Consider the following 144,179-nt stretch of genomic DNA (forward strand, 5'->3'; position numbering starts at 1 on the left):
CACAGCAACTACTTAATGTAATTTGAACCCTTTCCCAGAACATTAACAGTCACAAGTAGAATGCCTAAACTGAAATGAAAGTATCCACCATATACCTCTATAGCACGGATCAAATTAAACTCTGCTGTGAAACTTTGCACCCAGGGCTGATAGCTAAAGGTTGTCTTTCCTCATTACTCCACACTGCCAGAAAAAATATTTTGTCAGTTTCTCCCTCCAACTCCCAAATGCAGGATAACTGCTGCTACACATATATAATCAATGCCCCCTGCCAAAAGCTTTTACACTCTATCTGGTAAGCACCCACATGTTTAACTACCTCTGTCCATTTGGATGAGATTGTAATGACTGTGTATGGTGTCAACTTTTATACATTGGCAAAATTTCTCTCTATAAGCTGAAGGGCCAAAGGAAATTCTCTCACACAGGTTGGGTATTAAATTAATACTGAAGATCTGAATGAAACTATATGTAACTCACCCTGCCTAACAGCTGGAGCACATAGGGCATCTAAGCAGCACCTCGGTGAGGGCTGCAGTAGCAAACTGACACCTGAGTGAAGGGCAGAACTTGAGCCTTAATTCTAGGAAGCCCTAGCTTTTGTCCTTTGTTCAAGCCTTGTGACAGCCTCCCTCTACACCAAGCTTTTCGACATCGATCACTCAGTCTCTGCACCATCTCACCCCGCAACACCCATCTTGTGTTTCGTATTTGTCCGATAGTCGATTAACTCCTTCAGGCTGGATCCTCAAGTCTTAAAATGTTCTGTAAAGTGCTGTGCACACATATGATGCTATACAAGTCAGTCTTACTAAGTGGTATGTGGCAGAGTTGTCATTCTCTGTAGGGAACAAACTTTGAGAGTTTAGACTTTGCCCTGAGCTTTTTGGTGGGGAGCAGGAGAATCATTCTGGCCGTGTTTAACTGGATGTTTTATGTTCTGCTCAGAGGGACACAAAGGCTGGAGTATAGTTAGGATAACATGTTTGAAGCCATGATAGCCAGCCGTGTCAGAGCTTAAGCTGCCCTCCATCCTGGCTAACACTGCTTTAGATAGGATAGCCAGCACCTTAATGAGCATGCAAAGGACTTCATACACATTAAGATCTGATTCAAAAAGCTTACCCTTTTTGATTGTCCGTCAAGAAACATCCTTAATAGTTTTTGTTCCTATGCAAAATGTTGGTTTAAAAATTCAGCAAGTGATGAGTCCATAACATGGTTGAAGATTTTTAACCTGTTTCCTTTGTCTTTTTCTAATACAAGGGAAGAGTTTGTTATAATTATCCACTTCTAGTTTCCTTGTTCTCCATTGTATGTGTGGCAGGCAGCGTTGAAAGTAGGTTGAGATTTATAGTAATTGCTATTTTAAACGTAAAGATCTAATGCTGTATATTCATAGAACGTGTCCATGAATTATTACAGGCTATTTTCTACCCTATTACTAAATTGCCTAGAACAAAATGGCTTTGAAAACAGATAACCATTAAAGATATTTACCAACAGTAGTCATGCTATGGTATCTAAGATCCTTCTATTTTAAGTATAAGTTACTACACTCTCTCAGGGAAGGGGGTAAGTGTAACACACATCCCACTCCAAAGCTGCCCAACAAAAAGCATTAATAATACAAGAGGACAAAACCTTCTGGAAAAGGTTGGGTTTGTTTGTTTGTTGGAAAGGTAAAGAATAGGCTTAAAACACATGGACCAATAAAATTCAAACTTTATGCAGATGCTCCGTCCATAATTCAGTCTTGTGCCTTTTGTTTCCTCCCACAATGGCAGGAGTTAAGGACAGAGCATTAATCTAATGAATTCAAAGTTCAGTGTATATTGTGGTTTGTGTCATAACCATTTATTATCTGAATAGGTTTTGTAAAATTGGTTTAAACTTCGCACTCTGAACAAAATAGTCGTGGAACAAAACAGGTGCCAGTAAATAAAAGATAAAATGGTGCTTTTGCTCAGATGTGACAAAATGATAGTAAAGCCTTTGTTTGAATGTCAGTTTAAATGCACAATTTTTTAAAAGGTCAAGGTCTCTGTCATTGCAAAATTCAGAGTAAATCTTATCCTTTTCAGACAAAACAAGGCAACCTAACGTTAATGCTTTTTGTCAGCTGCACAACCTTTTAACTAACTTATTTTTATGTGAACAATGGGCACACATTTTATTCAATAAATATATTTGAAAACCCCTGCATTTTGCCTCTTTTCTGCTTAAACTGTGAGCTTGTTTGTTCAGATGTTTCCCTGTCAAGAAAGAGAGTAGCACTGCTAATCAAAGAATGAAGTACCAGTGAGGAGGGCTGAACTAGCAATTCCATAACTTGAAGAGGATGGCTAGATTCCACAAAAGAGGCCTGGGCTACATCCTCTCTGAATTAAGGCCAGATTTGTAAAAGTGTGTAGGAGCCCAAATTTCATTTTCAAAAAGGATTTAGGCATCTGAGTCAAAATCCCACTAACAGTCAACGGGATTTAGGCTACTAAGTGCCTAAATCAGTTAGGCATTGCAAAGCTGAGCATGGCAGCATGTAAATAGCTTTAAAAACCTGGGCCTAAGAGCTTAGTATGGTCTGTGCATGCATTCCAATGGCAAAACATTTTACCCTTCAGAAGTATCTTTGAGCTTGAGGATAATTGTGGTTTTTAGAAGGGATCAAAAGAGGCTTATGAACTCCAGCAACCACAGTTCATAGCCCGATCAAGTATTTATTATAGATGTAAGATTATAGATGTGCATATAGCACAGGCTCTTGAAGTAGCAGGATTTTTCCATAATGCACAGGACTGCCTGAGCTTCAGCTGCCTTAGTTGGCTTTTAGGGGCCTGTTTAGCCACTGGGGTTGGGTGGGGTGGGGTGGGGTGGGGGGTAGGATTGGGTTTAGGATCGATCATCCCCTGAAGGAAGGAAAGGCAGCTGGGCAGTCTCTTCTCCTTTCCCTCCCTCTGGCAGAGGCAAGGGAGGAGTGACAGCACTGAGGAACTGCTTCCCCCTCCTGACAGGTGGCGGGAGTGGCCGAGCTGCCACTGAGTGTTTGGCAGAGCGAGTAGGTGGCGTGACCTATGCACATCATTACATTTCACACTCTAAGATGCGTGACTTTCTATTCCTTCAGAAAAGCATTGCTACCTGGCAATATTTAATCACAACATACATCTGATGCCAGTTCTAGAGTATTCAGCCAAACAGTAACGTAGTGAATCACTTACCTTTCTCATGTGTGCAAAACCAGCTCCAGGAAAAGTGACCAGCTCTCAATACTAATGTCTGCTATTCTTTTGCACAGAATGCCTTTTCTTTTGTCCTGACAGAGGGTGAAGCATTCAAGAAAGATTGTATAACAAGAAACTACCTGAATAACCACCAAAAGGGAATAACAATTCTGTTCCATGCTAAGACTACACAGTATCTTTTTCTAGCTCAGGCTGGAAATGAACTGTACAGAGTCCAGGGAATTGTCCAGTCATTCCCTCTGTAGGGACCTGTGCAAGTTGCTCTGAAAGTTACTGTGACAGCCTCTTCTCTAATATTTGTTTCACCAGCACAGGGTCTGCTCGTCCTCTTGTTGTTCTTTGAACCAGTCCAATCAGTTTATTCAGAACTTTTCGGTTTCCCTTCTTTATCTCCATAACCTTGAAAATAAGAGTACAAAAGTATTTATCATGAATAAGGGAAGACGTTCTGTTTTCCCTCTAAACAGATGCACATTTTCTAACCTTAGCACCAGCTTAATGTAGGCTTTAAAGTAAGTTTTTGGCCTCGATTCTGCAAAGGCTGGGTGTGGCTGGAGCCCCACTGGATGAGCACATGCCACTGCAGAATCAGCGCCTTAGTCCTAATAGAATTACTGGTTTCATGATAATTTTTTGTCCCAAGACATCCCGTGCAGTGCTGTCTGAAAGCGTGAAAGTAAGACTTACCTATTTTACTTTTCCTAATGGGGTGACATGCAAAAAGTAAGATAGCAACTAATAAACAGATTTTAAAATGTTCAATTTCAACTGATTAGTAATAAATTTACTAGAGTTCAGAATTATTCTAAAATTCTACTATGACAGTGTCCTTTTAAAGTGGAGACACTTGTATTTCATTAACCCTGACCTGGCATTTTTCACAAGAGCAGAAACTTTAGAATTAACCCTTTAAAAACTTTTATATCAGATATAATAACCTGGAGGAGTCTCTTGCAACAAAGCATTAAATGTTTTTTAACTACGTGTACTCATCATAAAAATACTACCAGTGAGACAGACAGATTCTATTTTTAGACCCATTGACTGACCCCAAAATGCCTGCACTTTGGCCTGCACAATTACTGGGCACTGGCCACTTGCATGGCCAGTCAGGTAGCCATTGACCCATTTGTGCATGCAAATACCCAAGTTGAAAAGAGAAAAGTTTAAGCTGGAAATGATGGCTAAAAAACCCTAACGGTTTAACAAGGGAAGTATGAAATTCACCATCACCTTGTCTTAAATCAAAATAGGAGGTCTTCCTAAAAGATACGTTCTAGTTCAACCATGAGTTATTGAGCTCTACCATGTTTACTTATGTAGCACGGAAAAATAATTATCTGCATTGTGGGAAGTATTGGGTGAAATTCTATAGCCTAAACTATGCATGTTGTCAAACTAGATAGCAGTCCCCACTGGCCTTAAACTTTACTAATACATGAACTACCAGCTGCACCAATTGCATGCACAATTGCAAATACATCCACCTGAACTTTAGCCCATCTTAAATCTTGTCTATAATGTCCCAGCATAGATAGGGCACATTGCAAGCAGATAAAGGTAGCAATTACTTAAATTGCTCAGTATTTGAGTGTTAGTTTCCCTTTTTAAAAAATAAACTACTATTAAAAAGCAAGGCATTTTCTCTTGCAATAGTCCAACTGCCTGTTCTGTAAGATAAGATCTCATGGTAATTTAAAGCAGAGACCTACAAGCTTTAAAAGCTTCTTTACTAAAAGGATCACCTGAAAGCAGCTGGAAAATAAGGCTGCTTTATCACAGCTGGCTTTGCTAAAACACTGGAAGCCGAGGGAGGAATTAAATTCGTACAAAATCATTTTTATTATTGAAACAGGAATCTGGTTATGGACCCTCAGCTTTTGTGCTGTTGAACAGTTCTAGCTCTCTGCTCTTGTGATTCAGTACTAGTATGAAAATACAGAAGCACTTTTATCAGCCACTGCAAATGAGTCAATATAAGGGAGGTCATGCAGATCTACTGCAAGTTCATTTTCTTTATCGAAAGCTGTTAGTGTCCCCCAGTGAGACTTTGGCGTGGGTGGTATTGTTCTCAAAAGATGTTAGCTTTTTTTTCCAACTGCAAATGTAGCTAGACAATGTTTATACTTAAAATAAGCCATTCATTCCTGCTTTTACATTTTGCACTCACGAGAATACAAAAGCACCTTTTTTATAAAGCTAATGTTGGACGTGGTCAAGGTTACCCTTCCATTTTGCCCCCCTTTCATAAATTACAAGTTTACTTTTTCTAACTGAAAATCTCTAAAATCTTGAAATGCAATACACACTGTGTGTTAGTGTAAGGTTGCTCACGAGGGTTAGCCAGTCAGTATACATTCCTTGGGAGAAGAGACATGGTCTTTGCAAAGAGACCCAATAAACGCCAACTTTTTGGCTTACCAACATTGATGCTATCTCCTTTGAAGCTAATATTATTCATATAGAATAAATAATGACTTCTTGATAGATACCCTGAGTTTTCACACTGTTATATTAATTTCATCTCTTTGACCTTAGATATCTCCTAAGATGACAAGAAAAAAAATCAGGGAATTATACTGATCAAAACTGCCAGGCCAGGGTAACAAAAGTGCTCTCTGCACACATTCAGTTGAAAGGGATAGGACTTTTTTTGTGCTAGTTTTCTTGCACTATCACTTTTATGCATAGTCAGAATGACTTGGCTTCTTGGACAAGCCAGACTAATAAATCCTTCATTTCTCTTTGAAGATGTACAAACAAATGCAGAGCCAGAGAAAAGATGGCAATTTAAACCTGTTAGCATCACAGACCACCACCATGTCCAAGCCTCTGTAATCAGTTCCCACCCAGTTCGAATCACCTCTTCCTGATGTCCTTCCATCACTGCCTGACAGATCTGTTCAAACTCTTGCTGATCCTGGATTAGTTCAAGTTTCTTTTCTTTAACAATCTGAAGAGGGGTCTTCCCCTCCCCCTTCCACAATTCCTCAAACACCTGCAGCATCAAAAAAGGTAGAGGAGGGGAGTCAGTGTCTGTTGCATACACACTTCCCACTCCAGTAATGTATGAGTGAATTTAGCAGGAAAAAAGCAAAGGATTAACATTTATGTGATAGACAAACTTTCCCAGGCAGCTCTGTGGACACATCTCAATCTTCACTTGCTAGTGGCCACCCCAAGAGCACCAGAATGAGATCAAGCAACTCCGTTTAATTTATGATCTGAACACAGTTTAAAGTCAAATGCAATAATCCAGAGCATCACCACATCCCCTCCCTTTATTCTGAAGCACAATATGCATGTCACATAGCTTTGCAACAGTGATGCTCTTTGTGCCCCTACTGTAGGATTGCCATACAAGAAGATGGTGCAATAATCCCTTGTTGTTCATACAAGTGTTGCTAAAAGAAATTACAACATGCATGGTCAGCAGAGAATGCCACCTCAGAGAATTGACAATTAGACAACTATTGTGCCTATTCAGATTCCAGGTAACTCATTTCATTTACAGACCATGATCACCACAGGAGGGAGTGAGTGAGGATGCTTAATAGAAAATAGAAAATGAATATTGCAAATCAGAATCCATGTGGCAGCCCCATCCCATCCATATCTCACCTCCAGGAATAGCTAGGTGAACCTAAGCTTCTGGAATAATTACTAGCTCATGTGAATGTGTTTCCCTACTTTGTACCAGGGCTATCACCATGGAATAAACTTGCAGAAGAGAGCATTTATAAAAAAGCAATTTCCTTGGGCAGTCATTTTCTGTTCTTATTTCAGTGATGGGGGATGTGAGAGAGAAAGCCCTTATTAAAACAGCTGCTTCTGCTTGCTCCTGCCCTGAAGACATAATTGTATGTTCGGGCCATCCCGGTGTGCCACGATGGAAATGAATTCCAAGTCAAAAATGCAGCACTATAAATTTGCTGCGGGATCAAGAGGAGGCTGGGGCGAGGAGCCCTAATTTAAAGCCATTTTCAATAATGAGCAGTGCAGCAAGGTGGTTTATGAAAAACAAAATAAATAGAATGACATTTTAATCCTCTCACTGATTTTTCTCCAATATGAAAGCCATTCAGCATGAAATGATGTGACAGTTGTGGCAGGTACTTTAAGAACCCTGCATTGATGCTACATACTCCAAGCCAGGTGCGACTCAAATTTGCCTCCTATGCCCCAACCCCTCCTTCTCCCCCCAATAGAATCGTATTGTTTTTGTTTTGCCACAGGCCTTGAGAGAACAACAGCAAAGTTGTCCTGTGAAGCCACACTGCAGGTCTTGTGCTTTCCTTGTGAAAGGGAGAAGAGCAGAAAAGACAGATCAAATGATTAAAATTACGGATATCCAATCAGAGTTACAACCACCATAAGTGTTAAATCTGTAAAACACAGTTTAATCTGTTCCTATCTAAAACTCAAGATGCCTCTCCTTCCAGTTCATTCCCTAGCACCACTACAGAGTCACCTGGAATATGCTAGGAAAAAAATTCAGCTGACCTATGGCCAGACACTGGGCTTGTCCACTTCACCAACTATTCTGAGGGCTCACTTAAGGGACACCCACAGTTGCTTCCTCCCCGCTATCAGCAGGTGCTCAGTCTTCCCCAAGGGAGCAGATGGGAAGCTTTCTGGAAGGTAATTCTCCCTGAGCTCCCCTGAGGCATTGTGACTCCATGTCACACCTCATGGAAGTGCAACTTGCAATTTGCACAAGCTAGCTCAGAGAAAAACTCCCCAGAGATCTTGCTCAAAATAGAAACTAACCAGTGAAGAACCCACATCTTTCTAAGAAAAGGGCAGAAACTCATTTTAGGTTTAGCATGTACCATACCTGCAATTCTTAAACCGTGGTCCTTTCTCAGGGAAGGAGGAGGGCACTGAAGCAATACACACAATACAAACACACACACACACACACAAAACTACTAACAAAACCCTCTACTCCAAGCAGAATTACCAAGAAAAGCCTGTTGAGTGGTCTACCTTAGGTCAGGGCTAGGGAAGTTTGAGAATCAGGGAGTAATAACTGGTTCCCCTGACAGCCATCTCATCTCCTATGTTAAGCATATCTTGGCGCAGAGAGATTTTGCCCATTATGCACTATCTTAGGGGGACCAGGGAGAGACTGGATTTACTCTTGTAAATATACACAGCAAACTATGTCGGTTTGGGTTTTGTAGCTTTAAAAAGTATCCTATTGCTTGAGTACAATATTGGCTCCCTCTATGGAGTACGTGAACACAAATCCTCCTTGGGCTATTTCTGAAAGTCAAGGAGGGAGAAGCTAATTATATTGGTTAGTCCATTATAAGGGGAACCTTGGTGTAATATATTATAGTAGTATTCAGAGGTTAAACAGAAAGCATTTTATTCATGAAGGCATAATCAAAACACTTCAATGCAGAAGTGCAGTTCTACTCCATTTACTTTTTCTTGGGCTCTTGTAGTCTTTTCTCGGCCAGACAGAATCAGTTGCAAGGGTTTAAGAGCCCCTTCCCCCTCATCCACCCGAATCTACAGTGTTATAAACATACACAGCTGAGAGACCAATACTATTCGAACATGGTTTCCTATTAGATTGATATTAGAGTTTATAGAAAAAGCTAGACAAATTTGACAGGCCAAAAATCTGGCCTCATCCCACTCCATTTTTTTCTTTTTCTACATGTTGTTCTAGCCTAGATAAGAGTCTAGTCTAAAAACAGTGTAAAATCATTTTAATTCATCCACACTCACTGGTCAAACCAGGCTATAAACTGGCTGAAAAAGAACAAGACTTAATGATAAAGTCTCCAATGCCAAAATGCAATTCTCAGTCTTACCTTCGTTCCTGAAATCCCAATAGTGGCAACTATAGACTCTAGCCGAGGTTTGGTTCAGACTATTGCCAGATCCTGCCAGCTCTAGCTACATATGCCTAGCACCAAACCATCGGTCAGAATGATTTAGTAACAGCTTGCACGTCTTGCATCCACACAAGTGTCATTCTAAGCATTTTAGAACTGTTGACTGTGCAAGCTGGTTGTGACACCTAGGAAAAGGTTTTCAGTTGAAACAAGTCTGTAACCGCTTGTTCCATGTATGGGTACAAATGCTGCAGCTTCACCATTCTGGTCCATTCCTCCTCCCAAAATGCAATGTCTTTGCGTTTGCAAATTATCCAAAAGCCTATGCTACTAACAAGTGCTGTGCCCTTTGGATCAGGTGCTCCAGATTCCCCAGGCTGCGCTGGTACAACCATGACTGCAAAAGGGTCCTGTTCAACTTAGGTTCATACACTGTGCTTACCTCCCTGGTATCTGCTGTATGTAGAAGTGCCAAATGGTTCTGTCACAAAGTATTGTTGTGCAGATAAGCTAAACCATTGTGCAATCAATTTTGTACAATCCATGTGCCTGCAATGGTAGCCCTGATTAGCGTACATACTATTTTTGAAGATCAGTTTGGTTTGTGTGCTATAATTACATAACACAGCACTGTACAGCAGTGTCTCTTCTTTGATATGCAAGTTCTATTGCCTTGTACAACAGAGAATGAGCACAGACCTTTTAAAAATTTAAACTGTTGGCACTTCCTGCAGTACAAGCATATGCATATGCATGACTATTTGCTCATCCCATCAAACCCTTCCATCTTTTCTTGTTGGATCTGTCTTCACTACTGCAGTTAATTCCTCCCACCCACCTCAAATGCTGCAGAGTGTGAGTGTGTGTGAGAGAGAGAGATCCAATATCTCTGCCTACTGCAGAAAACTGTTATAAACATTTGTTATTCTTCTGACATCTAGGCAACCAAAATACTTTTCTAAATGTGGCAAGGTTTGATAGCATCACTCAGTGACTGGCAAACAGTATAGTTATTACTCTGGGTCCGAATTCAGATCATAGAGCACAATGCATACAAGGAGCTAGTAATTAAGCAGGAGATGCAATCTCTCTGAAATTCCTCATTTTATAACCTGTCAAAACTGCCTTTGTATAAATAAATTAAAATGCAAAAAGCTTCATTAAAACAACGTTAACTTTCTGACTTAAACACCACAACAAGGAAACAACTACAAATAAACTCTGAAGGTCCTATTCAAAGTTTCAGGCACCAGGCTGATGGGTGCTCTCAAAAACCACGTACACAGAATTTTTGTATACCCACATGCACTAAGTATTCTCAGTGTTTTCTGCCTATTACAAGCTTTTATTATTTTAAGACCATTTCCAGCTACCATGAGCAACCACAATTTTGACTGGCTTAATTATGAACTGAGACGTCTCAGCTCCACCAAAAACGAGGCCAGTTTAATTTAACTTTAAGCACCCAGACTTAGAACGCTTGTCCTCTTTATAACAATTTTTTGATGCAAAGACAAACATGCAGAAGTGAATACACATTAATTTCATTCCAAATCTGTAGCTACAGTGAAACAATAGGTGGAAGGAATATGCAAACACCTGCCCTTGTTGATCTGAGAACATTAACCCTGGAACCTCATTATGTGAGTTAAGTGTCTTAATTTCACTGTTGACTATTTTAGAATAAAAAACATTAGCTAGTGTATTTATCCAGTGGCGTTTGTTTAATATTCTACAGATATAAACTTGCAAGGTTTAAAGAGACAAATAGTTATTATATTATCATAGGACCTACAACGTGATAGGTGCTCTGCATTCAAACAAAAGTCACAGTGCCCCACACAGTTTTACTGTTTATTTTTTAAAGTATGATCAAATATATTGTGACAGGGTCAGGCCAGATGGCTACAGGAGAGTAATAGAAGGCAGATATATTAGCCCCAGGTTAATTAGGTCCCTTTTCCCTGGGTAAGGTAACAGGGAAGGTACCAGAACAATCAGGAACTTTCTGGAAACAATTAAGGCAGACAGGCTGATTAGAACACCTGCAACCAATCAAGAAGCTGCAGAATCAATTAAGACAGGCAGGCTAATCAGGGCACTTGGGTTTAAAAAGGAGCTCACTTCAGTTTGTGGTGTGCGTGCGAGGAGCTGGGAGCAAGAGGCGCAAGATGCTGAAAGTGAGAAGGCATACTACTGGAAGACTGAGAAGTACAAGCATTACCAGAGGAGGAAGGTCCTGTGGTGAGAATAAAGAAGGTGTTGGGAGGAGGCCATGGGGAAGTAGCCCAGGGAGTTGTAGCTGTCGCACAGCTGTTACAGGAGCCACTGTAGACAGCTGCAATCCACAGGGCCCTGGGCCGGAACCCGGAGTAGAGGGTGGGCCCGGGTTCCCCCCATTCCCCCAACTCCCTACTTGATACCGGAGGAGTTGACTTGGACTGTGGGTTCCACCAGAGGGGAAGGTCTCTGGCCTATTCCCCGATCCACTAGGTGGATCAGCAGAGACTGAGGGAATTGTTCTTCTTTCTTTTCCCCATGCTGGCCAGTGATGAAGCTAACTAAATGAATGGCAGATTTGAGCCACGGAAGTGGCCAAACTGAGGGCTGCCGTGAACCTCTGAGGTGAGCAAATCCGCCAATAAGCACAGGACCCACCAAGGCAGAGGAGGAACTTTATCACAATATATATACAGATATATTTTTTCTTCACTACAGGATTTCACTGGAGTTGAAAGAAAATTTACAGGAAATTACATAGAAAACCTCAAATGAAGATCTTGAAGGGGAATGAAAGATCTTAATTTTTTTTAACAAACATAAAATGGTGAAAAAATAAATTTTATAAAATGATTCAAAAATGTACTCAACATGTTAGAAATTTGGAGTGTATGTCTAAAATAATATCCAGTAGCTTTTCCAGAAAGATCAGAAGAAGGCGAGGCAATTTTTTTTGCAGATTTCCAGTAACCTCACAAAAATGCTCACTGTTGTCAAATGTGACACAAACACCTTCCTCTGCTCTGCCAAGAGTGTCAGCATTCAGTAGCCATTTGTTAAATTTTTCAAATAGGCACCTTAATCCTTTCTCCCACACTTCTGAATATGCATGAGAAAGACTTGCTGTAAACAACTGCAGAGTCACTTCACTAGTGTCCTAAAATCCCTCCTTTCACCTCACTTCCCCCATGAAACCTAAAAAAGACTTGATAATGGTTAGGCAGCTGGGTGTGCTGTGACCACTGCCTACCATTCTAAGTGGCATTGTCACATTGTTACCTTGTGCTCCCCATGTTTTTTGTCTTGTACTTAAGTTGTTAAGCATCTTAGGGCCAGGACTGTCTCTTTGTTATATGTTTGCTCGGTGCCTAGCACAGTGGGCTCACATCCATGATTGGCATCCAGAGGCACTACCTCAATACAAATTAATTATTAGGATTATTTATAATAGTGGTCATTAACATATTCCCTGATGTCAAATGGATTGTTAGCACAGTTTCTTAGATCCCATCTTCATTTTGGGAGATTGGCCTAAATAAGCCAGTATTTGAAAAAAAAGAGGGGGGAAATAGTTGGCTCTATCTTGAATGCCTAGCTAAGATGCAGCAAAGAGTGTCATTGGCTTATCAAAAGGGCAAGTCATCCTCCTTCAGTCTCATGAGGCACTTGACACAAATTTATCTTTATCAATAAACCCAGCTGTGTTTTGCCCTTTGCCATTCAGTGGGATGTGTGACTTCTTATAGCTGCAGCTCCTATTCAAATTATTAAGAACTATGAAGCAGCAAGTTCCCCGAGCATCACCACAAGAGACTGGACCACGCCACTAAAACATGGATGTCAATTCTAACCTTCCCAAAGCGCAGCAGTGTTCAGAATTTGGGATTTGATTATAGGGATTACTGGTCAGTGGCGTCAAATCCAAATTTCCCAAAATTCAGGCATGTTTGGCTTTGTTAGGGATTTGTTTCAGGCCTCACTCTACTATTTAACCCTGAATTTTATATACATCCCACCTCCAGTAGAAGTTTGACATATTTCATGCTTTAAATATAAAATGAATATACTGACACCATGGAAGTCATATGGATTCCAGATGGAGATTTACTAGGAAAATGAAGTTAGTAGTGGCAGTTTCAAAGGCACAGTAGGTCCAAAACAAACTCACTTGTTTGGCTGCTGAAGAAGAAATTGCGCCTCTCTCTAGAAGGTTTAGAAGGTCAGCCAGGAGGAGAGAACTGACTGGACTAAATTAAAAAAAATTAAGGTGGGGTGAGAGTTCTCAAAAAACCCAAACAAAAAAACCACCACACACAGCGTAATCTTTACATCTCTACATGGTGCCTGGTCATTTGTATAAGTGACATACAGTCATTTAAACAAAGATTAAATGTTATTACTGAAAGCAAACTAGTTACCTTGTCTCCTAGTGGTACACTATGTCAATACAATTTTAAAAATGTAATTGTATTTTTGGTCAGCTGAGTAGGTTTAGCCATTTTAATAAGATAACAATGGAAACCCATGGATTACAAGCAGTAGCGATTAAAAGATTTCCCGTCTCTGGAGGGTATGGAATAGACTTGGTTCACCAAGAACCATACAGGCCTAGGCTTCCAAAAGAAGTGGTGGCTATTGGGAACTCTGTTGTCCACCCACCATGGAGTTACATTGCACTAAACTAGGATACAGTGCTGGTGTTAGAGGATACTATTCACAATTGTTTGTCTGGCCATGGGAAAACGGATGTTTCTGTTTGATCAACTCAATATAATCAGAAAGCTTCACCTTTCTTTGACTGTAAGGTTGTGTTGTTTTAAATAACAAAGCATATCATTTAGAATCCAGCCAATCACTTTCTTTGGATTCATCTGGGTCTGTCTCACTACATTTTGAAAGAATTCCATTAATCCGTCTTCATTCTGTTAAGAAAAAGAATTAAATGGGTCAATGACAGAAAGGTACAAAAAATAATATTTTAGGTACATCACATATGTGTAGGGTGACCAGATGTCCCGATTTTATAGGGACAGTCCCCATTTTTGGGTCTTTTTCTTATATAGGCTCCTATTACTCCTCACCCTCTGTCCCGATTTTTCACACTTGCTGTCTGGTCACCCTACATATGTGTATTCAGAGAGTCCTGGTCCTCTCTCATTCCCAGATAAACCTGATCTGTGCACTCATTGCAAGATCTTGGCAACCTCTAGTAACTCCAGTAACGCAATAGTGTAATCTACACTAGGAGATGCTCTATGAAAAGAATACATAAGTATAGCTGTCAGCCCATCTGCCAGGTTGATAAGATTGTATATTTAATGTAGTTTCTATCTTTCATTAATCCTTCCCTGAAATTAGTGTACAGGAAGAAGCTGCTTCACCCAAGGCAGGTGTTGAGAGTTCTCTTGTTCCGTTCTAGTCTTCCTATCCTCTCATGAAATGAGCTGTCAAAGAACATGCTATGTTTACCAAGGAATGGTTTTCTGAAGCCACCTAGAAATATTTAATGCTCCAACTTGCAGACACATTTCAGACTGCTGGAATAAGATGGACTTGTTTCTATCCTTGGGTGATTTGGATGGGTCAGACCAGAAGAAGCAGAATTTTTATTGTTCTAGTTTTTTCAAGTCAACTCTGATGAAGGCCCTCAGTGTTGGAAATTTATTGCATCGGGGGACACAGATTCAATTTTAAAGTGTACAAGAAATCTGAGATTGTTTTTAGTAAACGAGATACGGCAGGATCTGATGGATGCTGTGATGTTTGTCACTTGGAGAATGATCGCTCAGTAACTGTAGTGCGTAACTCAAAAGACCCCCAAAAGACTGTGGATATTGTGGGCATTCTTACTTATCAAGGGAAGAACCCAAATTCAGTTGTGCTACTGGACTTTGTATACAAGTAAAATTATTAATTTAATTGATCCCTTACTAAATACTGTAATTTTTCTAATTGCCCTCAGGACTCATTATTCCAAATACAGGCGTAGAATATTAAGTCTTAAAATGACAAGATTACTAAACAGACAATATTACCTTGGAAGTTCAGTCAGGAAAAAGGTGAGTAGGTATTAATGCCCCTTCTTAGCAAATACTGTGGGCCTTTACAACCACATTTTTAACATGGGTGGAGCAGGTATGCCCAAAAAATGCTCATACAGGATACATTCAACCAAATTGCCGGACCCACACTTACTAGATATTCAAATGGAAATGCACATATTTGCAACCACTCCGTTGTGCTTGTTTTTTGAAAATCTGCCTAGTATCGTCTTTACCAGTACCAGTCTAAGATGAGTGAAACAAAGCGTGTGCTTTATTAAAATAAAACTTGAACCAAATTGAATCAGTGTGACATGAATGGAATATTTTCCTTATTGTTCCTGCAATTTGTTATATGATAGAAAATACTTGATCAGCCTTTGATTTCCAACCATCCTTACTACCCTACTGTTGGAAGTTAGTTTGGACCAGTTGTGCATTCTGATCAACTTTCCTCGAGCCAAATTCACTAACATGGAATACCAAAATCATCCTGTGACTCTATTAGGAATATTTATCTGAGAAGATGTTTGTCAGCCTATGGAACATCTCAGGCAGGCAGTTTTGCTATTGAGCTCTTATACACTGGATACCGACACTGAGAACAATTTTCTCCAAAATCCTAGCTCTCATCCCTCGCTATTCAATATAAGACAGTTAGTTTTCACCACAACTTCCAGTTTTCTTAACTGCATTTAGTAAGTACTTCTGCATTTCTATCAGCTTAAAAAGATTAGCATATATTGAGATAAAAATTCCCAGATACAAGAGAAGATTAAACACATTTTTAACGTTACTGTAGCATATACAACGAATATAAAATGCTGCATAAGTATCAGGCTAAAAAACAAGGTGTAATTCAAATAATGGAGAATACTGGCAGAGAAGGTATCCATAACAAACATTTACACTTTAAAGCAAATATCTCCTTACTGCCAGTTACTGGATAACATACCAAAGGATATTTTGGATCTTTACCTACCTCATAGAAGCCGTTTAACTGGTCATATACTGACAGCAGTACTCAGCACTTACTTAACACACCCGTATTTTAGAATGGTAGGGTACTTTAGACATGTCAGTAACCTATATTAGAGTGTGCATAGATACTAGAGGGAGCTGGTAGAGGAAGAGAATGAATGATCATATAGGTCTTTTCCGTCTATAACTTCTATACCTCAGTGACTCTGACCTCTGGATGTCAATATGTTTTTTTTATTATTTTATGGCAGCACATTAACTCCAAAGTCTCACGTCAATAAATAAGCAAAACAAACAAAACCCAAACAAACAAAAACCCACCAGGAAGAAAGCCAAAATGTTAACCACCACCCGTGGCCAAAGCCTCAGCAGGTGCAATTAATTCCAGGTGCAATATTTGCAGGCCTATTGGTTTGGAGAGATTGAACTTGCATGCACAAGTTGAGTAACTGAACACTTAGCTGCTCAGATGGCATGACCAACTGCCTACATGCATGTGTAAATGTGGGATTTTGTCTGCGTAAAATGTGCTCCTACAAATACTCCCAGTTAATTATTGCAATTATAAAAATCTGCTGAAAATTTGGCAATACATGTTTAAGAAACCACAGAAATAAGGAGATTCAAAGTGAAGGATGTCCTTCCATTTCAGTTCATCCTGTTGTACTTAGGTCCTGCAGGAGCTACAATCTTCCACACTGGAGCACACACAAGTAGTTACTGCAATACCTTCATACAATGGTGAGCTAAGAAATTAATGTTCATTTTGAAGCCTGACATTTTAACAGAATTTTTGTGCATAATGTTCACACTAACAAGTTGGGGTAGAGTACAGATTCTGCATTTTGAAGGCATCCCTCTACCACTGCCATTTATTTAATGAACACTCTTGGGTACTGTAACTTGAAAGACTGTTTCTTAGATTTGTGCATCTGGCCTTATCATCCATCTACGGTAGTTCTGAGTTAGGCTTAAAACAGCAATGGAAACATAATTTTCAGGTGAATTAAGGTTAACTATTCACCCAGTGAGTCAAATAAGTGAATTTGTACAGAGAATAAACATGCTGCCATCCTAATCTACACTAAAAGGAGAAAGACCCAGAATGCAGACGAGACCTCCCCGCCCTTCATTTATTGAAGAAAATCTACTTTCAATTCATTTGTATTTGTACATCTTTCTCACAAGTAGCAATCCAAAATCTTCTTCAGAATTAAGTTATAAAGAACAAATTGCAAAAGGAGAGAAATTAAGAGGCAAAAGGAAGGAAAAATATGTTTTCAAGTGAGATCTGCAAAGTGAAGGAGAGTTGACAAAGAGCTAGCAGTTACATATGGCTGGAGCTGCAGAGGAGAAGACTCTTGCATCATCACTGATGAGACTATGTAATAGAAAAGAGGAGAAAGGATTAGCTAAAAAAGGATTACTGAGGTGAAATGGAGGAGGGTCCATTTACTGCCTTCGATCAAAGCATATTTGTTTTCATAAATGAGAATTTTTCCTGAGGTGAAGTTACTTATACATGTGTGGAGAGAAACACTGGCTGCAAAGCACTTTAACATCATTAATCAACATCTCTCAACTGCTACCTTCACAGCCACAGGACTTCTACATGACTTATGACTGAGGAAAACTTGTGACTCACTAGTAAGATGCAACATCAGTAAGGCAAGAACCTTCCTAGTCACTTTCTTCTCAAGAGATTTCTGTAAAATTTGATTTAAATACTGACACACAAAGTCATCACTGCTGGATCAATTCAAAAAGGATTGAAAGAGCACAAGGATGCTGTAATTTGTTTTCAAGAGACTGGATGGTCTTTAGATGGCTTCCAGAGGTTTCCAGATTTTAAACACAACCCCCTCACCTCCTTATCAACTGCATTTTTGGGGCAAAGTTTTCACCATGTTCGGTATTGTACATTTTTTACAAAAACAATGGTCATTTATTATTTTGTTAAGCATGGACAATGCACTTGGCCCTGTTCCAGACACAAAGACAAAACAATACCTGCTGTGAAGATCATGCACTTATGGACAAGACTTAGTTTGTCAGCAAAAAGTTGTACACTTGCAGCATTGTTAATGAGTCCACTTTGAGAGAGATGAGATCATCATTCACTAGCAATTTGTTAGCTCCCTATTTGCTCAGGAATCACTTCTCATAGAAACAAACTGCACATGTTATTTCTGAGCCTGGTTGAAGGATTTGGCACGGAGGTACAATTTAAGAGAGCTGTTAGACACATTTCCAAATTTAAAAATCCATGGCAGCTGACAGCTGGTTAATATGACATTTTACAGTGCGTTTTCTCTAAACACTGAAACGTTGAAGTTTCTTGGTTTATTTTAGCACTCGATCAATAGACCTACCAATAAGGCGAAACTATGTTCAGGCAGAATCCCATACTGTTCAACAAGCTTCACTCTCTTCACACTGGGGAGATCAGGAAGCCTCTCCCGAATCCAATCAATATTCACCACTTGCTGATGGTTCATATTAGCAGGCAATGATTTAGTATCGTACAGAATCAATGGAGGGAGGTTTGGCTCTGGCATGAACCTGGGGAGAATGAAGAGAGACGAATTTGGGGTTATTTTTTAGTCAAGACAATCCTTAGCATCTCAACAACAGGCTGTAAAATGTGTGTGCAAAATTTAATGTTCCTCTGGAAATGATATTACTGGATTTAACTGACCAAGATACTGAAACTTCACAGCTCAGTATATTACTGTCAAATAGAGAAAAAAATCAGTCCACAGCCACTATTTTCACTCTGATTATCCATCACTGTTTGCCAAACAAACAACCAGCAATAGAAAAAGGGTAATTTAAAAAATTTGACACCCAAAATATTACGTGTCGATGCAGTCCATTGCTCTCGTTGGTGTGCATGAATTGTGATTCTGACCAGCAAAGCAGTATGGGTTGGACAGGAGAGAAGCATATTGACAGCCAGCTGCCAGGAGTTCTCTGTGCAGGTTGCAACCTCTCTCATATTAACCTGCGGAGTGCTGATAAAACCACATGCTGTGTTAAAAGCAAAATTACCATGCTCAGCAGGATGTCATAGTAAATAAAACTGAGTGACAACATCAAAGAACAAAGGATCTCAAAGCCATCAGAATTCAAGCCATCAGAAAAGCACTGAGAGTCAAACAGCAACTTTATACTGACATGAACAAATGATGGACTGATAAATCTCAAAACATAAAAAAAATTGCTTTCACCTTTGAGACACACCCTTTGAGCCTATTGAACTTAAAAAGAAATCATGTTTAATGTGTTGGATTTCGATTCGGCGTTTAGTGCACACAAATAAGTTCACAAAATACACAAACAATCAAATTTAAAACTTGATATAAGTTTTGTCCGTCTTTAGCTGAAATAGCTTGGACTCTCTTCCTACCCACATTTGCCTGAATATTTTCTTATACATATTAGCCATGTTAAATAAGGATCTGGCCTGACACTAACATATTAGAGAATTAATTCATGAAACAGACTTTTTTTTTTTTAAGCTAACACCCGTGCACTCAGAAACAAAGGCTAACCAGGCTATCGTATTAGCCCCCAGCTGCCCAAGCACACTAGCTGCCAAAAACTGAAAATCCATTCTGTCCAAATAATACTTACTGCTGTATTTCCACAAATGCTCATCTGTAAACTTGTAAATATAGGGCGGAATTTTTAAAAGTGCTCTGCCTTGGTCTAATTCTGCTCTCTCACTGAAGTCAATAGCAACACATCCATTGCCTTTCATGGGAGAAGAGATAAGCCATCATGCTATATGAGACCCCATAATCTGAACATTTGTAATTTTCCTCAGTAAATGCTTAAAAAGAAGAAGTGACTTCACTGAGCTCAAAACATGCCTAAAACTACACCAAATGGTTATTATGCCACTACACAATCACCCTGTAGCATATAAACTGAGCCCACCAACAATCCAACTCAAATATGTAGTAACATCCCCAATGATTTCAGCAGGGATAGATAGGATGGAGCCCAAAATCTGAATTGCTGTGAAAAGGACCTGATTTTGAGAGGAATCCAGTGTCCTCGACTCTCACTGAAGTCAACGGAGGTTGAGGGCATTCAAGAGGTGAACTAGGCTTTTAGTTCTTGAATAAAAGTTAACTTTAGAAATAAAATGATCGTCATTACCGGTAATCCTGTTTTCCTTCTTTATCTCTCATTGGTATCGTACACCTAAAATAAGACAACACGGGTAAAATATTAAATATAATGGGTCTTACTCTTTCTCCAGTCATACTGGTACCTCTGCATAACTAGTTTTGTGGCAAATAACTTCACACCATGGAGCTCAAGAAAGCTTCATTAAGCCTGTTCAAGGCAAATGTGTGTCTCAGTATGCAGTCCAATTCTACCCCCTACACAACCCAATGTAGAGTTTATCATTTTCTCCCAATATTACAAATATTTAACTTTAGTGCTACATGGCAAAGAAACAAAACCACATGTTAAGGCTAATTCCCCACTCTGGCACTTCGAGTGCAGAAGGTGGAGGCCCGCAAGGATTCTAAAAATTAATACTTGCCACTCCAGGCTTGTATTAAACACCCAAGGTTAGAGCTTTTTTCTGACCTTGGATTGGTAGATGCTGCCACCACCCAAGTGCAGAACCCCTTTGAGAGCCCAGGAAGGCACACTTGAGAATTCCTTCCTGTGGGGTACCCTCAAGCCCTTTCACGCCCCCCTCCAGGGAAGAGCTAAGAAATAAAAAAAAAAGGAAATCAGCTGTTGCCACCAGCTAATTAAACAACGTGCACAAACCTGTTAAGACACAAAAATCCAATTCCGTTCTGTAAAAAAGTAAATTTTATTAATAAAAAAAGAAAAACTACATCTGGAAACTCAGGGTATTGCTAGATTTTAAAAGAGCAACTACAAGGATTAAGCACCAAAAATAGCTTTCTTGAGGTCCAGCTTAAAGGTTATAAGCAAAACAAAAGCACCTGGGGTTAGCACAGAGGAATCCACAGCCATTACGAAATAAAAGGGATAAACCTAATCTTCTCTTCCTAGACATTTCCTGATCTACTTACATGTCTTCGGTTTTAAATTAGTCGTTTCTAGGTAGGATATTGATGATTTTTCATACCTGGCCCAAGCATCTTACAGCATGGCTGCTGCCCTGTTCGCCTCTCCCCGGGAGAACAGCAAAAGACAGACAAAAGAGGAGTCTTTTTTCAATTTTAAAAAGATTGAGCCTTCCCATTGGCTCTTTTGGACAGCTGCCCACTCACTTCCTTTTACCTATGCATAGCAGTGAGACTTTTTAACCCTTTACAGGTAGAGGAATTAAAGAACAGCTACTAAGAGGGATTTTATAGCTGCTGGCTGGCCGGCTGGGTGTCCATAAAAGGGAGTTACCCCCACCCCCTTCATTTATCACACCACAAAAAGGGGAGAGTAAAGAAAATACATCAGGTGGTCCTGATGCTATAGCACCAGAAACATATAGGGCCCAATCTTACAGCCTTTCACAGGCTAAAGTCCCACTACACTCTAGTGGAAGTTTTGTCTGGCTTAAAATAAGTTTACCTGGATCCTGCAATTGTTAAATAATTTCAATAGCTTGCAAGAGAGCAGTACATGGGGAAGAGATGGAATGGTCTAGTGTATAGGATATGGGCCCGGCAGTCAGGGTTCTATTCCCAGCTCTGCCACTGAACTGTTGTGTGACTTCACTGTTCTGTACCTGTTCCCCCTCCCACGCTTAACCTGTCTTGTCTATTTAAATTGAAAGCTTTTCAAAGAAGGGACTGTGCCTAGCACAACGGGCATCAGTTGAGGCCTTTAGGCATTATTGTAATACAATTAATGCCTGTGATGGGACCACACTCCTGAATGGTAATTCAAACAAACAGAAATGGAGAGAGGACATTTTAACACCAGTGACCATCTCACTAGAAAGCATTAGAACTCCAAAGATGCTATTTCAAATACCTCTCTAAAATATTAACTCACCCAAGTTTGTAATCAAAGGCTCTGGTTTCATTCATAACGGTTTGTCCATTTTCAAGTTCCTTGATTTGCCTCTGGATTTCATAGTCTGACAAAAAAAATTTCAGCTGAGTTACACTGCACCCACTGCATTTTTATACCGCCCATTACTGCATGCTTCACTGCCAGGCAGTAAATGGAAAGATTATTTGAACCTTACTGAAACCAAAAGCAATCTATTAGGGATGCAATTACTGGCAAAACTGACCTCTCTCTGGCACTCTTGTGTACACATTTGGTTCCTGCGGGAGGGAGGGCTCGGGGGTTGGTCCCCCCCACATACACACACCACAGCCAGTTCCAGACACTCCAGACTTCAGCTAAACTGTACAGCCAAAGCAGTTTTCCCATCATCACATCAGGGGTTGAGTGGAAGCTCTCCATCCAATCTCCCTGCATTTTTTCTTGGGAGATCTGTTGTTTCTCCTTTCCTGCCCATACCCATACCGCAGCTGCAAGCCCTTTGCGCGTCACACACACCAGACACCGTGCCCTGGGAAAGCAATCAACTTCATCTGAGGACACAGAGCTGCTGTATTGCTAACATCTATCAAAGCAGAACATGCTAAATACTGAATCATTCACTTTACTCTCCTTGAAGACAGAGGGTCACTTCACAATAAAACTGCCAGCCAATGTGGCTGACATACCTACGGTATCCTGTACTGAAACCTATTACATTTTGTGATACTTGGTTCTGTCACCTAGATGAAAAGTATCTACTGTAGTTCAATAAAGGAGCAAATAACATTTACCTATTGCTCTTGCCAGGAATCGTGCACTATTGATATTCTTCACTTCGGTCCTTACTCCGTAAGCTTCTCCGGGGTGATGAACAGATACATTGGCATCCACTCTCAGTTGACCCTCTGTAAAAGGAAACATCATCAGAGTAGATGACCTTGGCATATGTTAATAAGCAGCATGTTATGTACAGGATGTTTATACTGTAAAAGATCTGAGGTCAGGAAGAGATCAGCTGCCTTATAACAGCTTCCTATTTATGGTTCTATTTTAAATCTCCATCTTCAATCACTGAATTTTCTGAGAATACTACCTTTTGGAATGGAATGACATGATTCTTCTCAAAGACACCTGTACAGTGCAAGTGCATGGGCTTAAAACCATACTCCTTAAAAACATAGTCCTTAAAACCATACTCTAGGAGAGAGGTTATGTCCTGTAAAGGGAGGACAGAACTAAGGTAAATCACCTAAAAGACCAGCAATTAACAACAACAACAAAAAACAAAAACAAAAAGGCAGGCTGCAAGATTCCAGTTTTTATTTTTCTGCCCTGACAAAAGTGTGTGAAAACACCCCCTGAAATGACTACTTGATGGCTGTATGCTGCTCTACCATGGAGCACAAGACTTTAGCAGTCATGCTGGGTAGATTTATTGAAGCATCCTTGGGAATTTAAAGCTGAAGGGCAAAATGTCAGAAACTTGTTTTTTTCCTCCCTCAACCAACTGTAATCTTCTTCTTCAACACATGAGATTCTGAGTCCTTCCTTACTGACAAAAACATAACATATACAGGCAAACAGAAAGTTACACAGAGGGCAAACGTGCACTAAGGCAAGGGGTGGACTAGAATTCCCAGGAGAGCCTGTCTGACAATCTCACTGGTAATTCTGTTTTACCAGATTCCTCCAAAACATCCATCTATGCAGAGAATTTGTTGAGATAGTCAAATTAGGCATAAAGAAAAGAAAAACATAGGCATACATCTCTCACATGATAAGCCCATATCACTCTTGCTATATCAGAGGAAACCCATTCTCTACTCTTCCTCCTTATCTGAACTTAAAATTAATACGCTGTAAAATGAAGCAAATATTTGATATTTATACAACAGCACTAGTGAAGACAATGTAAATAGCCCAGCATTAAATCTGTAGAGAGGTGTAAAGTCTTAGAGCCCATTCAGGATAGCCGATGCAAATTTGCAAAAGTGGACCTTGCCCATTCTGTAAAAGCTGAATGGATGTCATCTTGTAAATCTTCTCTGTATTGATGGAGACTCCTTGAGAAGGCAAATGAAGAAGAGAGGTACAGAAGGGACCCCAATATTCATTTTAAAGGAGACTTTTCATTAGGGGTGAGGAGAAGAGAACACTTGTAACAAAAGAAATATATGTCAATAGTATTCTTCTGTCTTCACTTTGCTGCTATCAAAGATCTGGGTTTGACTCTCTCACTGTTGTTAGTCAGAAGAGAATGGGATTAACCAGGCATAAGTGAAAAGAGAATTGGGGCCTGTTTATTTTAAAAAAGGCTGTCTCCCTCACAGCCCAGCTTCATCTCCTATTTGATCATCTTGCAGTAAAGTCATGCTTTCAAGCAGTTTGTTGCAAAGCGATGAATGATGAATTCAGCATGTGTCTTCCCAGCACTTGCAAGTAGAAGGAAGATAAAATGTGAGGGAGCAAACCCTCACCTAAACACAAACAACACTAGTAAGAGAAAAGCATAGTAAAAAATACATCACTAAGCACACCTGAATAAAACGATTTTGTTTAAAATCTAATAATATTGGGGAAAAAATATTGCCAGCATGGCAGGTCTTTCTTTAAAGAATACGTGGGATACGTTGGTGTGACGCCAATGGAAGTCTCAGGGCCAAATTCAGCAATGAAAGATGATAGTAAGTTACTGTATATCATAAAGTCTGTATAAGTAGCAGAGTAACGTGCTGATTTGGCATTCAGAAGGTATGCAAAATGAGTGACCTCCACCGAATGCCCGAGTCTCCTCTAACACTGGTGTAAATCCACTGGAGTTACAATAGTGTAAAACTAGTGTAAGTGAAGACAATCAGCTTGTGAGGCAGTGGAAGTGGAAGTTGCCTCAGAAAAAGCAGCTAGCAGGAGGGTACAAGATAAAGGTTCTGTTTATTACAGTAGTGCCCAGAAGCCTAAGTAAGGATCAATGTCCCCCTGCATAAATACATATGAAGATACCTGCCCCAAAGAGCTTAATATCTAAGAACTACTAATTACCCATTATTTTAAATTAAACCTGAACCATTCCCCAACATTCCCAGAGTCACAATCCACTTTGGGCTGAGCAGGCACAACTCTGACTGAACTCACTGGGAGTTGCACTTGCTTACCTCAGGGGCTGAAGGTGATGTTAAATCACTGGTTCACTGCTGAACATCTGTTTTATGATCATTTTACACCCAAAATTTAACTTACACAATCAGCTGTGTCGGGAGCCTTCACTCTCAACTACTAATCACTGTTACAATGTTTCCCATCCACAGTTAAGTACATGCAAGATGAGCAGAGAAAGACAATACGTGAAAAATAACAAGAACACTGCGCTACTTCTTCCTGCCCTGGTCTATCATGTAAAATTGATGTATGAGGCAGTATAAAAATCCAAGTGCTGCAGAGGAAGCTGGGCCCATAAAGATACTTGAAGCATAGCTGACCTTATAAAGACACTGAAAATTTTAAAAGGAAGCAGCACTAAGAAAATGCTAAATGTTAGGCAACAACAGAGCAAAATAACCAGAAGCTGTGAAACTACCCCTGCAAATGCAGAGAATTACAACTAACTGGAGGGAACATTGCCCTGCCCCCACCTTTACCTGCCATGATTGCCTGGCTGCTCCCAAGCGTTTGAAGAATAAGCTGAAGCTCTCTGACTGCTGCGGCTGCCTCTTCCCCAGAGCTCATATCAGGCTCCATGACAACCTCCATGAGGCCAACACCTACCAGAGAGAGAGAAACAAGATTCCCAGCAGTAGCTTTTGATCTTGACATATTAAAGTGCAATAAGCTAAACACATGAAAGCACTTGGGTTTGTTTGAGAAAACTGGGAAATCATGTTTTATTTAATAACTGTACAAATGGGGATATTTTTTGTTTTATTTCTAAGATTTAACTTAAAGGCATTTCCACACACTCCCCTCTTTGATGACATAGGGAACAGATGGAAAAAATATTTCCCTTTCTTCTGAGAGAGTTCCTAAGAACAGGCCATCTGATTTCCCAATTTCATTTTCTCATTACATTCAGGTAAATTAATGCAATCACAGTTTTCTTACAGCTTCCTAGAGTAAAGGTATTAGTCAACATTTGCAAGTGTGGGGCCTAAAGTTAGGCATCTAAAGCCATAGTTAGGCACATAGCTAAATGTTTCGATTTTCAGCAGTGATGAATACCTGCAGCCCTCAACTTCACTGGCAGCTGTGGATGCTCACCATCTCTGAAAGTCAGGCCAGGTATTTAGGCACCTAACTACGCATTTAGGTACATGGATTTGTTGGTTTGATTTATACAATAGATATTTTAGAGCTTTATGGAGAAAGTGATCGTTTTTATAAAAGCTAAAAATTAAAAGCCATTTCTGACTCAAGCACTGGCCTCCCACTCTGCCGTCTGTGCATGTTCTGCCACGTTGCTTCATTCAGAGTCTTCACTCTCTTTTTAAACACCACTTACAGCTGCAGGAGCATAAGTGGCTTCTCTGTCCCAGTGAATACCCCCTTGATATGTTAAAGGTCTTATTTGGAAGTTGGCTGGCAGACAGGTTTGAGAAACTGAGCCACTAGCCTTCTGACTGGCCAGTGCCACTATGTTATCAGCAAACAGGCCAGAAAAGATGAACATTAGCCAGATATGGAATTTTTTTTACATTTAAGTCAAATTTTAAAATATTTATTGAAAGCAACAAACCAGATTCCACCCCCAATCCCCCAATTAGTTTTAAATATTCAGTCCATACATAGAAAGACTGCGGGGGATAAGAAAGTGATCCAAGCCTACCAGCCCTGTTCAAGTCAATGAGAGTCTGGCTCCTTGTGTCATCGTGAAGACTCTTTCCGCTGTCTTGTTCCAGCTGGATCTGCTTGATCCTCACAGTCCTGGTTACCATCTGGTTCTTTTTTCCCCCTACACAGAGGCTGTATGAAAGACTCCCATTCACAGCAACGGGAAGTCTCTGCTGAGTGATTTGATAGCCAGCCTGCATACAGAATCAGGTCTGTGTTCAGAATTGTCGTTTTACATGAACAATAATTTTAATTCTTGTCCCAAGGTAGACTGGCCCCACTTGGGCCCAGCCCTTTCAGCCAGGCCCCTTGTCCCCACATGCCAGCCCCCACCCAACCCCCAATAGCTGGGACTGTCACTCCTACTCTGGCCAGAGCTCTATTGCTGTTGGTGAAAAATCAGAAAAACTAGAAAAGCCTGATTTCCACTAAAATTGCCATTTGGTCACTCAGGATACAGGGAGGAGGCAATGACCCCTCACACAGAGGCCTGTGACAAGGGAACAGTCAGTCTAGACACAGGGGTGAGGTCTAGCCAGGGCCCCCCTCATCCCTGTCCCTCGCTCTGGCTGGGCCCCTTGCTCTCCTGCACTGGTCAGAACCCTACTGATTTTGGTGAAAATCGAAAAACTGCAGAAGCCTAGTTTTAGTGGAAAATCAGCCTTCTCTGATTTTCACCAAAATCAACAGTGTTTGGACCTGACTAGCAGGGGAGAGGGGCCCAGCTGGAGAGGAGGGGAAAGGGCCAAGCTGGGTGTACAACTTGGCCTACATAAGCAGTGAAGTGTGCAACCTTCTAGTTGTAAATACGCTTGGTAGTATAGTATTAGAGTTTTAATCAATAAACATCAATTTCACTGTATGCACACGAACTGAGAAAAAAATATTTCTACCAACGATAGTCAACATTTCAGATAGGCAAAGAAAGAAAAATGCTGCTGGAGAACTTATTGGAGTTTGATTTCAGGATATTTACTTTGTATATTTTGACATGTGATGTTGTCAATTTGTATTTTTAACAGCTATAAAGCTTTAGCTTTTTGAATCTCAACGTCTAGTCATTAAGTATCTATTCTCTGATACCCCCATAATTTCATGCAGCCATGAAAATGTAAACCGATAAAAACAAAACAAATGCTGAAAAATAAACATTGATATTATCCATCAAAACTATAAAAAAAATTGAATTCTGCCAAACCTAGTTTTAAGCACTATAATAAAAACGAGACAATTGACTCCATTCTATAGGCTCAATATAATCTATGCATATAGCTTTTCCTGCCTCCCCCAGCTTCTCATTAAGTGATTTTTTTTTTAAAGCCTCAAATGGCATGGGACAATAAACAACAAGAATCCCATTTCCCATCCGAAGCCCCATTTTCAGGAATAACAATAATCCCATTGTCAAACGACCCTAAGAGCAGGATTTATTTTATCTATTCCATTCAGCTCATTAGCTTAAACTCTGTATCTTATTATAGGGCTCCTGAGAAGACTGCCTTTTACGAAATGCAGGCTGGGCATTTTACAGTCAGTGCTCAACACTATAGATGCCAGCTGCTAGAAGATCCTGAATTCTGTGTGTTTAAAGCTAATAGAATGTGTCAGGTATCTTCTTGACCCAAATTTCCCTGCTTATTTAACTAGAAGATGCTGTACTATAAGCCATTAGGTAGTGGCAGAACACAGTGCCTATGTACTACACATGCTACCTGAAGATACATCTTCCCATTGCTCTCTCTTTCAAAACAGATGGACTAATTTTTACTCTGCTTCATTCTTTTCTGTTAGTTTTTTATTGGTGGAGTGATCACCACCAGGAAAGTCTGAACATTCTTTAATGTAGGAGCAGAACCACCTACAATCTAAAGGTGATTGGCAATTGAGTTTGTGATTTCTTTTTTCTTCTCTTCGTGATGCATAAAGCCAGTTTGAAAAGCTGGGCTTGGCTTCTTTTGTTTCTACTTTTTTCTCCTGCTTGTTTAGAATTTCAGCTCTTGTGAATGTACTGTTTTTATCAGGAAGATTTATCAATGATGACTGCAGAATTAGTAGTGTATTGACAACCAAAGTAACTATCTATCTAGGTATTTATACGTCCTCCATCCCTACAGCATGCAATGCCCAGATCCACACAGGTACGTAGGTGCTTAAGTCCCAGTTTTAGGCTCCATTGCAATCCACAAAACTCTTGTTCCACTGCTGCCTAACCCTCTAGATGCCTAAATTCACTTGGTATCTAAGTTCTTAGGGTAAAGTTACCTAGACACCTATGTTGCTGCCTCAGGGTATGCACAATGCTGCCTCCCTCTTAGGCATCTAGATGCTTATCTCCTGCCCAGTCCCAGAGCTATCCATGAACCCAGGGAAGACAGATGTTTGCCTGCCTACTTTGCCTGGAGGGCCCAATATGGGAGGTGTGCTCAGTGGCTGCCTACCAGATGAGGTCCCATTCAAAATCAAGCACCAACAGCACCCACCTTACAACTTTTAGCTCAACCGTTAGAGCACTCATCTGGGATGTGGGAAACCCAGGTTCAATTCCCCCGTCTGCCTGAGGGAGAAGAAAGGATTTGAACAGGGATCTCCTACCTCTCAAGAGAGTGCTCTAACCTCTGAGATATGGGATATTCTGGGAGGCTCCCTCAACCTCTCCTGTTGCAGCTGTTTCATTATGTATAAATAATTAAATAGTAATTGAAGCAGGGGAACTGGACCATAGGTCTCCCTCCTCCCACATGGGTGCCCTAATCACCAGGCTACAGAGTCAGTCTCACTGTTGCTCAGTATCTGGTCCAGAGACTCTTTAAGCATCACAACACCTAAGTTACTTTGTGGATCTGGGCTCAAGTACTTCACAAATATTAATGACTTTATCCTCAGAACACCCCTGCAAGAAAGGTAGGGAAGCATTATGCCCATTTCATAGATGGGGAACTGAGGCACAGAGATAACAACTTGCCCAAGGACAAACAGGACATTTCTAGCAGAGATGGAAATTGAACCCAGATCTCCTGAATCCCAGCTACGCATTAACCATAATATCATCTTTCTTCCAAGGACATCAAATGAGGGGGGAAATGGAATTTTATTTAAAAATTCTGTGTTTTATGTTTTTAAAAAATCTCAAATGCCTGAAAAAAACAGTTGGGAGAAAAAAATCTTTAATTAAAATTTCAACACCTCTACACATTGATCTATGGCCTGAAGAACACTCCCTCCCTAATTCTCTGGACCTCCAAGGACACCTCCAAGAAAAACTGGGAAAATAAGATTTGCTATTCCTGATTTTTCTTGGGTAACACACAAGCAGGACAAAGCATTCAAGTCTTCTTAATTCAAAAAAGCAAAGTGAACCAAATCCATTATTTTTCCCTTTACAGGCCACTTTTATGTTCAACAACATCCAGAACAAATATATGGAGGGAACGGCCATCTTTAAAGTTAGAACTGTGACTTTGTTAAAACAAAAATAAGGTCCTTGAGCTCTGCTGTACGTTGTCAAAAAGGTAAAACCAGACTCTCAACTAATTTCCATATTATTACTTCACTTTGTCAAGTGCAAACTCACTTCCAAAGACAGTTTATTCCAAATATGAAAGCAATCTACAGTATCCAAATCTATTACTGCACGTGGCAAAGGCACATTTATTAAGTTCATTCAAGATCCTGGCAAAGATTAGAAGGTTTGAAAAGCAAATGTGATATTTATAGGTCCTTAAATTTAATAGCAAAAACAAAAAACAAAGAAGAGATGCTATGATGTTTATATTATTGTAATGTGTGTTTGCTACACATTCATTTTAAAAGAAGGGCTATTATCAGACTGGTTTGCTTTTACCCTAACAGACAATTAGTGCTCATACTAGGAATGGAGAAAGTACAGGCCCAGCAGCTCCATCTCCCAATTCAATTACATAAAACCACTGGAATCGTGAGGCTAAGCAAGGAGTCAGCAATCAGGGCAATCATATTCAATCAGTGAACACCAGGGTATAGCTATCTATTCATCGGGCTTGACGCAGCATCCTGTTAGCTTGGGCAGAACACTGATTGAAAACATAAAAAGCATCTCTTTGCTACCCCCAGCCCTACTCCAGACTCATCCTTTTCTATAGCTATAGTAGAACCAACTTCATAATGCATACTTACAGGCAGATCTGCATAGAAATAGTGTTTTCTGTCAAACAAAGACTTCTTGTTTATCCTGCAGTTCAGTGCGAGGCCTGTCATCACCGCTGCTTCTACACATCTCCTGTTGAGAGCCTAAAGAAACATGACACACAATTTCACTCAGATATGCATTATATAACAAATGCTTCTCCCACATGCTGCCTTATACAGAGCGTATATTCAATTTTGCTTGCCTTCAGTAGGCATTATCTCTGTTTTCTTGAGTGGGTAGCTCATATTCATCATCAGTCTGGCAGCAGCTATAAATCAGCAAAGTTTTATATGGACAATAAAACCATCCAGTTGTTTTCGTTGTATGCTGCATGAGAAGCCACACAGTGTTTTGGATTGCTACTTTTGCAGACATAACCAGTACTCTTGACACCCCCAAACCTTCACAGGGTATGTCTACACAGCAAAGAAAAAACCCGCAGCTGACCTGTGCTGGCTGACTTGGGCTCATGAGGCTCAGGCTGTTTCACTTCTGTGTAGACTTCCGGGCTCAAGCTGGAGCCTGGACTCTAGGCCCTGCAGGGTAGGAGGGTCATAAGAACGGCCATACTGGGTCAGACCAAAGGTCCATCTAGTCCAGTATCCTGTCTTCCAACAGTGGCTAATGCCAGGTGTCCCAGAGGGAACGAACAGGTAACCATCAAGTGATCCATCCACTGTCACTCATTCCCAGCTTCTGGCAAACAGAGGCTAAGGGCATCATCCCTGCCATCCTGGCTAACAGCCACTGATGGACCTGTGCTCCATGAATTTATCTAGTTCTTTTTTGAACCCTGTTATAGTCTTGGCCTTCACAATATCCTCTGGCAAAGAGTTCCACAGGTTGACTGTGTGTGGTATGAAGAAATAATTCCTTTTGTTTTAAACCTGCTGCCTATTAATTTAATTTGGTGGCCCCTAGTTCTTGTGTTATGAGAAAGTGTAAATAACACTTCCTTATTTACTTTCTCCACACCAATCATGATTTTATAGACCTCTATCATATCCCCTTAGTCATCTCTCTTTTCCAAGATGAAAAGTCCCAGTCTGATTAATCTGTCTTCATATGGCAGCCATTCCATACCCCTAATAATTTTTGTTGGCCTTTTCTGAACCTTTTCCAATTCCAATATTTATTTATTTATTGTATATAAGTATTGATTGATTGATTGAGATGGGATGACCACATCAGCACACAGTATTCAAGATGTGGGCATACCATGGATTTATATAGAGGCAATATGATTTTTTCTGTCTTATTATCTATCCTTTTCTTAATGATTCCCAATATTCTGTTCGCTTTTTTGACTGCTGCTGCACATTGAGTGGATGTTTTCAGAGAACTATCCACAATGATGCCAAGATCTCTTTCTTGAGTGGTAACAGCTAATTTAGACTCCATCATTTTATATGTATAGTTGGGATTATGTTTTCCAATGTGCATTACTTTGCATTTATCAACATTGAATTTCACCTGCCATTTTGTTGCCCAGTCACCCAGTTTTGAGAAATCCTTTTGTAGCTCTTTGCAGTCTGCCTGGGACTTAGCTATCATGAGTAGTTTTTTATCATCTGCAAATTTTGCCACCTCCCTGTTTACCCCTTTTTTCGAGATCATTTATGAATATGTTGAAAAGGACTGGTCCCATACAGACCCCTGGGGGACACCACTATTTACCTCTCTCCATTCTGAAAGCTGACCATTTATTCCTACCCTTTGTCTCCTATTTTTTAACCAGTTTACAATCCATGAAAGGACCACAAAAACAACGAGGAGCCCGGTGGCACCTTAAAGACTAACAGATTTATTTGGATTTCCGCTTTTATGGGTAAAAAAACCCACTTCTTCAGATGCATGGAGTAAAAATTACAGATACTGGCATAAATATATCCTGGCACATGAAGAGAAGGCCAGTTCAGTCAGGGTGGATGTGATGATGATGATGATAATTGATAAGGAGGGGTCAATACCAAGAGAGGGAAAATTGCTTATGTAGTGAGACAGCCACTCCCAGTCCCTATTCAAGGCCAAATTGATGGTGTTAAGTTTGCAAATGAATTGTAGCTCTGCAGTTTCTCTTTGAAGTCTGTTTTTGAAGTTTTTTGTTAAAGAATGGCTACTTTTAAATCTGTTATTGAGTGTCCAGGGAGGTTGAAGTGTTCTCCTACTGGCTTCTGTATGTTACCATTTCTGAGGTCTGATTTGTGTCTATTTATCCTTGTACATAGAGACTGTCCAGTTTGGCCAATGTACATGGCAGAGGGGCATTGCTGGCACAGATCACATTAAGAAAAGGAGTACTTGTGGCACCTTAGAGACTAACCAATTTATTTGAGCGTGAGCTTTCGTGAGCTACAGCTCACTTCATCGGATGCCGATGAAGTGAGCTGTAGCTCACGAAAGCTCACGCTCAAATAAATTGGTTAGTCTCTAAGGTGCCACAAGTACTCCTTTCTTTTTGCGAATACAGACTAACACAGCTGTTACTCTGAAATATATCACATTAGTAGATGTACAGGTGAATAAGCCCCTGTTGGTGTGGCTGGGTCCTATTACGTTGTCACTAAAGTAGATATGGGGACAGAGAAGGCAACAGAGTTTGTTACAGGGATTGGTTCCTGAGTTAATGTTTCTGTGGTGTGGTGTGTAGTTGCTGGTGAGTATTTATTTCAGGTTGGGGGGCTGTCTGTAAGCGAGGATTGGCCTGCCTCCCAAGGCCTGTGAGAGTGGGGGATAGTTTTCCAGGATAGGTTGTAGATAGTTGAAGATGCGTTGGAGAGGTTTTAGCTGGGGGCCGTACATGATGGCCAGTGGTGTTCTGTTATTTTCCTTGTTGGGTAGGTGACTTCCAGGTACCCGTCTTGCTCTGTCAATCTGTTTCCTCACTTCCCCAGGTAGGTGTTGTAGTTTTAAGAATGCTTGATAGAGATCTTGTAGGTGTTTGTCTGTCTGAGGGATTAGAGCAAATGTGGTAGTATCTTAGAGCTTGGCTGTAGACAATGGATCGTATGATGTGTCCTGGATGGAAGCTGGAGGCATGTAGGTAAGTATAGCAGTCAGTAGGTTTCCGGTATAGGGTGGTGTTTATGAGACCATCACTTATTAGCACTGTAATATCCAGAAAGTGGATCTCTTGTGTGGACTGGTGTAGTAGTAGGATTTTATGTTTGTATTTTATATAATTTAGAATGAAGGATAAAGAATAATAATGTAGCATGTATTAAATGTATTGGTGTATGATTTGATCATATCCTGCCAGCCACCCTTTTTGAATGGCCTAATGGGACATTGGTAGAGATACATCAGCCAGAATCTGTTTCTGGACTGATCTCAAGGCAGTAACACACCTTTGAGGGTCACCAATTTGTTGTAGGTTTAGCATTTTAAAATAAGTAAAAGAATGCCATGATTGTTTTCTTTTGCATTGCAATTTGATGTTCCTGTTCAAAATGTTGTGTACATTAATTCTGTTGTGTGTGTGAATGAGGAATATGTGTTAAGAGAGAAGTGTGAAGTCCATCGCTGAACCAGATGTTCTAGGGAGGAACCGGAGACAGATGCAAGTGCGCCAGGAGGCTGCAACATGTCCCTATTGAAATCTCAGAGGAGGGCAGATTGATGACTCTAAAGATGAGACAGGCACCTATCACGGGGACAAGACAGCAGTGATCAAAACCAGCATGGGATAATGCCCTGAGGAACTTGATGAAAGAACAAGGATGAGAAGGACAATTTAAGAAAACAAGCACTTGTCAAACAACAATTGATTACAGCATGACGGTGCAAAACTCATTGGCTCCAATGAAGGAAAATCACTATATAAACAGGGTGCTTTGCCATGAAAGTTTGGGTTTGTCCTGCCAAGGCTTCCCCAAAGCATCGTGTTGTGACCGACAGAACCCAGCTTTTCCCTACCCATGATCAACCTAGCTGGCCACTAGATTGATCTGGACTCTGGACTGGTAACTATAACATTGACTGGCAGGACAGTGTGTGTGTGGTGTGACTGAAAATGCATATGCTAATTGTTGTATCTTCAATAAACGTGGCATATTGCCGTTTCCCCTGAAAAAGATCCCATGTGCTTCTTATAAGCATAACACTGGTCCAGGCTGAGGTTCATGGTGAAGTGGAAATTATTTAAATTCAGGTGGAATTCTTCAAGGGCCTCCTTTCCATTGGTCCACATGATGATGTCATCAATATAGCGTAACTAGAGGAGGGGAACTAGGGGACAAGAGCTGAGAAGCATTGTTCTAAGTCAGCCATGAAAATGTTGGCATCCTGTGGGGCCATGTGGGTACCCATAGCAGTGCCACTGACTTGAAGGTATAAGTTGTACCCAAATCTGAAATGGTTGTGGGTGAGGACAAAGTCACAAAGCTCAGCCACAAGGTGTGCTGTGGCCTCATCAGGGATACTGTTCCTGACAGCTTGTAGTCCATCCTCATGTGGAATATCTGTGTAAAGAGCTTCTGCATCCATGGTGGCCAGGATGGTGTTTTCAGGAAGATCACCAATGCATTGTAGTTTCCTCAGGAAGTCAGTGGTGTCTCAAAGATATCTGGGAGTGCTGGTAGCGTAGGGTCTGAGGAGAGGTCCTCAAGGAATCAATTCTGAAGCACTTAGAGGAGAGGAAAGTGATCAGGAACAGTCAGCATGGATTCACCAAGGGCAAGTCACACCTGACTAATCTAATTGCCTTCTATGACGAGATAACTGGCTCTGTGGATGAGGGGAAAGCGGTGGATGTTTTGTTCCTTGACTTTAGCAAAACTTTTGACATGGTCTCCCACAGTATTCTTGCCAGTAAGTTAAAGAAGTATGGGCTGGATGAATGGACTATAAGGTAGATAGAAAGTTGGCTAGATTGTCGAGCTCAACGGGTAGTGATCAATGGCTCCATGTCTAGTTGGCAGCCGGTATCAAGCGGAGTGCCCCAAGGGTCGGTCCTCGGGCCGGTTTTGTTCAATATCTTCATTAATGATCTGGAGGATGGTGTGGATTGCACCCTCAACAAGTTTGCAGATGACACTAAACTGGGAGGAGAGGTAGATACGCTGTAGGGTAGGGATAGGATACAGAGGACCCTAAACAAATTAGAGGATTGGGACAAAAGAAATCTGATGAGGTTCAATAAGGACAAGTGCAGAGTCCTGCACTTAGGACGGAAGAATCCCATGCACCGCTACAGACTAGGGACCGAATGGCTTGGCAGCAGTTCTGCAGAAAAGGACCTAGGGGTTACAGTGGACGAGAAGCTGGATATGAGTCAACAGTGTGCCTTTGTTGCCAAGAAGGCCAATGGCATTTTGGGATGTACACGTAGGGGCTTGCTAGCAGATCGAGGGACGTGATCGTTCCCCTCTATTCGACATTGGTGAGGCCTCATCTGGAGTACTGTGTCCAATTTTGGGCCCCACACTACAAGAAGGATGTGGAAAAATTGGAAAATGTCCAGCGGAGGGCAACAAAAATGATTAGGGGACTGGAACACATGATTTATGAGGAGAGGCTGAGGGAGCTGGGATTGTTTAGCCTGCAGAAGAGAAGAATGAGGGGGGATTTGATAGCTGCTTTCAACTACCTGAAAGGGGGTTCCAAAGAGGATGGATCTAGACTGTTCGCAGTGGTAGCAGATGACAGAACAAAGAGTAATGGTCTCGAGTTGCAGTGCGGGAGGTTTAGGTTGGATATCAGGAAAAACTTTCACTAGGAGGGTGGTGAAACACTGGAATGCGTTACCTAGGGAGGTGGTGGAATCTCCTTCCTTAGATGTTTTTAAGGTCAGGCTTGACAAAGCCCTGGCGGGGATGATTTAGTTGGGGATTGGTCCTGCTTTGAGTAGGGGGGTGGACTAGATGACCTCCTGAGGTTCCTTCCAACTCTGATATTCTATGATTCTATGAGAGAGTCCAAATAGCCAGATAATGCTGCTTCAAGAGTGCCAATGCCTGAGATGATGGGGCATCCAGGATTTCCAGGTTTATGAATATTGGGTAGCAGATAGAATACCCCTGGTTGGGGCTCTAGGGGTGTATCTGTGTAGGTTTGTTCCCGTGCTGCAGCAGGGAGTTTCTTGAGCAGATAGTTAGTTTCTTTTGGTACTCCTCAGTGGGATCAGGGGATAGTGGCCTGTAGAATGTGGTGTTGGAGACTTGCCTGGCAGCTTGCTGTTCATAATCCAACCTGTTCATGACGACTGCAGCACCTCCTTTGTCAGCCCCTATAATTATAATGTCAGAGTTGTCTCTGAGTCTGTGGATGGCGTTGCATTCTGTACAGCTGAGGTTATGGGGCAAGTGATGCTGTTTGTTCACAATTTCACCCTGTGCACATCTGCGGAAACACTATGTAGAAGTCCAGTCTGTCATTTCGACTGTCAGGAAGAGTCCACGCAGAATTCTTCTTCTTGTAGTGTTGGTAAGAGGGTTCATGCAGGTCAGTGCTCTGTTCAGTGGTGTGTTGAAAATATTCCTTGAGTTGGAGACGGGAAAGTAGGCTTCCAGATCACCACAGAACGGTATCATGTGTGTGGGGGTGGTGGGACAGAAAGAGTCTCCTAGATAGGATAGACTCTTCTGCCGGGCTAACTGTGTGGTTGAATAGATTAACAATATTGTTAGGTGAGTTAAGGGTACCACTGTTGTAGCCCCTTGTGGCATGTAGGAGTTTAGATAGAGGACCTTTCCTCTTATTCCATGACAGCTTACTTTGCTTAAGAGCCTTCGGTGAGGGACCATGTCAAAGGCTTTCTGAAAATCTAAGTACACTATATCCACTGGGATCCCCCCTGTCCACATGCTTGTTGACCCCCTCAAAGAATTCTAGCAGATTTATGAGGCATGATTTCCCTTTACAAAAACCATGTTGACTCTTCCCCCAACAAATTATGTTAATCTATGTGTCTCACAATTTTGTTCTTTACTATAGTTTCAACCAGTTTTCCTAGTTCTGATGTCAGGCTTTCCAGCCTGTAATTGCCGGGATCACCTGTGGAGCCTTTTTTAAAAATTGGCGTCACATTAGCTATCATCCAGTCATTTGGTATGTAAGCTGATTGAAATGATAGGTTACAAACTAATTAGTAGTTCTGCAATTTCACATTTGAGTTCCTTCAGAACTCAGAAGTCCAGCCCGAGCCTGGAAGTCTACACAGCAATGAAACAGCCCCACAGCCTGAGCCCCAAGAGCCCGGGTCAGCCATGGTTTGGTTTGTTTTTGCTGTGTAGACATACCCAAAGAGTTAGAGGCAAATCAGAGCAACTGATGACAGAGGTATTTGCCAATAGATTTTTGATATCTCATACTGAGTACAACACAGGGGATCTGAGTCAGAGACCAGGGTCCTGTTTCAGCCAAGCACTTAAAAATATGCTTAATCCCACTGACTTCAATAGGATTTATGAGCGGATTTAAATGGTTTGCTGAATAGGAATGAATTTACTCATATGTATAGATGCCTTGCTGATGCAAGATCAGGGTGTAGTCAATTGATTACAACCCTACTGTTTATTACATAGATATTAGCATACAACAGAAGGTGGGGTGGAATGGGGAATACACAGATGTCTGCACATGTGGATATTCAGAAACCATTTTTAGACATTTCTTTCAGAGTTTCCTCCATGCAGACCTCAATCCTAAGAGATGCTGAATGACATCAACTCCCAACAAAGATCAGACGTAAGTGAAATCAGACATCAGTGAATTAGGGCTTCTTTCTCTCCCACTGGAAGCAGTCTATTTATTATTGCAGCATTCTACCTTCCAGCAGCTTCAGAATAGAACAGAGAAAATTGTTTGGTGAAGGCAGTTTTAAGTGTGTTAAATTGTGTATCCTGGACTTTTTCTTTGGAGTATATTCTGTGGTATCAGAAGGACAGGCTATAGATAACCGACTTTTTGGTGCGGTTTACTGGATCTGTGAAGGCAGGTGTGGTGATACGTGCGTTTCTTGTATAAAGTTATCTGTACGGTTCCGTTGTTGAAGCTGATTCGTGGTGTCCAGGAAGTTGATGCTCATGCTGGAGTGTTTTAGGCACAGTTTGATGGATGGATGCAGTGGTGGTTGTTGAAGTTGGGGTGGAAATCTATGAGGGAGTTTAGGTCATCTGTCCAGAGGATGAAAATATCATCAACGTATCTCAGGTATATCGTTTCTATGAAAAGAACAAGAGTACTTGTGGCACCTTAGAGATTAACAAATTTATTAGAGCATAAGCTTTCGTGGGCTACACGGCTGTTACTCTGAAACCTGTCATTGTTCCCATGGTGCATTTGTTCAGAAATTCCTCCTCCAGGTGGCCCATGAAAAGTTTGGCATATTGGGGAGCCATCCTATTCCCATGGTTTGGGACAAAGTGCATGTTGAATGTAAAATTGTTATGGGTGAGGATGAAATGGATGAGTTTGGTGATGTGTTTGGAGTGGATATCTGAGGGTTGTCCATTATCTTGTAGGTATATGAGGCAGGCAGTGATGCTGTCATTGAGAGGGATTTTGGTGTTAATAGGGAGGTGACACCCATGATGGCAAAGATAGTGTTCTGAGGGAGGTTGTTAATGTTGTGAAGTTTCTGGAGCAAATCAGTTGTGTCCTGGAGGAAGCTGGCCATTTTTGTGGTGAGTGGTTTGAGGATGGTTTCTGAGTCCTGATATTCCTTCAGTAAAAGTGCCAAGGCCAGATATGATAGGTCTGCTTGGGTTCCCTTGTTTATACATCTTGGGAATCTTGTGGAAGATCCCTGGGATAGGTTCATGGGAGATGAGGTTATAGAATTTCTCTTGTTGTTGTTTGGGGAAGGATCTGATATCCTTAAATCCTTGTGCATTATGGTGCGGGGTCTTCTTTGAGTTCTCTGTAATAAATGCTGTCAGAAAGTTGTCAATTGTCCTTATTGACATAGTCATCACAGTTGAGAATTATGATGGCACCCCCTTTGTCCACTGGTTTAATCACTATCTGGTGGTTGGATTTCATGGATTGTATAGCTGTTCTCTCAGCGGTGGAGAGATTCTGGTGTGAGTGATGTTTATTCAAGATTTCACAGTCAATATTTTTCCTGAAGCCATCAATGTAATGATCAAGAGTGTGGGTTCATCCACTGTGGGGTGTCCAGTCAGATCATTCTTTTTTCTGATGCCTGTCAGTGGGGACGTGGTAGTTGTGGGTGATGTCATCATTGCTGTGAAAGAATTCTTGAGGTGGAGTTGGCAAAAGAATTCTTCTAGTTCTCGACATGTTAGTATGGTATCAGGTTCAGAGGTGGGGCTGAAGTTCAGTCCCTTGGAGAGTAGAGAGAATTCAGCTCTGGTAAGGGGCACTCTTGATAAACTGATGATGTCATGGTTTTGTGTAGTATCCATGTGGTGGGTTCTGGTGCCCTGGCTTATCCTGGAGGTGAAGTTCTGTGGTTTGTGGAGTTGTTGTAGTCTGTTATACTTTTGTTTTTGTACTGGATGACTGTCATCAGGGGTTTTGTTAGTTTGTTTGCCTGCCTGTTTTAATAGTTGTTTTGGGTTTCTTGTATGATATCCAGGTACTTGATGGGGACCACATCCAGAAATAAATCTTTCCCCAAACCCCTCTTCTGGCCTTCAAACAACTCCCTACCCTCATCAACAGCAAGCTCCCCACAGACCAGAACACGCCAACTTGAAGCGGCACCGGAGCCTGACAGAACAACAGCTCCAAAACCCGCAGAGGTATCTCCACTGCTGTAATGATCAATACTCCCCCCCTCCAACACATTTTTCAAGATCCATGGGTCCTACACATGCTTATCACATGGGTCTACACATACTTATCACAAATGTGGGTGTACCTCATCCAGTGCACTAAATGTCCCAGACAATCACTATGATCTTGAATGAATCACACAGAAAAATGATAAGACAAAAACACCACATAACCCGTGGGCAAATGCTTTTTCACAAAGTCTGACCTCTCAGTCCTCATCCTCAAAAGAAACTTGCAGAAGACTATCAAAAGACAAGCCTGAAGGTTAAATGCATGTCTTTTCTAGACAGTAAAAATCACGGTCCTAATAAAGACACTGGATTTATGGCTTATTATAACAACCCGTAACCCACTAACCCGCCTTCCCCACATACACACACCCCACTCCCCTTTTGTCCTATAACTGCCAGGGTGTTAACAGGACCACTTTACCTTCCATGGCCCCTTAGAATGTGCGTTAACTACTTATGCTAAACCTTGTGTTTAGCTCTGACATTCTGAGTACCTTTCCCAGACCGGAAGAAGAGATCTGTGTAGCTCAAAAGTTTGTCTCTTTCACCAACAGAAGTTGGTCCAATAACGATATTACCTCCCCCACCTTCTCTCTCTCTTAAGTTGTTTTAAGATAAAGTTCTATTTTTTAAAATTTGGTCAGGTTAATTTAATAATTGATTTAACTAACTCAAATCAACCAATCTTAATATAATTTTGAAGTGCTTACATTTTCAGTGCTTTCAAATAAGTACAGTATTGTCTCCATCCTACTCTGCATCATGAAGCTGTCAAGATGGCAACTTCTAGTAGGATTGTTAAAGAGACAGTGTCAAGATAAAATCATTTAAGTACACCTCTACCCCGATATAATGTGGTCCTCGGGAGCCAAAAAAATCTTACCGCATTATAGGTGAAACCATGTTATATCGAACTTGCTTTGGCCTCAAGCATTTCTGTTATTAATAGTCACTTCCAGCCCCGACTGACCCCTCAGAACCCCAATCCATCCAACCCCCCCCGCTCCTTGTCCCCTGACTACCCCCTCCAGAGACCCCCCCCATGCCTAATCACCCCCAGGACCCCACCCCCTACCCAACCTCCCTGCTTCCTGTCCCCTGACTGCCCCAACCCCTATCCACACCCCCACCCCCTGACAGGCCCCCCCTGGGACTCCCACACCCTATCCAATGCCCCCGTTCCCCGTCCCGACCGCCCCGCCCCCAGAACCTCTGAACCATCCAACCCCCCCCGCTCCCTGTCCGCCCCCCTCCCCGCCCCCCGAGACCCTCTGCCCCGTATCCAATCCCTCGGCCCCAGCCCGGCACCCTTAACACGCCGCTCAGAGCAGCATGTCGGAGTCAGACATGCTGACACGCCGATCCACCGGAGCGTGCAGCCCCGCCGATCCGCTGGAGCGCGCAGCCCCGCCCCCCCAGAGCACTGCTTTGCCGCATTATATCCAAATTTGCGTTATATCGGGGTGGAGGTGTACTGAAATTCCCTTACCTATGTTACAGATACCATCACAGGTGATAAAAATGGAGACATCTTTACAAGTAATACTTATTTTTTGCTATTTATGTAATCATTTGCTTTTTGTATTTACCAGCTTGAACCATGAACACAGATTAACCAGTTTTCCTTTTATTCCAATAGTCAATTTCTTGCCAATTTCATTTTAAGGTTATTACACATTGCATAATGATACAATCTCTATATGGCAAACACAGAAAGTTAGTTTTAAAAATGTGTTGCCAATTGAATTCACATTTAAATTTCAGGAAAAACATTTTTATTGGTTTTAGGTCTTGCAAAAGATTATTTTTATGAAGCCTAAACTTCAGGTCAAATTTGACCTAACAGTGTCCCTCAAATTATTATTTTCATTGTGTATCAGACACTTAAAAAAAAGTAAAATCACACTGTGATGCTGTATGGAATATGTGAGACACTTAATGATATTATTGATACCAATGTTATAAAACTGCAATGAATCTTACCAGATATGCAATGTAAGGTATCCGTGAAAATGTTTTGATTTGCCAAGTATGATAATCTTGTTTACATGTTTGTATCATCTTTGTATAGTGAATTATAAATGTTTGATATATCTGTATTTCAAACTTGTACTGTGTTTCTGGGTGACATCCCAAGACAAAAGGGCACCAGCACTATCTAGCTTGCTTGATGGCCTATCAAAGGCAATCAGCTATACAATGAACCCATGGAATGAAGCCAGGGGCTACACCTGAGTCAGCCAGACGTGTAGGCACATCCCTATGGACAGGGGACTCCAGGTTTTTCCAGGCCCATGTGCTTGGAGAAAGGATGTACAAGCCACATGGCAAAGGCTATAAAAGGCAGCTGAGTCATCTCCATTTGGTCTTCAATCCTGCTTCTCACCTCTGGAGCAACTTTTCTACAAACTAAAGCTCTGAACAAAGGACTGAATGACCTATCCAAGCTTTGGATGTGTTCCAGAGGAACTCTCAAGCCAACAGACTCTAAGAACCTGATGTATGGATTTTAAATCTTTGTATGCATCTGATTGCTTTACCATTTAACAAATTTCTTCTTGTTCTTTTCTTTTATAAAACCTTTAGTTTTAGATATTAAAGGATTGGCTGGCAGAGTAGTAGTTTGGGTAAGATCCAAAGTAAAATTGACCTGGCAATGTGGCATGCCCTTTGAGGATCAGAAGAACATTTTGTATCGTAAGCAGTTTTAAAATAACTTCCCACCTTAGTGGACCTATGTGCTAATTAGGAACCGGAGAACTGGAATGCAATAAAGGAAGCTGTATGATTTCTTTTTTCAGCTTCTTGATAACCAATATGTGGGATCAGGAGCACAGTTCATGACTAGTTGGTGAATCTAACTTCAGTGTGAACCACCAGTTTTGGGAGAATCTGCTGTCCTTTTGCAGCCTGCCCTGACCCTGGCATTTTCAGTAAGGACTACCCTAGGCATCCCGGGTCACACACACAACATTTAAATTGGACATAGTAGTTATCACTACACTGGACTTTTACTAATAGAACAAAATAAACTTCCTCTTTCCCTCCCCCCCAAAAAGAAACCTCACAGATTTGTTTTTGGATTGCCTGTTAGCAATTGAGAAATCAAAGCTCTACTACAATGGGATAAAACTCCTTAATATAACTAAAAGAATAAAAAAAATTTTTTTCCCCAAAAGAAGAAAAGTAATTACATGTTTATGGCACTTAACCAGAGTACTATTACATCCTTATTGCAACTACATGCTTCTGGCTTGGATACATTGTCTGCTGAGTCTTATTTTAGTTATTAAAGTTTTTTGGGGAAAAAAAGGAAATAAAGCACAGTGTTAATGGGATTAGAATAATTTCCAATTTGAATGTTGACCAGCAGCAAAATGGACTCAATCCCTCTGGAACATACTGGCTAATGTTCAAGTACTCATTTGTTTTAATATGATAATTATAGTTTCTTACACAACAAAAGTTCCTACTTTTAGCAATTAAAATTTTATGTTCTAGACAATGGACAACATTTATTACTTACCAGAAAGTGTGTATTTTATCACAATTTTAGTCTGACTACTAAATCTAAAATACAAAACCCATGAAATTTCAAATTCCGCAGGCAACTTTCCCTCCTTCCCTCCATGGCCTGTGGCTTTATCTCCTCATTGTGTGATCCTGTTAGATCCCACAAGCTAAGCCGGGCTGTATAGGTCAATAGTTGAATAGGAGACTTCCAAAAAATGCTCAAGTGCTGCACAAAGTGGGGTTGGTGACTTAAGGTGGCACTCTACCCTCTGAATAAATACTGAATGGGGGCCCAGAATTATGCTTCCAGGGCTGTTCTTTTTTGGAATGAGCTGTAAAACCAAAGTCACAGCTACTTGTAGCCATTACGAATCCAATGACGCTCTTTACACGTGCACCACTGTGCGCTAACCCAAGTGTCCGGACTATATTTTTACTCATGTAACAACCAACTTTCACTACCCACCTAATTTTAAGCAAAATACAGCATTCTTCACTTCCTAACAATTGGATAATGCTGGTGTGCTTATTTCATTGGCAAGTGAAGTGATCTTACGTACGTATTAGCTATCTCAAAAGGGTGATGAGGCTTAATTACTCACTTTTCTTCTGCCTGGGCTGCAATTTTATCACCTAAGTTTTGCACCTGGGTAACTCAGATGGTTAGGAAAACTACTATGTCTCCTTAGAATAGGCACAGCTTTTAGAACAATGTATAATGATAAACATCAATTTTGCATGTGAAAGCTTCCCTTGCTAATGACCTAGATTAAATTCCCAGCTTATTTATGTACTATGATGTTATTAACTTGACAGCTTTGACTAGCACTGAGGATTTAAATTATTGGCTTGAACTGACAAGCTGCCAGTCTGAAATGCTTGCATAGTGCTGGTTTTGAGACAAAGATATGGAACTTCTGGAATAGGTCTGGACAAAACCCAGCATCTACAAAGAATTCTAAACATTTCCATCCTCCTAACATCTGTCATGGATATTTATTTCCAGGGAATTCCTAGAAAGTTATCTCGTAAAGGAAATGTAAATTGTTTGTATTGGAAAACCATGAAAGGATTCAATGATGGCATCAATATCATCCTCCCTCCATCTCTCCCAGCTACATTATCTTGCTAGCAGTACCATAGTAACTGAGAGCCAACGAAATAAAAGAATAACCTTGAGAAGCTCTATTTGTATAGAAAGTAGTATACTCTGTTCACTCTACTCCTTCCACTGTTGGAGAAGATGTAAAGATTCTTTGCATGACCTTATCTTTAGGTGCAAGATCAGTTTAGACAGAACCTCGCTTTTACGTCTATCTGAGATAGCACCTTCGACAGCATGAACATCTACTAGCTCCAGTGCTGGCAATCTAATCACTATTTAACTTACTTTTCCCTCTCTTTTTAAGACTCAACGACGTTTATCGATGGACTGACTAAAATTAGTTTGCTTTTAGCTAAAAACCTAAATTTCCATATTCAATAATCAATCACTTTTGTACAGAAAGAAAGCAGGTATTCTCCACAGATTGCTAAAGAATATAAAATAAATGTGAATGACAAAGGTGTGACCCACCTACTCCTTTCCCTGGAGAAAGCATCTGCTTGCTTTCCCTACAATCCTTTTGTCAACACATTTTAATTAATTAATTATTTGTATTATAATAGCATGTAGGAGCCCCAAGTCATAAAACAGGGCCCACTGCATTAGGTGCTGTACAAATATAGAACAAGGAGATGGTTTCCACCCTAAAGATCTTACAATCTTTTGCTTCTAGGCCATAGATCCTCTCACATTTTCATATGGTACACCACATCTTAATAGAGTGTCTCTCAGGAAACCTTCTCTGCCATTTATGATCCTGCAGACCACCTCCCTCCCATTCAAAAACACACCAACAATCCCATAGCAACCACACAGGATGTATTTAGTTTATTTTTAGCTTCTTTAAATGCAACTTAGCAGCTGGAAACAAAGAGGACACAGTACAACATGACCGCCCATTCACCTCTCTGAAGACCACTAAGTACTCCATGAACTACAGCTTAAGAACCTCTATCCCACAATAGCTAGATTAGCAGTTCTCAACTCACAGCTGCATGCAACCCAGTTAGCACACAGCTGCAACCCAGCTGTGTGCTAAAGGCTGCTGGGCTACCTGGCTGCCCAGCATGGCATTGGGAGCCCGGGGGCTACTGGCTGGGGCTGTCAGCCAGGTCCAGGGTCATGGCTGCCGCATGTGGAGTCAGTAGGGGTGGGAGTGCTGTGGTTCTCAACCTACGGCCCAGGTAATACGTAATAAATAAGTTGAGAACCACTGAGCTAGACATATATTCTCAATTTAAGGATATTTTATGTCACTCTGGTTTCTATTTGCTTCCACTAATGCATTCAGTCCTACCATTAGTGCTGTGTTGAAAGTACTAACTTGCTCTGATATATGCTTCTTTGAAGTGCATTAATAATTTAAATTTTAAAATTATTACTCTCAAATCTATTTCGTTTTAATGTAATTGTGAATATTAGCGCTGCAATTGCAGACAAATGTTTACACAGAGACCTCTTCCTTTGTGTCTTCCCACCATCTAGAAGGCAATAACTATTTTGTATTTATAATTGTTTAGAATGTGTTATATGAGAGATGATGGGCTAAGCAGAACACCAAAGTCAACAGACTAATTCCTATTGACTTCAGTGGGAGCAGGATCAGACTGTCAGTATAGAGACACAAGCAATCATTCCAGAAGAGGACCCAAACCTGCAGTTCATTGGGTCTGCGCAGATTTCACCATTGTGGTCTCTTACCAGAAGGAAACTTTTAAAGGACAATTTTAGGCTAATCAAACATTCAGAGAGATAGAATTTTGGAACATGAGATTTCCTCCTCTTTTTGCAATATCCAACAGTCTAGAAACTTCAGATTTATTATATTCAATGATTTTGAACAAGATCTATGGCACTGGATAAACCTGCATGCACAACTTTGGAATTTTGAACCACTGAATACTGTTAGGTCCCACTGTATGCTTTGCACTTTGCCAAAGACTGCTTCTAGTAGAGTTAAGAACTTCACTGGAGCACCGTTACTCTAGCAAAGTTAGACAAAAGTCCAATCACTCAGATTCAAAGAATCTATAAACTCTGCTGGCACAACCTGAGGAATCCATAAGATCCATGAGCCAAATCCCTCAGGTTCATGTAGGCTACGCTCTGCTGACACAGCCGTTTGAGACTATAAATTCCAGTCTGATTCAAGGCTGTTATAAATTCCAACCAGTACAGTAACAGGCTTGAATAACAGTTTCATTGTAAAAAAGGAATCATCATCGAGCAGATGTGTTTCTTGCGGGATCCCGAAGGGATCAGTCCTTGGCCCTACACTATTTAACACTTTTAATCAGTGACAGAAAAACAGAAGAAAAACAAAATCATCACTGATAAGTTTGCAGATGAGATAAAAAATGAGGAAGTGGTAAATAATGAAGAGGACAGGTCACTGATACAGAGCAGTCTGGATCATTTGGTAAGTAAGGCACAACCAAACAACATACATTTTAATCCAGCTAAATGTAAATATATACATGTGGGAACAAAGAATGTAGGCCATACCTACAGGACAGGGACTATCCTGGGAAGAAGTGACTTTGAAAAAATTTTGGGGTCATGGTGGACAATTAGCTGAACATGAGCTCCCAGTGTGATGCTGTGACCAAAAGGGCTAACGTAATCCTGGGATATATAAACAGGGAAATCTCTCAGTAGGAATAGAGAGGATATTTTATCTCTGTATTTGGCACTGGTGCAACTGCTGCAGGAATGCTGTGTCCAGTTCTGAATTAATGAACTCTGTGACATTCTTTATTAAAAGATAAACTATAAAATTTGTTTTTTGGAACTTTAGAACAAAGGCTGCAACAACAAAAGCCAGACAGGTAATGAAAGAAATGGACAAATATAACCCCCAAATCCTTGGAATAAGGGAATGTCGATAGCCAGGAGCTGAGTTGAGAAAAGGCGATTAAAAAAATCAAAACAAAATCATAATACATTCAGGGAAGCAATATAGTTACCACATAGCAAAACAGAAAAATCTCTTACAAATTGGCAGCCAATTAACAGCTTCCAGTTAAACATGAAAATTACAAATATATGTTACATATCAACAGACAACTACCATGACAAGATCTAACAGCAATTCTACAATTGTCTACAAGCTCTGACTGACAATATTGCCAAGCATGACAACAGTAATGCCAAGGTTGGAGATGACAACAACAGAGTGGAGAAAGCAATGGGGCAAGTGTGACCTGGGGCCCTAGAATGACAACGGTGTCAGATTGGTAGAACTGTGGCAGGTACCAGGGTTCAACTGATGAAACACTAGTCACGCACATAGATATCCATACAGTAACTTGGACAGAATCCCCAGGAACCAATGTGACCATCTATTTGCTGGAACGAATTTTAGATCAACTTTCCAGGATGGGAGCTGCATCAGAAATGATCACAGGTTGCGTGTCACAAGACTGAACATTATAACAAAAACAGAACAAGCATAGAGAAAAATGACAGCTAAAGTCTAACAGACAAGACATTACAGCAGCAATTTTGAATGGAACTGAAAAACCCATTTCAGATGTTATAAGCCTTAAAACCATCACAAGAAATCAACTGACATGTCATGGTTCTTCCTGCCAGATGGTATAATAGATGACGCAATGCCTGCAGTTTATTTCCAGACAAGCAAACCTAAAGTCTGGATATGTGAGGATACATGGAACTGTGTGCAAGAAAGGAAACAAGCCAAAGCAAAACATCAATCCCCAAAAACACCTTCAGAAAAAGCAGCTGCCAAAAACAAAGAATAAAGCAGGAAAGAGCAACATGGAGGAAATACGTGAATAAAGACGCTGAAGCAGTTGCTGAAGGAGGCACTAGTAAAACATCATGTTTAAAAAGAATCAACAAGATTCTGACTGGCAAGTTTACACCAACCGGAGAGCCCGTTAAGGTTGAACAAAGAGCTTAACAACAGAAAAAGAACATAGAGCCATTGGCAGAGCACTCTGAAGAGGTGATAAACAGGCCAACACCACAAGGAATTATTGATATTGACAAAGAAATCAAACACCCAGAACTAGACTTTGTAACATTTCAGATCACAAGCAAGGAGAAAAAAATACAATTAAAAAGTTAAAACCTGGGAAAGCTGGCAGATGTAGACCAAGTCACCAGGGAAATGTTCAAAGCTTGTAATGATGAGACTATCAATAAAATTACTGAATATTTCAAAACAGTACATGACTAGGAAAAGTTTCCAGAAGAATAGAAAATAATGGCAGTATAGTCAAAATACCAAAGAAAGGTGATCTAAGCAACTGCAGTAACTGACAAGACGTTACACTCCTTGCAGTGATAGGCAAAGTTTTCCACAGTACCATCTTAAGCAGAATAAAATAGCAGATAAGGCAAAGCTAAAGGAGTATCAGGCTGAATTTTGACCTGGAAGATCATGTGTCAACCAGATTTTCACTCTATGAATAATCACTGGAGACAGCAGTGAATGGCAAAAGCCCGCATCACAAACTTAAGAGATTCTAAGAAAGCATTTGACAGCCTCCATCACAATTCACTCTGGAACATCTTGAAGTGTTATGATATGCCAACAAAAATGATTAACATCTTCAAGGCCTTATATCAGAGTGTAGTATGTACAATTAAAGTAAATGCAAACTTGAGAGAATGGTTTAATAGCTAGTGGTGCCAAAGATGAGTTCTCTCACCTTTGCTGCTTGGCATTACCATTGAAAAAGCGTAGACGGATACAACACAGGCATTGCGTGGCTCAACAGTAGTACACGAGAAGATCTAATTTTTGGTGTCGTCATAGCTCTTCTAAATCCAGGGCCGGCCCACAACATTTTGGCACCTGAGGCAGGGAGCAAAATGACGCCCCCATGCCTCCTCGCTTGGGCCAAAACTTTGAAAGGTCTCCATTCTGCCTTCTTCCTGTTCTACTCCTCTCATGGTACTGCTCTGCTACCTACCCCAATAAAGGAGAACTAACAACTTAAAATGCCTTGTTCAAAAAATTTAAGTAACACTTAATTTTCAAATGCCTGAACAGCAAATGTAACTTTTCTTGTCTGCATAGTAAACACTGGCATTTTTATCTGTTTGAATAATCAAAGTGGTGCTTTCCGCGCCTTGAAGATTTCAACTGCTTCCTTAAGGTCCACAGTCTGGGCCAGCTCTTGCTCTATTGAGATGGTTGCAAGGCCGACCAGCCTCTCCTGTGTCATTCTGGAGCGTAGATGTGTTTTTATAAACTTCAGCTTGGAGAAGCTGCGTTCTCCACTGGCAACTGTTACAGGAAGTGTTAGAAGTATGCGCAGAGCAACAAAAGCATTTGGAAAGAGGGTGGTCATCTTATTTGTGCACATATATTCCAGAACAGCCTTTGGAGTTGATCCTGCTGAAATATATCTTGAAAGGGCTTTCAGTTCATCACCTAAATCACTCACATCAATATTGCACGTCATCATGTGTCAACACTGTCTCTAGTGCCCTGCATTGCTGGTGTAGGTCTTCTTCAGGTATAGTGAGGAGTTTTGGAATATCATACGACATCCCAAATATACTGCTGTGTTCCTTGAGCTGCATGAAAAGTTCTTCAACTGACTGTACTGGACAATCTAGCACAGGGGCAGGCAAACTTTTTGGACTGAGGGCCGCATCGGGTTTCTGAAATTGTATGGCGGGCCGGTTAGGGGAGGCTTCACCTCCCCAAACAGCCAGGCATGACCCGGCACCCACCCCCTATCTGACCCCCCCTGCTTCTCGCCCCCTGATGGCACCCCCCGGGACTTCTGCCCCATCCAACCCACCCCTTTCCCTGATTCCCCTCCCCCCCCCGGACCCCTGCCCCATGCACCTCCCCTGCTCTTGGTCCCCTGACTGCCCCCGGACTCCCCGCCCCTAACTGCCCCCCGCCGCCCCATCCAACCCCCACCTCTCCTTCCTGACTGTCCCTCCGGGACCCCTACCTCATCCAACCACCCCTTCTCCCTGTCTGCCCTCCACCGCCCCATCCAACCCCCCCTCCTTCCTGACTGCCCCCCCCCAGGACCCTTGCCCCATCCAATCATCCCTTCTCCCTGTCCCCTGACCGCCCCCGGAACCCCTGCCCCTGACTGCCTCCCACCGCCCCATCCAACCCCTCCTCTCCTTCCTAACTGCCCCCCCCGGAACCCCTTCCCCCATTCAACTCCCTGTTCCCTGCCCTCTAACCGCCCCACCCCGACCCCTATCCACACCACTGACCCCTGACTATCCCCTGCCCTCTATCCAACCCCCCTGCTCCCTGCCCCCTTACCGCGCTGCCTGGAGCACCGGTGGCTGGCAGCACTGCTGCACCAGGACAGGCAGCTGCACCACGCAGCACAGAGCACCGGGTCAGGCTGGCAGCGCAGCGGGGTAAGGCTGCGGGGAAGGGGGAACAGCGGGGGAGTGGCCGGGGGCGAGCCTCCCGGGCCAGGAGCTCAGGGGCCAGGCAGGACGGTCCCACGGGCTGGATGTGGCCCGTGGACCGTAGTTTGCCCACCTCTGATCGAGCACCTGGTTAAAAAATTCGACTTTGAATTGTTGTTTGGGGTCTCTTATGGGATTATCCTGTGCCTCGTAATCAATAGGTCGTCTTCTTTGGTGACTCTTGTATTCTTGAATGGGTGGGAAAGCTTTGGTGTGAAGTTCCTCTGCCAACTTCTGTGCACTCTTCATAACATTTTGAAATCCCTCATCTGACTGGTAAGACTGTAGGTATGACTTTGCTTTCTCTGGTTGTTCCATTGCTCCAGATATATCAAGGTCAACACCTTGGAGTCTCTTGCTTACAACATTTATTTCAAACAGTATGTCATGCCACAACACTAAGCCACACAGAAATTTGAAGTTATGTATGTTTCTGGTGATTCCATTTCCCTCTGCCACTGTTCTCCCACAAAGAGTTCCTGTCATAACATTATCCTCTATAATGGCACCTATGGCATCATCTAACTTCCCAATTTGGTGTCTGATAGGCTTTATCGCCTCCACTCAACTTTCCCATCGTGTGGCACTCAGTGGTTTCAGCGTCAGAAAGGATGTTCCCAGATGTTGCTTCAAAATTTGCCATCGATGAGTTGATGCAGAGAAAAATACATAGATGCTTTGAATTACATTAAAAAATTCAGCAGCCTCACTAGAAGCTGAGGCTTTACCACTGACCACCAAGTTCAATGAATGAGAACTGCATGGGACAAAAAAAGCTCGAGGGTTTAACTCTCGGATCTGTGTCTGCACTCCTCTGTTCTTTCCTCTCACATTGGCACCATTATCGTAGCCCTGACCTCTCATGTCAGCTATCGCAATTCCTGTATCTTCCAGCTTTTTAAGAAGCACATTTGTCATACCAGCTCCTGTAGTATCATCAATATCAATAAATTCTAGAAAATGCTCTCTGACAGTCACCACTGCAGGGACATTTTCACTAGGTTCTGTTGTTGTTAAAAAACGCACCATTAAAGTCATTTGTTCCACATGGCTGATGTCAGGTATGCAGTCCAGAATAACAGAATAATATCTTGCTGACTTCAGATCTGTCACAATCTTCTGTTTGACTTTTGTTGCCAGTAACTGTATGATTTGATTTTGAATTGTTTTTCCAAGGTAGTGGTGTATGTACATTTCTTGGGTGGTGACTCTTCTGAGCTGCTCCTGGAGTACAGCATCAAACTCAGCCATCAGCTCCACAATTTTAAGAAAGTTTCCATTGTTTGGCACATACAGCTGATCTGAAGTGCCACGCAGTGCTGGGTTTTGGGTAGCAAGCATTCTCACAATGGCAATGAGCCTTTTCAGAACATTTTGCCAGTAAAGAGAGACTGATGTAATCTTCTCTTGATGCTGATCATCTATGGTGGCCTTTAACCTTAGTCTCATCTCAAGCTCTTTCCACCTATGGAATGCTCTCTGGTGATTTGCTGCCTTCTCATGGCATGCCAAATTTCTAGCCAGATTTTTCCAGTCCTTTGTTCCTGTAGAACCCAATGTGGCTAGAAGATTAGACTGGAAGAGTTTGCAACAAAAACAGTATGCAGCATTCTGGGTTTTTATATACCAGTACATAAGCCATGGCCTCTCCACTTTGTCACCATTGGGGATTTCACGCCAGTAATGTGTTGGATGGAAACTTCTGTTTTCATTATCTTTGGGGAACATGAAGTTTTTCACTTGCTGTGGCCCATGCAGTACAAGGAAGTCCCTCAGGCTACTGCTCAAGTGGGTCCACAGTCCTGGATCATCTAGACCAGGGGTGGCCAACCTGAGAAGAAGCCAGAATTTACCAATGTACATTGCCAAAGAGCCACAGTAATACATCAGTAGCCCCCCATCAGTTCCCTCCCCCCGCTCCCAGCGCCTCCCACCCATCGGCAGCCCCTCTGATCAGCGCCTCCCCATCCCTTCTCACACTTCCTGATCAGCTGTTTTGTGGCATGTAGGAGGCTCGGGGCGGGGGGGGGGGGGAAGGAGCGAGGGCATGGCAGGCTCAGGGGCGGGAAGGGGGTGGGGGTGGGGGCAGGGCCTGTGGTAAAGCCAGGGGTTGAGCAGTGAGCATCCCCTGACCCACTGGAAAGTTGGAGCCTTTAGCTCCAGCCCCAAAGTCGGTGCTTATACAAGGAGTTGCATATTAACTTCTGAAGAGCCGCATGTGGCTCCGGAGCCACAGGTTGGCCACCCCTGATCTAGACTTAAGGAAGTAAACTCAGCAGCACCACCACACTCTTCTCTGATCTTCTCTTTTCTTCAGGAATCTGCATGGTTACACCCATATGAGATGGAGATATGGATGCTGCAGTAGCTGCCAGGTCACCTGCACTCTGACTAACTGGAAGATCAGGCATCTCCTCACCACTCACATCTACACTGGGGCCGGAAGGCTCACCGTGAACATTTGTGTCTTTGTATCTCAGGAGAGCTCCTTCCTGCTTAGATAGAAAAGCTTCCTTTGCTTTCTTTCTTCTTCTGAATGCTGCCCCAGAGGGGCGTTTTCTTCTTTCACTCATGACTGCTGTTCTGTGCCAGCTATAGTAGCTCTCAACACCCAACTGAAGGGGACAAATAAGCAGGCTGGTAGCAGGGCCTGAGTGAGGGAAGATATCAGTGTCTTAAGGGCCTAACTGGCTCCTACTACTTCAGCTGACTGCCTGTTCTCCTCAAGTGGGTTCAGGGAAGCAGCAGGAAACAGGAAGCTCCCTCAGAAGCTGGTGTTAATCAGTCCAGGCTCTGGGGGTGCTAGAGAGGTACATAAGAGGCTCCTCCTCTTCTCCCTGCAGCTCCTGCTGCTTTCTGTTATTCCCTCTCACCTTTTCTCCTGCCTACTTGTTACATCTCATGTCCTCCTTCCTCCAGCAGAGCACTCCACCATCTCTGTGCATTTAGAGCAGAGAGAGTACATATGCACTAGCAGCAGACACAATTTTCTACACTCTGGATCCTAGTGGCCCCCCCTCCCACAGGCTGGCACCTGAGGCAGCTGCCTCAGTTCACCTCATGGTAAGGCCAGCCTTGTCTAAGTCACAGCTCAAGCTAAATGCAAGCAAAGATCAAAAGACTGTCTCAAGAAAGATGGGGTTAATAATCAATTATGAAAACACAAATATAATGAGAACCTCAGACACGTCCAACTCAAGCATTACATTAGAAGACCAAAAATTACAACAGGTGAGTCAATTCACATATATTTGCAGTAACATGCAAGCCAATGAAGATTTCAAGAAGGAAATAATGTCATGAATTGGCAAGGTGGCAGCTGCATTCATCACCTTAAACAAGATTCACCAGTGGCAGCTTAAACAAAAAATCTGCAACTTAAGGACCAAACTATGAATCTTTAATGCCAAATGTTATTTCTACCTTAAATATGGATGTGAAAGCTGGAAAATCCACAAAAGGTACAGACAGATGTCTAAATGCCTGTGAATGCAAATGCCTCAGGAAAATACTAGGTATTAAATGGAAAAAATTTAAAACAAGTGCCTGAGATTTATCAGAGTCCAACAACTTCTTTACCTCTGAAGTTATCCAGAAAAAAATGATGGAAATATCTGGGACATGTAATATGGATGAAGCCAGAGCCTCTGCCATAACAAAAATGCCATTGGGAAGCTGGAGAAACATGTAAAAGAGGCTGACCAAAAAATCCCTCCATTGAACAGTACTTACAGAAGGAAAACTTATACCATCTAACAACACAGAGAACATGCAAAGAGCAGCACAAGACAGACAGGGATGGCAGAGACATGTTCATGTCCTAAGTGACATCCGAAGGCATGGGAAGGATGCAGATTCAGACAAATCTGAGACATCCGGGGTGAGATTTTCAGAAGTGCTCAGCAGTGACGTAACTCTGTTCCCACTGAAAACAGGAATTTATGTTGACTTCAGTGGGAGCAGAGGTAGGCCATCACTGAGTGCTTTTGAAAATCCTCTCTTTATAAATACCTGAATTCTTTATAATTTTAAAAACCATATAAATAATACAAAAATACAGTTCATATTGTAGATACATTGAAAATACATTAGGAGTTTTTAGTTATTTTAAAATGGTTGATAGTCTAGAAACAAATAGCAATGGAAGCTCATGTTCAATTTGTGTTCATTTCACTCTTGTGACTATTTAAATCCTGAATTATATCTCAGTGTTTTTGTCTGTTAAGGAGAAGAATAATGACTTCACTGTGCAGATAGACTGATGAGACTAAGAGAAGGATAGAGCAACTTCCTATGATTAACAACAAAAATTGGGTAAATGCAGACGTTTTAAATGTGTAGAAGCACCTGTAATGGAAAAGTGCATAGTTGCTTTTAGTTGGAAATTGTTGTCTGGAAACCTCAGCCATTGTGGGGAAAAGTGGTTATAGCTTTTAAACACCAGACATACCATTTTATTTCTAAGACTAACGCTATCATTTATTCAGGCACTTCTCAAGTAATCCTGAGATGAGTTTTCATTCCCTTTCTATAGACCTGTTTTCAGCTCCCATGAAATAAAGACTTCCAACTTCAATGGTAGGTTAATCAGGCCTTAAATTAGGTCACCTTCATAGCTCATAAACAGAGTTTTAGAACAAGCTATGGTATATGTGACATGTCATGTGCCAACAAGCTCTGTTATGGCAGGGGTCTTTAGTGGCTGCTGTTTATGCCCCCAACTCCCACTTTGTACTCAGTCCTCTAAAGACAACAGGGCACAATTCATGCTGAAAACAATTATGAGCCAAATCAGCTGTGAGGAAGAATTTAATCAGAAAAATGTGAATGATATTTTGGAATAATTTAAGAACATCAACTAGATGTCCTAAGAGCCACAATCTAGGAAGAAGACTGTGCTGGTTAAAATCAGTTACCATCACCTGGTTTAGAGGGTAAGTGAAAGCAGTTGTAAACAAAAAATGTTATATATATGGAAGAAAGGGAAGTTGATACTAATGACTACAAATCAGAAGTTAGGAATTGTAGACAATTGATAATGGAAGCCAAAAGGACACAAGGAAAAATCTATGGCCACTAGAGTTAAAGACAATAAGGAGTTTTAAAATACATTAGGAACCAAAAGAATCTTGACAATTGTATTGGCCCATACTAAATGGAAATGGTAGAATTATCAGTACTAAAGAAAAGGTAGAGGTATTCAATAAATATTTCTGCACTGTATTTGGGTGAAAAACAGGTAATATAGTCTCATCATATGGTGATAACACTCTTTCCATTCTACTAGTATCTTTGAAGGATGTTGAACAGAAGCTACTAGGGTCAGACAGTTTTAAATCAGCAGGTTGAGATAACTTGCATCCAAGAGTTTTCAAAGAGCTGGCTGAGGAAATTGCTGGACCATCAACATTGATTTTCAATAAGTCTTGGAGCACTGGGGAAATTCCAGAAAACTGAAAAGAAGCTAATATGCCATTTTAAAAAATTGGTAAATGGGATGACCTGGGTAATTGTAGGCCTGTCATCCTGACATCAATCCCAGGCAAGATAATGGAGCGGCTGATTCAGGATTCAATTAATAGAAAACTAAAGGAGGGAAATGTAATGAATGCAAATCAACATGGGTTTATGGAAAATTGATCCTGTCAAGCTAACTTGATAACTTTTTTGATGAAATTATAAGTTGATATAGGTAATAAAATTGATGTAATCAACAAACTTCTGCAAGGTGTTTGAGTTGGTACCACACAATATTTTGATTACTAAACTACAGTGATACAAAATTAACATGGCACACATTACATGCATTAAAAACTTGCTATCTGACATCTTAAAATGAAGCTAGACACATTCAGACTGGAAATAAGGTGTAATTTTTAACGGTGAGAGTAATTAATCACTGGAAAAATGTAACAAGGGTCATGGTGGATTCCTTATCACTGATAATTTTTAAATGAAGATTGGATGTTTTTCTAGAAGATATGCTCTAGGAATTATTTGGGGGACTCCTAAGGTCTGTGTTGCACAGGGGGTTAGACAAGATGATCATAATGGTCCCTTCCGGTCATAGAATCTACAAACCTGAGACCCCACACCTGGCAGCTGTAGGATCTTCAGGGGAGAGGAGAGGAAGGTCACTAACACTAAGACATTGCTTAGGGTAGAGTTTATTTTATCCAAAGAAAACTAAAACTCATGCAGCTTTAAGGCAGATGTTCCTGAGTTTGCTGCACTTTTAATGGGACATAAAATATGGTGAAAAAGTTATGCTTTTGTGCCTTATAAAGCTTTTAGTGTCCCTATGTAATTCTGTGAGAAAGCACAACCCTAAAAGGATTTGGATACAACTGTGGAGAACGGTATATATTCTTGGAAAAGTTTCATCATTGATGAGGGGCTCCATTACCTCTAACAGTTCTAGGGTAAGTGAACAAATTTGTATAGTAGCACTGAGACAGGGGATATGTGGAAACAGTACAGATGTGATCCACCACTGCTACAGGAAGAGCTCTTTGGGAAGAATAAGGTGGAAGAAGAGAGAAACAAGCTGTTAAACAAAAAAAAAAGGGAACAGGCGGAGCGATTATCTGCTTTTTATCCATCTCACTTCAAAAACCTATCCATTTCCAACCTTGGCTACACCTGAGCTGCTGTTCATGCCCATAGCTATTTCTCAGAGGCATCATCATGAGCAGCAGCACAGTGAAATGGACATGACCGTCGGTCATATTCTTTCTGGTGAACCACTTGCAGAGTACTAGAGGCAGGAGAATCAATTGCACTCTCCTGTAGCTGTAGTATAGGGTAAAAGATACTTAGGACAGGACAGGAAAGAAGAGACAGACTTCTCCCCCTCCTCCTACATAACATACTCAGCAGCGGCAGATCACATCTGTATTCCACCAGTAATCCAGGAATGTAGGACAATCATGTCAGTTATCTCTAGAGCTGCTTCTTCTAGGGCCAAGAGTGAAGCATTATGGGAGAACAGTAATACAGACATGATCCTTGCTGTAATTGTCTCTCAATCTCACAGTAAATGTAAATTCCTGTGACATTGATAACTGTGACTAGAGCCCTGCAAATCCACAGGTATCCGCTTTATATCCTTGGACCATTTTTGCGGATAGCATCGTGGATGCGGATACAATTTTTGTATCTGCCCAGAGCTCTGACATTAAGAGCCGAGCAGCAGCTGTGAGGAACCGCAGTGCAGACCCTCTACCTGTCCTGGGCAGGGGGCCGGAACATGGGCTGGGAGATGTTTGGGCCTCCCACCCAGGGCACGTGGAGGGTACGCCGCGGCTCCCCACAGCTGCCTGCACAACTCTTACCATGGCTGGGCTGCAGCTCTGAGCCGCCCCCGCCTGAGCTGGGTCGGGGAGAGCCATGCTGGCAACAGTGGGGAGTCTGGGTCCCTCCATTTGCCCTAGGGAGCGGGGACACTGTGCGGGGGCGGCTCAGACTCCCTGCCTAGGGCAGGTGGAGGGACCCAGACTTCCCACAGCTGCCCACCTGGCTCTCACCGTGGCTGGTCTGCAGCTCTGAGCCGCCCCCTCCCCCCACCGGAGCACCACACTGGCAGCTGTGGGGAGCCTGGTTCCCTCCACCTGCCCTGGTCAGGGGCCTGAGCAGCCCCCAGCCTGTGTCCCTGCCCCCCAGACCCCACACCTGGGGCGGGTGGAGAGATCCAGGCTCCCCACAGCTGCCAGCACGGCCCTCCCCAACCCGGCTCCAGCCGGTGGCGGATATGCTCATAGCCTCAGCCTGGCCCCCGCACCTGCCTGGAGGCTGAGAGCAGGTCTCCACATATTACCAATACATATTCTAAAATACCCTGCTTAAATAAATAAGTCTACATTTTTACTGCTAAAGCAAATATCAGCCTTGGCTAATGCAGCAAGTGCTACAGAAAAACAAAGCTGATACTAAAGAAAGGATTCCATATCACATTCTTACATACAAATATAAAAAGTTTTTAATATTCACTTTCAACTCTGCTCTCTCCATATTAGGAATGAGATTTTTTTTTCCTTGTACAGATAAAAGCAGTTGATGGAGATGAACAAGTGCAGGTTCACTAATTTTTAATTAGCCTATCAGGCTGCCTACTAATCAGGTGCAGTTATCTTCTCTGCAGAAGCCTGCATGTGCTGGAGCCCATGATTTTCCACCAGGGATCAATCATGAAGGCAACAGCCATTCCCCCTATAAAGCACAGAAATCAATTCAAAAACAATAGAAAGAAAGTAAAGAAATACATAAAAAGGGAAACACTATCAGCTTTCATGTTTACCCTGCTCAAATTTTTACTCTTTCCTGGGCAAACTTCCAATTTGATTAAAGATACGATTTAAGTACGATTTCCCCACATCATTAACAAAATGTTAACTAGATGGGCCAAAATAAACATCTTGAACTCAAACCCCACTTCAAGTTTCAGTGCATGGGGAGGTGTTCAGATCTGAATCTGCCATTCTGGTTTTGGTTGTAGGCTGAATCTAAAACTGGAAGGGATTTATTTTGCAATACAGGTGCAGCCAAAATCTCCTCAGAAAAGCCACTCTCATACAATGTCCTCCCAAGATAGCACCAATCTCTGGAGAACAGCTCATTTTATAAGATTTTCACCATCTCTAGAACAGCTCAAGATTTCTGTGCCATCAGATCTGAAACTTAGCCCTGATTTGGCACTGACCTTGGAACATAGTCTAAACTCTACTAGGATCTACCAGAACACCGTTTCTTCAGCCATCCAATACTTTCACAAACTGACTTGTCACCGTGCAGTTCTCTTCCCAAGCCCCACAAGTTTCTCTCCAAACAGCTTGGATTCCCTCAAGATCCCAAACATATTTCTCTAGATTTATTCTCAATTTCAGAATCCTACCTCAAGCTATTTTACAGTGGAAGAAATAAAAGCTTCAAATACCACAGTAAAAAACAGAAGGTTGCAATAGGAATTCAGGGTTTACTTCCAATGAATACATTTGGGGAGGCACTTTTACTTTAAATACTTTGACACCACTGTCATTGCTTTATAAAGAGCATACTTCTTATATGATACAACAATAACCTTGTTCAGTGGTTACTTTCTCTGCACACCAAGTTTGTATATATAGTCAATAATATTCTACATTTATATAGTACCTGGCACCAGAAAGGATCCTAGGGAGCTTTACAGTGAACAAGTATTTTGTAGCACCATCATGGCCACCTCAAAAGACAACCATATTAAAGGAGTAAAACGTGACTTTAGAGGATAAACTAAAAATGATTGGGGGATGGGGGGAGGGCAGCAGAATAAGTGAAGCGGAGAGGAAGCTGTTTAACCTGAACACCAGCCTCCTGAAGGGTCTGCTGACCAATGAAGAGCCCTATGTTACCAGCGTGATGGGTTCGGTCACAGAGACCCCCTTGGGACTGTAACCTGAAGTGCTGAATTTGCCTCTGAGCCAGTTTTCCCTGCCATCTTGGGACTCCAGAACCCTGCCTTGTTGAACCAGACACACTAGCCGGCTGCAAACACAGACCCGGGTCTGGTCCATGCCCCCAAAACTGTAGACTTTAACCAAAAACTGCTCAGCAGGTCACCTATCTCCAGTACCCAGACACCCAGTTCCCAATGGGATCCAAACCCCAAATAAATCTGTTCTACTCTGTATAAAGCTTATACAGGGTAAACTCATAAATTGTCTGCCCTCTATCACACTGATAGAGAGATATGCACAGCTGTTTGCTCCCCCGAGGTATTAATCATTTACTCTGGGTTAATTAATAAACAAATGTTATTCTAGTAAGTATAAAAAGTAGAATTTAAGCAATAACAGACAAAAAGTAAATTACCAAGCAAAATAAAACAATGCAAGCAAGTCTAAGCTTAATACATTAAGAAACTGAGTACAAGTAAATCTCACCCTCAGATGTTCCAATAAGCTTCTTTCACTAACTAGACTCCTTCCTAGTCTGGGCCTAATCCTTTCCTTTTCCCTGGTACAGACCTTGTTAGTTCCAGAAGACATCTTAGGTGAAAAGCAGGGGATTCCACATGACTGGGACCCCTTTGTTCTGTTCCACCCCCTTTTATAACTTTGGCACAAGGCGGGAATCCTTTGTCTCTCTCTGGGTTCCCACCCCTCCTTCCTTCCTCCTTCCCTGGAAAAGCACCAAGTTTAAGATGGATTCCAGTATCATGTGTCATGGTCACATGTTCTGTGAGACCTCTAGCCTCCATTCTTCCAAGCCTGGCCAGCACGTACCCAGGGCATGTATCCGGGAAGTTTTGCAAGTAAACAGAGCCATTCACAACCAATTGTCCTAGTTAATGGGAGCCATCAAGATTCCAGGCCACCATTAATGGCCCACACTTTGCATAATTACAATAGGACTTCAGAGTAATACTTCATTTTTCTAGTTTTAGATACAAGAATGATACATACATACAAATAGAATGAACACACTCAGTAGAACATAAGCTTTGTAATGATACCTTACAAAAGACTTTTGCATAAAGCATATTCCGGTTACATCATATTCACACTTATAAACCTGTTTTTACAAAGCATATGGAATGCAATGTCACAACCACCACATTACCCCTACTATGAATGACAGGTTTCAGAGTAACAGCCGTGTTAGTCTGTATTCGCAAAAAGAAAAGGAGTACTTGTGGCACCTTAGAGACTAACCAATTTATTTGAGCATGAGCTTTCGTGAGCTACAGCTCACTTCATCGGATGCATGCCGTGGAAACTGCAGCAGACTTTATATATACACAGAGAATATGAAAAAATACCTCCTCCCACCCCACTGTCCAGCTGGTAATAGCTTATCTAAAGTGATCATCAGATATCCCTCAACCCACCTAGCAATATTGTTAACCTATCCAACTATACTCTCAGCCCAGCAGAAGCAGCTGGTCTATCTCGGGGCCTTTCCTTCTGCCCCTCCACCCCCACGAACATGATACAGTTCTGTGGTGACCTAGAATCCTATTTTCGACGTCTCCGACTCAAGGAATATTTCCAAAATACCTCTGAACAACATACTAATCCACAGAGACCTCCCTACCAACACTACAGAAAGAGGGATTCTAGGTGGACTCCTCCTGAAGGTCGAAACAGCAGACTGGACTTCTACATAGAGTGCTTCCGCCGACGTGCACGGGCTGAAATTGTGGAAAAGCAGCATCACTTGCCCCATAACCTCAGCCGTGCAGAACACAATGCCATCCACAGCCTCAGAAACAACTCTGACATCATAATCAAAAAGGCTGACAAAGGAGGTGCTGTTGTCATCATGAATAGGTCGGAATATGAACAAGAGGCTGCTCGGCAGCTCTCCAACACGAGTTTCTACAAGCCATTACCCTCTGATCCCACTGAGAGTTACCAAAAGCAACTACAGCATTTGCTCAAGAAACTTCCTGAAAAAGCACAAGATCAAATCCGCACAGACACACCCCTGGAACCCCGACCTGGGATATTCTATCTACTACCCAAGATCCATAAACCTGGAAATCCTGGGCGCCCCATCATCTCAGGCATTGGCACCCTGACAGCAGGATTGTCTGGCTATGTAGACTCCCTCCTCAGGCCCTACGCTACCAGCACTCCCAGCTACCTTCGAGACACCACTGACTTCCTAAGGAAACTTCAATCCATCGGTGATCTTCCTGATAACACCATCCTGGCCACTATGGATGTAGAAGCCCTCTACACCAACATTCCACACAAAGATGGACTACAAGCCGTCAGGAACACTATCCCCGATAATGTCACGGCTAACCTGGTGGCTGAACTTTGTGACTTTGTCCTTACCCATAACTATTTCACATTTGGGGACAATGTATACCTTCAGATTAGCGGCACTGATATGGGTACCCGCATGGCCCCACAGTATGCCAACATTTTTATGGCTGATTTAGAACAACGCTTCCTCAGCTCTCGTCCCCTAAAGCCCCTACTCTACTTGCGCTATATTGATGACATCTTCATCATCTGGACCCATGGAAAAGAAGCCCTTGAGGAATTCCACCATGATTTCAACAATTTCCATCCCACCACCAACCTCAGCCTGGTCCAGTCCACACAAGAGATCCACTTCCTGGACACTACAGTGCTAATAAACAATGGTCACATAAACACCACCCTATACCGGAAACCTACTGACCGCTATTCCTACCTGCATGCCTCCAGCTTTCACCCTGACCACACCACACGATCCATCGTCTACAGCCAAGCTCTGCGATACAACCGCATTTGCTCCAACCCCTCAGACAGAGACAAACACCTACAAGATCTCTGTCAAGCTTTCTTACAACTACAATACCCACCTGCAGAAGTAAAGAAACAGATTGATAGAGCCAGAAGAGTTCCCAGAAGTTACCTACTACAGGACAGGCCTAACAAAGAAAATAACAGAACGCCACTAGCTGTCACCTTCAGCCCCCAACTAAAACCCCTCCAACGCATTATTAAGGATCTACAACCTATCCTAAAGGATGACCCAACACTCTCACAAATCTTGGGAGACAGGCCAGTCCTTGCCTACAGACAGCCCCGCAACCTGAAGCAAATACTCACCAACAACCACATACCACACAACAGAACCACTAACCCAGGAACTTATCCTTGCAACAAAGCCCGTTGCCAATTGTGCCCACATATCTATTCAGGGGACACCATCACAGGGCCTAATAACATCAGCCACACTATCAGAGGCTCGTATACCTGCACATCCACCAATGTGATATATGCCATCATGTGCCAGCAATGCCCCTCTGCCATGTACATTGGTCAAACTGGACAGTCTCTACGTAAGAGAATAAATGGACACAAATCAGATGTCAAGAATTATAACATTCATAAACCAGTCGGAGAACACTTCAATCTCTCTGGTAACGCAATCACAGACATGAAGGTCGCTATCTTAAAACAAAAAAAACTTCAAATCCAGACTCCAGCGAGAAACTGCTGAATTGGAATTCATTTGCAAATTGGATACTATTAATTTAGGCTTAAATAGAGACTGGGAGTGGCTAAGTCATTATGCAAGGTAGCCTATTTCCTCTTGTTTTTTCCTACCCCCCCCCCCAGATGTTCTGGTTTAATTTGGATTTAAACTTGGAGAGTGGTCAGTTTGGATGAGCTATTACCAGCAGGAGAGTGAGTTTGTGTGTGTGGTTTTTGGGAGGGGGGTGAGAGAACCTGGATTTGTGCAGGAAATAGCCCAACTTTATTATCATGCACATTGTGTAAAGAGTTGTCACTTTGGATGGGCTATCACCAGCAGGAGAGTGAATTTGTGTGGGGGGGTGGAGGGTGAGAAAACCTGGATTTGTGCTGGAAATGGCCCACCTGATGATCACTTTAGATAAGCTATTACCAGCTGGACAGTGGGGTGGGAGGAGGTATTTTTTCATATTCTCTGTGTATATATAAAGTCTGCTGCAGTTTCCACGGCATGCATCCGATGAAGTGAGCTGTAGCTCACGAAAGCTCATGCTCAAATAAATTGGTTAGTCTCTAAGGTGCCACAAGTACTCCTTTTCTTTTTCCTAAGCCTTAAGAATTCATTCATAGTAGGAAGAAGAAAAGGAGTACTTGTGGCACCTTAGAGACTAACCAATTTATTTGAGCATGAGCTTTCGTGAGCTACAGCTCACTTCATCGGATGCATACCGTGGAAACTTTTCTGCAGTTTCCACGGTATGCATCCGATGAAGTGAGCTATAGCTCACGAAAGCTCATGCTCAAATAAATTGGTTAGTCTCTAAGGTGCCACAAGTACTCCTTTTCTTTTTGCGAAGACAGACTAACACGGCTGTTACTCTGAAACCTGTCATTAAGGCTTAGGGTTACCTCCCTCATCCCTCTTTTACCAGTCTCTGAAGTCTCATGCTTATCTTTAGTGTATTACAAATAAAATAAACAAACAGTAAGTATGGTTCACACTTTCCCATACCAGATCAGTTTTGCTTAGAAGACCACATAACTCTATACTGAGACATTCCAAATAGGTAACGGCAGCTACATGAACACACATTTGGCAAAGTAATGTCAAATGGCCAACTAGAAATCCAAGATGCTCATCACTCATAGGTAAGGATAAGATTTTGTCACAAAGGTCCCAGAAGTCATAGATTCCATAACTTTCAGAGACTCCTAAAACATTTCCACTTAGCCCTGTGCTACTGCGACTGGTGGGGGGCCCAGGAGCCTTGAGCTGCCACGAGCAGTGAGTGTGGGATTCCCACCCCTAGCAGCAGGTCTCAGTCTCTCATCCCCCACCGCGGGGCTCAGGCTTCAGTCATCCCCAGGTCAGGCCCCATGCAATTATTCTTAGTACTTTTATTTCTTCAAGTCTTTTAAAAGCATTTTAGCGTCTGTAAAGTTTTGCTTATTACCCACGACTGGTGACTTTTACTAAAAATAACCGTGACAAAAATCTTAACCTTACTCATAGGATTTTAGGTCTTCTCACATTTAATGAGCTTCCAGTGCTTCATACTAACCAAATATAGAAAATTAACTAAAGTAACATCACCATGCAAATACACCGACGCTGACTGCAAAAAGAAGTTGCCATTAATTCATTCTCTGCAAGAGATATTCCTGAGTTAATTCCCTAGCAGGAATTGTCAGATATTTATGGTGATCAAGTTTAGGGGTTCTCAAACAAGGGGTCACGAGGTCATTACATGGGGTGGTCGCGAGCTGTCAACCTCCACCCCAAATCCTGCTTGTCTCCAGCATTTATAATGGTGTTAAATATATTTCAAAGTGTGTTTAATTTATTGGGGGGGGGGGGTCACACTCAGAGGCTTGCGACGTGACAGGGGTCACCAGTAAAAAAGTTTGAGACCCACAGAGTTACAGAGTAAGTACACAGAAAGAAAATAATGAACCAAAGTTTTAGAAAACAAAGAACAGTGCTAGAAACAAAGACGGTTACGAAGAACAAAAGACAAGAATTGTGCTTCAAAGTATCTGCTCAATAAAAAATGTAAAGATTCTCTTATGAGACAAATTAAGATGAAATGTAACTTACTGGTAAAGTTCCTGGTAGAGAAGCATCAAAGAAAGATACCAAAGAATTAGGTGGTGCTGCAAACTGGACTTGGGAGCCAGAGAAAAGCTTTGAGTTGGAACTGATCTGTGCATGAATTTCCAGACCTACCACTGCTACCCATGGAGCAACACTGAAAGAGAGGGGAAAAGTAAATATGATTAGTATACACTCTATTAAACCTCCGTAAGCTTCTAAACACTACAAGACCGAAAAACCCTTGCAATACCATGTGGTAGCACTGTGCTGCTGATCCACAATAAATATAGAAGGGAAATATGAGGCAAACTTTTTCATTATATACAGGTAGAGGATGGTAAGTAGGAACAATTATATAAGTAAGAAAAAAATAAAGGCCTAATCCTGTGAAATCTTACTCATATGAGTAGCATCAATCAGGCAAACCAACATGAGCAACAGCTTGCTTGATCAACCCCCAATTTTGTACCCAACCCAATTATAAATATCAATTGCATTTCATGTACTTTGATAAGTCTCCAACAAACAGGTGGCATATCAATTATGTATACATTGTCAGCTAGTCACTTGCAAGTTGGAAAAGGTTTGTACTGCATTAGCATAAACATTTGTAGTCTGATAATAAAGAAATTATAATTTTCACTGTAGAGCAACTGCTCTCTGAACGTACTCCACAAGAATGAGCGTCTACATATCATCTGAAAAGTAATTGCAATTCTCACATCCATAACTTTTATATAGGCAAGAGATGGGGGTCAGCCTTCACAGTGTGAACTGCTTGACAGTTTCTGTAAGTAATTATCTGGCCCTGTACAAATGAAGTGACACAAATATCATATTTCACTGGTGAAGTCAGGTTTGTATGACAAGATACTAGAGCAATATTAAATAACTAGATATAGTCGATAAGTGGGCTATGGAAAAACATCAAACAAATACATCAAATGCAGCATTTCTTTCAAAAGTGAACACAATAAGCTTGAGCTGTCAAGACTTGAGTTCAGGGTTCTGTCTCTCTCCTTCAACTACTGACTACATCACTACCAAAAACTGAGTAATGGGATGGAAATACTGTCACTTAGGATTAACTTTCAGGAATTTAAACAAAGTATTTTTAAACAAATAGTTTTTCTCCATGTGTTGATTGAGATTACAAAATCATATTTGTAAAAACAAGGCTCATTAGCTATATTTCAGAAAGCAGTTAGAATTAACATCTAAGGCCCAAAACCAAAAACTCTTACACCTGCTTAACTTTACTACCTTGAGAAATCCCATTGATTTCAGTGAAACCAGTGGGAATGAAATTAACAAGACAACTCATGATAGTAAAGTTAAGCACATGAGTAAGAGTTTGCAAGATTGGGGTACCTAACTTTGCTTTCATTATTTATGCTGTTTTCTTTCTGCATTTATCTCAACAAGGAATCATATTGGACTGGCTTGGGGTGGCTTGGCAGGCAGTTACTTGTTTATGGTGGCTACAGTATTATGATCTAGAAGCTCAGGTTTCATTAAAAAAAAAATTTAGTGTCTAGCTATGATGTTTGAAACCAAAGATATTTGCCTGAATCTGCAGAAGACCTGAAACAATACCTCTGATGAATGTGGAGAGCTTGCACTCATGTGAACAGAATCCTAATTTTGAATCAATGATGTCAATTTTAATATCAACACTAAACTACTTCATTGCTGATCAAAGTACACACAAAAGTAGAGGTGTGATGAAATTACAAGTACCTGCACAATCTACTGTGAGTGGCATTTCTTTTCTGTGTTGTGATTAGGTGGAAATTTAGACTACCTCACTTACCACCTCCCTTTTTGACCTCTGATCTCAGTTCAGACTCTGAAAAACAACTGTTCTGTTTAATTTGCATTTATAGTCTGTTTCTAGTCAATTTCACATACTATACTGCAATGTTTTGTTTGCAAACACTGCAGAAGAATGATTGCTTAAAATGATTTTCACAAGGATTTTCAAGTATTTCATGGGAATATTTCCATGACTCGAGTTTGGAAAAAGCTTATTTTTACCTAAATTTTTGGCATAATTTGACCTGAAAATATCCCCTAAAAAATCTCCCTTCTAACATAGGTTTTTATTTTTCCCAGAAGCTTTCTGCATGAAGGCCCTGAACCTGCATTCAGATGCACAAAGTCAGAGCCTTGATTTCCACTCAGGTGCAAAGGTCTCTGTATGAACATCAGATTGTATCAGAACTGCACCTTCCCTGAACAGGAAGCCCATACAATTCTGTACATTGCTTTATCTGTATTAGGTTTATCTAAGAAGCCAATCACTGTAGCATGCAACTGCACCTGATGCCTGTGTTAAATAATGTTTAAATTATCAACTAGTGCAGGAAAAGCACAAACCCGAATTCAAATCCTGGCAGGTAGCGAGCTTCCAAAATCTCCTTTGATTCTGAAAGTTCTTAAAAACCAGTTATTTTAGCAACAGGAATATGATGCTCTAGTGTCTGATCTACTGGAACTGGTGGGAAATTGGGGAAAGGGAGGGGGTAACTTGGGTGGTAAGGTCATGAAATAGGAGGGGAAGGGGTACATAACTTGAGAGCTGATATTTGGAGTAGGTGAGGAATATTAATGGAGATGTGAAACAGTGGGGGGAATCCAAATAAGGGCATGACATTGGGGAGCATAGCAGGGGGCGGGGAAACTGGGGCAGAAGTTTCATGGGGGGAGAGATGGGTAGAGTGAAGGGTTGGGATATGGGGGGGAGGGTGCGCGCGCGCAGGGACGCTGACTCCAAAAACAGGACAGCAATATCCCGCAGGAGGAGCGACCGGGGTGCGCATGGACCGGACCGAAACCTATCAGCCTTGTAGCCGCGTATTCCGCCCTACCCCCGGTAACCTGGACTTTACCCGCGCTCTCCCGCAGGACTATTCCCCGCTCTCCGGCCGGAAGCGATAGACCCTGGAGCCTGCGCCCTTCTCCAGGTCTGTCCGTTGTGCAGGACGGGGACATCCCCGGTCCTGCAGCGCTGAGCTAGAAGCGAGCCCCAGCAGCGCCGCAGTATGGAGGCCGCCATCTTGCGCTGGGCAGGTGATGCATCAGCTGACCTAGCCGTGGCTGCGGCGCCTCCTGGGAAATGTAGTCTCTCGGGGAGAGATTGCGGGGCGAAAAGGGGTAGGAAAACTACAACTCCCGCCAGGCCAGGCGAAACAAACAGTTCCCCTTCCCGCCCCGCCCCTCTGCCCTGGAGTCCCGCGGGGAAGATCAAGGGAGTTGGTCGCTTCCAGAGATGGAGGCCCTCCAGTATGTGCTGTGTTGGGATTGCAGGGGCGAAGCCCAGGGCTGTGTCTGTGCTGAAGGAGGAGCCTCACAGGATACACAGGCAGACGCCGCCCCGCTCCCTGAACTGAGATTTGGATCCAGAGCCCCACAGCTCAGGCTCCAGGGATTTGGGATCTACCTGTACAGATATGAGGCCAGTCCAGCTCCAGCTCCCCGCAGGGTTTCATCCAGATACCTGGCCCATCTCTCGTTAACCTTTTGCAAATGTGTGGACTCCACTTTGAAAAGATTGTGCATCATAAATTCTCCTCATCTCTCTCTCTCCCTCTGGCCTTCTATCTCTGGGGGCAGAGATAACTCAGTGGTTTGAGCATTGGCCTGCTAAACCCAGGGCTGTGAGTTCAATCCTTGAGATGGCCTTTAGGGATCTGGGGCAAAAACTGGGAATTGGTCCTGCAGGGGGTTGGACTAGATGACCTCCTGAGGTCCCTTCCAGCCCTGATATTCTGTGATTCTCTGGATCAACTGCAAATGGGCCTTCTCCCACTCTCTGTCCAATCACAACCGCTTTGGATTGTTATCATCTCCGGCCAAGGGTCTGGCTAACAGAAATTGTGTTTTATAATCAAAGGCCTCCTGGCCCATAAGATTACCAGTTAACCCCTTGCAAAGGACAGTTTCACACGGTGCCAAAAGACATTAGTGCTTTGTATCAAAACATCTTGCTGTAACAAGCCTTGATACTTGATTCTTCAGTGCTTGCAGTATGCAGGCTCATCCTATTAAAATAACAGCAATCCTGGAGATCCTAGAACAGAAGGTAATCCCAATACCTTGATTTTATTGATAGTTATGAATTTATTTTAATTTAAATTGCTTAAGTACTGATAATGCAAGCTGCTCTGTTTGGCTAACCCCTGGCTCTATACACGCAAAGACAGAGTAACTTGCGCATGGGCCAGTCTTTGGGGAAGTCCCATCATCTCTCTGTGGCCCTCCCACCCTGTGTCCATCTTGTTTGTTTAATAATAAACTCTTTGGGACAGAGACTGTTTTACTACGTGTAAACTAGCGCAATAGGGCATGATCAGGGTAGGGCCTCGAGGGCTCTTGTAATACAAATAAATAATAACAATAATCATCCATTGTCACATATTTATGCAAACATCACAGTTGCTAGTTATACAGCTACAGGGCATGGAGAATAGAATTAACAACTCTGTTCTAGATCACAGGCCTGTGGAGCTTAAATGAGAATAGTCATTAGCTGTTGTTTATATCATTTTTTGTAGGCCAACTGCTAGGAAAACATAATCAGTGACAAACATTTGAACAGATCTGATCTCATCCAGTAGAGGACAGTGGTGCACATAGACACCAGCTAGTATTTTGCAACCCTTATGCCTCACATCTTGCCAAACCTCAAAATGTAGAATGCAAGGAAGTTGTGGCTGCCAAAAGCTCAGAAAACTGTGGAGGACAAATTATTTAGAAAAGATAGCATGTTCTATTATTTTGGTTCCATAGTTCTGTTTTTTATATATATAAATAATTAAAAAGTGAGTTAGTGAGGTGAGAAGGATATTAATTAATTTTAAGAGAGAGCTGAACAAATTTATGAGTGCCGTTGTATGACAGGGTTGGTTGTGATGGTGAGGGGCAGGGCTCAACAGGCTTACTTCGAGTTTATGCCTTATGTTCCTAAAGCAGATGCTTCAGGGTTTCAGCTGGCCACTTGAAGGGTCAGGAAGGGATTTTCCTCCCCACATCAATGCATTCTGGGAGTTGGTTTTTTTTTTTTTTTTTTTTTAATTTTCTTCCTCTGAAACATCAAGGATGGCCACAGGGGGAGAAGGAAACTTGGGCAGGGTGGGCCAGGGCTCTGAGGTGTTCCAGGCATTCTCTCCCTCAAGGGCTTGTCTAACTGATTGCTATAAGTGGGATCAGGAAAGAATTTCCCCCAGGTCAGATTGACAGGGACCTTAGGGGTTTTTTGCTTTTCTCTGTAGTATGGGTAGAGGTCACTTGCCAGGATTATCTGGGTATCTCTCAGTTAATCATTTCCCTGCCACTGTGGGGGCCTGGGCACTCTAGCACCTGATTCACTGCCTGTGATGCATAACAGGCTAGTCCCCTGAGGGTTGTAATACTCTGGACTCATTTCATTTGGGTTTAGTGTGTTGGTACTGCATAGTGTGGGTGGCCTGTGATGTGCAGGAAGTCAGATTAGATGATTCCTTCTGGCCTTAAATTGTGTGACTCTATGTTCCTTATAAAAAGTACCATTTGAGAGGTATGCTTAGTAGGTATTTATTTCTATTTATTTGTACAATCCAGAACTTTGGGAGTGCTGGTTTCTGGGATTATCCCCTCAAAAGCTGATGAGTGGAAAATAATGAGTCAAAATAAAAAAATCCTTGTAGCAAAGATGTACTGGACCCAGCAGCTCAGTGTCACTTTTGGGAGAAAGAAGATCCATGTTGCCTCTGCATCATCCCCTGCAGTAGTGCCCTGGGATGTTCAGAGCTCCTAACTTGAATTGCAGATCAGTGCTGTTTAATCAGTAGTTTTATTTTAAAGTTTTAATTTATTTATCTTGCAATAAACTCTGTATGGGCCCCAATGGAGCTGAATGGGGCTCCATGCAGGTGCAGGGTTAGCCCCTGGCAAACTCATTGAAGGATGAGACTATTGTGCAACCAAATGATATTTTGATAACAAGTTATTTCCTTTCACCATTGTCTCCAGAAGTTAACCTGGATTTTATAATTATTTGCTGCTTTATAGGGAGTGGTAGATAAAAGCAGACACTTTTGAATGTGGTAATTATGTTTGTACCAGTTGAAAATGGCAAGTTTTTGGCTATTGTACTTTCTTTTAAGTCCAGTATTGTGGTGTAGTAGAAGATTTCACAAATAATAAGTAAGAAGTTAAAACCTTATGAATATTAAAACCATGCTAGGTAAAGCCCCGCATTGCTATGCTCTAGCAGATTTCTCCCCTTTGAATATATGATTGAAAAAGGGAAGGGGTCACTTAATATGTTGAAAGGGGCATCCACCTTCCATACCTAAATAACCTTCTCATGCCCCTCACTTAAATTGTAGTTTTGGCAAAGATCCAGTGTTTGTGCTTCAAGCTGCCCCACACACCCTCTTACTTCCTTTCCCAGAAAATCCTATTTTTTAAAAATCTTTCTGATTGGCCCTCTTTCACACACACTAGGCTGATCAATTGCAGGCAAGCTGGGAATAACTGTCTTTCCCAACAGATTGCTTTGAGCTAAAGGGCTCTGTGGTTTTTGTTCCTTTGGACCCTAGTCAGTGACAGTCACTTTACAATGTGTTTATAGATCATGTCCTGCCTTGGAATAGCAGGGTGTCTCCAGTGTTGCGTAAAGACTCTCATGACAGTAGATCTGTACTAATCATGTAGGCTTCCCTATTGGTGAGAGCCCAAGGGACAGTTTTCTGTGAATCTGAACTTATTACTATTGGAATGTAGCTGATGCCTGAGAGGAAACTGGAATTTCATGTAGGATAAAAACTCTACTTAGTGTATCATCTAAACCATACACACCCACTTATTTGAAAGACGATCTTCCTGAATTTCAGTTTAGAGGGTTTGACCGCTCTAAATTTTGCTTTCTTGTAATCTATGTTTAGCATACGTTCTTATCCCTTTTGTGGACTGGAAGATCTCCCTGTAGCGTATCAGGGATTGGGGTATTCAGGCCTAAGTATTTGTTGGATGGCTCACAGACTGTCTGCAGTGTCTTATTTCAGCATGTGAAATAAAAACAGGCAGGGGCTTCTGTTATATTTTGAAGTGGAGGGTGTGGCTTTTGGAAGAGTGGATCCCATGTCTATTGAAAACCAAATGTCCTACAAGGAAAAGGAATGAAGATGATTATTGAGTATGGAAACCAACTATGGTAAGGGATGTTTTCAGGCTTCTGTATCTCCTAAAACCACATTTTTATCTTGAAAGCTGTTTTTTTCTACAGGTATAACAAAGAAGACTCTCCTCACATCCTGCAATTTTCAGCTAGTAAGTACAAGGATTTTTCATAGCAGATCAGACCATGGTCCAACTCATCATGCTTCTTGCAGTGACTGATATTTTTTGCCACCTTCTTCTAAAGTAAAAAAAAAAAAAAAAAAAAAAGTTAACCAATTAGGCAATATCTTATATTAGGAGAAGGGAGGGAGGGCATTTTTTTTCCTGACCACAGCAGATAAGCAGCTAAAGTAGTTGCCTTGTATGATCCACTAATCAAGTCTCTGCATATATACAGACATACTGCGGTAAGGTGGGTGGTATGGGCCTCCAGGTTTGAGGGGATCTTCTAACAAAGCATGGAAGAATATAGTAATAAACAAAATAGTATTCTTTACTGGGGCAGTGAGTGCCTCTCACCAGTTTGTTTTATTAAAAGTGCTACTACTGATCATAAAAAGGTGCCAAGCTAACCTAAGACAAAAACCATCTAATAAAAATGTATTGGCCATCAAATGATATTATACAATAAACGTAACACAAACAAAAAAGTCAGAAGGTGTGTCAAGTAGTCCCCACAGGCTGTGTCCTAGGATGTGTCTCTGGCACGAAGATCCCTGGCCTAACACTGCAGCAGTTCTATGCAGAGTTTTACATTCCAACTGAATGCGTCAGGGTGTGTGTATATATTTTGTATTTGAGGTTAATTTAACTTGGTTGGAAATAAGATCATTGGCTCCATCCTTTAATTATCTGAATGCTGTTTTTAATAGGTTGGAGGCCCTGCAATTTGCATTCTGTGCAACCCTAATTTTGGAAAATAATATCTGGCATCCGTAGAAGAAAATCACCTGTGACACAACACTCTCCTTATGTTTCAGTTTACTTGGATAGGGCAGAGGTACTGTTGTCCTCACTGCACCTGTGGAAGCCGTCAGACTATTCCCTATGGTCAAATTCACAGATGGCATAAGTGAGCACAGATCCACTGTTTTCACTCAACAATGAGTAGAACTTCAGCTATATCTAACCTAATATCTCTGCTAACCAAGTAGAACCAAACGCCTCCCCTCCCCCCAGAATGGTACTCAAATATTGTGGGCATAGGGATGTTTTTCCAGCATCTTTAGCGGCACTGAAGCTCTTTCTTCTCTTTCTCTAAGTTACTGGACATGCACAATGTTTGCAGTCCTCTTCATCTTGTGAGCTTTTACTGCTTTTTGACATGATTTCCAGCTGACATCCATTCCTTTTCATTGGGAACCCATGGTATTTTCAGGGTGACCACACCCTATGGTATTGGTCCCAGCTTAAAGGTCTTTGAGCTAAAATACTGGAACTCAGGAACCATATCAGGTTTATATTTAGGTACTACACAGTACTCCAGGAAGCTATATTTTGATATAGCAGAGACAGTGACCAAAGTGGACAAATTACAGAAACATTAATTAATTTGTTTTGTGATCCTGTAATAATGTTTTCCTATTCCTTATTTTCTGTCTGTTTTTCCCTCTCCCCAGTCTTCATTTTGTGTAGTGAAAGGAGAAGGTGTGTGGAGGATTTGAAGACACTATCTTTTTCTCCTCTCTCCTTATATTTTGCTAATATTTTTGTTTATTTTTCTCCCCCTTCCTTATCTTTAACTGCAATTGCAAAGAGCTGTTATTGGTAACTATGTCTGAGGCTTCATATATTTCCTAAATTAAGAGCAACAACTCTTGTTACAACTCTTGTTTGAAACTACGACTTGATATATAAGGTCAGAGCTATAAGATTTCAGCGGCATATGGTTTCACATAACACAGGCCTAGATCAAGAACTTCCTCCTATGACCCCTGGATATAAGGGAAAACACTAAGTGCTATTATACAAGGCACAAGTCTAAATCCTAACCTTTTGTTGTTTCTGAAGCCAGTGTGACACAGTCCTATGGCTTATCAGAACTATTTATTTTCAGACAAACTATACCATCCAAACTATACCATCCAAACTACATTTGAAATATTAATTGTCTATCCCAACATCCTTTCAAATTATTCAGAGCTTCAGTTTCATGCGCTCACTTCAGTTTTAAGATTCCAGTTGACAACCTCGCCCAAGGAAAAAATAGAAACAAAGACCAATACTAAGTTTGTTTAAGACGAAAAACTCCACTGATCCCAGAAATACACATCAAAGTGTTTTCCCTGTGTTAAAAACAACTCTGTCTCATATGAAATAGGTGGAGGAACTGTTTGAAAGAGTTGTTAAGCAACACAATACTTGTGGTAAAGCCCATTATAATAATGGCATTATTTTAGTCTAAAATTATTTTTTTAATTACAAACTTTAAAAATAATCTCAAGAGTTAAATCCCAGTCCAGTGCTATTTTTCATAGAGGAATTTTTGTAAAATGCAGGATTATTTATAGGTTACAAGCACTTCAAGGGGGTACATTATAAAAGAAAATGATACTCTAGAGCTTTAGTACTGTGCTGATAAGTCTGCCTTTATTGTACTTAACACAGATGATTGCTTTGAATCTTCTGAAGCAATAAGAAATGAGAATTAAAAACTCTTGACCAGTTGCAATGTTCTGATTATTTGTTGATGTTTTTTCAGTGGAATAAGGTAAAATGACGAAAAAGAGCAAATTCTGAAGATGAACCTAATAGGTGTTTGTAATAGTGCATCATCACCTCATGGGCACCCCCTTGTCTCTGGTCGCAGCATTGCATAGGGCCTTTCTCTGGCATCCCACTCCACTGGGGTTTCCCTTGGCCTTCTCAGCCTTCATCTTCCCCCTATGGGTGCTCTGGGGCTTAGCCCTTCAGCCAATCACATGAAGTCTAAACCCCTTCTGGGGAAACATGAATAAGTCCAAATGAAAGTTCAAACAAATCTTCAAACTAATACTACTTCCACCCCTCTCAGGCCCGACTTAATTCTCTTGGGTATGTCTACACAGCATTTTGGAGTAAGCAAGAGGGAGGCTGAGTGGGCAGACTTGGGCTAGCAGGGCTCATGTTAGGGCTCTAAAAATAGCCTTTTAGACAGCACGTAGAAGTTGTGACTTGGGCTCTGAAACCTAGAAAGGGGAGCAGTCTTACACCTTCCTGTTAGTTGCTTTTCCTGTTACAAATCCTTGTGTCTGTCTTTTTGGTCTTTAAGTTACACCATCTTTGACTCCCAAGGCCAGATCCTCAGCTGACGTAAATTGAAGTAGTTCTTTTGACTACAGTGAATTCTGTGGAGCTATACCAGTTCACACCAGCTGAGGATCTGGACCACACTGGCTTACACTGACTCCTCATTGAGTAACTGATATAACCATTGTCAGCAGCTTTGAACCTGGCCCCAAGGATTTTAATTGCATTCAAAGATTCCCTTACTTATGACCTTAGGAAGCTGGAGTATAAAGTCACTTGTCCTTCTCCTTCAGTAAGGTGCATTGATTTTGATGCATACTATATAATTTATTTATATTGGACACGTGTGTCAAGTTTGCTGACACAGATAGTGGGCATTGTAATCAAGAAGTGTAAACAGGGCTCTCCTGAGAATAAAGAGAGAATGATAAAGCGCTTGACCAGGCTTCTTGAAGCTCCTTTATTCTGCAAGTTCCATCTTCAGGCTTTTCTCCCAGCACCCAAAATCAGGTGCTCAGATACCACAGTGATGATTGGGGAGTAAATGCCTAGAAAGATAGATTAGCTGGACAGACAGCATTTTCAGCCAGATACAGAAAGGCTTATCAGTTTCTCATCTTGATAGTGGGTACTTCATAGCCATGATGTGTAGGCCTGTTTATTTTTATTCATCACCCAAAGAATTTATTTGTATGAATATATGAGTGCGTATGAATGGTTCCAGATGGACAGCCCTGAGCAACAAGTTCCTTTGTTTAGCTACAAAACAGATACAGCATGGAAAACATCCTCCTCCATGTTGTCCTAAATCCTTAACTGGTGGCATCATCTCCATAGCCCTTGGCCTTTATGCTGAAACTGCCAACTAGTGCAAAGAGTGGTGATTTTTGTAATATGAACTGCTGTCCATTGACAATAGAGTCATTTCACATAGGCTATTGAGCAGCCATCAGAAGAACTTTCAGCACCTTTTGGGCTGGTTTTGAACTGAGGTAAAAGTTTCTATTTGAAAACTTGGCCCCATTGGAAGTTTTTCCATTAACTTAAATGGGGCCAGGATTTAACCCTCTATATTTTGTTACCATTCCCCTGTGCCTTTCAGTCTACCCAGGTTATCGGTACCCAGCACATAATCCCCTTCATCCATGTACCAGATAAACTGACAAATCAAACATACCTATACCTCCATTAAGAAGAGTACTTATGCCCATAACTGTGCTGTTCCTCCAGGATCTTGGGCTCTTATTAAATTTCCATTTTCATAACACAGAAAGTAATAATCTGAAGTATGCCCTCAACGCCTGGTACACCATGCAGCCTTCCACTCTACAGTTACCTCTGCACTCCATGTCTAACATTAAGGTGTTGCTGCACAATATTCAGTTTTGGTGAAAAACTCTATGTAGGCTCTAGTGACTGCTAGTGTACTTCTTCTCCAAATATGCTGTGTTGTTGAGAAGGCTAGTGATGCTCCTCCAGTGCTCCCACCAAGGTGCTCTCTGGTCTACACAGTAGCAGAGAACGTGGAGAAAGGAGCATAGATCACAGGCATTACTGTAGGACAAAGCCAGAGATGCCATCGTACACCTTTACCAGCACTCAAACGACTATGGTTAACATCAGGAGGAGGACATAAGGGAACATATTACTACATAGATACAGTACAAAGAACACCCATTCATGAATTTTAATGGTTTAAAGGGAGAGGAAAGGAGAGACAAAGGGAAGAGGGACATGGAAAAAGATATCAGAGGTGGATTCGTTGGCTCAGAAATTATCTTGGAAGTCCTGAAACACGCTGTAAGATACAAACTCTTTAGCTCTAGCTCCTGCAGCAACCACTGGACCAATCTTACAGACTTTATTGATGCAAAACTCTCATTGAAGTCCATGGGAGTTTTGTGAGCGCAAGGTCTGCAGGATCAGCCTTGTCACAGAAACTGCCATGTCTACTGGCTCATATTGAATTCCTTGCACATGCCGCAGGATAGCGTTAAGCAAAGATGAAATAGAAACTTCAAAGATTATCCAATTTATTAAATGCTCCAATATGTGCAAAGCAGGAACATCTCCTAAATGTTTGGTTTCAGACTGCAATTTACCAATCAGTTACTGGAACTGAACCACTTCAATCTCACACCAGTTACTGATTGATAGGTTAATAAGTTTCTACACAGAGAATCTGGCTCCCATAATTGGAGATTTAAGGGCAAATCTCAGATCATGTAAAATAATAACAGTGCTTAATCTTTCCCCCCTTCCTCTCCCACCCCTACACCTTTCTCCCTTTAATATAGCAGAAAAGGGAAGAATCACAATGACAGATACATGTGTGCTGATGTATAACTCTTCATATGACTGTTGCCCTCAAGGCAGCACAAATTTTTCAACCTTTTATAAGTAATAAAATTGGAAAGGAGATGCACTTTGATACTAGATTTAACAAATACCAATCCAAAGCCAAAATACTAAGTCAAGAGCTAAATATACCCTAAATAGTTAGAGCCAGATCCTGCTCCCATTTAAGTCAATAGGAACTTTGCAATGGGGGCACCAGTGGGCTCCCAACTATGTTAATTAGTTATGGGTTTTCCTTAACCCACAGGGGCTGGGGTTTTAAATAGTGAAAATAAGCTCCACCTTTCATATGGTTTTCAGACTACACAGGGGAAGTCTCCCTCTTGTTGGCTAGCTTCCCCGCCTCCTTGGAAGAGATGTAGCAGGAGGCAGACAGAAGTCTGTCCCCTCCTGTCAGGAGCACAGAGAAGATTTTCCATACAGAAGCTGGGAAAGAGAGCAACCAATGCCATTTTCACAAGAGGGGTATGAGAGAAGTGAGCAAAATAAACCCAGCAGCTCTGGGTGGCTCTGCTCTCTCCTCTCCCACTGTGAAAAATGGGATAGTTCCTGCCTACTCCTCCTTTCTCCTCTCTAATGCTGAAACACCAAGCCTGGAAAAGAGGATTCCTTTTGGCGCTGCCTTTCAGATGTGGGGCTCGGAGGCAAGGATAGTGCAGAATTGTGGGACTGGTAGCTGGGGCAGCTTTGAGAGCTGGGAGCACAAAATTAGCTCATTTGGGGCTGCGGGTTCAGAGTCATTATGGGGAAAGGAACACAAAATTAACTGATGTAGGGATGCAGTGGCCAAAACTATATCTCAGTATAAATTGGCAACACCAGCTTTCACAAAGAGTGGAGCTGGGCAGGGAACGTCAAAAATCAAAAGATGGCTCAAAAAACATTATTTAATGTACACTTAATGCTAAAAATACAGTACCACTTATTGGTGAAGGTGGTACCTACATCAATTATAATGATATAAATTGAGCAAGTTGAATTACAATGTAGCCACTTTTATCACATACAGATTATTTTTGACAAGTTAATTAAATTGCATGTGTCCAGTTAAGCTATTCATTTTACAACTTGTCTATTCACAAGGTGTCTGTGTTCTTAGCTTAGATGTTCAGGGTCTGATTTTCCACTGCTTTGCCCATATGTACTATGAATGCATCAGAATGGTAGTTTTCAGTATTGACAACCCCAAGCATTCAAAAAATTATGAGTCAAGCTCCCTCCCCCCAAAAATCATAAGATGGCCTAAAAATCATGGGACTTTTAAAAATAAATGGTGGGTTCTTTTTATTTGCCTTCTGGTTTTTGAGCCACTAGGGTTCATTTTTTTCAAGGTCTGTTCTGCAATTATGAAGGACGGAAACTTACTTTTAAAAAAATGAAAGCTGAGAGTCTCATGTAATATAATATGACTCCAGGAACTGGGGCTTGAAGTAAAACAAGAAATTTCACAAGATTCATAACAAAATGATGAGAAATGGAAATCACAGAATTTTACCCCCACTTTGCAAAAGGTGTAATTTACTACACCAGGGTAAAGTAAATGGCTACACAAGGTAGTGGAATATCAGAACTTCAGTATAGATCCCATACTGGAACCAGGTATAGTCAGTCAGTTGGTAATAGAATCTGTTGATTTACTAAGGCCTGGTCTACACTACAGAGTTAGGTCGATGCAAGACCTAACTGTGGGAGTGTCTACACTTAAAATTTCACTCTCGCCAACGGAACTGCCCTGCTACACCAACTTAATAACTCCACCTCCACGAGTAGTGTAGAATCAAGGTCAGTGTAATTAGGTAGATGAATGTCCATGTAGACCAGTGGTCTCCAACCGTTTTAAGCACAAGATCACTTTTTGCATTTAAGTGCAACGCAGGATCTACCTCAAAGAAAAAGTAGAAGTAACAGTAATCACACAAACCCCAATACCCTTGCCCCGCCCCTGCCCATCCCCTTTCCCTGAGGCCATACCCCTTGTCCAAGGTCCTGCCCCATTCACTCCATCCCCCCTCCCTCCTTCGCTCATTCTCCCCCACCCTCACTCACTTTCATCAGGCTGGGACAGGGGTTTGGGTGCAGGAGGGGGTGTGGGCTCTGGGCTGGGGCTGAGGGGTTTGGAGTGTGGGAGGGGCTTCAGGCTGAGCCTGGGGTTAGGGTGCAAGAATGGGTTCAGGGTGCAGGCTCTGGGAGGGAGTTTGGGTGCGGGAGGGGTCTCAGGGCTGGGCAGGAGGTTCGGGTAAAGGAGGGGATGCTGGCTCCTGGAGGGGGCTCAGTGCTTGGGGAGCGGGTTGGGGTGAAGGCTGTGGGCTCTAGGAGGGGGCTGAGGCAAGGGGTGGGGATGCGGGGTGCAGGAGGGGACTCAGGGCTGGGGCCAGAGTTTGAGGTGCAGGAAGGGGTGTGGCCTCTGGGAGGGAGTTTGGGCGTGGGGAGGCTCAGGGCTGGGGCAGGAGGTTGAGGTGCAGGAGGGGGTTCAGGGCTGGGGCAGGGGGTTGGAATGTGGGAGGAGCTGGGGTGTGGGCTCTGGCTGGGTGCCACTTACTTCAGGTGGCTCCTGGGTTGTGGTGCAGCAGAGCTAAGGCAGGCTCCCTGCCTGCCATGGCCCCGTGCCCTCCTGGAAGCGGACGGCATGTCCGGCAGTAGCTTCTGAGGGGGAGGAGGGGAGGTGGCTCTGTGTGCTGATCCTGTCCGCAGGCACCACCCCCGCAGCTCCCATTGGCCGTGGTTTCCCGTTTCCAGCCAATGGGAGCTGCAGGGGCAGTGCCTGCAAGCAAGGGCAGCATACAGAGAGCTCCTTGTCCCTCCCCACCCAGGAGCCACTGCCAGACATGCCGGCTGCTTCTGGGAGCAGCGCAGGACCAGGGCAGGCAGGGAGCCTACCTTAGCTTTGCTGCACCACCAGACTGTTAGCGGCCAATCTCCCAGTTTGGCTGCAGGAGGGTTGGCAACCCTAGACTGAGATCGATGGTCAGAGGTTCCATGATCAACCAGTCAATCGAGATCTACCGGTTGGTGACCACTGATGTAGACACTGCATTGCTTATAGTGACTGTTACTGGCTTTCAGGAGTCATCCCACAATGTTCCACACTGATAGTACAATCAATACAAGCAGTCTTGGTGAGGACGCGCACCGCCGACACAAGGAGCACAGTGTAGACGTGTACAAGTAATGTAATTACTGTGCAGGCTGTATGCCACTGTAAGTTAGGTCAACTTCATTTTGTAGTGTAGACATGGCCTGATACTGATGTTACTCAAAAGCCACAAAAACTTTAATTTGGGTAGTCTATAGAAAATGATAGGAATGGGATGATCTGCTTTGCAGTATGCACCAAATGTAGCACAACACTGAAGAGTCAAAGGGCTCAAGGGTGCCTGGAGACTGCCATAATCAGGGGTTTGGTTGAGAAAGGAGCCAGTTGTATTCAATGAATAGACTTAAGGGATAAGAGCCAAAGAATACTAAACTGCTCATCAGGTATTTGCCACCTGAGTGATCAGTGGAGCAATACGGAACTCGCACACAATCAAGTGGCTAATTATACCAGAAATTTAAACTCCAGGGGCCAATTTGACGATCCTAGTGTAGGTAATTTACACAACCTGACCCTTGGATCACAGTGGTGAGTTCAGCAGGGAACATGACAGGAGATCAGTGTTGCCTCTATGGCTATGTCCACACTTTGAACTGGGGCTGTAATTCTCAGTTTGAGGAGACATCCTTAACTCTGGTAGAGCTAGCATGCTAAAAACAGAGCATAGCCATGGCAATGCAACTTGTGGGAGAGGCTAGCCACCCCAGGGGTAAGTCAACCTAAATTAAACTCCAGCTACATGAATACCCATGGTGCAAGTAGAATTCATTTCTTATCAGTACTCTGCACCAGCTAAAGGGGAGTGTGGGGTGGACGTGACCTCCCCCCATGACTCCTCACATGATCCCACCCCCAGCCCAGGGACCTGCGCACTCCCCCTCCCGTGCCCTTGATTTATCCCACGTTACCTGCGGGGGTGGGGGGCGGGCTCTGTCCTCCTCCCACTGCGCCAGAGACTTCTGAACCACAAGGCTCTCTGGAACTACAGCACTAAAAGGAGCAGAACGTGGGGCCATCCTCCGGTGCAGCTGTACTGCCCCCATCCCTTCCACATAGCTGCGTCTCCTGAGTCCTGTCCGGGGTCTGTACGGCAGCCCTGGCAGAGGACAAGGCTGAAGGCGGGGTTGGGGGCGGTACAGCCACTCCAGAGGAGCTGCCAGCATGGGGTTCTGCTCCTTTTGCTGCTGCGGTTCCCGGGAGAGCCCTGAACTGCAGGGCTCTCCTGGGAACCACACCGGCGAAAGGATCAGAAAGTCAGGCAGCCCCACGCCAGCAGCTCCTTCGGTGCAGCTGTACCACCCCCAGCCCTGTCCTTCGGCGGGGCTGCCGTACAGACCCCGAACAGGAGACGCAGGCACGCAGCTGCGTGGGAGGGCTGGGGGCAGTGCAGCTGCGCTGGAGGAGCTGCTGGCGGCCCATGTTTTGCTCCTTCTGTGTCTTTCCGGTAAGGCATACCCGCTACAAATAGCTTACTGTTACGGCGTACCAGACCGTACCATCCTACTTGCATCGCTGTGAATAACGTAGCTGGAGTCAACGTAGCTTAGGTCGACTTACCCTGGTGTTGTCACTGCGCTGCATCGATGGGAGACGCTCTCTGATCGACTTACCTAACTCTTCTTGGGGAGCAGGAGTACCGTGGTCGACCAGAGAGCGCTCGGCTATTGACTTAGCAGGTCTTCACTAGACTTGCTAAATCAACCCCTGCTGCTTGATTGCAGCAGCATCGATCTCCAAGATAGCGAAGACAAGCCAATCATGTACCCATCCGAGACACGAGGCAATACTTGGCTAGCTCGCAGGTCCTGCCTCTATTTTTAGCCCACTAACTCAATCAGCGCTAGCATAGGCGTGTCTACCCAAACTGGGAATTACACCTCCAGCTCCAAGTGTAGACATACCCTTAACCACCCCTTCTTCTATCTCCCAGCACGGGGGGTCATGTGTTAACAAGGCATAGTCAGGACATAGCAGTGCTCTGGCAATTCTTGGAGTCTGTGGGCATATGTTAGAGCTGCTGGGAAACTCTCAAACTGCTCTCACTTTCTCTGGGGGATTGGGCCAGTGCAGATCAGCCCCAGGAACTGAAGGCTACAAAGATAGCTTAAAGTCACTTTTATCCTGCTCATTTAAACCACAAGCTCTGGGCTTCAATATTTGTCATCTGTCCCATTCCTCTGTGAATTTTAGCAAGAGACGGATAGTCTATTTCAACTTTAAAAGGGCTCCTGAAATATCAGCTTACTGAATTAACTGTAGGAATAGTCTAGATAATAAATAATCTATAATTGAGATGTAGAATTAACAGCATTCCCCCCCCACACACACACTTTTTATTGAAAGCAAAGACAAAGTTACAATAGTTCTGGACTCACTACATTATATATTCACATTGTTCCCTATTGCGTCATACAGTATCTTTGGGCTTCTTGTTCTGACAGGCTATCTGCGGTGTGCAGAATCATCCAGGATCCACCTATCTGTCTACAATTGCTTTGGTGTAGGCAGCGTGACTGCTCGCTCAGTAGAAGGGGCGGAGTTCCAGACTCCTGGTATAAGCAAATTCCAGATGAGACAGCCTTAGTGTAAGTCCCTATCTATGCGGGGGAGGCTCTCTTTAGGCTGCTGCCTTCAGACATCAGTGATCTTGGTTTGAATCTCAGTGGCAGTAGTACGCATTAGGGTAGCTTCTCAGCTGTGATAAGGCACCTTCATGGTGTTCTGGCAGCTCAAAGCAATATTCAACTTAGGTTACTGGCTACATGGGAAGTCTCTGGGTATAAGACAGTTCCTAGGTGGAGGAAACTGAGGCGGAGTCTCCCAACCCTGGTGTAGGGAGTGTACTGGGGGTCTGAAGCAGGTGAAGCTAGAGCATCGCTGTGGTCTGGCAGTATATGGCTGTCGAACATCCCCGTAGGGGAAATTGCAGCCAGATGTAATTTAGAGCTGTTCTGAGACTTTAGTGCGTTTACAAAATAATTCAGTTTCAATGAGGATATTTCTAAAATTCTTCATGTGGGTTTAAACTCATGGTTTTTTGAAAGGAAAGAGCGGGGGATAGTATAGACCTATACTATCCCCACTTACCAAGCTAGACTCATGGCTCTGATAACATATCCTGTGTTCCTTTTTATAATTAGGCTTCTTCTTAAAATGTGAGTGGTTTTCATGCTCTTTCTTCTTGAGGTTTGCTTGTTCTTGGGAAACAGAAGCAGTAACTTTCTGGAAATCTCATTGATTGTCTTTAACATTTTGTAACGTAACTAGCTAAGTGTATGTATTGTTATATTTCTGAGCATCCTGGCTATGATATTCCTGTAGCTATATCTTAATATTCCACAAAGGTGCAAACAAGTTTGTAATGTGTTAAAAAGTTATATTTTGTCATAATTTTTGCATCTATATTGAGGTCTCTCCCCCACACTTTGGTGATGTCAGTGGAGTTCCACCAATATAAAAGTGGCGTAACAGATTAGAATCGTGTCCAGAGAGTCCGTTCATTGGAAAGTGGATTTGGTTGCATCTGCTCTAATATCTAATGCAAGTTACCAAACAACACCTGGCTTCCTTAGACCTTGGGACACATTCTGCTGGACTACAGAGCTGTCACAGCAGTTACTGTAGCTTTAGTACCGTAATTATGAATTGTGTATACCAGAGTACAAGACACAGTACTAATTTCAACAACTAAGTTTTCAAATATTGTTTTAATCATATGTTCAGTTTAGCCACAGTCTTTATATACATGATCACTTAGCTCTTTCACAACATTTTGTATCTTCTCTAACTGTTGTTTTTGAGGTGGGCTCCCCTTTGTGGCCCCTCCAAACATAACTCACCCAGCTGTACGTCTTCACTTGTATGTCTCTGTCCCTAAGAGGTCCAGTGTAGTGGTGCTTTTACCAATGCCTTTCACCTTTCAGGGTGTCAAGGTTCCTCCCCCACTCTGAACTCTAGGGTACAGATGTGGGGACCTGCATGAAAAACCTCCTAAGCTTATCTTTACCAGCTTAGGTCAAAACTTCCCCAAGGTACAAAATATTACCCCCGTTATCCTTGGAATGGCCGCTACCACCACCAAACTAATACTGGTTACTGGGGAAGAGCTGTTTGGACGCGTCCTTCCCCCCAAAATACTTCCCAAAACCTTGCACCCCACTTCCTGGACAAGGTTTGGTAAAAAGCCTCACCAATTTGTCTAGGTGACTACAGACCCAGACCCTTGGATCTTAAGAACAATGAACAATCCTCCCAACACTTGCACCCCCCCTTTCCTGGGAAATGTTGGATAAAAGCCTCACCAATTTGCATAGGTGACCACAAACCCAAACCCTTGGATCTGAGAACAATGAAAAAGCATTCAGTGTTTTACAAGAAGACTTTTAATAAAAAATAGAAGTAAATAGAAATAAAGAAATTCCCCCTGTAAAATCAGGATGGTATATATCTTACAAGGTAATTAGATTCAAAAACATAGAGAACCCCTCTAGGCAAAACCTTAAGTTACAAAAAAGATACACAGACAGAAATAGTTATTCTATTCAGCACAATTCTTTTCTCAGCCATTTAAAGAAATCATAATCTAACACATACCTAGCTAGATTACTTACTAAAAGTTCTAAGACTCCATTCCTGTTCTGTCCCCGGCCAAGACGACTACAGACAGACCCTTTGTTCCTCTCCCTCCTCCCAGCTTTTGAAAGTATCTTGTCTCCTCATTGGTCATTTTGGTCAGGTGCCAGCGAGGTTACCTTTAGCTTCTTAACCCTTTACAGGTGAGAGGAGCTTTCCCCTGGCCAGGAGGGATTTCAAAGGGGTTTACCCTTCCCTTTATATTTATGACACAGGGCATTTATAATTCAAAGGCAGTTAGGAACAAAACAAACAATTCAGAAACAGGGTCATCCCACAAACCTTCAGTGGGGCCCCACTCTTCTATTCAGGACTTGCCTCCTGGACAGTCTGTGCATCTACCAGTTCCCTTGCCAGGCTCTGGTCAATCTTTCCAGGAGGACTCATCTAGTTGGCAAGCAAGCTCCATCTCAGGGCTGCAACCAGGCTTCTCTCCCACCAAAAGAAGCAGAACTCTATCCTCCTTCCTGGTCAGCCCTGAACTCACCTAGACCTTCTTCTCTTATCTCCCTTTGCCATGCCTGCAGTTGGCTGCATGTGTAGTGAGGCACGGTCAGCTAGATCCACAGGCTCCCCTTAACCCTCTCATCACCAGTGTGGTGACTGTCTGCCTCCTTAATCCTGTCACTGCCCCTATGAGGCCTGTTGGCCTCCTCACAATTCCACATAGTTTCAAACCTTAAAAGAAAATAGCTTGACAAGATATTTTAAATAGCTGATAAAAAGAGCATAAGTGAAAATGTAACCTCTGTACTAATGAAGTTACTCTAGTTTATATAGCTTCAATTTAGCTACATCAAATCTCATTAGATACATGCATAATTGAGCCTGTTGGCAACTTGTTGGGTGGCAATCATTACTGAAAAACAAATAACTCAGTGCATGTAAGGGGTTAAATCAATGCAGTGTGTGACAGCTACACTTATAAACTTCCCAGTGACCTCACTGGAGTGATCTACTTTAGTACAGTTCTATTTATTATCCATTATTAAGATACCTGACTCATGCTGTGCACTTTTATGAGAGTGCTAAATAATACGAATTAATAACCCTCTCTTTGGTTCCTCCCTGGTATCTACTACCTCCTCCTCCCATAAATTAAGAAAAGAGGGGAAGTTAATCAGAATGTTATTGATGATGAAAGAATTCTTAGCCTTGTATGAGAAGAGACATCCAGGTTTGTTTTGTATAATGTTATGATTACTTGGCAAATGAACATAGGGAAGGATATGGCAGGCAAATACAACTGTGCTCTTGCTTTAGTCATTTTTAAACTCTCTTTTTTCAGCGAGACAAAACACAATTAGTGCGTGAATGGACATAACCATTTGCATCAGATGCCAGATGTATGCGACTTCCTAGAATTTATATAGTCTTTTAATTCCCCCCTCCCCCGCCCCCATTTTACAAAGAAGTGAATCCCAGTAAGCTGGATAAGTTGACAACTGTGTTACATGCTTAACTTCCCAAGCTCAATAATAGATAGCTTTGCTTTGACAAGAAGCTTATCAAGCCCTTAGCAGACCTAGAGAGAAGTTCTTTATTCATTTGGATTAGTGTCTTCCAGTCACTTCAAGTATTTACTAGGGGATGTTTAAGGTTGTTCAGCTAATATTAGGTATTGTTTTACCTTCCTTATCAGACCTGAAAATCTCACCCATGAAAGGCTTCATGGAGGAAGCAATCACCTGGCTTGCTCTAGATGAGGAATTGGAGATGGACTAGTATAGGAAAGGTTTTCAGGCCACAGAATATATCAAAAGTAAGGGGGCTTGAGGAGGGTAGAAATCAAAAGATACTGATATATTTGAAAGGAGGTTGGAGGGGGATTGGTAACTCAGACGCCTCGGACCAAATGTTTTCAGTTACTATTTGAAGTAATACAGTTCTCAACATGCTAATGCTTTACTTGGGAAAAGGAAGTTTCCTGTTCCCTACCTGTATGATAAAAAGATTGCAATACAAGAGCTAATTTTTTGAGATAAAAATTGAAAAATCAGTTCTCTCTAGAGTATTTCCTGGAGTTTAATGGCTTTATAGGCCACTTGACTTTTTAATGGCTTGATGAGATGATTCTTCAAGGAAGTGTTTGTTTTGGAGGAGAAAGCCTGTCTGAAAAGTTTGTATCTGCAGTTGCATTATCTCAGACCGAGGTAATAATCACAAAATTAATTTCTACTATATGTGGAGCAACTGGTTGTCCTTCAGATTGGGTGCTAGAAATAGTCTGGTGTGCCTATAGAATTTTAGGTTTTTCAGCTGATAATTTTCTTACCTTCTCATTTCACTGTGGCTTTTGTTTTCAGTGGTATAGGGCATATTCTAGGGTTTTTTTGAACACTGAATACAGTGTATGACAGGTATGGCCATTTCCTGCAATATCACTGGAAATCCTTATTGAGTTAAATTTAAGTATCTTTGGAGTCCATTGTATTAAATGCAAAGGTAATGTATTATTGTGGACCTGCATGATCAAAGGACTGTATAGAACAATGTGACAGACAAGAATGGTCTTTTGTGACAATGTGTGCAAAATGAATGTCTTGGGAAATATTTAGGAGAAGGTGAATGCAAATTCATCACCCCCACTTATGCAAAAACCCAGCCTTTTGACGCTACACCTTGAGGAGAGAACTACTGTCTACTGATTACCTGTTCCTGGAATCTGACGATCAAAGGCCCAAGCTGAATAAAGGAAAGACTAATCTATGCATGGGTGTGTTTGTTCTGAGCTGTAGCTATTATGAATTTTTAGCCCTTTGTGGGATATTTGAAGGACTGATTCTTACCAGAGCCCCTGCTGGAGCTGGGGGGTATTGGGGGTGATTTATGGTAAGCTTGTTAGCATACATGTAGGTTCTTTTGTTGTTTTTTATATGTTTTCTCTGTAATGCTTTCACCTTAAGAATAAATGTGCTTGTTTGAAAGAGCTGGTAATTTATAACAGGGGGCAGTTATGCTATTTATAGCCTCTGAAGAGAAAGCAAAGCACAGATGGTGCCCTGTGTAAGCAGTCTGGCTTGTTGGAAATTACACAGTATAGGCAGTGAACTGTGCAGCCTGGAAAAACCCTGGTCAGGCAGGAGAGGGAGGTGGATCTCTGCACAAGAGAGGTATCAGCTGAGGAGCCAGGAGCCTAGAGTGAATGCCTTTTCTGGACCACAGAGGGGGAATACAGGTGCAGTTGCCCTAAACTGTGACCAAAAGCATTTGGTAAAAAGCTAGCTCTTGTGTGTATTCACAGCTGCCCCCCCTGGTTGTAATCAGAATGGCTCAACAGTGAGTCTTATGCCCTATATTGCTAACAGTCATTCTCCTTTGTTCAAGGAATAAGAAGCCTATGATTTTGGTGCAGGAGGATCTGAGTTATATCTGATGCTTTCATGATGTTCTGAGTGGCTATAGGTTCAGCATAATGATAGTCTTAGGTGGAATGCAATAAAATGCCCTAATGAGCTTTTTAAACTGCCATCTGCGGGCTGGTACTTTTGCAGTATCACTCAGAAATATGTTGTGTGACATGTAGTTGGTTCATTTTTTTATTTGACCGCCAACCAGCAAAAGCCACCATTGGTGGGTGATTTCTCCACAACCAGAGACAGTTGTTGATTTCATTGTTTTTAGAGCCACAGCCCTTCAGACTATGTAACGTTGCGGGGGGAGGGCGGGGATTGTTGTTTTGTTTCTATGAGCTGTTTTCACAGGAGTGAGCTTTCTGAAAGGGACCACGCATAAACCAAATGCTCCTTTTGGGCTTTCATGTGCTGCATAACAGTAGGATATTGCTGATTAATTTCCAGTATGTAACATGTCCCAGTCTCCTTACTTTAGGTGCACTGCAGGAGGAATGTAATAGAAAAACCCTTTCAGTGTTTCTTCTCTAGCCTGTGGCCTACCCAGCTAACGTACCTGGTTAGCCTATCTTACATGGCTACTTGGCACTCTTCCAGCCTCCTGAGTGCTAACAGACTGCCTTGCTGCTTAGACCCTGCTCAAAAGCAACATCAGGATGGAGAGAGAGCGCTTCAACAAACTCAGGGTGAAATCCTAGCTCTATTGAAGTCAATGGCCAAACTACCATTAGAATCTTAGACTCTCCCTGCCTCAACCTGCTCTTATGAGGTTTTACTTCTTTCTTGGGCTGAAATCACTCTAAGGAGTGCCTGTTGTGTGCCAATTTTACAGGCAAAACATCCAAGAGGAGGTAGATGAGCTGCTACTGTACAGAACATAAATGTGTTATATTAGATCAGTTTTATCCTTACAGGAAACAGTTTACGAGTCTAGCTGTCAGCCATCCCTGGCAACTTTTTCCTGATGGGACAGTGAAAGGTACCTGCCCAGCTGGGACTTCAGCTGAACCTTTTGAACCCCAAAGCAGCAGCTGTACCAGCTGGAGGCAGCTCCCCATAAGGAGAACACTATCACAAGGGAGGAGGAGACTTAAAATCCCACTGCCCTTGTTATTGTTCCTATTATTTAACATTTATGCTGTGTTAGTGGCTAGAAGCCAGCTGGGCTGCGGGTCCCTTGTGCTACATGCTGTACAAACAAGTGGGTCAAGGTGTGAGGCAACGGAGACAGGGTAACAAATTTTAAGGTGTGCACAATTCTTAGACACTTAGGATCACTAATCAACAACTCTCCATCTGCTTGTCTTTAACCAGATTGCAGTTTATTGTAGGTATTTAGGAAGTGGTGAGTTTTAAGGAGAGGCTTTAAGGAGAATAAGGTGGTACCTTTACAGATTTTGACCTGCTTTTCCCACTCTTAAGAGGCAGCATGGGCCAAGACACAAAATGGAAGTTGCCCACAGTCTACCACTGTCTCCCCTCCAAAGGAGAGAAACGTCAGAGAGGGGTTTAAACCTCCTTCCATAGAGCCATATTTTTGGTACTTATGGAACTTACTTCAGTTTTCTCTCTCTATATATATTTTTTAAGCAATCGGTTGGCCAGAGATCAGGTGAGATCTATGTGATAAAAACTGTGTAAATACTAATGGTGCATATAAAGGTATTCTTTAAATATTGTTCTGCACTTCTGGAAGGAGACTCGACTGTACATTATTAACCTCTCATACCCACCCCCCCAATGTCTCTCAAGATATGTCAACAGAAAAACAGGCATAGAGAAGAATGTTACTTCTGAAGTTTTAGTAGGAGAGACTCATGGTTTATCCATCCATCCACCTCTCCTCAAGTGCCATTAGTAGTAGCTGCTTACAATGCTTTTCATTCAGCTGCAGAAGCCATCTCTTTCTTGATCTAGGTTTCAGACTCTACTGGATGCAGTACGTTCTGAGATTCATGCCCTCAAGTCACACTTTGACTTGTCAAAGCTTGATTCGGTAGATTCTAAAATTGGTATATTATTAAAGATGATAGATGACATGGAAGACTACAACAAAAGTTGGATGATAAGATTCAGGATTTGCAAGATCAGAACAAGTGTGTGAAATCTTTATTGGGGTCTGAATTAAAGATAATACCCCCACTCCATTGTAGAAAGAGAAACTGCATAATATTAAATCCTGCAATGTTAGAATATTAACCTGTAAATGTTGAAGGCCCTGTGTCATTTAATATTTCTCTTTTAGTCCTAGAAAATATTTTTATTCTGTTTTAAGTTTCCTTTCAAAACTTTCTCAGTTCCATTTCTATTAGAGCATCATTTATTTTTCCATCCAAAAATTCTATGTTATATGGACCTAAGAATACATTTTTTTAAATGTTGATGATGTGAAGTCTTTTTTAACTACCCAATTGCAAATAAAGGTTGAATTGAATGGACATAGTTTAGATGCTTTTGATGATTCACTTTCAGAACTATTCTTCTTGAATTTCATTAAGCTTTTTGAATATTGTTCTTCAAATTGAGTATACATAGCTTTTGATGATTTGCTTCCAAATTCTATTTTTTCCCTTCAGTTTCATCACACTTTTTTTGTCTATTATCTGAATCGTTGCCTTAATGCAAATATGCTGTTGGACAATATTTAAATTTCATTTTTTGTCTATTATTCTATGTCAAGATTAAATTCTTTGCTAAGAGCCCAAGGTTATTTGTGGATATCATGGTTGTGTCAATATGTTATTGATATAAAATTAGTTGAAGATAGACATAAAATCTGGGAGGAGAGCAGGGAGTAAAAGAAAAAATTGAGGTAAGAATCCAGGAGACATTTTTAGATTGTAATGCCAAGCATTGTGTGATAAGAATAGTTACACTGGCTAGACACATATCTTGCCTTATACAAATGTCTACAACCTGTGCTTTTATGTAGCTGACCATTATGATGTGCCTTATGTTCAGAAGAATACAAAAAATATTTTTGGCATGAATGTGCCCTTCCATCTAACGCAGGCATGGGGCACTGGCAGCATATTTTTTGTACACAAAGGGCAAGCAGATCATGGATGAAATCCTGGCCTCACTGAAGTCAATAACAAAATTCCCATTGACTTGGACTGAAATCCTGGACTCATTCATCTCAGACTTCTTTTGCTGTTCCCCATCTTAGGGAAGCAGCATGGGTTATTTTTCTTTTCTCTTCTTACCTCATTTTCCTAGGTTTCCCCCCTCTTCCACTTGCACTGTCAGTGATGCTGAATGCAGGTAAGACAACATCTGGCCTAAGGAGAGACTATCTTGGCAATTTTTTTAGGTACAGACCACCCATACATATCTTTGTTTGGTACTCTGATAGGTGCAATTCATCTATAGGCCTCCTATTGTTGGTCTTTTGAAGACTAAGAATTATGTGGACTCAATGGGTCAAAGTATTGGCAATGTGCCGTGGAGCCTGTCACCTTTAGATTACCAGTTCCAGTTCAGCCTAGCCATGACTGCAAGTTATTACCATCTCATTGCTGTTCAGTGGCCCAGATGAAATAAGTTGGTGGTCTGAGTGTAGATCACAGTGATACATCATAAAGCCCACCAACACTATAACTTAATGGCCACCTTAGAAAGATGGCCATAGACTGCACTGAACATGGAGACTTATCTATCCCCTCATCCCTCTAGAGGTCTGATGCCCATTGGCAGACCACTGTGGGAAGCCTGAGCTGTGCGAAGATGTTATTGTAACTGTTCTCTAATTAAAATTCAGCTTCTGTGGCTGTCAGTCTGGCTCCTCTCAAGTTACATATGTAAGCAGGGTCCGAATGAACTATCCCCTGACAGCTAGTTCGGGAGGAGAAGAAACTTCAGGAGAAAACTGTATTTACATGAACAGACCTACTCTGCTTAGGTATCTAGCGGACAGGAGTTGTGTAGTTCCAAGTGATCAGCTTTCGCTGGTGTTTGGTTACAAATAATTTTTGAATGCAGAGGTAGTGAAATGTTGTTACCTTCATTGTATGACTAAAGGGGAGCAGAACTGTGCTGAGCTTGTGCTGATTGAGGGGTCACCCTCAGCTGAAAGGAGCTCACTAAGCCAGAGGCTCAAATGCTAGACCCCTGTGAAAGTAAGAGGGATGGGGACAGGTGTCCCAGCCAGGAGGTGTGGACACTCACCAAGGGTCTCCGGTGTGGTTTATCCTGGTTCAACCTGTTCCGCCCCACTGTTCAAAGACAGAGCTAAATAGGCTTCATTAGGAGCCTTTTTTTATGTTAAAGTGCTCAAATGAGAGCTAAAATCACTTGTGGTGGGGCAGTGTTTCTGCCCAGTCTGCAAAGAGCTGAAAATCACTGAGAGCATGGCTACACTTGCAAATGTAGAGCGCTTTGAGTTAAACCAGCCTTTGTAGAGCGCAGTAGGGAAAGCGCTGCAGTCTGTCCACACTGACTGCTGCAAGCACACTGGCATGTCCACATTTGCGGCACTTGCAGCGCCATTGGGAGTGGTGCATTGTGGGAAGCTATCCCACAAAGCACCTCTTTCCATTCTGGCGCTGTGGCTTGTGGGAAGGGGATGGGGAGTGCGGGGCATTCTGGGTCCTGTCCCAACGCCCCCTGATGCATCGGTTTGCACACCAGCAATCCCTCTGCTTCCGTCCACAATTGGCGCCATCTTTCAACGTGTTTTGTACTGCGCACTCTGTCTTCCCTTTCGGTCTGCGGGAATGGAGCCCAAACTGCTGAGGAATATGCTGACGAGTCTCTCCAGCACATCACATTTGGCAGTCGATTACTCCGTAAGATCCAAAGTGACAGTGAGGACTCGGATGAGGAGATCGACAAGAGTAACACATATGACATGAGATTGCTTGTGGCATTCATGGACATGCTCACCACCGTGGAATGGTGCTTTTGGGCTCTGGAAACAAGCACTGAGGGTGGGATCACATCGTCATGCAAGTCTGGGATGATGAGCAGTGTCTGCAGAACTTTCAGGTGAGAAAAGCCACTTTCATGGGACTGTGGGAGGAGCTCGCCCCCACCCTGCTGCACAAGGACACAAGATTGAGAGTTGCCCTGACGGTGGAGAAGCGGGTAGCTATTGCAATCTGGAAGCTGGCAACTCCAGACAGCTACCGATCGGTCGCTAACCAGTTTGGAATGGGGAAGTCTACCATTGGAATCATGTTGATGCAAATTTGCAGGGCCATTAATTGCATCCTGCTCAGAACAACCGTGACTCCAGGTAATGTGCATGACATTGTGGCTGGCTTTGCACAAATGGGTTTCCGTAACTGTGAAGGGCGATAGATGGGACTCATATTCCAATTCTGGCACCAGCCCACCTATCCTCCGAGTACATTCATCGGAAGGGGTATTTCTCTATGGTTTTCCAGGCGCTTGTGGATCACCATGGGTGTTTCATTGACATTAACACAGGCTGGCCCGGAAAGGTGCATGACACACGTATCTTTTGGAACACTGGCCTGTTCAGGAAGCTGCAAGCCGGGACTTTTTCCCCAGACCAGAAGATCACCATAGGGCAAGTTGAAATGCTCATTGTGATCTGTGGAGACCCCGCTTACCCTTTAATGCCGTGGCTCATGAAACCCTACAAAGGGAGCCTTGACAGCAGCAAGGAGCGGTTCAACAACAGGCTGAGCCAGTGCAGAATGACTTTTGGCTGTTTAAAGGACCACTGGTGCTCTCTGTATGGGAAGCTGGACCTGGCCTATGACAGCATCCCCACAGTTATATCCATGTGCTGAACCCTCCATAACATTTTGGAAGGGAAGGGTGAAAGATTCACTCAGGCATGGAACTCGGAGGTTCAACACCTGGAGGCTGAATTTGAACAGCCAGAGAGCAGGACTATTAGAGGGGCCCAGCGTGGGGCTGCAAGGATTAGGGATGCCTTGAGGGAGAAATTTGAGGCTGAAAGCCACCAGTAATGTCTGGTGCTCTGCACAGGAGTGAAGTACAGTGGTTCCAGTGTTAGTAGGAATCTGTGTTTGCTACGTATGATACACTGACTTGCAGTGCCTGTTACTTTCCTGGGCTAAGGTATTTTTTTACATTATGCAATAATAAAGAATGTTTTCAAAGCAAAAAAATCCATCTAATGAAAAGAAAATGCATTTATTGAAAAGAAACACAACTGCTTGGGAAACAGAAAGGGCAAGGGAGTGGGGTGGGGTGGGGAACGGTACAATAACAGGTTTGCATATGTCCTGTTATCGTACTCAGCCTTCCTGTCTGGAGTGCTGTGCAGTGAGTGCTGCACTTCAGGATGGCTATACTGTATGTTGATGGGGGTTGAGTGCAGTGGGTAAGGGTCGTAGTTTTCATGGCTGGGTGGTGAAGCTACAGGTGTTGGAGGCAGCTGGTGGCAATAAGAACCCGGATGTTGAGGAAAGTGGGTTGGAGGTGACATGGGGGCACCAGGGAAAGAGTTTTGGGACAAGAGCTGCGGGGGGGCGGGGACAGTAGTGCTCCTCCTGCATGGCTACCTGTGCCTGGATCGAGTCCGCTTGGCGCTCCATGATGTTTATCAGCTACTCTGTGCTTTGGTGCTGGCAATCCGCATTCTGCTGATGGACCCTTCTTTCACTCTCCCGCCACTCCTGCACTTTTTTTTCATTAAGGGAGTGCTGCATGACTTCATGCAGCATGTCCTCTGTGCTTCTACGTGGCCTCTTCCTGATTCTTTGCAGCCTCTCAGCCGGTGATAAGACAGACGGCTGAGATCTCAAGGTTGCATCTGTAAAGGCAAAATGCAACACTTAACAGAGGCAGTATTGTTCACACCAGACGGTGCAATGATTCCCCCGTACTTAAGGAGGGTAAGCACAGCCTACATAATCACATAATTTGCCTGTCTCAAAGCGAGCGCACATAACCCCCAGGAGCCCCAAAATGGTGAGTACACACAGGGTCAAGGGGGACTGATTGTTTCACAGCTGTACTGTCCTCTGGGTTTCTGTGCCTTGGGGAGAGCCAACAGCAGCAGGGTGCCCCTATACCAAACACTGTGCCCACCTTTTCCACAGGAGTTCGTCCTGGAAGATATCTCGCTGCTAAGGGTGACCTTGGAAGCAAGGGAGGGTCTTCTACTCCAGTGCGGCTTCCGCCCTGGCCCATATGCAGCTTGCCTGTGTGCAGCAGTGGTCTCCCCGCCCCTCACTGCACAGTGGCGCAGACATGTTAGCCTGGCTGGGACACAGTGGCTCTCCCACGAAACCTGCGCAAGCGCATTGCCCAAGTTCTGGATGAGACCGTTGAAGAGATCACTGAGGCTGTTTACCACATTGTGAGAGAGTGCATCAACGCCCTATTCCACATCTAGGCATGCATGCAGCCCTACCCTCCTCACTCCAAGAGCCCGCACGAATAACTTCCTTCCCCAAATAAAAGCCACTTATTGGGAACCTCCTCTGGTGTTTGTCCTTCCCCAAGCACCAACCACCGTGACTGGCTACCTTTCTCCTGGCTTGAGTGGAGGTGGGGTAACCCCCAAGCATCGCATCCAGCTCTTTGTAAAAACGACAGGTCGCAGGGGCAGCACCAGAGTGGCTGTTTGCCTCGCGAGCTTTGCGGTAGGCATTCCACAGCTCCTTCACTTTAATCCTGCACTGCAGTGCGTCCCGGTCATGACCCCTTTCCATCATGTCCCTTGATATGTGCCCAAAGGTATTGTAATTCCTACAGGTGGAGCGTAGCTGGGACTGGACAGCTTCCTCCCACCAATCACTGATGAGGTCCAGCACCTCACCATTGCTCCATACTGGGGATCACCTGGCGCGTGGAGGCATGGTCACCTGGAAAGATTCGCTGAGAGCACTCCACGCCTGGCTGAGCAAACAGGAAGGGGATTTTCAGAATTCCCAGAGAATTTAAAGGGTGGGTCTGACCGTTGGTCACCTGAGGGCAGAGCAGTAGAGTTCAAAGTGATGACCAGAGTGGCCAGCACAGGCATTGTGGGACACTTCTGGAGGCCGATCAGAGTGCACTAACAGAACGGTGTCCACACTGGCGCCGCAGCACTCCAGCGGGAGCGCATCAAATGTTATTCCACTCGCCAAGGTGGAGTACCAGGAGCGCTCTAGCCACGGAGTTAGAGCGCTCTACGTGCCTTGCCAGTGTGGACGCATCATGAGTTAGAGCGCAGTGAGCTGCTGTAATGCGCTCTAACTCACAAGTGTAGCCATGCCCTGAGACTTAGGGCTTGTCTACACTTACATTTTATAGCGCTCTAGCTTGCTGGCTCAGGGGTGTGAAAAATCACCCCCCTGAGCGCAGCGAGTCTGAGCACTTTAAGGCGCTAGTGTAGACAGGCTCCAAGCACTGGGAGCCGTGCTCCCAGCATTTGGGGCTAATCCCCTCGTGGAGGTGGATTACCAGGAGGGCTGGGAGAGCTCTCTCCCAGCGCTCGCACGCAAGCACACTCACACTTCAAAGTGCTGCCGCAGGAGCGTTCCTGCGACAGTGCTTTGAAGTTTCCAGTGTAGCCATGCCTTGATGTGCAGAGGTCACAGCAGAAGGTGACTGACAGTCAGCTGGTGAACAAGTGGCTGGTGAGGTGGCCAGCAGAGAGGAACTGTGGCTGGTGGAGCGGTCAGCTAGAGCAAGTGCTCAGTTGGCGGAGCAAGCTACGTGCTTTCTCCCCCGGATGGCAGGTGAACTCACAGAGATGCACCTCTGACCCTGTGTCCTCATGGACCAATGACAATCACTGTGAGTGGTGTATGGTGAAGGAGCAGAAAGGGGCACAGAAAAGGAACTGTTGGTTGTAGAACTCAAGAACATGAGGCAGAAGGCACTGCTCCACACGCTGGGGTGGGTGTCCTGCTCATAGTTTTATTATTCTGAATCCTGCTTGTGGCATTTCCTTAATTAATGTTGGGTAACTTCCCTACTTTCATTAAAAGTTTCTTTTCTACACTCAGACTCTGAGTTCTGTGTTGTATTGTTGAAAAGGAACCCCTAGACATTGAACCCGGCCTGGTTGCTGCCAGCTGCACCTGGCAGAAGAGTTACACATAAAAACGTTTAAAAGCATTATTCTCTAAAGAGCAAATGCTGGACCCCTCTGTATACATCAGTGGTGTAGAGGATCTCTGCAGGGTTTCAGGAAAATGGAAAATCCCCCTGTCAAGGTTCCTTCCCCACTCTGAACTCTAGGGTACAGATGTGGGGACCTGCATGAAAGACACCCTAAGCTTATTCTTACCAGCTTAGGTTAAAAGCTGCCACCACCAAAATGTTACACAAAGAACAGGGGAAGTGCCCACTTGGAAAGTCTCACCCCCAAAATCCGCCCCCCAAGCACCACACCCCCTTTCCTGGGGAAGGCTTTATAAAAATCCTCACCAATTTGCATAGGTAAACACAGACCCAAACCCTTGGATCTTAAGAACAATGAAAAAAGCAATCAGGTTCTTAAAAGAGAATTTTAATTAAAGAAAAAGTAAAAGAATCACCTCTGTAAAATCAGGATGGTAAATACCTTACAGGGTAATCAGATTCAAAACATAGAGAATCCCTCTAGGCAAAACCTTAAGTTACAAAAAGACACAAAAACAGGAATATACATTCCATTCAGCACAACTTATTTTATCAGCCATTTAAACAAAACAGAATCTAATGCATATCTAACTCGATTGCTTACTAACTCTTTACAGGAGTTCTGACCTGCATTCCTGCTCTGGTCCCGGCAAAAGCATCACACAGACAGAGAAAACCCTTTGTTTCTCCCCCCCCCCCCCGAGCTTTGAAAGTATCTTGTCTCGTCATTGGTCATTTTGGTCAGGTGCCGGCGAGGTTATCCTAGCTTCTTAACTCTTTACAGGTGAAAGGGTTTTTCCTCCGGCCAGGAGGGATTTAAAGGTGTTTACCCTTCCCTTTATATTTCTGACACCCCTCCTCCACCAGCACGTACACTGTAAACCTGGAGCTGTAGTATTGCCACAGCTACTGCACATCATCCCCACCATTCTCCTCCTCCTCCTCCTCCTCCCACCCAGGCTTTGGCCAGCAAATGCACATCGTTGTAGAGCCAACCTGCCAAGCTGTCTGCTGGTGTGCAGGGAGTGAGGAGTCCCCTCTGTGAATGCAGCTTGCTACCATTGCCACAAGGAAGTGGTGTTTCCACTGTATAAGGCCTTTCCTTATACAGCACAATTGTTCAGATTCATCAAATTCTCAGGAATAAGCAGCGTGTAAACAGAATTTAAGGTTAATTCACAGGAGCGATCATAGCTCTGATTCTAGACTCCACTGAGCAATATTAGCCAAGCTGCAGTGTTTTCTCATAGCACCATCTTTCTAGTGGATCAATTTTTCTTGTTTTGAATGTAGTGAGAGTGGGGAGAAACAGGTGCCCTCTGCCCCCTTGACCCTTTGTCTAAAGTGTAGAAAAGGATTCTGTTGTTCAAAGAAATTGCATTGTTTTTGCCAGGAGGAGAGATGTGCCGGAGGCTGAAGTTTCTGCCTTTTTTAGAATTTCATGACTGTGTGAAGCCAGTCTTATAGCAGTTGTATCTCTCCTAAGCTGTCAGCAGCTCAGAGTCTTCTACTTTGATTAGACCCGTGACTAAAAAATTACCATAATCCACTGACAGGCATGAAGAAAGCCATAATAAGGCTGATAACAGTGCATCAGTTAAAAGGCATTATGTTTTAGTACCTTACTACAGCATATTGAAAAAATCTATTCAGATTTACCATTGATATAACCAGTGCCTTGTTAAAATCTGAGACCTGCTCTATTCTTAATAACACTTATTATGAATATGGGAGGAAAAACTAAAATACACACCCATTTACATTAGAGTTTAGATGTTGGCAGTTTTACTGCAGCCATATAAAGTAGCTAAAAATAGAGGGCCCCATGTTTTCTTTCTCTTCTGGAAGTGATGGGGAGTTGAAACATGCAAATCTGGGCAGCAGGGAAGCATAGACTGGAGACAGCTGGGTCTGTATCATTGTTCTACGCCTCCTCAGCCCTGTTAAATCCCTTCTGTGGCATCTCCACAGGGATCTAGATCTCTGAGAAAGAACTATGCTCACTAGATTCATCCATCCCCCACCCCCCCAAAAAATCTGCTAGGTAAATCAGCAAAGTTTATTGCAGACATTTTGCAGATGGAATTGGGTTATGTTTTTATTAATCTGTTTGCAAAGAAAGCAAACTTCTGAACAGGTTGAGTTTTAGCCCTACAGAACATCCACCTGGTTATCAGTTCCAGCACAGAAAATCTCAACACTGGAAATCAGGGGGCCACAGTGTCTTCTCACCACCTTTGTACCTCCTTGAGTGTTGTGGCTGGCCAGGGACCTTGTTCACCCCAGTATAAATTAGGGCATTGCCAGGGCACCAACTTACACCAGGTTACCAACAGCCCAAGGGGTCGTTCCACCAGTCAAAAATAGCTTGAGTGCAGTGATGCTCTCTCCTCAGGCTATGCCTCCATGCCATTGGCTGTGAGAGGGAATGGCATAGAGCATTATGCATGGTACCAGATGGAGCTCTTTTTAGCCTATGTGGCTTAATTCCTAGTTACATGAGTGGCAATAATCAAGCCCAGATGTTGTGAATGCATGACACTGCGACCAAATCTGTGTCTGATAGGATAAGGTGCAATCTTTTGGCCAATTGCAGATGGAATTGTGTTTTGCTGCCATCATTTAGTCTATCTCTTAGGAGTGAGAAGTCCAAGGGGACACCAGGGCAGAGCTATAGCTTGGAATGCAGAAAGACAGACAAAAGAGCAGGACACATTGCTACGGATTAACAGAGAGATAGCAGGGGATAGATGCTGGGAGCTGCAATTAGGTTTGTTGAAGTTTAGTCAATCTGAAAAAAATTATAGTAAGAAAACATGATACATTCCACCTGTAATGAGTTTCACCTGTGAATTTGTTTTCATTTTAATAAATGAATAAGTTCAATAATGGTTGCAGTGAAGAACAGATAAATACATGCTCCCTGACCTCAGTACAAAAGGCTTCGGCAGGTGAAGTTACTTTTCAGAAATAATCCATTACTATTAACAAGATTCATAAGTAAGCAATAGTTATTAATAACCATTTATATGATTATCAATTCTCACTGTGCTTCACTTTCCTCCACCTATGATTCTTTTGCCCTTCTGCAAGGTCTACCCTCACTCTTGGCTTACCCCAAACACCCATTTCTCTTATGCTACAGCACATTTCTGGTAGAAATCCTGTGCTCAGGCTGACTTCCACCACTACAAATTATTTTTTTCTCCCTTCAGTTCTGCTATCTTCCTAGCTAAAAAATACCCTCTACTTCGCCAACTTAAGTGAACCTCCAGTCTGCAAATCCAGCCACCTTTAACTCACTCATCAAACTCTCCCCTCCTTCTGCTTCCACTGCTCCTTCTTCACAGGAGCTTGCTAATTTCTCCCAAGAGAAAATTGACAAAATAAGATGTAACTTATCCCATCCCCTTGGATTGCCTCTCCTCCCACTCCCTGCAGAAGTTTCTCATCTACTCTCATCTTCTAACCCCTTCACCTGTCCAAGTGACTCCATCCCACCTCCTGATCTTTGTGCCCACCCTCATTCCCTCCTTCTCCTTAACCTCTCACTGTCCTCTGGCTCTTTCCCATCACAATACAAACATGCTTTAGTCTCTCCCATATTAGAAAAAGTGCCTCCTCCTTTAACCCCTCCTGGCTCCCCAACTACTGCTCCATCTCCTTCCTCCTTCTCATCTCTAAACTCATTGAACATGGGTCTACAATTACTGTCTGGAGTTCCTCTCCTCCAATTCCACTTTAGCTTCTCTCCAATCCAGCTTCTGCCCTTGCTCTCCACTGACATTGCCCTCAACAAAGTCTCTAATGACCTCTTCATAACCAAATCTCAGAACCGGTACTCCATCCTCATCCTCTGAGACCTGTCAAACACCTTTGACACAGTCAACCATGCTCTTCTACTTGAAATATTGAACACTCTAGGATTATGGGCCTCTGTCCTCCCATGGTTCTCCTCCTACCGCTCTAATTGCTCCTTCAGCATGTCGTTTGGAGGATCCTCCTCATCCCTTCCCACCTCCAACTTTCCATGGGGGCTCCACAGGACTCTGTTCCTGGTCCCTTTCTCTTCTCTCTCTACACCTGATTTCTGGGTAATCTCATCCACAAGCACAAATTCAATTACCATTTCTATGGAGACAATTCACAGCTCTACCTCTCTACTCCAGACCTGTCTCCTTCTCTCCAAACTAAAATCTTGACCTGTCTTTCTGACATCATCTTATGGATATCCAGCTATCAGCTTAAGGTCAACATGGCTACAACAGAGCTCTTAAACTTCCCCCCCTCATCTCCTTTGTTGATCACTGTGAAAAACACCAATCTGCCTGCAAGGCATGCCCATAACCTAGGCTTCATCTCTGACTCAGACCTCTCTCTAGGTCCTCACATCCTGGCTGGGTCTAAATCTTGCTGATTCTTTCTGGATAACATCTCTAAGATATTCATCCACAGAGCCAAAACTCTCATCCACATGCTCATCATACAACCCTGCCCCACTCACATCCATTCTCTTGGACCATCACTTTGACCACGTCATGCCTCTCTTTATATCCCCTTTTTCTATTGCATCAAACATAAGCTGCTTCTCACCATTTTCCCTGGCCTACCCCCACCTTATTTCTCGTCTCTCATTCACTATTGAGATGTCTGATTGGCCCATGATACCAGATTCTATCGCCCCCTTGTTAAATTTTAAAACAAGCACCTTTGTGCTTTTTCCAGTGCTGCCCTTTATGTTTAGGAGTAGCTCCCGTAAACATCTGCAAAGCTACCTCAGTATCTTCTTTCAAATCTCTTCTTTAAATTCTCCTTTGCCATGATGCCTGCAATAAATTTGACAACAGTTAGACCACTGATGCACAGATATCACTGCTAATCATGCTGACCAATACTGTTTCATTGCTTCCTTGTACTCTCCTCTCTACATGTCTGAAACTATCTATTGTCTCTTTTCTAATACTTGGATTGTAGGCTCATTGGCACAGGGACCATCTTTTTGTTCTGTGTTAGTACAGAACCTACTGCAATGGGGTTCCGGTCCATGACTAGGGCTCCTGTGCAGTATAGTAATACAAAAGATAAATAATTCATAACAGTATTCTACTATTTGCTTCCTCCCTATGGCTACATACTGTTCCCCGGCACCTCCTCACACAACCCTGGTTTCTCCTCACACAAAGGAGAAAATAATACTGGGCCAATCAATGTTAATTCCCACATAGATTTCCACCTTTAAATTCACTGATGTAACAGAGGTGCATGCTGAATAGAGCTTCTTCTGTTTGTTGGCTCCACCCCCTCTACCACAATACACCATCCAAATAGGATGTTTAAACAAAGGGTTACAGAAGGGAAGGAGGGAGGAAGAATGCCATGCTACCCCTTTTTCCTGTGGATTTCTGGCTCTTTGTACCCATTTTCTTGATCTTTGCTCCTCTAGATGGGCCTTCATGCATCTCTCACCAAAAATCAATGGAAAGACTGTCTTCAGTAGGACTCCTCTATGCTGTGTGCCAGAGAGGAGCATTTCTTGGTAATAGATGGGGTAGTATGGGTAATTTGCAGTTATTTCTTAGTGATGGGGAGGTAAACTGATATTTTTTTAAACACATTTGTTTTATCCCTCCTCATGTATATTATTTTCCTTCTTGAATTCTGAGCCCTTTGGGAACATTGATGGAATCTTATGTATTTGGAAAGTGCCGAGCAGTTGTCAGTACTATTGTAATTCAAATGAATAATAATAATAATACTCGGTATGTTCTGAGTGCGTGTAATTCAGCAGAAAATGTCACACGATGTTTGCTATATGTTGACATTTTCTTATAAAAATTAACAATTTCATTTTTTTGAAGTTTTTTTTTTTCTGTAATCATGTATGAAAATTATTTCACACGCAGCAATAAGCTCTAATTTGGGCAAGGTTCAATGTCATTACTGCAATACAATTTTCAGACCTCCCCTTCCTTCAGGCCCCTCTCGCTCTCTCTCTTTCTGGCACTCTCTATTCTCTTTTTTGCCAAGGCTTTTCCCCCTTTCTGTTTCTGTGTAGGTGTGTTTCTCTCTCTTACTTTTGGTTCCAAGCATTAGTAATATATTATTTTTTAAAATAATTAATCAAGGTCTTTTCGAGTGGGAACTGGGTATGTAGCCACCACTAGACAGACTTATGCCTTGAAATGAAAATACAATCTAAAGATGAAATTCTATTTCAAGTGGAATGCACAATGACATTATTACAATACAATTTTCAGATATACAAGGCTGCAATTTTCTGGGGATGCTATTGTCCAGGTGTCTGGAGTGGCTCATGAAAGTGAGTGCCAATCTCAGGGCAGACTACCATAAACAAGGGCACAAACCCCAAATTGGCTGGGTGTTCTCTAATTATATTTCACCAATCAAGTACCAGCCTTATAACAGCCTTAACACAGAGTCACATACAGTCCTCTTGGACACTCCACCTTGCCACCCAGACAAGCCTGCTTTTGTCAATTATACCTCAGATCTCAAACCAAAGACAGCGCTTGTATACAATCCTGTAATACTAGCTAAAGATTTATTAACTAAGAAAAAGAAATAGGTTATTTACAAGGTTAAAGTAGGTTCTGTAATATGCAAGCTCTGTAAGTCCTTGAGGGCTAACACAAGCCAAGCAGCTTGGGAATCTCTTGCTTATGCTAAGGCTTTGTCTACACTGGCACGTGAAAGACAAAACTTGAAAAAAATACACACACCCCTGAAAGACAAAAGTTTTGTCGACGACAAGCACTGGTGTGAACAGTGTTTTGTTGGCAGGAGCGCTCTCCTGCCGACAATGCTAACGCTGCTCGTTGGGGGATGGAAGTTTTTTGTCAGCAGGCAAGCTCTCTTCTGCCGACAAACAACATCTACACTGCGCACCTTTCAGCGGCATGACTATAGAGGCACAGCCATGTTGCTAAAAGCTGTGTAGTGTAGCCATAGGCTAAGAAATATTGCCTTCTCTAAGAAATATTGCCAAGCAGCATATCGATACATTTTTCTTGACAGGGATTTTTATCCCCTTCTCCCAGAGCTCAAGCTCCATTTCATGGGTGTGTGGGGAGCAATCAACAAAGTCTGTTGTCCACTGATGTTCCACAATGGCTTGTCCAGTGTCTATGGGTCTTCTTTTGTTGGGGAGGAGATGACACCCCTTGTGGTAAAGTAGTATTTCACACTTGGTAATGTTTCTCTCCTGACTGGGGTTTTACAGTTTTAGCAATCACTTTTTATAGTTGCAGAACAAACACTTAAATATTACTTTATAACATGGGATACAGATATAAGATTAATACATGCAGCATCCTACAAGCATTTCATAGAGTCTGAGCACTAGACATATTCTCATAAAATCTATTTTAATAGTATTAACATACAGGTGAGCCAGAATGGTTTCCAGCTGTGCATTTGTCAGTGTTCAGTGATGACCAGGAGCAGGCACTGGTCTGTCAGTGTCACACCCCCAGTGCTACACTGGTGTGGGAAGGGGTCTCAGCCCACACCACCATCCTTAATAAGGCATCTATCATTACATTTTCTTTCCCCTTGATATGGACTATTTCCATGCCATACTCCTGCAGACCTAGGCTCCAGCATAACGGTCTGGAAGTGGTCCCTTTGCTCATTGCAACCATATTAGTGTGGCATGGTCTGTTAAAACCATACATTTTTTATTACACAAATAAAGATAAATTACCTAAAAACCCAACTATGGCATAGTATTACCACTCAATGACAGCATAGTTCTCTTCTGTGTGGGTCAGTTTTTTTACTCAAGAAGGCAATGGGATGCCACTTGTCTTCCTGCATTAGCACTGCATCTAACTCCATGTTAGACGCATCAGTGCACAGCACAAAGGGTTTGCTGAAATCAGGGCTGGCTCTTTAGACAAAGCCTCTTTTATGTCTTTGAAGCCTCTCACAGGCCTGGATTCATACCACCCAGTCTGATTTCCCCATTTTTGTAAGGTCTGTTATGGGGGGCCACAATGTCACTAAACCCCTTTACAAACCCTCAGTAATAGTTGTCTAGACCAATGGATGGATTGGATCTGCTTCTTGTAGGGCAGCCCAACTCTGAATAGATTCTACTTTTAAAGGTCAGGGTAAACAAACTCACTGTCCATCCTGTGTTCTAAATAAGATACCTCTGCATTTGGAGACCTTGACAGTGACGTTGGTGTCTTTAAGCCTTGTAGTACAATTCTCACATGGTACAGGTGGTCTTGCCAGGAGTCACTAAAAATAGCTAGGACGTCTATGTAAATCCTAGTAAAGTTCTGTAATCCTTGCAGCACTTCATTGGCAAGCCTCTGAAAGGTAGTCCCTGCATTAATTAATCCAAAAGGCATAATCTTAACTGATATAGGCCAGATTCCACTATAAAAGCTCATTTTTCCTGGGCATCAGTATCTAAGGGAATTTGAGAATATCTTCAAGCTGGCACCCTGGTCTGCCAGCATCACAGCTACAAGCTCACATCATCCTCTGGAAATAGGTCTTGCTCTCACTGTAACTTTTCTCTGCTCCTCCCTTCTTTTATTTTTTTTTCTGGATCTTTCAAACGCTTTCTTGAATTCTCCACATGGCTTTTGTATCCACCTCTCATTCTGCTATTCCCTACCAAAGCTTCAGAGGCTATTGCTACTTATCCTTGTCTCTGCCTCCTATCATTTCAGCCCAACTTCTTCTACCATTGGCTAGATACTGGGAAGAGGAATGTAACACCCTAACTCCTTCACATGTCCCCAGCTACAGTAAAGATTAACAAAAACTGACCCTTAAAAGGTTTGGTTGCACCAGTGAATTTAGGATTTCTCAAATAAGGTAAGTAGTAACAAAGAGAGGGGGTTCTGCAGGGCGACCCCAGGAACAAGCAAGCTTGGGGAGGAAATTTACAGTAGACTGAGGATTATGTGTTATTTGAGTTACCAATAAAGCCAAGTCCCAGGAAGGGAGTACCTTTCAACTATATGGGAAGGGGGTGTCAATGCTCTTCATAGTGGGGTGAGAACCGTGCTTCTGAATCTGAAGCCTTACCACACCATCAAACCTTACTTAGGGCATGGACAAGGCTCCACCATCCTGGGTTGCTCTTTGCACATCAGGTATGTTAAGTCCCCAAAGTTTTCCCTTTCTAAGTACTGGTTGATGGAGGGATTCTTTTGGTCAGCCCCTTTTGTGTGCTCCACTAGCAGTCCAATGGCAGGCCTGCCATGGCAGGTGCTCTGGTTTCGTTCTTATCACACGTCCCAAATATTTCCATCTTCTTTTTGGGATAACTTTGGAGATGAGAAGTTGTCAAACTCTCTGATGAATCTCAGCATTTGTTATAAATTTATTCCATTTAGTATCTAGTAGTTTCCTGAGGCATTTGCTTTTGAAGGCATTTAGTTGTCTGTCTGGACCTTTCATGTCCGTATGTTAAGGTGAAAATAACATTTGAGTTGAAGATTCATAAGTTGGTCTTAAAAGTTGTACATTTTTGATGACCAAATCTTGTTTAAGCTGGTGAACACAGCTGCCGCCTTGCCAAACTTATGACATTATTTCCTTCTGGATATCCCCCTGGCTTGCATGTTACTGCCAGCATACATGGATTGAGTCACCTCTTGCATTCCTTGCCTTTACCATAAAGATTACAGGGAGATAATTGGACAAATTAATTCCTGGCATAGCTCCATTATATTACATTGGGATTAATTTGGCTCATGATTTCTGGTACAGTCTTATTCAGAAGTAAGCAATAGACTTTCTAACATTGGCTGTTGTGTATGATAAGCAGGCTTCTGGAGCACATGTTCCTGCTACATAAGCTGCCTTCATGATTGTGTGTCTGTCAGTGCTCCTATCCATTTGCAGTTAGCTTCCTTGGGTGTTTTAGGCAAATCAGACTTACTGGTATGTTCTAGTCTAAGCTATTTCTGCACTGCTCTGTATAATAGTTAATTTCCCTAGTGTTTGGCTAGTAGTGCTTGTTACTGCAAGTGTGAATGGTATTCCATACATGTACAGTAGCAGCTGGAGCATGCCATAGATCTACAGACGTAAGGCAGCCTAGCATGCACTCTGAAAAAAAAATTCCAAATCCAAGTGCATTCAAAGGTCATTAATATATAAACCGCAGCCCTATAGTTAGAAGGGTCCATTTAATTAATGTTAATTGCTCATAGCCCATTGTGTGGCTCACGCAGAATTTATAGAACAGTACCATGTATAGAACTACATTTAAAAAATCACTTTTATCTCAAGTTTTCAAACTCTTTTCAGTTATTTATATTTTTTTCATGCATAACACAGTCATTCATACAAATATGACTTGTATTTCCATTATTTGTGGAATGTTTGAGATATCTTAGGTATGGAGGGTTGGGTGGGAGAAGGAGCATGGACAAAAGCCAGCTCCAGCTTTGCATTGTGTTTTAGGGGTTTTTTTTTTTTAATAGCAATAGAATATGTCCTCTGCTCAAACAGAGAGCTGATTTATCAAGATTCTCATCTCCTTTTTTCCCCTTCTTGGTTCACATGTTTCTTTCAGCTCATTTTTGTATGGGTGATTTTATTCTTTCTTAGAGACTGTTTTTGGGTATTTTCACCCCCACAACATGCTGGCTACAAAAAAGAAGTGACAGGTTTGAAGTAAAGGTAATGATAGCTAATGGTTCATGTAACTGCCAGTGCAATCAGAAAAAAGCACTCAAGCACTTTCAGATGATAGCTCCAGTGCAAACTAAAGTTAGCAGATTAGACTGAAAAAGGGAATTAATGGTTGGGAACAGAACTTTGCTGTTGTATTATGACATACAACATCTTAGGACCACGAACATTATGCCTTTTAATATTTACCAGTATCTTAACCCCACCTTCCTGCTTTGTCCAGTCCTTCAGTTGTCTCCTCTTTAAATAATGACAGTCTTAAAAACATCACTCATTATGTTTCAATGGTGTTCAGTAATGTATTCTATATACATCTATAATACCTTTGTGTGAAGTAGGTCTGCACTAGGCCCATTGCCATGGACGAGACTGATTTTATGACTAAGGTAAGGATTTTGCCCTTTACCAGTGTGAAAAGTATGTCTTGATTCCTTTCATAAACCCTTTAATAATTTTGAAAGCCTCTATTTTGTCGGATCTGTGTCCTTTTTACCACTTTATCTACCTGCATTTTCCCTTATAACTTACATTGCCCAAGAATGTACACAGTCTTAAAGATGATCAATCATTGTTCTTCAAACTCCTCTTTAAACTTATTACTTCCATCACTTTTTACCTGTTTTGGTCCCCCCATTGTTTATACAAATTTTAAAAAGTAACAGTATATAACAATCTCTCAGTGATTTTTCACTGTTGCACATCTTGCCTGGTGATACCATCTACCCGTACCCTTTATTATTATCATCCCTTGCTGTTTTAAGGCTTATTTGGACTCGAAGATCCTTGGGACAGGGGCCTGTAATCTTATTTATAGCTATGGTGTAGTATAATAAAAATAGTGCACAAATATAGTTTCAGGTGGGGTCCAATATGTGCCTTATTATCACTTTATTTTTATATTTTCTTTGCTAATTCAACAGAGTAGCATTCTTTTTGCATGCAGTTCTGCATGGTTTAAGCTCCCTCTCCTCCCTCCAATAACCCTTTTTTCCTAACTGGGCTATATGATTGTTCCATTTAGGACATATTCTCTGACCAATTATATTACATGTTTCTACTGTGAACTGCATTTGCCATCTGCTGGCCTAATTACCTATATGAGCCAAATAAATTTGAATCCAGTTGCTTATTCCACATTATTTGCTCTAACTCTAATTTTAATATCATTTGCAAAGCTAGAGATCTTATTTTCATTGCTGTTATCTAAATCATTGGCATGGACCTGATTAATAATAGTATTAAATGCTTACTGTCCATAGGGCTTTTTGAGCCAAATTCTGCCCTGAGATATACCAGGGGGCCAAATACGGCACTTGATCCTCAAAGGACATTACAAGCATTGATTCTGATCCTGTGAGATACAGAACACATCCTTGAAGGTGCTGAGCACCTTCCATTCCCGTTGACACTACCTCACAAAGCTTAAGTGACTTGTCTAAGGCCACAGACATCAAAGCCAGGGCTAGAACTCAGGTCTAGAACCCTGAAATGTGAGATACATTCTCCCATCAAAACTATCACCTTCTATCAGAAAGCCATTTAAATCTCTTAACAGTTCATTTCCAACCTATGCCATCTGTATACTTAGGAGAGGCATGTAACAGCCAACTGTCTAACCAAGAGGAATATCAAGTAGGTTAAAGTACACACAGATGAACCTGTAATTTTATTCATGGCTCATTATAGTCTTAATTTTGAAAAGTGACCTCCAATTTTGCACCTGCACTTTTGCACCAGAAATAATTGCAGGCACCATTTATCAAGTGAAAATAATTGTAGGCACATTGTATAGCATTAAGACATCCTACAAATTAAGTAATTAGGTGTCTAATGTGCCTGAAGTTATTTGCACCCACAACAACTGCACCCTGCTCAAAATCAGAGGCTGAACTGAGGCCTTTTTAAAGGTCAGGGCCCACAGTATATCTTCAAATTATTTTAATCACAATTAGGCCTCGGTCCTGCAATGTAGTGTGAGGGAAGACTGCTGCACCTACGTGGAGCTCCATTGATTACAGGGGTGTTCCATGCAGGTGCACCAGTTGGTCCACATATTACACACTGTAGAAAGAGTTTTAGGCCAAATCTACACTTGAAAAGCTTTGCTGGTATAGCTATATCAGCAAACCCTCCTAGCAAAAATGGAATTTATACCGAAAGAAATGAACTGTACTGTTAAAAGCATTGTTTTGATAGTATAACCACATCTACATTATAGTGTTTGCCAGTATAAAAATGTTTTCTTTTCTTTTTTTTTAAAATCATATCTTTACCTAACACTGATATATCAGCAGTAGTTTCTAGTCTAGATTGGCCTTTGACACTACCTTTCATTAATTGTGATCTATGTACTGTAATGCTTGTGATTGTCTTACTTATTTCTATACTAATTCTCTGAATATACATATATATATATTCAGAGAATTAGTATAGAAATAAGTAAGACAATCACAAGCATTACAGTACATAGATCACAATATATCCTATATATATATAACCCGCTTAAAACATAACATAGAACAAATTGCCAACCCTTGTGATAACATCTGAGGACAATGACTGTAAATATTCTTGTTCTTTGTTAACAGATGGTTTTGGTACAAATTTTTTTACAATTAACAAGCAAAGGTTTGGGACATGCTTTAAGGCTGAGCTGATGTTTGTATTATATGCCGAGGTTCTGTCGGTTTTAACATCTTGGCCAATTTGGGTTTCCAAATCATCTACCAACATGTACTTTTATTGTTATTCAAAATGTGGAAGGTTGATTTATATTTTCTGAACTCTGGGGGTATTAAAAAAAAAAGATGGGAGGAAGAACATGAAAGACCAGTTACATCCTGGCTTCAGTATAAGCATATAGCTAGAAAGGGTACCTTGCACTACAACTATTGTACTCCACTCCTAGTTCACTCAACTACTGAGGAGTTCAGGTTCCATAGTTCCATTGTGCACTGAGCTGTAGAGCAGCATTTGTGGTTGGGAACTAGAGGTCAAGGTACAGGGTCAGTTCATAGGAATATGTAGGTCCTCCTGTAACACACCATCCGGTGATAAAATTACTCTTGCTCTAGTCAAGGGACTGGTATGTGAGGATTGTATGGGCAACAGAACATGTGGGCAAATTTGTGTTGTTTTATGGGCTAAAGCGAAGAGCACCACATTTTGGACTGGGGTTCATTTCCATCACTTTCTAGAACTAAAATGGCTTAATTAAAAATACTTCAACAGTATTTGAAACTCAAACACTTTCAAATACAACAATTAGAAAAACATGTAAAATGTATGCGTACAGATTGGGGCAAAGTACTCCCCAAACCATCTCTCCATCGTGTTCCAAAATTCAATTGTCTGCTGTACACCCACAAATTAACAAAATAAGAAGAGGAAAAAAAGCTCAAGACAAAGAATTTATAATATATTTCTTTCATTCCACAAGATGAGTCACAGGGAAGACAAAGAGCCTTGATCAGATTTCAATTTAATTTCAGATTCCTTTGAATGAACATTTTTGCCATAGTTTGTTCATTGATATACAACAGATTGCAGAACTTTTGAACTTAATATTAAAAAATACAGTTTTCCATAAAGTTAGTCTCTGCAAGAGATCAAGTCCTCTTTTACTGGTTGATTTGTTTCTTTTATGATATAAAACAAATGTTAAGCATGTGTAAGATTTTATTTATTTTCAGAACCCTTTTTTTTTTACTAAGCAATAACGTGCCACTTATACAACGTTAGTCATGAATGCCAGGTCTCACAGCAAAATTTTGTTACAATCCTAAATTTCATTTAACTGCTGGAGTACAAACCACCATTCACTCATAGGAGCATTAATGCAGTTATAAAATAAAACAGTTACATGAAATTAGAGACTGTAGCATAATAGGGGCCTGGCTCTCTAGGGGATTCAGGGTGCCGTGATATCTGAGCACAGTGAGGTAAATTGAGGACACTATATTATATAGCAGACAGACCATCTAGAGCTTAAGCTGCAAGTTGCTTTATATCCACATCTCCCAGCAATGTCAGTACTGGGAGGGGTATTTACCACTGCTTCCCAGTTGTGTCAGTGGGAGCTGAGGGTGCTCATCACTCTTTGAGCCCTTTAATGTATTTTCTTTTTTTCTCTCTCTCTCTCAACCGTAATAAATTAAGTTTTTAAAGAGTAATTTTGTGTAATATATATTTGAACTGCTGGCTCCGGGCAAATTGAAGCTGACATTTCAGAGGAAGGACAATGCATTACAAACTGCTATATTTTTTTTTCCCACAGTGATTGTGACTGATGTCATCTAGCCAGTCAAGCGGCAAGTGAATCACATCACAGTTGGCGCTAACAAACAAAATAAAGAGATGAAGCAGTTGATAAGAGAGAACCAGTGGAGAAGAGAACTGTTCTTCACTAGGCTTTACAATATTTCTGTTAAGAAAGAAAGGAACATGGCTCTCTTTTATTTTTACATCTTTCATCAAGCATTCTACCACACAGAATTCTGCCACTTCGTTATCTGGCTAATAGTATTCTGGAAAATATACAGATTTTGTTGTACACTAATTTCTCTTTGCATCAAAGAGTAAATAAATGTCATTGGCATGGGATGATTCCCTATGAGCTTATGTGGGACTCATGTACACAGGGAGGTGAATTTCATATAGAACTATCACAGCTATGCTTTGATGGTGATGTTCACCTCTCCCACACAAAGCCAGACTAATCCTTTCTAAGCAGAGGTCAGCAATGGCATCCACCCTCTGCCCACAGGGCTGCAATACAGTCTTTCTATAGCCACTCCCTGAGCTGCATGAGTTCCCAGCCACTGGATAAATATGGATCCAGCAGCCCCCTTTCTGTCCAACTCCTAATGTTCCCTTCTACATGAGACATCATGGAGCTCACTTCCCACTGCATACATGGGGTGTGGAGGCCCATCTGCACAACTGCTCTTCCCTAGGCATATCCCCTCCTGTCCCTGCCAGAGGCGAGGGCTTCTGTGCCACTGAGGACCCTGCATGAGTTCCTTGGAAAATCTACGTGAGGGTGATGAGTGCTCTCAATTTCCACTGACATTGATTTCACCCTTACAGTCCATCTAGATGATGGGAAAAAAAGACACTTTTAAAAATTGAGTTAATGTTTCAAATCATGTTAGTTAAGGTGTAAACTGTCTATACAAGGTCTTAAGGAATGTTTCAAATCACGTTACATAACAATTTAAAAAGCACCTTTCTTTTGTAATTTAACAGACCCTTAGAGGAGATCTTTCACCCAGACCTGGTCCCTGGAGAAAGCAGGCAAAACTTTTAAATCTTGCCTGCTGAGCCTGATTGGCTTCTGCCTGCTCCCAGCCTTTGGAGAACCAGAACTTATTTGTTCTGCCAGCAGCTGATTCTGGGTGGCCTCTCTAAGCTATTCTTGGAGGTCTGAACTCACTGTTTCCCCTGGAAAGTATCCCTTCTTCAGGCAGTATGTGCCAAGGTGATGAGACCTCTAGCAGGGGGAGCAAAATCATGGTACATCCCACTTCCCTAATTATCAACCCTATCCAAGCTTTGCATTTCCCCTTCCATCAACACTGCCAGTGTTCCCAAAGTCTTGTCTGTCCACATGTCAGCTTCTCACCTCTGTGCCTTCTTCTATAAGCCCCATATGCATGGTATGACCTCCCTAAACTCATCCACAGTGCCTAGACCCTGTCCTCATTTAAATTCTGCCATGCTGCAATACAATGTATCAAGTTGTCTTGTATAGAAATTGTACATTGTTATTCCACTTCCCCTAACTTCCGTCTACTAGTCCCTCTGTCCGGACTGCAAGTTCCTTGCAGCAGAGACCATCTTTCTTAGGGGTCTAGAAAGCACCTAGCACAGAGCGGGCACTACTGAAAATACATAATATGAGAGACTATCCTATTTAGAGATTTGTGATGAATCCACAGAAGAATGCAAGGTCAGCAAGAGGCGTTTTGATGAATCTGCTGGGTGAGAGTATTTTGTGACTCTTTCCCTCCTGGGTAGGGATGTAGGTGAAGAAGATTTTCTGGCAGTAGGAGGGCCAGCTCATAGAGGAAGAATGTTTGGGTTCTCCTGGGGGAGCACAGTGTCTGGTGGAAGTTGGTGGACTGTTGTGTGGGCCCCCAAGCTGTTAGAGTCTTAACAGCCAAAGTGCCTACAATTCATGCCTGGGCCATTACCAGGGTTCAGCTCAAGAGAAAGTTTGATAGCACAGCACTCCAAAGACTGCACAAGTAGGCACTAATTACAATACTGCCAACCCTAAAAGTTCAAGACTCACATCACCCCCTTGAAACCCATGACACTGTCCCCAAAAATCTTTTTAACTTTGAAGAATGATTCTATTGTAGTATGTGATCTGTCTTTTCATTTCGAACTCCCCCTGCCACTCACATACGTGTGTGTCAGTCATAGTGTTGCCAGCTCTTCCATATTCATAAAGTGATTTTGAACTCTGCAGCAGGCGCTGTCATTGGAAGACCCAACTGAGGTCAGATTATTCAGATTTATTTATGATGGAGAAAGGCTTCTCCCCAAACCCAAAAATTCTAATTAATTCTTTGCCCCCACATTTGGCCCCACATTTGGCCATCCCTTAGCCTATCAATGAATTATACACACCCCAGTCTCCATGTCAGCTGTGCTCCCCAAAGCCACACACCTGCCCCATGACCCTCAGCCTCACCTCTGCTCTCCTCGTGCAGCTCCAGGAGCTCTTCATCCCCTCTTCCAAGCCTGCTGGCATCACCCCCCTTTATGTGTATGGTAGGGGCTGCTCCTTCTCTCCCCTCCCCTAGCCAAAAACTCCTTTCAATGCCTGAGGGTGTCTGATGCCTCCAATAGCAGCACCGTAGCTTTTCTCGTGGAAGCAGGGAAGACACAGGGGTTTTTCTTCTTGGGCTGGGCTGAACATTCCAAGAGGGTGAAGCTTCTGATGTTAGCAGGCTGGCTCCATACCCATTAATGGGGAGAGTGGGCAACATTGTAAACACAACCCCCTGCAATTACAGTGTGAGTGTTCATAACATAGAAAACTCACCCCCTTCTAGCCAGCAAATCATAGAATCATAGAATATCAGGGTTGGAAGGGACCTCAGGAGGTCATCTAGTCCAGCCCCCTGCTCAAAGCAGGACCAATCCCCAACTAAATCATCCCAGCCAGGGCTTTGTCAAGCCTGAGCTTAAAGACTTCTAAGGAAGGAGATTCCACCACCTCTCTAGGTAACACATTCCAGTGTTTCACCACCCTCCTAGTGAAAAAGTTTTTCCTAATATCCAACCTAAACCTCCCCCACTGCAACTTGAGACCATTACTCCTTGTTCTGTCATCTGCTACCACTGAGAACAGTCTAGATCCATCCTCTTTGGAACCCCCTTTCAGGTAGTTGAAAGCAGCTATCAAATCCCCCCTTGTTCTTCTCTTCCGCAAACTAAACAATCCCAGTTCCCTCAGCCTCTCCTCATAAGTCATGTGTTCCAGTCCCCTAATCATTTTTGTTCCCCTCTGCTGGACTCTTTCCAATTTTTCCACATCCTTCTTGTAGTGTGGGGCCCAAAACTGAACACAGTACTCCAGAAGAGGCCTCACCAATGTCAAATAGAGGGGAACAATCACGTCCCTCGATCTGCTTGCAATGCCCCTACTTATACATCCCAAAATGCCATTGGCCTTCTTGGCAACAAGGGCACACTGTTGACTCATATCCAGCTTCTCGTTCACTATAACCCCTAGGTCCTTTTCTGCAGAACTGCTGCCTAGCCATTCGGTCCCTAGTCTGTAGCGGTGCATGGGATTCTTCCGTCCTAAGTGCAGGACTCTGCACTTGTCCTTGTTGAAACTCATCAGATTTCTTTTGGCCCAATCCTCTAATTTGTCTAGGGCCCTCTGTATCCTATCCCTACCCTCCAACGTATCTACCTCTCCTCCCAGTTCAGTGTCATCTGCAAACTTGCTGAGGGTGCAATCCACACCATCCTCCAGATCATTAATGAAGATATTGAACAAAACCAGCCTGAGGACCGACCCTTGGGGCACTCCACTTGATACTGGCTGCCAACTAGACATGGAGCCATTGATCACTACCCGTTGAGCCCCACGATCTAGCCAGCTTTCTATCCATCTTACAGTCCATACAGGCCATACTTCTTTAACTTACTGGCAAGAATACTATGGGAGACCGTATCAAAAGCTCTGCTAAAGTCAAGGAACAACACGTCCACTGCTTTCCCCTCATCCACAGAGCCAGTTATCTCGTCATAGAAGGCAATTAGGTTAGTCAGGCATGATTTGCCCTTGGTGAATCCATGCTGACTGTTCCTGATCACTTTCCTCTCCTCTAAGTGCTTCAGAATTGATTCCTTGAGGACCTGCTCCATGATTTTTCCAGGGACTGAGGTGAGGCTGACTGGCGTGTAGTTCCCCAGATCCTTCTTCTTCCCTTTTTTAAAGATGGGCACTACATTAGACTTTTTCCAGTCCTCCGGGACTTCCCCCGATCGCCATGAGTTTTCAGAGATAACCCGCCAACTCCTTTAGCACTCTCGGATGTAGCGCATCCGGCCCCATGGACTTGTGCTCGTCCAGCTTTTCTAAATAGTCCCGAACCACTTCTTTCTCCACAGAGGGCTGGTCACCTCCTCCCCATGCTGTGCTGCCCAGTGCAGCAGTCTGGGAGCTCACCTTGTTCGTGAAGACAGAGGCAAAAAAAGCATTGAGTACATTAGCTTTTTCCACATCCTCTGTCACTAGGTTGCCTGCCTCATTCAGTAAGGGGCCCACACTTTCCTTGACTTTCTTCTTGTTGCTAACATACCTGAAGAAACCCTTCTTGTTACTCTTAACATCTCTTGCTAGCTGCAACTCCAATTGTGATTTGACCTTCCTGATTTCACTCTTGCATGCCTGAGCAATATTTTTATACTCTTCCCTGGTCATTTGTCCAATCTTCCACTTCTTGTAAGCTTCTCTTTTGTGTTTAAGATCAGCAAGGATTTCACTGTTAAGCCAAGCTGGTCGCCTGCCATATTTACTATTCTTTCTACACATCGGGATGGTTTGTCCCTGTAACCTCAATAAGGATTCTTTAAAATACAGCCAGCTCTCCTGGACTCCTTTCCCCCTCATGACAGGTTTCAGAGTAACAGCCGTTAGTCTGTATTTGCAAAAAGAAAAGGAGTACTTGGTGCCACAAGTACTCCTTTCCCCCTCATGTTATCCTCCCAGGGATCCTGCCCATCAGATCCCTGAGGGAGTCAAAGTCTGCTTTTCTGAAGTCCAGGGTCTGTATTCTGCTGCTCTCCTTTCTTCCCTGTGTCAGGATCCTGAACTCGACCATCTCATGGTCACTGCCTCCCAGGTTCCCATCCACTTTTGCTTCCCCTACTAATTCTTCCCGGTTTGTGAGTAGCAGGTCAAGAAGAGCTCTGCCCCTAGTTGGTTCCTCCAGCACTTGCACCAGGAAATTGTCCCCTACACTTTCCAAAAACTTCCTGGATTGTCTGTGCACCACTATATTGCTCTCCCAGCAGATATCAGGGTGATTGAAGTCTCCCATGAGAACCAGGGCCTGCGATCTAGTAACTTCCGTTAGTTGCCAGAAGAAAGCCTTGTCCACCTCATCCCCCTGATCCAGTGGTCTATAGCAGACTCCCACCACGACATCACCCTTGTTGCTCACTCTTCTAAACTTAATCCAGAGACACTCAGGTTTGTCTGCAGTTTCATACTGGAGCTCTGAGCAGTCATACTGCTCTCTTACATACAATGCAACTCCCCCACCTTTTCTGCCCTGCCTGTCCTTCCTGAACAGTTTATATCCATCCATGACGGTACTCCAATACTTCAGCAGAGCTAGGAGAGCTGTGATTTCTTCAGATTTCTAAGGTAAAATGTAAGAAAGGGAAAACCCCAAACACTTATGTTTCTGAGGAGGGAAGGGGGAAAAATGCAGGGTCTTCTCTGCTGGAGTTTTGGTCAGCTTCTCCCATTGAGATTCTGGAGATGCTGGGTTAGCTTTGGGCCTCTGTTGTGAGCTGAATCCAGGTACCCCTGCTGATAAAACATCCTGCTGATAAAACAACAGCAGGCTCAATTCTCTGCTCAGTGCAGGAACTGGGAAGCAGGAGAAGGCAAAGATGGTTTTAAGACACTGGGTCTGGCCCGAAGTGTAATTTAGAGCAGCTGCAAGATTTCTTTAACTTACATTTGGGTTCCTAAGGCCACATGGGGCTGTGCCAGCAATTGAAAATAGCCAGAGTACAGTTGAACCCAAGCCATGCCCCCTTTTTCTGGTCATGTCACTTACACCAGGAGTGGCAAGGGGGTCACATACAGTAGGAATGCCAGCTCTGTGACATGAGGGCTTCCCCCCTGTGCTGCAGGTATTTCCCTTTATTTTGATCCAGTGATATTAAAACTCTCTTTAGCAACTGCGGGAACACTAATGTAAACTCACTGCCAGTATGTTAACCACTGTGTCAATTAATTCTGCTGTGAATAGGTATAGATGGCACTCTGGTTAAAATCCTGGAAGCCATGGGAGGGCTCGCCAGACTGGCACTTTCAGTATTGCTCCCGCCAGTGGAGCTACATGGATGTTCAGGCACCAGTGGGAGGCCTGGAAAGAAATGACAAGGTAGATAAGGCCTACCTAGGTCTACACATTGAGGCCACTCATGTAGAAAGCAGAGGCCCATGTTAAGTGTGTTTCTTACAAGAAATGTTACATCTGTATTGGCTCACTGCTCATTTCAGGATGCAATTTAAGGTATTATTTTTAAACCTTAAAATATGAAATGATCATCTCACAGACTGGCTTTCTCACCAGGTAAGATTGCTTGAGCTAATAGTCTGCCAGTGTAATTGCAAAGAGTCTGGAGACAAGGCATTCTCTGGAGTGACAGCAGTTGTGAACTTTACTTCACTCACTGGTTCATCTGAGCCTGAATCTGTTGAAATTCCAATAATATGGCAAAGCTTATTTGTTCTCTCAGGGTTTTTTTAGGGGGAGGAATCAGTAGTTGCGTGAAATAGCCTTGTTGGGTGACTTTGGGGATTTCAGAGTGTGTTGCTGTTTTTTGGACTGTGGTTGTAGTTGTTTTGTTATAAAAATAGTACATGACCTACAACTTTGTACGTACAACTCTTATTTAAAAAAAAATAAAACTAAATAAAAATATTTTTAATTAAACAAATTAACTAAGTCCATTAAACTTAGATCAACATAGCTACAGCACTCAGGGGTGTGAAAAATCCACACTCCTGAGTACCATAGCTATGCTGATGAAAGGGTGCAGACGCAGCTAGGCTGATGGAAGAATGCTTCTGATGATCTAGCTGCAATTGCTCGGGAAGCTGGTGTTCCTTCCTACAGAGACAGAAAAACCTCTTCTACACAACAGGGGTTATGCTGACGTAGCTCTGGCACCATAGCTATGTCGCTATAACCCCTGTTGTTTAGACATAGCTTTAAAGTTCCAAGTTTGCTCCAGAATAGCACACAGCATTTCATCTGGCTCTTGTGAGTTTTCTCCTTACTGTAAATTCCCAGAGTATGCTATGATTAAGATGGGGTTGACCTGTTTATTCCCTCGGAACAGCATGAGTCCTATTGACTCCACATTGGGACTGTTGGGGGAGCTAGTTGGCTCCGGGGTTTGTGAAAAGCCAGAGCTACAGGAGGTAGGTTTGGTTTGTTTTTTTTTTAACTGCTAATAGTAGATTCTGTGGGTGTACAACTGCTGACAGCCACATCTGAACACTGCTGCAGAATTCTATCACCCGTGCTGCAAATATTGGGCCCGTAGAGCTGTAATTTCAGACCTTCTGCCTTTGTATCACCAATTATAGATTGTATTTTGGTGCTGAAATTTCAGCAGATGACTATAGCATGCCCTGATCTGGCTAATTTTTATAGGCAATACTAAAAGCTAGCACCAGAGACAGAGGAAGGCTGGTCTGTAACCTGAAAATGAGCTACCCTCTCCCTTCTTTAAAAGGCAATCAGGGTACAAAACCTCAGCTTTGAGATCTTTAGCATACGAGAAGTTAAAATTGAATGGTGTGCAGAGGATAGATACTCTACAAATGCATTAACATTGCAGCTACATTTGAAATGATAAATGACAGAGTTAATCATGGAGTAACTGTAGATAATCTCATGAACTGTTCTCCACTGAAGTCATAATTAACCGTCTGCATGCATAGAGCTGCCTAGTAATGTTTCCTATCAGTACTTACCATCCACAAGGATCTGGCATTAGGTTAGAATGGCTTACACAGAGCCATTTAGAAACTGTACTTGTCATCAAATGGTATAGTACTTTTGTCTGTTCTGATTAGGAACAACATTTGTTTACTAGCTTAAGATGCAGTGACAAGTGTCAAAGCAAATTTGTCAGCAAAAAACATACTGAAGTGTCAATCCTATTGGATACACACTGATAGAAAAATCATAATCCTAGTGCAGCAAAATAAGGATGGACATAATTGTCACTATAATATCCTAATTTTGGACTGCAAATTTGAAAGCTGTGTAATTTGATTGGTTTGATCTGTGATTTTTTTCCTCCTTGTTACAATTACTGAACCAGTACTTGTTTTTTCCCAGTGTGTAGAGTATCTTATTTTAGCAAATCGTTTTTGAGGTATATTACAGTTGATGGAAGAAAAAGGGGGAGGGTGGAGAGTATTTAAGCATTCCACAACCTTGTAATATTTCAGACAGAACAAAGAAGAGAAAACAGCTTTGTAACTAGTTCAAAGCTAATCTTTCTAGTGATTGTGTAAAATTTAGACTTTAATATGAATATGAGCATGAAATGCCTTCAGATATCAGCCCACATTACAATCTGCTACTTTGTTTTGAATGAATGTGTCGTGACTAGAAGTTTAAGTGGTAGCTACAGATAAGATTCAACAGAGTACTTTAATGATATCCCTTTTCAAGTTAGCTGCTGGAAATATTATTTTCATTTAATTTGCTGGAGTCCAGGGAGAATATAATTTTATTTTCCTTTATATAAAATTAACAAACCTGTGATGTTCAAAAGCCAATGCCAAAATCTTAATTAAAATGGACATTTTCTCTAATCTTAAGCATGTTCAGAAAAAAACATCCTGCCTGAAATAATTTAATCTTTGCTCTTCAACTGAGGGAAATTCCAAATGAATATTTTGTATATGCCTCGATGGTATCAAATATTTGTTTCACAATGCAGCTGTTTAAGAACAAATCTTGTTATGATATTAATTTATAATGGATTCTCCTTTTTGGGGTTTGTCCCAAACCATTCACTTTCATTTGTTTTACTCCACAGTGTCTTTTAGTAAACTAATGTTGTGTATACACTAATAGCAATTTTTAAATCATCTAGATTCAATATCTACGTTAATCATTATGAGACACAAATCCTACCCCCCTGTACTGTGGGAATGGAAAACGCTCCTGCAATGGAGATGGTGTTGTTCCACCATGCAGAAGTGGGATGTGGAAGAGAACAGGAACTGTAAATTAAAATTCCAGGTCAGATAGGGGATGCAGTGCCTCCCTTGCCCCTGCATGCTGCTGAAAAGGACTGGGGTGGGGCAAGATGGGAAATGGCAGGGCAGGCTGGAGGATAGGGTGACCAGATAGCAAATATGAAAAATCGGGACAGGGGATGGGGGGTAAATAGGGACCCAATATAAAAAAAGCCCCAAATATCGGGAGTGTCCCTATAAAATCGGGACATCTGGTCACCCTACTGGAGGATCTCCCACTGCACAGATCCTTTACTCCTTTCTGTACCTGGAGTACAGATCTAATCCTACCCTGGATCTTGGCTGGATTAGTCACCACAGAGTGAGTCTGATGTAACTGTGTATGCCCCACCTGTTTTCTCCCTTCCCCTTCTCCTTCTCCTTTAATAGAGCTCCACAACCCCAACAAAGGTACTGAAACTTGGAAGAGGATTTGAAACTGTGAGCCAAATCCTGAAGTTCTTATTCTCTATTTATACAAAACTCTCGCTGAAACCTGAGTAAGGAGTACGGTATTTGTCCAGACAAATTAATATCTCTAAAATTTAATAGCTTATTTACAGGGACAACTTTTATATCCTTTGAGGAGTGATAACTGTTTATTCTAAATGGATGCCACACTGCCTCAGGTCCTTCCAGCCCTGTTGTTTCCCAAGTTCAGTTTCATTTGAGCCTTCATACTGTACTCCAAAGTACTTTTTGAAATGAAGCGCTGGGATCCACTAATCTGTAACCCATAGGAGGAAGACTCCTTAGGGCTGTTACTTCTCAATAATCTAAGCAACAGCTGACATATGAACCTAGCTGGCAAAGATGCCATAGCATAGCTATTTCTTGACTGTGATGCGAAGACAGTGAAAGCATTTTCTTCCAGGCCAGTTTTCATTATCATTTGTAACAGGGTCACATTGAAACAGCCTTAGAAGGAAATAGAAAGTAAATATGTTGTGCCACAAACTGAGACCCACAAAATGTTTTTTTTTAAATTGTAGCCAGGATTTGACTATATTATTTTTGTCCACATATTTATTATGCTGATTTTAGTGTTGGGGTGATAAGCCTAGTATTTGAACAAAAAACTTAATTTTGGGGGGATTTTATGGTTTTCTTCCAGGCTAACAGTGTATGTCATAAAAATTTGCTTATACTAGGTAATGCAGTGAAAATGTGTGCTAAAAACGGAGACCACAGGGAACTTCTTTGGGTTTCTGTTTGGACTCAGTGTCCTGCCCAGGTTCATTGAAAGGGTTGTGAGGTGGACCAAATGTTATGGTGTAAACAAGTTGAGAATCAAGATAGCCTTCCTTTTGGCCCCCATCTGGGACGCACTTAACTTTGAAGTGTTCAAAGCAGAGGCCCCATGACCTGCAACCCTCCCTCTGATGTCTTCTGGGATGGGGTTGACCAGATTTTCCCCCCACCCATCCCGACCCTAGCACCAGACTGAAGCAGGATCTTTGGAGGATCAATACTGGGCTTCTGAATTTGGGATTATGAAACACTGGGCTCCAGTGATCTGCCTACCTGTTGCAGTAAGGTTTTACCTGAGTGGGTTGCAAACACAACTGCAGAACCCTCCTCTTTTATCTGGGCTTACGACCAGCACTGTTAGCAGTAGCAGAGCTTCCCTCATAGTAGCTTAGTAAAAGCTTTCTGGTCACAGTGGGAAAACCTGGAGTTTAAAGATGAAATAAAGAGGATGTGGGAGAGGCCAGTGGGTTGTGGATGCAGGTACTAGCTGGTTATACTGGATACATTGAAAAAGTAGGGGTCATGATCTTAAAACCACTGGACATTTTGGTGTTACAAAAATCTTAGCCAAGCTAAGGGAGAAATTCTGTTCTGTAAAATACAGAAAGGAAGTAGAAAATTGGTGCAGGAACTATAATACTTGTGTTGCAAAGAAGGACCCCCTCCCCTTAAAGTGAGAGAGCCCTTTAACAGAAGTATCTTATGGTGGTCCCAATGGAACACACTGCCATTGCTATTCTTGGGCCCTTGCCTGAGGCAGAGGCTGGTAATCAATATTTGTTGATAGCTATGAACTTCTCATAAAATGGCCTGGGGTTTATCCAATAAGAAATTGAGAGGCTGTGACAGTAGCTGAGGTCCTAGTGAATGATTTTTTCACCAGATTTGGGATCATGAGTAAATTACATGCAAAGCAAAAGAGAAACTTTGAATACAAAGTGTTTCAATTGATTTGCAAGATTCTAGGGATCCACAAAACTCAAAATTCCCCAGTACAGTCACAATTTGATGGCATGGTGGAAAGGTTCAATAGGACTTTGGTGGTTCAAAGTGGCTACTTTTGGTGGCTACTTTTGTAGAATAGCACTAAAGGGAGTGGGACCAGCATATTCTTTTGATGACTTATGGAACTACAATCAATGGGAGTGCAACATGTACCCCAGCATTCCTCATATTTGGGCATGAACTGAGGACCGCAGCAAACCTCTTGTATGGCGTTCCTGAAGAGGAATAAATGGACTAGAATGATTTGAACTCTGGAAACCCTACAATCCAAAATTGAAAAAGTTCACACCTTTCCTAGGGAAAATTTGAGGATAACCTTTGAAGAAATGAAAAGGGTGTATGATATAAGGCAGAGGTGGGCAAGCTACGGCCTGTGGGACTCTCCTGCCCGGCCCCTGAGCTCCTGGCTCGGGAGGCTAGCCCCCGCCCCCTCACCTGCTGTCCCCCTACCCCCGCAGCCACACTGCCACACAGGCAGCGCGGCTGGGTCCGTCTGGGCAGCGGGGCTGCGAGCTCCTGCCACTCTGAGTAGCATGGTAAGTAGCATGGTAAGGGAGCGACGGCGGTGCGCACACAGCAGCGAATAGGGGGTTTCAGGGGGCAGTCAGGGGACAGGGAACAGGGGGCGGTTGGATGAGGCAGAGGTTCTAGGGGGGGCCGTCAGGGGTCGGGTAACGGGGGGGGAGTTGGATAGGCATGGGAGTCCGGGGGCCTATCAGGGGTCGGGGGTGTGGATAGGGGTCGGGGCAGTCCGGGGACAGGGAGCAGAGGGGGTTAGATAGGGGGCGGGGTCCTGGGAGGCCTGTCAGGGGGCGGGGGTGTGGATAGGGGTTGGGGGGCAGTCAGGGGACAGGGAGCGGGGGGGGTTGGATAGGTGTGGGAGACCCAGGGGGCCTGGCAGGGGGCGGGGGTGTGGATAGGGGTCAGGGCAGTCAGGGGACAGGGAGAAGGGGGGGGTAGATGGGGGTAGGGTCCCGGGGGGGCGGTTAGGGGCGGGGAGGTGCTGGGAGGGGGCGGTCAGCGGACAAGGAGCAGGGAGGATTGGATGGGTTGAGGGTTCTGAGGGGGGCAGTCAGGGGGTGGGAAGTGGGTGGGGACAAATAGGGGGTGGGGGCCAGGCTGTTTGGAGGGCACAGCCTTCCCTACCCGGCCCTCCATACAGTTTTGCACCCCGATGTGGCCCTCAGGCCAAAAAGTTTGCCCACCCCTTACCCCAGACCATATGATATAAGGTCATATGGGGAAACTTAAGAGGGGACCTTGCACAATCTTAAAAGAAAGAAGAGTAGGAACCTTAAACTGGATAATCCTTAGGAGGGGCCCTGTACAGTACTGACTCAAATAAAGGAAGAGGTAAAGAGGATGCAACTGGGCCCAAGACTAAACCCAAAGTTATCCATACGTATGAGAAGATATCATGGAGACAGAATTTCACCTTGGCTGCCCCCTAACTGTGAGAATGTAGCTGGAAGTTGAGGCTGAAAGAGTTGTTAAAGGTGAATTCCCCATTAAGAGTTAGGACAAGATGGGCAGGGTCTGTCTCAGCCATCAAATTCCACAGAAACAATAGGAGTTCCTTCAGGGCTGATTGAAAGGAAACTCAGGGAGAGAAAAGCCCCAAAGAGATATGGGTGGGCAAAAAATTATTTTGGGTAGGTGATATGAAAACATCTTGACAGAAAGGCACTGTCTTGGATCATAGTTAACCTTGTATCATTTTTAATTTCTTAATTTATTTATTTTCTTTCTGTTTGAGATGGTTTGTTGGTGTTACCCTTTTAGGGCTCATCGAGATAAGAAGCAAGGCTGAGGTGGGGAGAGAGGTGTTTTGAGTTGTGTGAAACCTTGTTATGGGATGAGGTTGATAGGTTTGAGTTTACCTTTCAGTTAGCATAACTGTAAGCATAACCTCCACTTAAGACAAAGAAAGGTGTGAACCTTCCCAGGAGCTTTTTCTGAGTATTGTGTGTGTGAGAGAGAGGTGTGTGTGTGTGTGTGTGTGCAGGGTGGGGGACCACAAAGAAACTGAGCACAGACAAGAAAGACTAAGGCTATGGCTACACTACAGCGTAAGTTAACTTAAGTAACATATGTAGCTCAGGGGTGTGAATTAGCCACAGTGGTGGACAGCGCTATGTCGGCGGGAGAGCTTCTCCTGCCAACATACCTACTGTCCCTTGTGGGGGCTGGAGTAATTAAAGCTGATGGGAGAGCTCCCTCCTATTGGTTTAGAGTGGCTATATTAGGGCTTATCTACACTGGCAATTTACAACACTGCAACTTTCTCGCTCAGGGTGTGAAAAAACACCCCCCTGAGCGCAGCAAATTTCGGAGCTGTAAAGCACCAGTGTAAACAGTGCACCAGCACTGGGAGCTACGCCCCTTGTGGTGGTGGTTTTTTTCGAGCACTGGGAGAGCTCTGTCCCAGCGCTCTGCCGCGACCACACAAGCCACGTTAAAGCGCTGCCGTGGCAACGCTTTAGTATCACCAGTGTAGACTAGCCCTTAGAGCTTACAGCGTTTCAGCTACACTGCTGCAACTGCGCCCCACTCTAAACCCTCTAGTGTAGCCATAGCCTAAGAGAGAGAGGGAGCCAACCTAACGGAGAAGCTGTGAAAGCACAGTGGCTGACCCTGGAAGAAACCTTGGAGAGGGGTTTTTGGACCAGAGTGCAGTCTGAAAAGAGTGTTCTTGGTGCTGTGAGCAAAAGAAGTTGTGTCCTGCTATTCGATTCCTTCTGTGTTCAGAGACACAGAACTTTGTATATTCTTTGTAATAAACAAAACTGCAGCATCACAGGAGATACCAGATTCCATCAATTCCAACTGGAACATCCCAAAGGCCCCAAACTATGACTAGCTGCTCATGTCAAAAGGGGCAACAGTATTCTCCCACCCATGTGTAAGGCCACAAGAAAAGAACCTACAATTTTGGTGAGACCACTACAGTCCTAATCCAGAGATTATCAGGAAGCACTGACTGATCTAGCCCTATAATTTAGGGTGATCAGTTGATAGGTATATTGCCCCAACAGTCCTTGAAAGGTCTTCTGCAGGTGCAGTGTTGCCAACTCTCCCAGTTTCATCCCATTTTTGGTCCTTTCTAAAGATGGTTTTGCAATGCCTTGAAGCTCTGGTTGGCTGCCTTCCCACTTCCTTGCTTCCTGGGGAAGAGCAGCCAATTGGGGCTGCTGTGGGAAGCTGGAAGAGCCCTATCCCTCTCCCCTTAGGCTCTGACAGAAGTTTTTGAGTAGAGAGGGAAGGAGGGAGCAGAAAGAGTCTAGCTTCTCAGGGCAGCTTTAGTCCCCTCCTCTCTCTCTCCTCCTATGGAAATTGGTCAGTTTCTCTTGCTCTTCCCTCCTCCCCTGCCTTCTCCTCTAATCCTGCAACACCGGGCCTGGGAAGGGGCAGAAGAGCTCTCTGGCTGGAACTGCCCCAACCCCAGACCAGAGAGAATAGCGTGGCGAACTTCTACAGCTGCACGAGGAGCATAGGGGAGGCTGCGGGCATGGGGCAGATGTGGGACTGCGGGGCTGGACAATACTGATGTGGATGTGAGGGCTGAGGCAGATGTAAGGGCTAAGGACACAAAATTGATTGAGATAGGGTATAAAGGGGACAGAAGTTACATGGGGTTAGGTGCATAACTAGTTGATGGGCTGGGGGAACAGCATTAATTAATCAGAATTTTGAGGTTTGGGAAGAAGGTGGAAGCTCTGCACCATCAGGCACCACTTTATACAAATCTGTGTAATCTGTTCTCAAGTGGGTCTAATAGCATGATCTCCTGCAGCAGGAGCATTACTCACTATCCATCTCTGAGGCTTGCCAGCACTGTAATTGTCACATCTAATGGAGGTGGGCAGGGGTGGTTCCGAAATGAGAAAACCTACCAAAAAACATTATATAATCCCCTTTTAAAAGTCTAGTGGTTTTGGGAGGCAATCTCCTCATTGTTTGGGGGTCTAACTCATGATTTTTGAATTTTGGGGATTGACAATAATACAAACCTGCCTCCTTCCCCCCACACTCCGGTAGCAGGAGGGCAGGAAAGCCTTCAGCTCCATGTGTTACTTGTTCCATATTGATAGTGGGCCCTGAGAGGTTGCTATGGAAACTCTATGATATTCCTAGTTGCTCCAGGCTCCTCAGTCCATTGTGTTCCCAAGTTGTGTGCTCATTATGGAGTAGACTGAAGCTTTACTATGCTGCTACAGAAAGGGGGCCAAGCAGGCCTACCACCTTCTAGAAGATTCCTTTCAAGGACTGGATGGAGTGTGGGGGAAGACCAGGGGTTTCTCAGGAAGCTTAAAGAGCAGAAATGCAAGTCACAGGAATTCGCAAGAAAAATGTAGAAGGAAATTGGAGTCGGTAGTTGAGCCTGTTGAGGGAGTTTGTTGCTGTTGAGAGGAAGGAGAGGGGTGGTAAAAATGGTAAGTTTTATGGGGATTCCAATAGATTTGAACCTAAATTTTGATTGTACATTAAAGGGTTCACCCCTTGCTTACCTTGGAAAAAAAAATCTTGCAGCCTGGGCTAATAAAATGTATGTGAGATGAAACCAGAGGCTTTCACACAGCTCTGATACACTCCATTGGACAAATTATATTCTAAAGCAGTGTTTCTTAATCTTTTTGTGCTGGTGACCTTCTTTGGACTTAAAAAAAAATGGTGACCTCCATATACTGAGACTTGAAAAAATTGCAGCACCCTACCTTAAATATCATTAAGTATCATTATATAAATATCATTATAAAAAATACTGGCCCACCAGCATTAATAAACTGATATTTCAAACCTACGCAAATATCTGGGCCTGTGTTAGGGGGTAGCAAGCAGGGCAATTTCCCGGGCTGCACACCACAACGGGCCCCGCAAAGCTAAATTACATGCTTCAGCCCTAGGTGGCAGGGTTCGAGGTTTCAGGTTCAGCCCTGAGCCCCGCTGCCCAAGGCTGAAGCATGTAGCTTAGCTTTGCGGGGCCTGCTGTGGCATGCAGCCCTGGGCAATTGCCCTGCTTGCTACCCCCCAACACCCAGGGCCAGCTCTAGGCACCAGCAAAACATGCAGGTGCTTGGGGCGGCACATTTCCAGGGGTAGCATTCCTGCGCCAGCCATGCCGCCCCTAGAAATGTGCCCCTGCTGCCCCAGCTCGCCCCTGCTCCCTGAGCGTGTTGCCGGACCTCCGCTTCTCCCCCCTTCCTCCCAGGCTTGCCACACGCGAAACAGCTGTTTGGTGTGGCAAGCCTGGGAGGGAGAGAGGAGAAGCTGACTGGCGACAGCGCGCTCAGGGGAGGCGGCGGTGGAGCGGAGGCGAGCTGGGGCGGGGAGCGGTTCCTCTACTCCCCCTCCGTTGCTTCCTGCGCTCCCCCCGCTCACCTCCACTCCGCTGCCTCGTCTGAGAGGGAGCGGGGAGAAGCGGCGTGGTGGTGTGCTTAGGGGAGCAGGCAGAGTGGAAGTGAGCTAGGGTAGGGGAGAAATTCGGCATGCCTGGGGGAGGAGGCGGGGCCGGGTATTTGGGGAAGAGGTGGGGGGGGCACAAAAAAAGCGGGGGCGGCCAAAATTTTTTTTGCTTGGGGTGGCAAAAATCTTTAGGGCCGGCCCTGCTAACGCCAGCCCTGCTTGCGACCCCCCTAATCCTGTCCTGTAACCCCCAGTTTGAGAAACACTGTTCTAGAGAAACAGCCTCTGGTGGAGCTTACCTGTCTATATTTTTAATATACCGTTAACTCCTCACTTGAAGTGGTCCCAGTTAACGTTGTTTTGTTGTTACATTGTTGATCAATTAGGGAACATGCTCATTTAAAGTTGTGCAATGCTCCCTTATAATGTCGTTTGGCAGTTGCCTGCTTTGTCCACGGCTTGCAAGAAGAGCAGCCTTTTGAAGCTAGCTGGTGGGGGCTTGGAACCAGGGTGGACCGGCAGCCCCCCATCAGCTCCCTGTTCCCCTACATTCCCTGTTCTCCCTGTGCAGCAGCCGCCCCCCAGGCTATCAATTGCTGGCAGTTCAGCTGTCCCTCCCCCCACTGCCATGTGCTGCTCCTGCCCTCTGCCTTGGAGCTGCTCCCCAAGCCTCCTGCTTGCTGAGCAGGGGGAGAAGAGTGGGGCTAATGTCATGGTGTCCCCCTCCCTCCTGGGTGAGACATTCTGCAATAGGGTGGTACATCTAACTTGGTGCTAAACTAGGTGTGTGGGGGCAGGAGTGGATACAGCACTTGTCTTGCAAAATTCTATCAAGCTGTATTGGTTTCTTATTTAGTGGTTTTGCGTGTTCACACTAGAAATCCAGCTGAGGTTTCTAGTTCCACGAGATGTCTGATGAGTATTATGTTGTCTAATGAGCGCACACAGTCACTGAAGGCTTATGCATCTTTTATGCACCCTGAGTGCAAAACAGAGGATGTTTATATGATGAGAATATCTTATGAACCTTCAGGAAATTATGCACTTTTTGAAAGTTGTGCAATTAAGCCATTTTTCTTTTTTAGTATTAAAGAAAGTGCCATGGTTTTCTAAAAGCAGCTATGTATTTCAGGATTCTGCAATCTAAGAGAAAGCAGAGGGAGGAAAAGTTATCAAACAGACTAGTGAATCATTTGAAGCCTACGTGGCCTGAACCTGAGAGGGGCTTAGTACCCTCAGCAGCCTTTGCTTTAGCCTAAGGGTATGTCTACACAGCAAAGAAAAACACACGGCTGGTCCATGCCAGCCGACTCGAATGTAGGCTATGTGGCTGTTTCATTGCTGTGTAGACTTCCGGGCTTACACTCTAGGATGGGGTGGAAGGGTCCCAGAGTTCGGGCTCATGCTGGAGTTGGAACTTGGGGACCCTCCCACCCCATCCTAGAGTGTAAGCCTGGAAGTCTACACAGCAATGAAACAGCCCCACAGCCTGAGCCGGAGTCAGCTGGCATGAGTCAGCCACAGGTTTTTCTTTGTTTGTAGACATACCGTAAAGATCTAGTTTGGCAACCATGATGAGCTGTTCTCATGAGATTTTTAACCTGAAATGGCAGAAATCTTGACTGACATTATAATGATGATAATTTTAGAGATACCTATAGATAGTAAATACATTTGTATTTGTCCGTTCTCCATAGGGTGATGAGGTATCCAGTTTTCGACCGGAACACCCAGTCGAAAAGGGATTCTGGCGGCTCCAGTCAGCACTGCTGACTGGGCCATTGACTGTCCAGCTGGCAGGCTCCCTGCTACCCTCCATGCTGCATAGCTCCCGGGAAGCAGCCGGCATGTCCAGGTCCAAGGCTTAGGTGTGGCCTGCTTCCCTGCCCTCAGACGCAGCTCCCATTGGCTGGGTCAGGGCTGGGGACGAACTAGCGCGACTCGCGAGCGCTCAGTAGGCAGCTATTGAGGGGTTGTGTGGATGCCTCTCCCGCTGCTGCTGGCCCTCTTCTTCTCCTCGTGCTCCTCCTATAGCTGTGCTCCATCTGTCATCCCATCGCTGGCACCCAGGAGTTCGAGGTATCCCCATCTCTGAGTGCTGGGAATGGGGCTGCTGGAGGAGAGGAGAGGAAAATGAGACGAATCCAGCGCCCAGCCCAGCGTAGCCTCCTCAAGGAGTTGGGGCAGGCCCGGCCCAGCAGCACCATCCCAGCACTGCCTCTGCCCTGGCAGCACTGCCTCCCCAGCCCAGGATAATCCTCCTGTGTCTGCTGCTGGCCCCAGCAGCACTTGACTCTGGGCAATTCCTCCCCCACAGCCCTGCACCCCATCACTTCATCCCTCCCCCATCCCACTCCGCCCTGCCCCTCACACCTACCCATACCAGCCCTGTACCCCTTACAGTGCTCTACCACCCATCCTCTCCACCTCCCAGAGCTGCCACCCCCATGTCCCTCACCTCCCACAGCCCTGCACGCCATTCACCTCCATATACTGCTGCACTCCCATTTTGTCCCTATACACCCCTGTGCCCCCCACATCCTCATACACCTATACCATACACCATACACATGTAGGTTGGATATTAGGAAAAACTTTTTCACTAGGAGGGTGGTGAAACACTGCAATGCGTTGCCTAGGGAGATGGTGGAATCTCCTTCCTTAGAAGTTTTTAAGGTCAGGCTTGACAAAGCCCTGGCTGGGATGATTTAATTGGGGATGGGTCCTGCTTTTGAGCAGGGGGTTGGACTAGATGACCTACTGAGGTCCCTTCCAACCCTGATATTCTATGATTCTATGATTCTACCCTTCTGCCTCCCCCTGCATCCCCATCCTACCCACATACCCCTCCCATACTCCCTCCTCTCTCCTTCACTGCCCTCTCTCACCCTCACCCTGCTCTCATCCTTGGCCTCTTTCCCTCCCCATCCTCTCTCCTCCACACCCCCCACATCTTTTCCCCTCCAACCCACCCTCCTCCCTTCCCGGGCGGGTGATTTAGGCAGCCCCTGGAAGAGTGGAGTCCTCCTGGGCACCATCATAATCAGACAGAGAAAAAAAAAGGCAATAAAACCAGACAATAAAACTCAGCCAGCAGCCCAGGGCCCAGGCAGAGCAGAGCCCCCTCAGTGCCAGGTGGCCAGTCTCTGGCCCCTTCGCTCTGGGTACCAACCTTCACACCGGGCATGGCAGTGCTGCAGCCCCCTGGTCAAGGAACCCATGGGCACGGGAAGTCTCCTGCAGATAGGGTGACCAAGCGTCAGAGGGAGGAGGGATGGAGTGAGTGGGGGACAGGGCCTCAGGAAGGGGTAGGGCTGGAGGCAGGGCATGGGTGTTCGGTTTTCTGGAATTAGAAAGTTGGCAACCCTACTTCTCCATACTCTCAAATTTCAGGAATGGGGTTACTGAGGCCCATCAGGAGTTAATAGATCCTGATTATTTCTAAATGAGAACTCTATAAATATCAAAACAGTTTTTAAAAGTCTTTGTAACTCTTTCACTAGCCACATAGTTGTATATGGTCTCTGTGAAACAGACATTTTAATGATGCTTCCTAGCAGAAGGCTCTCCGTGAAATAGGGAGGAATTCATGGCATGCAGATGCCATTTGAATGTAAAGGCAAACAGGAGACTTTTAAATTTGTTTTAAGGACAGTTCTAGCTTAAAAATATTTTAACAGCAAAAAAGAAAATGGTTTTACTATATTAACCACCGTTCAGATCTCTGGCTATACTTGTCACTGGCTAAACTGTGTATGACACAATAGTGCTTTTGTGATCTGAACCACAAAGAATTTAGGACTCCATTTACTGAAATTAAAAAACTACATATATAGGTGAGAAATCTTGTTTTTATTTCTTTTGCTTGACTGTGCTTTCGTTATTACTTACTTATTACAAGATAAATCAGACCAAAACATTGACTTTCCATTTATTCCATAATGAATGGCTGGGCATGTATAAGGTCAGTATGCAGAAAGATGCTGAAGACTGAGTCAGGCACTGGTAGTATGAGGAATGGTTTGAAAACTGGAAATTTGAAGACTGAAGATGCCAGGAGTTAGATTTTTTAACATGCAAAGTGGAACAAAAAGCTACTCTTTGCAGCTTACCTCAGAGGGTATTCTTTTTCCCATTTTCCCTCGCCTATGTCCTCTTATTTGCTTGCTTAAACAAAAATTTGAAACTAGAGAAGTAATACTCAAGACACATCATTCCTTACTTCTTATTAATATGGAAGATGAGCTGGAATGTACTGTAGTTTCATTCTTGCATACTATGTAACAATAGCAATTTTTAATCATATATTATTTTGTTTTAACCTACATGCTGATAAGATTAATTTGCTACTCTGTATTAAAGGAAACAAATTATAGAACAGCATGATGATTTGATAATACAAAGAAAGCTTTTTAATGGAGATAATAGCCCCTCTAGGAACTGAAATACAATCTGTTCCTGATCTCATTGACACCATTTTTACATCAGTGTAACTTCAATAACTTAACTGTTACTGACTTATTTTTTCCTCTGAGGTACTAAACAAAAATGCTGAGGGGCGGGCGGGGGAGGAGAAATATAGGAGAGTTTAAAAGTTATTACAAGTACATTTTTTCTGTAGACTATTTCAGGGGTTCTCACACTGGGGATCGGGACCGCTCAGGGGGTCGCGAGGTTATCACATGGGAGGTTGCAAGCTGTCAGCCTCCACCCCAAGCCCCGCTTTACATCCAGCATTTATAATGGTGTTAAATATACTTTAAACTGTTTTTAATTTATAAGGGAGGGTCGCACTCAGAGGCTTGCTATGTGAAAGGGGTCACCAGTACAAAAGTTGGAGAACCACTGGACTATTTTAACTTATTTCAGATGAATGTGCACCAGTCAAGTCTACCAATTTCCCATCTATTGCAAAAAGATTTTACTGCCTCTGTACCATTAGAGGAAAACTACAGTGTAATATAAAAGCTATTCTAATCAGCATACCTAATTATAAAGAAGAGTAAATCATTTGAATTTTTTAAATGCATCTTAAATTTGTCAAAGACTAAAAAAAAAATCAAGCAAGAAGCAACATACTTTTAACAGTGTGAGGATGCATGTAGAATAAGATTCTAATTCTTTCTAATTTGTTTTAAGGAAAGTTCTGATTTAAAAAAAAAAGGTATGTATGAATTTAAGGGCTTTGTCTACACAGAGATTTAAGGTTTGGCAAGTTGGGAAATAAATCAGTTGCACGCTCGCTGCTATGCAGTCCTTTCCATGAGGACCCTGCTGCCACACTTTAAAAGTTCTGTAGCATACTTTGACCTGCTGTTTTGGAAACAAAGCAACAAGGAGAGATTGGAAGCAAGGTTCTCACTGCTCACAAGTTTCAACTCAATTATTAACAAAGTTTGTATTGGGAAACTTCTGTATGATATGGTGATGAGTACAATGGAATTGGGGCGGGGGGGAATATAACAAACCGTATAGTGGCTATGAAGGACATTTGTCCCTTAAGAGAGAATGCAGCTACAGCAGCCTTCTATCCTGACTCGCCAACCAAGTGCAAACTCTCATAACACAATTCTTCCATGGAAGCAATTTGGAGGATGGGCCACCTTAATAGAGAAGAAAAAGGGATAGATTTCAATCACATCCGGCAGAAGACAGTGTTACTTCCATTAAAAGTAGCAGACGGTCATCTGTCCAGCCATTAGAACCACATTTCAGTTGCTCCAAATTGATGTTGGAAATGATTTGCTGGCTGAATTTAATAAGTATGTTAGGAGACCTGTTTGGCTATCTTGCATGTGTCCAAAGATATTGTCTTTGTATCATCATTCTGCTTTCTCTACTTATGCAGTTATGTTTTCTTTGCAGGGATAATAGTAATTAGTTCATTAATATTTTATTTTTATTATAGTGACTTGTAAAGACCCTAATCATATTAGAGCTGCATGGTACTGCGTGCTGTACAAATACATAAGACAACATAGTCCCTAGCTATGAAGAGCTTACAATCTAATTTATGACAAATAGTCTCACTTTTGGAATTATGGGATAGAGCAGTTCTTTGGTTGTAGAAGTATTTATTTCTCTTAGCTACCAGTGAACAGCAATTTCTGGTACCACACACCTTGCTTTCTTGTACAGAGGACTTCCTCTAAATTCTGTGATTTAAATTGTTTTAAGCCTGTTTATTGGCTGTCAATAGTACAAACGAAACTTTGAACATTTAGGCCCTAATTATTATTAATAATTATTATTGGTGCTCCAGTCATTAGATCTCCCTTTTAGTCAGACAGTGCATTGCACAGAGTCTGCTCATGTTTGGGAGGACCATCAGTTTGCCCTTCTTGTCTGAGTCTCTATAGTCCTATTCTGGAGACAAGGATGTTAATTTCTGTCCCATTGGGATGTACAGGTTTCCCCTTATGTTTGGTCCTTGTCCTCAAGAGGCCTGGAACCTCTTTGGTTCTTAAGTCTCTGCTAAGGAGTAGATAGGGGAACCCAGGCCCACCCACTCCACTGGTTCCTGCACAGGACCCTTAACCCAGGCAGGCAGAATCAGTGCTCAACAATTCTTCTGCTGTAACTTGAGCTCCTTCCTATCTCCCTTGGTTCTGTAGGCTTCTGCAGCCTGTGGCTCTGGTCATCCCTTCTTTGGATTGTGGTCACTCTGGGACAGTTTCTCACCAACTTTCTGCAGGACCGTCTCCTTGCACCTTGGGTGGCCACCCTGCTCTTCTGTGTCTCAGCTCTTTTATTCTCTCAGCTGCTGTTAGGCTGCTAATCAGCACTGGCTGGCAGTTCCTACATTAACTCCTTGGTTGCCAGGCCCGCGTGGGCTCTATACACCCCATAACACGGTGGAAATAATAGTGCCTTAGGGCCCCAATCGTGGATCAGCTATGATAGCAATCTGATCCATATAGGCATCTATTCCCATTAGGGTTGCCAGGCGTCCGGTTTTTCGGCTGGAATGCCCGGTCAAAAAGGGACCCTGGTGGCTCCAGTCAGCACCTCTGACTGGGCCATTAAAAGACCAGTTGGCGGCGCAGCGGGGATAAGGCTGGCTCCCTGTTTACCCTGGCTCTGCACAGCTCCCTGGAAGCAGCCGGCATGTCTGGCCCCTAGGTGCAGGGGCAACCAGGGAAGTTCTGCGTGCTGCCCCCACCCCCAGCGCCATCTCCGCAGCTCCCATGGACTGGGAACCATGGCCAATGGGAGCTCCGGGGGCGGTGCCTGCAGGTGCAGGCAGCGTATCTCCATATAGGGGCCAGACATGCTGGCCGCTTCCAGGAGAAGCGTGAAGCCGGGGCAGAGGGGGAGCCTGCCTTAACCCTGATGCGCGACGAACCAGGAGCCACCTAAGGTAAGCGCCGCCCAGCTGGAGCCTACACCCTGAGCCCCCTGCCCCAGATCGGAACCCCCTCCTGCACCCTAACTCCCTTCCAGACTATGCACCACCATCACTTGCACCACCTCCCACACCCAAACCCCTATTCCACCCCTGAGCTCACTCCCACACTCCAAACCTCTCAGCCCCAGCTCAGTGCCTCCTCCTGCATCCTAAATCCCTCATCCCCAGTCCCATCTCAGAGTCTGCACCACCAGCTGGAGCCCTCATCCCTTCCTGCACCCCAGCCCTCCTCCCCAGCCCAGTTAAAGTGAGTGAGGGTGGGGGAGAGTGAGCAATGGAGGGAGGGGGGCTGGAGTGGGTGGAGGTGGGGCCTTGGAGCAGGAGCGGGGCTAGGGTGTTTGGTTTTGTGCAATTAGAAAGTTGCCAACCCTAATCCCCATGTAGAGTTCCATTGTACAGTCATTATCACTGTACTTCCATTGTCTACTGCCAGCATGCTCATGGCCGCTATGACGTACAAGCTTACATTCTGATTGCTTAGGGGCTTGATTCAAAGCCCCTTGAAGTCGTTGCAAGTGTTTCCATTTACTACATTGGGCGTAGACCATATGGTAGCAATGGAAGTAAACCTGTATCTCTCATGTTCAATTTCTCTGAATACTGCAAGAGAATTCACTATTGTTCTGTTTTCTTCAGATCTAAGATATATTTTGAACATATCCCATTGCAGTCAATGGAACTTCTATTGACTTCAGTAGGATTTGTACAATCATAAACTTCTGGCAACCTGAGGAAATGGACTGAAGTGAAAGTTACAGCGCTGGGTACCCAGCACATCATCCTTCTGCTTGTGATGGTAGAACCTTCAAAAAGTATAAGTTCTCTAAATAACTGTAGATCACTTTGTGAAGTTCTAGGGCCATATCCTCTCCTGTCCCTCGGGAGTACTTTTTGCACTCTCCCAATGCTGAGCCTGCCAAAAGCTCAAAAGAACTGTTAGAGAAGGTGGGGATCTTATTGGCATCTGGGAGCCCAAGCAAATCCCATTGCCAGCAGATTGAGGGACGTGATCATTCCCCTCTATTCGACATTGGTGAGGCCTCATCTGGAGTACTGTGTCCAGTTTTGGGCCCCACACTACAAGAAGGATGTGGAAAAATTGGAAAGAGTCCAGCGGAGGGCAACAAAAATGATTAGGGGACTGGAATACATGACTTATGAAGAGAGGCTGAGGGAACTGGGATTGTTTAGTCTACAGAAGAGAAGAATGAGGGGGGATTTGATAGCTGCTTTCAACTACCTGAAAGGGGGTTCCAAAGAGGATGGATCTAGACTGTTCGCAGTGGTAGCTGATGACAGAACAAGGAGTAATGGTCTGAAGTTGCAGTGAGGGAGGTTTAGGTTGGATATTAGGAAAAACTTTTTCACTAGGAGGGTGGTGAAACACTGGAATGCGTTACCTGGGGAGGTGATGGAATCTCCTTCCTTAGAAGTCTTTAAGGTCAGGCTTGACAAAGCCCTGGCAGGGATGATTTAGTTGGGGATTGGTCCTGCTTTGAGCAGGGGATTGGACTAGATGACCTCCTGAGGTCCCTTCCAACCCTGATATTCTATGATTCTATGATGCTTTTATATTTTTATAAAGACAGAAATACAGTAAGGATACTTGTGGCCCAAGCTCATCTAGCCCTGTTCCAAGATTCTGCCCCTTTAAGCTCAATGAAAGCTAGCTCAGCTAGACAGAGATGCTGCAATCACACCTCCCAGTTGTGGTTTAGTCACACCCTGTAAGCTTATATCTCTATGTATGTAATGTAAATGTAAGCTTAAAATGTAAGCTTATATCTCTATCAGAAGAGGAGAAACCTGGAGGAAGGCTCTTTTGCAAATGGAGCAAGGCTGGAAAATCTTGCAACCTAGGAACTAGGGCTCTAGGCAAGCCCCTAGGAGGAGCGAGGAAACCCTGTGCCAAGGGATAAAAATTTATTAGGTGTATCCTCTAGAAGAAGGGCTGTAAAGAACCCTGCAACAAAGTGGAAGTGTTGTATTAGGAGTGGCGGGGCCGGGGGGGAGGATTGAGCAGGGGGAGAATAGGCTGCAGAGGACCTAAAGAACTGTGTGTTGTTTGTTTGGTGTTAGTAAATCAAATTCCCCAAAATGTGGAATTTTTTTGAACATGTGAGTATGTGTTTGTCTGAGAGGGAAGCTGGGGTTACTGAGGTGCTGTGCTGTAGCATAGCCTGTACTGGACAACACTCTGCAACATTCAGGCTTTTAGGAAAAATCAGTGCTGTGAACTCCCCTTCAAGAATGTTATCTAGCGTCTAAATTCCCTGCATGCCAATATTATGAATCTGGAGCAGTCTCCTCATAATAGTTTTATGTTTTCCTCTCCTTAAAGTAGATTTCTTTCTAAGTCTGATGTAACTTATTTCCACACATCTTCTAGCTTTATATGTTTACCACAGCAAATATAGTTGCCTTGTGCCATCTCATCATGGCTAGCTGGGACATCCAGAACATAATTCTAAAATTTTTGTTTTCTTAAAAAAATATCTTGCAGGTCACCTTTAAATAGCTCTCTAAATTTAGTTAATTTTCTCCTCATCAAGCAGTTTCTCTAAGAAATTCTCTGTCTGGTATTCTCACAATTCGTGATACTAGTTGCTACTTGATTTTTTTTTTCCTTTAGAGTATCCTACAAATTCAGAGCTAATCAGTGAATATGAGCAGTTTAGATAATTTTTGCTAATATAAATTTCCTTAATTTATCCAGGTTAAATTGCAACTGCCATCACGATGTCTGATCCCTATAGTGTTTAAATCCATCTGTAGTTTCTTGCAGTCCTCCTTAGTTTTTTATTAACCAAAACACTTTTGAGTCTTCCGGAATCTGTAAAAAGGGTTTAAGTGACAATTATATGACAATTATACGTATACTCTCTTGCATAATTAGTGAAACAAATAGGTGTAAAACGTAATGAGTACATTTAGACTTTACAGTTTGCTTTTCAACAAGCATAGCAGAAGCTGCTAGGGCATCAGGGATTCATCAAAGCTTTCAGTGCATCATCAGTGTAGTGTAGAATAGATGCATCTCAATGCCAATGCATCCATGCAGCCAGGTAGGGGGTGGAAATGCAGGACTTACTAGTTATAAATGAAACAACGAGGAGTCTTTGTGGCACTTAGAGACTGACAAATTTATTTGGGCATAAGCTTTCGTGGGCTAAAACCCACTTCATCAGATGCATGGAGTGGAAAATACAGGAGCAGGTATAAATACATGAAAAGATGTGAGTTGCCTTACCAAGTGTGAGGTCAGTCTAATGAGACTATTCAATTGACAGCAGGATACCAAGATTTTCCTAATTTCCCCTATACTAATTTTCCCCTACTGTTACTCACACCTTCTTGTCAACTGTCTGAAATGGGCCACTCTCATTACCACTTCAAAAGTTATTTTTCGTCCCTTGGTATCCTGCTGTCAATTGAATTGTCTCGTTAGACTGACCTCACACTTGGTAAGGGTTTCTGGGCTGCTGCAGCCCCTTGTCTATCAGTTGTGTTAATATGCCAGCTGTGTATGGTGCCTGTAAGCCTATCCAGGGGCCTATGACAGCAGTTGATTAAAAAGACTCAGAAACAGCTTATTTAAAAACAAAGCATTGTTTATTCACTCAAAGATACATAGCATGCAAAACAAAGGGATATAATAATAAATGCCTCTGTTAGGATATAGATATTCAGGCCTGTCTGTAAAGGCCTATACTTTAAGAATTTAGGTATATGTTTATCATTTAGCTAGTTATAGAGGTATAAAAGAAAGAATTAAAATCACTGTCTGCCTGTGTAAGGGCCTTCTTTTACTGTGACAGTCTGAGGCCCTGTTCTTAAGCTAAGGCCTTTTGCTAAACAGTGGGAGCAGCCATAAGCTGGAAAGCGTACGGTCATGTCCTCACACACTTACAAACCAGTCTTACTGAAATAAGGCAATCTGGGGCTGTTAGAAAGGTGAGCCGATCTATTACCTCCAGATAAAGAAAAGAGCCTCGAAGATGTAAAAGGAAATTTAGTTTGATAGTTTCCTGTTTGGTAAGAACTCACTTATCAATAGACATAGTTAAAAAAACCCTATGTCTTTATAGATGTAGTTGTAAAATCCTCACTTCTGTATTGTTTTGTCATTATAGTTCCCACTTTGCTATTGTTTATTTGCATGGTCTCTGTCTGGTTCTGTGATTGTTTTTGTCTGCTGTATAATTAATTTTGCTGGGGATAAACTAATTAAAGTGTTGGAATATAATTGGTTAGCTAATCATGTTACAATATATTAGGATTGGTTAGGTAAATTTCAGTTAAATGATTGGTTAAGGTATAGCTAAGAATATTACTATGTAAATTGGGGCAAACGGGAAGTAAATTGGGATTTGAAAATAAGGAAAAAGGAACTTGGATTTAAGCTTGCTGGAAGTTCAGCCCAATAAACATCGATAACAGCTTCTATGAATGTTTCCCTATGTTTTCATCTTTTCTTACAAGCTTTGGTAAATTCCACAGAGTCCAGTTGCCTCCATCTCTGGCTGGGGGAGACAGTCAGCTCCTGCAGCCTGCACTCAGTGTCTCTCTGTCAGAGATGCCCTTCCATCCTCTACCTCTGGCTGGTCAACCCTCTTCCTTTTTCCTGGAGGTTTTTTATAACTGTTTATGACATTTTTGACATCTAGGCTTTCACCTTTGGCAAACCAGCCAAGTATAATTCTGTCTGGCACCTTGAAAATAGCATCTTCCAATTAATGGCCCAGCTTTGGTATCTTAACTCTCTTGAAATAGTTTACCCCCGTATATTTTATCTTCACCATTGTTTTGTTTCTTGTTTGTTTCTCTGCCTAACAGCCTCCTTTAATTTAACGCCAGGCAGACAGGCAGGCTCGTATCAAGCAGGTAAATTGAGCCATATATGATATTCATAAAAAATAATGCAAATAACTGTCTCATTCACCGCATTATGTTTAGATTTTTTTTCTGCTTAGGAAGTTCTGAGGTTTGGAAAAGTAAGCAGAAAACAGACCCTGCAAAATCTCTAAGCCTGGGAAGATTTGAATAGCGAAATACTCAGCTAGCTGAGAGCC

General features: G+C 42.9%; 2 protein-coding genes across 2 annotated transcripts in view; both read right to left on the reverse strand.

Moving 5' to 3' along the window:
- Positions 1 to 1,707: 1,707 nt before the first annotated feature.
- GATB (glutamyl-tRNA amidotransferase subunit B) lies at positions 1,708 to 70,023 on the reverse strand. The gene is made up of 13 exons (XM_084626283.1): positions 69,832 to 70,023; positions 66,944 to 67,094; positions 31,084 to 31,197; positions 26,927 to 27,125; positions 25,746 to 25,868; positions 22,902 to 23,015; positions 22,111 to 22,195; positions 20,284 to 20,328; positions 18,489 to 18,678; positions 13,883 to 14,016; positions 13,263 to 13,341; positions 6,106 to 6,240; positions 1,708 to 3,641 (listed from the first exon to the last, which is right to left on the reverse strand). The coding sequence occupies exons 1-13, from the start codon at positions 69,996 to 69,998 to the stop codon at positions 3,513 to 3,515; spliced, it is 1,665 nt and encodes a 554-aa protein (XP_084482409.1). The 5' UTR covers positions 69,999 to 70,023; the 3' UTR covers positions 1,708 to 3,512.
- A 71,886-nt stretch (positions 70,024 to 141,909) lies between these two features.
- Positions 141,910 to 144,179, reverse strand: part of LOC311519320 (zinc finger and SCAN domain-containing protein 32-like) — a gene marked incomplete at its 3' end in the record, with an annotated part of 6,575 nt that continues 4,305 nt past the window's right edge. Inside the window, exon 3 of the mRNA XM_084625739.1 lies at positions 141,910 to 141,940. Coding sequence (XP_084481865.1) covers positions 141,910 to 141,940 — 31 coding nt within the window. The remainder of the gene's footprint in view (positions 141,941 to 144,179) is intronic.

This window comes from Lepidochelys olivacea (assembly GCF_965140295.1).
Source record: "Lepidochelys olivacea isolate rLepOli2 genome assembly, chromosome: 4".
NCBI classification, from domain to species: Eukaryota; Metazoa; Chordata; order Testudines; family Cheloniidae; genus Lepidochelys; species Lepidochelys olivacea.

Bases quoted from the DNA above. Each gene is read 5' to 3' on its own strand.
- GATB (XM_084626283.1), bottom strand. From the start codon at position 69,998: ATGGCGGCCTCCATACTGCGGCGCTGCTGGGGCTCGCTTCTAGCTCAG. The intron at 13,342-13,882 runs GTGAAGCTTTCT...TTTTTAATTTAG, and splicing joins AACCTTACAGTCAAAGAAAG to TCCAGTCAGTTCTCTCCTCC. The intron at 6,241-13,262 runs GTGAGTTTGTTT...TTGATGCTGCAG, and splicing joins CTTCTTCAGCAGCCAAACAA to GTGTTTGAGGAATTGTGGAA.